A 140005-nucleotide genomic window follows, 5' to 3' on the forward strand; every position below is an offset into this window, starting at 1 on the left:
TTTAATATGGTATTTATCTTACATGATGCAATGTGAAGTAATATGCTGTGATCCTATATGATATGATGTCATGGTATGTGATAGTATGTGTATTCATTACCTTCACTCAGTCCAACCCTCACTATAATCCACAACATATATTAAAAATCATCTTTGACCTGAATTTCTTTTTAGTCACCACCTGGACTCATTTTCATCAGCAGCAGCATTGCCTCCATATCCATAAAGTCTTTCAGAACCTCATGTAAACACAGTATTTGAGGTCATCTCCATCCATCAATCATTCTTGCCTGGTCCAGCCCTCACACAACCCTCAGCCCACCTGTTCCCGCTGCCCAGCTCTCATCCTAATCCATCACATTCAAAACAGCTGTGATCACCACTCGACATCTTTCATCCTGTTCTTACCCAATGACAGTTCAACCCTCATCTAAACCTGATCTTACCCACGTCCCCTCTCTGGCCACCCACGTGACAGGCCGTCCTAACCAGCTAAGTGGTAGATTAGCAGCATTACCTCTAAGTCAGCCTCTCTCCCAGACAAGGCAAGCCTGGTCAGCTGAGTGATTTTGTCATGTACCTCAGCTGCCCTGACAAATGTTAAGTTAAGTGCTCACAAAATTAGGTGAAATGCACTTGCTTAACTCACAAGATTGTGACCTTGATTTACAGAAAAACCAAAAGCTTGCAGCATACGTACAGTATAGTGTGTGTGATCTAGGTATTATATGAGTAATAGGTATTACTCATGTAATACCTAAATCACACTCTCATTCCTTACAGGTACAAAAAGAAAATCCCCATGATGTAAGTCATTAAATTTTAAGGTGAAGACATGTTTTAAGGTTAGGCATGTAGTAGTTGTGGTTGTGCACGGGTGTGTGTGTGTGTAACAAGTTACAAGTGAGACTAAACCAGAGACAGAAATTAGCCTGCCCAAAAAAATCTCATTCATTCTGCACCTGACTAAAAGTTTTTTGGTAGTGATGAGTTAACATTCCCAGCACCACATGATGATCTGTGCATGTGCTGAGTCTGAGATGGGCCGCAGGGTGTTTGTGTGCATGCGTGTGTGTGTGTGTGTGTGTGTGTGTGTGTGTGTGTGTGTGTGTGTGTGTGTGAGGGGAGGCAGATCAGGGGGAGGGTGTGACTGTGGCCTGGTGGACCATAGCGAGAGAACAGTATGTAGGACAGGGCCTTGCACTAGCTAACCTATCCTGGCTGGAGCCATGGTTGGGCGTGCTGAATTTCTGCATGCATGATCAATGGCACTGAATAAAAAAGAGAGGAGAAAGACAGAGGCATGGGGGAGGGGGAGGAACAAGTTGGAACGATGTGAAAGGATATGGGTAGAATAGAGCTTTACTTCTGATTATAATAGTAAAGCAAGTCAATTTTGTGAGTGATTACCAATCTCAATACAACAGATTCAAGATGGAACCTTAAGAGAAAGATACACTTTGTGTTTGAGAAACTTTAGCTGACTTGTTTCATGGGCTTTAGCAACTGTTTTGGCAGATTTTAAAATCTGGTAAAGTATGTGTGAAAGCACAGTTTACAAAATGTTATGTATACAGCATGTGTGGGTGGGTCTGTGTATTCAGTATGGTTACATTGCCCTTTTTGTCTCTGCTTTTGCTCTATCCTATCTCTCTCCCTCTGTCTTGTTCTCACTTCTGCCACCTTAAAACACTGTGATAGTTTGTCCAGTCCAGGTCTTCACGGCTTTTGTTTCCTTGACCACAGCTGACCCAGAGTGGGAACCCATTGTCTGTGAGCAACCTCTGACCTGTTAGGGCCTGGGACCTGCTCTCTCCCACCCTCGAGGCAGTTTGAAAGAGAGCTGAGAAGGGGACTTGAGAGAAAATAGTTAGAGAGGCAGCCTCTGACTTTTCAGGCTCTGTCAGCTGTATGCCTCAGTAGCAGCAGTTTTTAGAGTCAGAATCCATCATTTGCATGTGATGCAAAATGTAAGCAAGCAACAAGTACTTCAAGTAAGACTTCATTGAATTAAATGCAGTTAATGGATAATGAAAAAGGATAAAATGAGATGTTTGTTGATGGATAAAAGACGAAAAAAAAGTATTTTAAAGCGGAAGCCAGGAAGCCATGTTTAAGCGCTCCATTTGCTGTGGGTGTTTTTTCCACCTGGCAGGTGGCGAGCCAAAGAAATCATTACATGAGAGAGGACAAGGGAGGAAACAGGCACACCTGTGGTTGCGCCAGGAGCCCCACCTCCGTTCTCCGAGCACAATCCCTCCATCCCCCAGGGGAAGGTGTGGCAAAGGGAGAGAGACAAAGGGAGGAGAGAAAGGGAGAGGAAGGAAGAGATTGTGGGGGAGATTTACAGGCCTCTTCAACAGTTGACTGAAGGTTGAGTTAACCTTTTATTAATCGTACGCACACAAAACAAAGTGGACTGACGGTGTTGGAAGGCTCTGAGAGGCTTCTAAAGGCGGTTGTGGGCTTCCTGCGAGCACAAACAGACCACAACCTATTTACCCAGATAACACAGGACAGTGTGAGTGTAAGAAGCAGAGGAGATCTACACTGTAACACCTCACAGACAATTGGGCGGACGAACATAAGGACACACACATAACACAGAAGCTGCACAAAGGCTTCTGGTTACATATCAGCAGAGACCTAACACTTAAAGACAGATTGTCAATACTGAGCTTGCCACCATGTAAATTAGTATGGCAATCACAGTTTGTTACTGTCTATCCATCACTGCTGTACTGAGTGCATTATTAACTCCCCTATAACTAATTATGTGTTATCTCTTGTCACATCTACAAAGCTTTGCTTGGCATGACATTAAATTACAGCATCCATTCAGTCCAAAATGAGATGTTCATTCAAAAGTGACACATACTTAATACTTAAAAAAAGCTTTGATGTACTCTTTTTTTTTACATCTAAATGGATGCATATTTATATTTATGTACACCAACCCTTTATGCTCATAACTTAATGTCTGCCCTGACTTCTTCAAGGGCGAGATGATGTCGCAAAGCAATTTCTGGAAATGACATCAGGACACATACAGATAGAGTCACGATCCATCTTTGAGACCATCGTCGTGCCGACCTAAAAGAACGGACTGTGCAGTGACTCATCATCTCTTTGTCTGAAGACGAGCTGTGGGTAATGTTAAGTTTTATCACATGATGGATTTCACACCATGGCCTCGGTGCAGGACGACAGAAAGAACGGGGGTACAAAAAGGGAAAGAAAGAAAGGGAGAGTGAGGATGAGAAAGACAGAGGAGAGGATGAGGAAGTGTGTGAGAGAGTGGATGGATGGTGTTTTTTGGGAGGGGGGGCTGTTGGAAGGAAATCCATACCTCCTCTCTTCAAACTACCTTACACATACACACACACACACACACACACACACTCACACACACACACACACACACACGAACAAGTGGAGTTGCAGTGCGTCCCTGTATCTCTTTTAATCCTTTTTCCACTCCCCCCCTCCATTTCTTTTCACAGGACCTATCAACGCCATTCCTAGCTGCTATTTATAGGAGACCACTGTCCCCCTGTCCCCCTGCCTGAGTGTAGATCTGTGTGAGTGTGTGTGTGTGTGCGTATGTGTCAGGGGGAACCTCAATAAACCAATGCTTCTCACTCCTAATCTCAATGTGGTGTGATTCACTGAACAGGATATATGGGAAAGCCAGTTACAAAGATAGGTGTGTGTGTGTAGGGGGAGGGGTGAATGAGGTTGATTTATCCCACCTGTCCAGTTGTTTCCGGTGCGACTGACTGCTGAAATGTATTCCACGAAGGCCTGGGAACGCACAAATCATCCCTGGAAAGTTGGAAAGTGTGTGTGTGTGTGTGTGTGTGTGTGTGTGTGTGTGTGTGTGTGTGTGTGTACTGCTTTTGATGTGTCTAATGCTAATTGTAGGCACTAAAACTGGATATATTGAGATTCCTATTAGACCAACACGTGGTTCAGCACAGTACAGCCGCTTTACTTGCGTGCTGCAGTGTGCAGGGCCTACAGCTGATAGAAGGCTGTGGTTATTGATTTATGAACACACAGTTAAATTGCACTCTGCTTTGTGGCCTAATCAGCATCCGACACATTAGGTCTCCACATCATTTTTTGAATGCATTTTAAAAGGATAGTTCACTCTTGGGGTAAAGGCCTCAACTCATAGATGCAATTCTCTACAGGCTGTTTAAAGCTCTCAGTGATAAATTGTGACATTAGTTTAGCTTAGCTTTGTTGCTAAATGTTTATGCTATCAAGGAGAAAAGTAGTAAAATACAGCTTTAAACCAAAGGTAGTACAATAAAACTATATTATGTGTCTATAAAGTTCCTAATGTAACAATTAAAGCTGCACAAATTAATATTTTTTATAAACAACTGATCAAATTACTTTGCAGTTCTCCTCACTTCTATGGAGCGTGTTAGCATATTTAAGCTTATGGTCTTGGTTTTACGACCCACAGCTTGCAACTGTTGTCAGTGAAAGAACTTTGATAAAATAACTTTATGCCGCCTGCACAGTACCGAACAGGCACTGTTATCGACTAGCTAGTGATTTAGCAGCTAAAGGGCCAGATATTGGAGTTGGTGGAGAGCAAAATAAAGGGAAAAGGAGAGTGAACAGGTGACATTTTGCCTGGTGGACACAAATCTGAATCCAAATGAATGTGAATGCTATTTCATATCTGCTGTATGTATAAATAGTAAGGTGACCAAATATCTGAAATGAAAACCAGGACATTTCCAGTTGGGCGGTCAATATATGATTAAAATATGTAATGTTTTTACCTATGAAATAAAAAAAAGGGGGACAGTCATGTATTTTTACCACGGTAACTGTTGTATTGTAACAAACTATTGTGAAGACCGACTGATAAAATGACGACATTCCCTTTGAAGCAGTCATGAAATTAGTTTGAAGTATGTTTGTTTTTGTTAATTTACTGCCCGCTTATGAACTGAAATGAGTGAGCCAGCTAACCTTTTCTCTGCCTAGAGACAACAACTACAACAAAAAAGAAAAATCTGATTCGATAACTCTATTTTGGTGATTTAAGCTTCACTCCTGAAGCTGCTATAGCTAGCAGCCGGCTCCTTCTGTTGGCCAAAACAAGCGCAACGCTAGATGTCTTTTTTTAATCACAAACGTTAAAAATGGGGACATTTCCGGGAAAAGCTCCAACCAGTGACAGGCAACCAATAACGGGGACTGTTCCTGTAAAACTGGGGCATCTGCTCACCCTAGTAAATAGGCAACTGTTTGCTAACATGCCAACAGGTTTGCTGACACATTATGACAGATAATGAGGTGATAATATGACAATGTTGTGTTTACAGCTTAATTCTGCTGCCCCCATGAAAAAGAAATGCAAAACTTGTTTACATGGCCTCACTGCCACAGCTGCTAAAACAAAGATTCCAGATTATATTTTTAAGATTAAGATTATTGAAGACCCCACCAAACCACCAGCAGTCTTGTAAATGACTAATTGTGTCACAGCCCCAATATGAGGAAACCATTTAATACAGTATACATACACAGTTAAATAAACACTGTAATAAATTAAATGTTTTATTAGGATACAAAGAAAGAGGAGGGTGGAAGATGACAAATCATACATCATACAACTGAATTGATCAGAAAGGGTTTAGTTGAAAAAAAGGTGTGATACAAAAAACCATAAAAGAAACTGACTGAGGAGGTGTGTGGACAGGATGAATGACAAGCAAAGGGTTTACGTATTCTTTATTTATATATATTTTTGTGTGAAATTCATGTTTCTGTGTATGTGTGTTCAGCTGTGCCACAACAGAGTGAAGGGAGGAGAGAGCAGAGGGGGTCCATTGTGGGTCTTTGTGTGCCTCAGATTATCCTCTTCTCTGGGAAAGTGGAAACTCAACACTTCTCTCCAGAGGTCTGGTTACCAGGTGAGAGAGGAGGAAAGAAAAGGGAAAAACAGAGCAGGAGAGTGAGCGAGGGAGAGCTGCATAGGTGTGGAGAGAGAAATAGAAGAGGAGAGGCAAGAGAGAAAAGACTATGAGAGTTTGGGCATGAGAGCTGGAAAGAGAGATGGAAACTGAGAGAGGCTGAGCGAGATCAAGAGATGAACACAGAGATAGGAGGAAACAGCCACAGAAAGAATAAACAGAGAGAAGCTCAGATTTTGGTTTAAATCCCACAAGACTCCAAAAATGGATTATCGAAGTGAAACAATCCTGAACAAATTTCAAAATGTATCGCGTGCTGTGTTAACTCATCACATGTGGCCTGTAGATAAAGTAATGGTGTGGAATTAAAATATTATTAGTGCTGTGTCCCATCTACACTGAAATCAAAGCCATAGACGAATAAAGGGATTAGATCATGACCTCATCCGAAGTAATTCAACTTTTATAAGCAAATATCAGATATGAATGTCAATATGTCCCAGCTTAATAATAAAAACCACTGCTGTGATCTTTTCCACATCCAAACATGAATCTAAACTGAAACCAGTGGCACTCTTTTGTAACTTAGTTATAATATAACTCCTCCTAGTGGACACTTTTGGGACTTTTTGACCAAAATGAACTCTCTTCAACTTTTCACATGCTCTGAAATGAAACAAGCGTCACACATCTTGTATCTAAAAATGTACATTTATTCACTTTTGTCACTTTTTACAAACTATATATATAATATATATAATATATATATTATATATATAGTTTTTTTGTTTTTTTTTTACAAACACAACCTTTAACCCTGAACACCAAAGTTTACAAAGTACAAAGAGGAGGTACACTATCTAGATAGAAGAAATATCACTCAATTATTCCAACATATTCTAACTTGATTTTGATGTTTCAAGAGGTGCATGACAAAAGGAATGGTTTAAAAATACAGGCGGTTTAACTAAGATGGGGGTTAAGAATATCTGAGGTGACTTTCAAATAAGGAAGCCCAACCTCTTCCTTGGACCGAGTATACTTATTTTTCACTTTTATCACACTGAATACCAAATAATTTATGAAACTCTTTCCCTTTTTTCGTTTATATCATCACATGCAAATCATATCTGCCCCTCTCTGAAAGAATGAGCATTTTCTACTTGAAACTTCCTTTTTTACTGTTGTTTGTTACTCAAAGCTTATTTGGTCGGAGTCAAAAATTCCAATTACATCAGTTTCCGTGTTATCAACCAGAGAAAAATGGAACGAAAATAAAAGAGTAATATCTCAGAGATCTCTGATCAATGTACAGTACTATTTCTGATGTGTTTATGTGCGTATGAAAGTGAAAGAGGAGAGGGAGGTGGGGAGAGGATCACAGGAGTGACCATGTGTGTTTGACAGGAGTGTTTTTGTGGATGGCTTCTCTCTTTCTCCCCCGATATTGTCTGGAGTGGATTGTGGAGGCGGCAGCTCTGAGAACAGCTGCTTCTGACAAACACTGCGTAAACACTATGTGTGTCACTTGGGGATTGAGTGTGTGTGTGCAAATGTGTGCCTGTGCTTTGAGTGGGTGGTAGGACACTTTTAAAATTGCTAAGAGGAGACTAACCATCTATCTAATAACCATTTGGTCTGTTTGAGACAAACATCACATGGCCACTAGAATGATGAGTCCTCTTTGGTTTTAAAGCAATCTGTCCATAATTAAAAACAGATAAATTAACCCGTTTGAACCTCTTTCTAACAGCAGCTTCCTGTTTAGATGTCAGAGTACAGAGTGATATTGACCTACTGCAATATCAAATAAATCCCCTGAAAATGTCAGCAATGAATGGCAATTCACCTTTACAAACACAATAGGTAACTCAACCGTGTCTGTAGCTGTGAGTGAATCAACTGTATGTATGTTTAGCCATGTCGATGCATGTGTGTATATGTATAGCTATAAATGTGAGTACATGTGTGTGCATGCACATGTTTGTGCTTGTGTTGCATGCTAGCAGGCAGATACTGCCTGTCACTGTCCTCCATTATAAGCATAGTCTGCCTTGTTGTGCATGACCAGTCTGTTCTCGACGAAGTAGAAGCTGTCTGACCGGGTCTCATAAGGACGCTCCACCATCTGACGGACTGCAAAACAGACAACATATGCAAGTCAGTAATTAATAATAAAATTTGTATAGCACTTTTCATACAAGAAATGTAGCACAAAATTCTTTCCAACAAAGAAATGACATGCACCAAGTGCTTCACATGAAAAGACATAAAATGAGCATAAAAACATGTTAAAAGCATTGATCTAAAATGAAAACATTAAAAACATTAATGCAAAATGTGCAAACATTAATGCACTGCTCAGCAGCAAAGCAAATTTCAAAGCTAGTTAAAGGCTAAAATGAAGAAATAAGTTTTGATCTTTCTTTTAAAAAATACTTATTGAGCTGGTAACTGATAAAGGCTGCATCCCCAATTTTCCTACGGCTCAATATTTTCCTAATTACAACAAAAGCTTTTTTTTTTAGTGTCCACGCATTTACAATCAATGAATCTATGAAAGCTACACAACACCTGAAATGAATGGGTCAGTATTATTGATTAAGCACTTGAAATATGCACATTGAACGCATCGAAAGAGTTAGTGGTGACTGTAATCATTCCTCTTCTCCATACTGGCCATGAAGCGATTCACACTATGAAACTACACTGCAAAAGATTTGCAGAGGGTAGTCTGAGTTAAGTAAAGTTGGTATCCTTTAAAGTTTCAGGCTTTTTATTACAAATTTCCCTCTTTGTGCGCCACAGCAGAGGAGTACTTTCTGACTGTCACATGTCACACCAATAATAAAACTACTCCAACTGCCAGGATGATAATACCTTCATGATTTGGATAACTTTGACTCCAGGGCTTTTTTCAGGGATTTTTTTTTGGTTCTTTGAAGCTGGTTTAAAATTAATCTAAACTTGTTGTCAGTTCAACAAGACTTTAAGCCCAAACCTGCTAACGTGCAGGCTTATCGACACGTAGCTGGATAATGACAATGTTTTACATCCACTGAATTTCAGATACAAATGGCTCGCTTTCTAAACTACATAATCAAAGAATTTTGATATAATGATCATTTTTAGATGAGAACATGAAGGTTATTGACAAATCATTATGATATGCTGATGTTATCACCACAATTAAATTACATAAACTCATACATGATGCAATTTACATATACATGTTTGTACACAAAAAAACCTAATTGTGAGCGATATAGTGAGCAACAGTGAGTATTGAAAGACAAATAAAGCCACAACAAACAGCATTTAATTTGAAATTAACATGGGAATTTGTCATTTGAACAATGCCAAAGCCGCTGAAAATTGACTCAACGTCACTTGTACTCTAAACCAGATTCGCTAGTAATATCTGAAGTTTAACAGCGTTGAAAGTGTGGAAACAGTTGAAGCACCATGTAGAAGAAATGGCACCATTAACACTGCATGAACACACATAAAATGAGACTTCTGTCCAAGAATCTATTGCCCCAGTGCATGCTGGAAGGATTCCCAACACACCTACCTCATAGACCTGCAACTGCATGATCAGCACTCAGACAATCGTAAAAATGCTGATAAATGAGACTGCTGACTCTCATTAATATGCATGTTTACACAGCAAGGGGCTCAAATATCAGTAAGATCTTCTACTTTACAGAGAGAACCAGTGGTTAAGTGTAATGTATTGTTCATGAGTTATTGTTTCATAAGAATATATCTACCCACAGACAGACACACAGATATCACTGGGATGACATGAGGTCCCATAAAGCTTAAACCATAAATGAGGGTCAAGAAAATGCATACATTCACAATACAGGAATTATTATTTTGGATAGACCTATCTGACACACAGCTTAAACACAGAGTATAATAGGTTGAAGGGATTTGTGTGTAGCACAAGCTACTAAAGATTTTATTGCTACTGTGAGATGCATAACCCAACAGTATCTGAAGATTCACCACAAAACGATCTACTCACGACTGAAACGATTGTTAAAATGTAACCTAATGTTTACTATTGTGCTCCACTGTGACACATTAAAAGGGAGACAAAGATCCCCTTTATGGAAATATCACTTAGTATTAACTGCTGATCTGTTCTTCTGGAATTTCCATAATACACAAATTACAGATAAAAAAAACTAAAACATCTGGCATCTCCTATATATCTAGATTTCTTCAACTTGACAATGTAGCACACAGCAAACAATATACTTCGATATTGTCATATATTATTTTCAAAATAAGCAAATTCAAGGAAATTTCAAGTTTTACTTGAAACAGTCATGGAAAATGGGACTCACCCAGGCTCTCAGACAGCTGAGGGAACTCGTAGATGTGCTCACAGGTGTTACGGCTGTTTGGGATACAGAAGCCAAAGTCAAAGTCAAAGCTCTTCAGCAGGTGATCACGGAAGTAGTGCCTCTCGATCATGCGGAAGTTGTTTAGAGGCCGGTTTCCAACGGTGAATTCCACCCTGATTGAGTCACAGGCAGAGAAGGGAGACATTATAATAGCAAGCCTGCTCTTGTGTAATTATCATGTTATTACAGTCAGTGCACAAGTAAAATATGTGTGTGAGTGTGCGTAGCTGATAGAAAACAAGACTGCAATTGTTTTCATTGTTTGTTTATGGAACAGGTAAGTGTGTTTTTCTTTGCTGTGTGTTGGTGATGTGTGAGTCACTCACGTAGCTCCCACGGTCCTCAGTCGGAGGAAGGCTGGGGTGAACTGGTAACGTACAAATCGGCCTGCGCTGGCATCTGCCTCTCTGTTCTCCTCATCATCCTCTGAGAGCCACAACAAACCAACAAACCAGCCAAACTATTTCTGATCAAAATAACCAGCAATGAATGTTTCTGGACCTGGTAAAAATGTTATTCATTTCAGGCTAATAACAAGAACAAGCAGGAAGCCAGCAAGCCATTGGGTCAATACATTCGTTTTACAGTCAACAAGATGCATGAGCATTACAGAACGAACACTAAAATAACACAAAACATAGAGTGGGCTAATATACAGTACCTGTATGTGGGGGTTTGGCAATCTCAAATAGGACAGTGCTGGTCTCCAGGTCTCTGATCTTAAAGCGCACAAAGTCAATGTTATAAATATTGTCCTCTGGTTTACAAAGATACCCTGCAACAACGACAGGCAGAGGACAGAGGTTATAAACATTGAAATGCTTTTCAAGCCAACGTAGTTAATATGTATCCTGTTAAAACACAAACAGGCTGCTCTGACATGCACAAAGGTTATATGCAAAACACTGTGCTTGACTTTGCTGACACTTGTTGACATAGTTTTGCTTGTACACCCAGCACACACAACTCTGCAACCATAAAATAACATAAAGCTTTTAATGATCTCTGTGGGGCTACTGTGAGTTATACAGGAAAACAGAAAACATGAAGCCAACGAGAATATTTTGCAATAATGAAGATTAATGGAAAATATTGGAAACGACAGAGAAATTAAAAACACTGTTCATGTCTTCATAATTTAACAATTACATTTAACAGCGGCTCTCATAGGGGGGAAGTTGAGCATTGAATGTAATTCCCTTTTATTTCCTTTCTTATTTCATGTGATGCCTCAACAGCTGTAAATGTGGGCTACCAAACTGATGAGAATCTACAGTGCTATAAACAGTATATTTCTATTTCATTAAGACCATGCAGAGGGTCTTCGTGGCCAATCCTGACTGTGATGCCATAGCAGTGATCTGTGAGGTCATTTGTATCTGACAATTTTGAAGAGTTTGAAGTTATAATATCTTCAATTAAAGTGACACAACAGAGAAAATTTTGTATCACAAACGTCCCCATCATTAAATCCCCAGTGTCCACTGAGCTAACATAGAAACAAATGTTTTTTCTATGAGTTAAAGATTAATGACCTCCTATTTGTTTGTGGTGTAAGGTATGTATTATCTTGCATAAATATAACAGATGTAATATAATACCATATTAGCCTTCTCTCCATTTTTAAATGACAGGCACGTCAGTCAGTGCAACTCTCGTGTTATGTCATGTGTAAATGTAATGCATTCTGTAGCTTGTAGCCTTGTAGAGACTCGGTCACAGATATGTTCAGGCAGCACATTAAGCATCGGTGGGTCCACGTTAACCGACACACAAGCGGTAACAGAGAGACTCAAACCTCGCGTTGCCACCCGCAGCCCCAACACATCCTCCGGCGTGATGTGTCCACTCTGTTTCCGCAGGTCTTCCTCCGTGACGGGCCTACTGTCCACCTGGCTCCTCCGGGACTTGAGCCTCTTTAGAACCCCTCCGCCAGGCTTGCGGTCCCGCGGAGGAGCCGCAGTGCTGTGCCCGCCGCTGGAGACGTTTTCAGCAACAGGCGCGTCGCTGCAGGCTTTGGCTCCGCTCATCTTTGACTCTCCTCGGCTCCTCTCTGCTCGAAGGAGTAACTGCTGTCTCCCCCTCTGATAAAAGCTAGAAGAAGAAGATGGCGCCGTAGATGTCGAGTGTCGAGAGAGGTGTCGGTGAACGGTCAAGCTCTTGTTTTTGTTAACACATGCTGTACAGTTGCCATGACAACTCGTCCGGTGAGCTAGAGGAGAGTGTGAAGAGGTTCATCGAAACGTCCACCAGGGGGCGACGGACACAACTCCTTCACTCAGCTCTGAAAAACACTGTTAGTAGTAGAAGTTGTTGTCCTGCCGCAAGTAATGGCACAAAAGTATCATCAGCAAAATAGAAAAGTACTCAACACGGAGAAAAATTACCTCAGCCTGGCATTTTATTGTGTATTGCATTAATACATGCTATACTGTTGTAAAGGATTGAGATGAGTCTAATATTTGGTGGTTTGATAGGCTACTCACTTTCCATTACTAATAATGTCCTAAAGTAATTTACTGTGCTTTTCAATGTCCAGTTTCGCTATAGACTTCGGTATGTTGTATGAATTTATGAAAGATAATTCAAATCCTTTCCCAGTCAACCCAAACCATACACACACACGCACACACACATACACACACACACACACACACACACACACACACACACACACACACACACACAGGTGATTAATCTAAGAAATCCTTTTCTCAGATTTGTTGAACGTCAGTGATCATTTTACTGGTGTGTTGTTTCCTGCTCTAAAACGCGGGCAACGCAAATGAACGCAGTAAATGCCCAGGTGTTATTCAAATGAGAGTTTACTGTGTGAGACCTGATGGGCACTTCCTGTTACGAAGATGGCCCGGGTAGCCTCAACACTTTCCATAGAGCAGGGAGAGCCGCATGGATCCAATTCCTTTTCACTAAAGTAGCTTTTCGCCACAGTTAGAACCTGTTTATCCGGTCAATTGAACAGCGTACTGCTGTCAAGTTACAATGAATTTACAGAACACTTCCGGTCCGAATTTTCAAAAGAAAAGAGCCTACTGTAACACTTTCCAAATGTGACGTTCAGCTTTCATTTAATTTTCAGTCCATTCCCTGAGCTAAATATGTATTTTCTTGGCTATGTACAAGCATTATAGATCGACCCAGCTTTTCCAAGTTAATTCTCACCTTGGACTGCCATAAACTTGCAGTTGTAGTCTTTTTACATACAGTCTATGGTTGTAGTCCTATGTTTTGGGCACCAGACATGACCATTTTCATGATTGTGTAACCGTTATTTATTGGTTGGTAATGTTCTCCAGGGCTCTCTGAGCTGTTGGTGACAAGCAAGCTACAATTTTCTTGAACTGTCTTCTATAATCGCAACCAACATGGCAGGACAGTTGACACAACTTTATTCTGCTCTCTATTATTCTGCATGACATGTGCATCTGATATACTGTCACATTCACACCTGTCCCCCTGTAACAATGGCAGGTGGGAACCCCACGCTAAAGGGGTTGCAAATAACCAACTTAAATGTTACACCTACAAATTATATATGAAATAATAAAGTATTGCAACTGATAATGAAATTATATATTAAACTCAATGAAGTGATATTAATTAAACATATAATAAACTCAAATTATATTGCACCACTTAATATACAATGCAAATTCATATGGTAAATTTATGATTAAAATAATCCAAATGTGCACAATAATTAAGGTTACACTTGATACAACAGTTGAACTGAACACTGTGGTGGCTTGACAAAACAAGCAGGATGGAAAGCATTCAAAGTACACATATTATTTCCCCCCCCCACAATTAGCACTTTTGTTGTGAAATGTGAAGAAAAAAATCACAGTAAAGTAAGAGACACTGCAGGTGCTTAGATTGCAGTTGTCAGAGACTGAACATTTGGGTGTTCCTCTTAGGAATCAGCTCTTTAGTTTACTTATTGGGCCAGCTGTGGCCTGAATACAACCCCCCTTCTCTGCCTAAAATGAATCCACTTGCTGTTTGTGTCTGTGACAAATCTTTTGGCTGATAATGCAGCACAGATTTGACTCTGTGACGCACAACAGAGATAACCTTTCCTCAGTGATGGTCTTGTTTGGTGATTAAAAAATATATCTAAACATTGCTTTAGAAAGGACTTATTAATGCCACATGCATTTGCTGAGCACTTAATTATTGCGATTTTATTTTGAAGTGAATACACCACACTTCCTGTTTCATTGTGTGACTTAACCCCGGAGCAGCGTGGGCCAGACCTGAGGCAGCGGGCGGGCAGAGGGAGGGAGTGTCTGCTGGGTGTAGGAGCAGCTTCAGCCTGACGTCTTGTTAGTTTGAATGACTCGGAAAAAAAACAAAACCACTCTGACAATAGTCCGGCAGGCGAGACAGTCGCAGATAAGTGAGAAACATTTCTTTTTTTAACTTCTTCCCGCTTCCTTCCTTCCTCAACCCCTATGACTGCATGAAGACAAAAGGTAAAAGAAAAAAAAACTAAACTTTTACACTGCTAGCGTAATGTAAATATCTTAACCGATGGGAAAGTTCATTATGCTGATTTTTAGAGCAGGTGCACATTTTTTTTTAGGATATATGTTTTCCTTTACTTGTAACATATATATTTTGTTATATGAGTATCCACATACATGTCTCCTTACTAAAGACACAGTTTCGCTCACCAGACTACAAGCTAGCTTGAATAAAACATAAAGTTACGTTCATTTATCTCAGTTTTCTTTGTCCAGTCTCAGAGGACACACAGCTGGTTCAACGACTGGGAGTTCACTGTTGACGCGTTTATTAGTTACTTATTAACATCCTGTAATGAAACACATGCATTGATATAACGTTCATTTCACCATGTAATGTATGCTTCAAATCCTGACATCGCGGTGTTTGATAAGAGGTCACAGTATCACTCAGTGGAGTAAATGAATAATATGGTACACATCAAAAGGAAAGGTACCGAGTGTAACGATAGCCTTGGCAGGGTAACAGGCTCTAAAGGCAAACAAAGATAAAGAAACTCCTGCAAGCCAAGTGCTGCTGCAGGGTCCTGTAGTGCATGAATGTGGCCTAAAAATACGCAACAGGAATCATCTATCAGCTGAAGCTTTATCTGCTAGACAGTGTTTATTTTTATTAGGAATTTAGCTGTAAGGAAAAGAAGAGGCCAAAGCAAAAAAAGGGTGTATTATTTAAACTCAATGGGTGGTGTTGCACAGCTTTAGGAGCCCAATCTGATCGCATTACACAATATCATGCACACCCAGAGGTGTTTGAGCAATGAAGCAAAAAAAAAAGGTAACAACAACAACAACAACAACAACAACACACATTACATGCCGGAATTGCCTTACTGCACACTCTGACTGTACATCAAAACAGTTGATGCACACCAGCTGTAGACTGATCATGTGAAAGTGACACATTGAGCATATTACTCGACACTTGCTCTTGACACGTTGAGTGTTGCAGCTTTAAATTGTGGGGTGTGGAGTTACCGGTTTGTGCAAAAGTCTTACAGGTCAAACCAGATGACATGCCTGTGAGTGTAACAGATATAGACGCATTACTGTTATCTTTTTCACACGGTGTGCACATTTAGCCCTTCTTTAGTGAGTTATTAGCGCTGCTGACCAAAATGCTCACGTGATAATCTTCAGAGGGTTGCAACTTGGTCATCTGTCAGTAGTTTCAGTTCAACTGGAGATCTGATGTGATTGTGTCATTGCTGCAGATTATGTTGGAGATGTGTGTGTTGACTCATCAGTTCTGCATCATCTCTGACAGCATGTCTCCTGTCTGTTTAGTAGTTTTCCATCTTGAGTGTGGTCAAAAGATGATAAAACTGTTTAATTTCCACTATCAAAGTGATATAGTGTAATGTCAGACTTTCTATAAATTTGCTTTCTAATCACAATTTGTATGCACAATATATTATCAATGTATACTGAAGAGATTTCAGTAGTATCAAACAATCAGAACTGAAATAATTAGTCATTTAATAAGTAAATCAGGCGACAGAAAATGAATCTGAAACTATTCGAATAACTGATAAATCATTTAATTCAGTCACAGGTTCCAGCTCAAATGTGAATAGTTGGTTGATATTAAACCAGATATCTTTGGGTTTTAGAATCATGATTGGAGAAAACAAGACTGAATGTGTCAATTTGAGATTTGAGAAAATATGATGGGTGTATTTTTTACTTTTTTCTGACCTTTTATGGACCAAGCAATCAGTCGGTTAAATAACTAACAGATTCATCTATAATATAAAAAGATAATCAGCTTTATAAATAATTATGTGACTACAACTGTTTACTCGTTGGGTGCATTATGAAGTATGCAATTATCAGTCTGGTATTGATATAATATTTTTGACATAATAAAACATAATCTCTGTTGCTCGTTGGTTTAAAGAAATACCTCGTTCTTCATAATTGAGCATGGTGTGTGTGTATATATATATATCTATATATATATATATAGATATATATATTTAGGTTGAGTTCAGTTAAGTTTTGGACTTCCACAAGAGTCCCCACAGAGGATACTTACAACACACACTACACTACAGGCTGAAGAAAAGCGAGAGTGAAGGATCACATCTTGAGTAGGAGGGAGAAACTGGTCGGGTTGTTTAAGTGGTTTAATTCTGTAAAACAATAGTGCGTTAATTGTCAACACATATCTGTTATTAAAAACTAAACTGAAGAAGGAAACTAATTAAGCAAATAAAATAAAAAAATCAGGTTTCTGTTTTGTGTTCAGTGTAACTGATTAGTTTCTCATTGCTCCTGCAGAGGTAATGTGTTTTCAAAAATCTCGACTGACCAGACTTGTCCAGTTGTCTTTGTAACAACATATCCAGCTGGCTATGGATCGGCTGAGAGTGGTAATGTTTTTTTAATGTAAATTTGTCATTTGCTGTATGTAAACACCTCCTCTCCTCTTTCAGCGACTCAGTTATGGAGAGCTCCATTGAGACTTCCCAGACTGAAGGCGCCTCAAAACCAAAGCCGGCTCTGGCTCCCAAACCTCGGCTCACTCCCAAGCCCTTCTCCCTGCAGAAGAACACCACTATTCGCTCCATCCATGCTCCAAAGACGGTCACCACAACAGTTAAGTCAGCAACAAACCAGACTGGAAAATCTGAAGCCACAGGTGTCCCAAAACCAACTTTGACCGCCCATACACAGAAACCTCCTCAACAAACCACCACCTCTGATTCCAAACCCAGCGCTGTAAGTGTGCACACCAAAGATAAACCAGAAACTACCAAAGAAAGTAAAGCAAGTCCGCATGAAGAAGAGACCCTTGATTCAAGTGTAGCTCCAGGAAAATCTGATCCTGCCTCACAAACTGCTCCGCCCAAATCCGAGCCAGTCCAGAAAGACGATGTCATCCAAACAAACCACAAAGCGTCCACAGATTTTGTAACTAAGTCAAAACAGAAAGACGGAAAAAAGAAAGAAGATGAAACCCAGACTTCAATCATACAAAAGCTTGAAGAATCAGGGAGTGACAGTTCTTCTACAGCCAATCCACCATATCGACGGGCCGGCATCAGGAGGGGTCTGCCCACCGAGCTCACCTCAAAGTTTGAGTCGGGTGGTCTATCCCTGCCTCCCCAGCCCACCATAACAGCATCTACAAGCAAAACCAAAGATGATTCAAACAAACCAGGGTCCTCCGATCCAGAGCAGAGCCAGACAACAACACAGCCATCCAACAGAGAGAATGATGAAGGACAACTGAAGGAGGATTATAGCGGAGGGGGAAGCATAAAACGCAGAATCAGTCTTCTGTTCGACTCCTCGTTGAGGCCAGAGGTCATGACGAAGAAAGAGGAACCAGAGATTATAAATAATACAGGAGGTGTAAAGGAGCGAATTAAACACTGGGCGACGGAAACAAGTTCTGAGGGTCCAAAGACTGAGAAGAAGCCTCAGGTTGTACCCCGACCTCGCACTAGGAGGTGAGTGAGCTTCTTCCCATCTGTGCTGTCTGTGTTTGGTGACATGAACAGACATGAATAAAAGGAAAAGAAAATTCTCTTCAAAGTGCAACCATGCCAGAAGTTTATTTTATGGTTAGTGGCACATATTATGACTGGCTATTAATGGCCAATGGTAACGTTTTCTTTCTGGGTACAGTTGGTGCTTAGTGTGAGCCTCAATTTCTTCTTCTTTTTCAGAGGTGAAGTATAATATTTAGATATTATTTAGACCACAGTGCAGATGGGAGCTTCCTTTATGTTGTTGTCATCGTTTGCTTCCCTTGGAGAGAGGGCGGCGCAAGTCTAGAACTGTTGAGGCAGGAAAGATTGAGTGAGTGTCACCAGCACTGCTTTCCTTTCCTTCTTGTTTTATGTGTGTTCTGTGTGCGGACAGTAATAAGGGTGTGGTAAATGAATAACATTTCTTGCGATATCAAGCTGTGGCCTGATTTAAGTCCTCAAATAAATAAGTTCAGATAAGAGTGTGAACCTGGCCACCTCTGATTGTGAGTTTTTAGATTAGATGTCCAGCCTACAGCATGACCTGGCCTGACACCTAAAGAGTCAGTTCACCTATTTTTTCAGTCACCCCGAGAATGTAGTCATGCATGTAATTTTATTTTTGCATTTCAAGCAGTGGTGGAATGTAACTAAGTAACTAATTTCCATTTCTTGCTAGATTATACTATACTACTACTTACTAAACTAACATTTCAGAGGGAGACTTTGTACTTTTTACTCTATGACATTTATTTGTGACAGCTTTAGTTATTCATTATTTTACAGATTAAGATTTTCCATTCAAGGTGTATTATGAGTTTATAAATAGCATAGAAATGGTTTGCATTGTTATAGTTGAAACCACCCAGTGATTAAAATTTGTAGAGCTGCAACGAGTAGTCAATTCACTGATTAGTCGAACAACAGGAAATTAATCGGCAACTATTTTGATGATTGATCATTAAATGTTTTCAAACAAAAATGGACCGGATGTTTCCCACTTCTTAAATGTGAGATATTGCCTCTTTGTCTTTCTTTTGATATATAAGTACATTTATTTAACAATGCTTACTTACTTTTACTTAAATAATCTTTTCAGTGCAATGCAATATGTTTATCATGCAGTGTTACTTCTCTGACTTAAGTAAAGGATCTGAATACGTCCTTGATGATTTCAAGTTTTTCAGATATCCATCTATGAGACTTTTGCTGTTGCTCCAACTACAATACATGTAAATAGAATTTTGTTTGTGTTGCTCCCAACATTGAAAATCTACATTTAAAAACTATAACAGCAACAGTCGCTGTCAACAGTTTTTACTGGAAGCTCTTTCTACTCAAGAAATAAATCCTATGAAAACTGTCGACAGCACATTCTGTGGATCATCCAGAGTGACAGGGACACTGTTTAGAGAAGCTGCTCTTGAATTTTTTTAAGTGCTAATTTGAATGCTCTGACCAAAACAAAAGAGATCTATCTCTGATGGTGAGGTACAGGCTGAGATGTTACACTTTAATTTCACAAGATCTGGAAAATAAAACTAAAACAATCAGAATGGCTAGTTGTTAGTGTAAGAATGTGTTTTTTTTTTTGTTTGTTTGTTTGTTTGTTTTTTCTCATCTGGGCAAACCGGTCATTTTTAGGAACAGTTCAACAACCTGCTGGCTGTAGCTTCATATTTAACATACAGACATGGGTCTTTCTTTCTAAATCTTAGAGCAGAAGTTAATGAGCATATTTCTGTAGGTGTTGAAATAGTCCTTTATTGTGACATGGTATGATCCTTTGTCTTTGTGTTTAAATTACATGACTAAGCCCTTTATTAGTGGAAACATCTATTAAAGCTAGCAAGATCCTTAAACTCAGATTTTTCATATAGATTGACTATGATTGTTATTCTTCTACAGCTTTGAGCCTGCGACTGCTCCAGCAGCAGAGAAAATACCCAAAACGCCACATGTGGAACCTCCTGCGACCGGGACGTCGTCTACACAGGCTGTGGATCCACATTCAAAGGTCTCCCCAGCTGAAGTGCCCTCAGAGTCCCCAGTGGAAACATCCAGAGATATTCCCACAGAAAAGGAGTCTTTGAATAGCTCAACAGAGGGAGAGGACAAGCAAAACAAATCAACAGAGGTTGAGGTCCCACCACGCAGTCGCAGCCCATCTACAACCCAAACTGCCAGCGATGAGGGAGACTCAGCTTCAAGTGAAAGAGCTCTAAAGAGAGACAATGTGAAACGTCGCTCTGTTCGCTTTGGTATCGTGGAGAGAGATGATGGTGGGCCTCCAGTGATCCTGGGCTCAGCATCCGAATCCAGCTCAGAGGAAGAAGAAGAGGAAGAAGAGACACTTGAGGATAAAGCTGAGAAGGACACCTCTGTTTCTTTGCCCGTCTACCAGCGAATAGGAATTCTTAAGCAGAAGGACAATGAGATCCAAAAGCAAGAAGAGGAACGGCTGAAACATTTAGAATTTGAACAAGTACGGAGAGCAGAGGAGAGCAAACAGGCAAGACTTAAGTTAGAAGAGGAGCATAAGCGAGAAGAGGAAGAAAGGGAGAAAGAAAAGGCCAGGCAGAGGGAAGAGCTTAGGATCAGGGAAGAGGAGAAACGGAGAGAGGAGGAAAGGGAAAGAGAGAGGTTGGAGGAGGAGGAAATGGAGAGACATCGGAAGGAAGAATGGGAGAGAGAACGGTTAAAAGAAGAGGAAAGGGAAAGGGAAAGGCTCAGAGAAGAAGAAATGGAAAGAGAAAGACAGATGGAGGTGATGTGGCAGAGACAGAGAGAGGAGGAAAGAGAGAGAGCGAAGCAGAAAGAGGAGAGACTAAAGCAAGATCTGAAGGAGAGAGAAGAAGAGGAGATAAAAGAGGAGAGACTGAGAGAGGAAAGAGAAAGACAGAGGCTGAGAGAGGAGGAGAGTTTGATTAATGAACATGAGGAACACAGATTTGAAGGGAAACTGAGAGAGGAGGAAATGACTAAAGAGAAACAAAGAGAGGAGGAGTGGGAAAGAGAGTGGGTGAAACAGACAGACAGTTTGAGAGCAGAGGAAGAAAACGGGGAGAGAGAAAAGGAGTTGGAGTTGATGTGGCAGAGACAGAAAGAGGAGGACGAAGAGAGGACAAGGCAGAAAGAGGAAAGACTCAAACAAGAGGAGAGGGAGAAAGAAAGATTAAGAGATGAGGCTGAGGAAAGAGAGAGGGAAAAGCAAAGGAGGCTGGAAGAGGAAGAGAAGATGAGGGAAAGGCAGAGACAGGAGGAGAGGATAAGAAGGGAGCTTGAAATGCAAGAAAAAGAGGAAGAGATGGAAAGACTAAGGCAAATAGAAAAACAGAGAGAGGAGGAGAGGGAGAGGGCGAAGCAGAAGGAGGAGAGACTAAAGCAAGATCAGAAGGAGAGAGAAGAAGAGAGACTGAAGGAGGAGGAGATGAAAGAGGAGAGACTGAGAGAGGAAAGAGAGAGACAGAGGCTGAGGGAGGAGGAGGAGAGATTGATTAGTGAACACGAGGAAAGGAAGAGACAGATAGAAAAAGAGAGAGTGGAGGAGCTGGAAAGAAAAATGCAAGAAGAATTGGAAAGAAAGCAAGCAAAAGAAATGGAAGATAAGCTAAGAATGGATGAAGAGAGAGAAAGGAAAGAACTTGAGTTGGCCAACAGGGAACGAGAGAGCACAGGGGACAAGGTTGAGTCAAATTTGATCAGCTTTGACTCTGAAGATGCGCCACAGACACCACATTCCCTCTCAGCAAAAACGTATGAGCCCTCAGAGAGTCCAATAGAAGTTGCTTACGATGACTTCTCCGTCGGCAGAAAGTCTCTGATCGACGTGGATTTTGATGATTTTTCAGTCAAACCAAAGAGATGGGGCTCAAAGGCTAAAGCAGAAACCAGTCCGCTCATGCAGAGCTGGGCAACCAGTCCTGTGGATAAAGAGGAGGCGGAGTTGCTGGTGCCCCTGAATGTATGGTCTCAGGAAAACAAAGTACCAGACCGCCCAGAGCCTACACCAGCCGCGGAGAGTCCAGAGGAGGAGGAGGAGGAGGAGAGGCCAGAGGAGGGACAGCTGATCTCCACAGAGGTAGGGGAAGAGGAAGAGGAGATGGAGAGGGAGGAAGAGGTGGACGAAGCAGAAGACGAGGACAAAGAGGAGGTAAATACAAAATGAATTCGCTTGGAATGCAGCTTGATTGGTAAACCACTTTGTTGTTGAGGACACCAGCATATGAAAGATTCTTGAATGACACCAAAAGGGTGAGGTTGATAGAACAGAGACAGGAGTGCACACGTAAATGTGATTATTTCACCATTGAATCATATCAGCCAGGCAACCACACATACACACACACACACACACACACACACACACACACACACCTCACCTGCACCGACAGATCGCCATTCCTGTTGCACAAGTACAAGCACAAGGAAAAATATCTTGTCATACTTGCTTTGGCCTGATTAAGATTCAGTGGAAGAGCATGTTCTGTGTGTGTGTGTGTGTGTGTGTGTGTGTGTGTGTGTGTGTGTGTGTTTGTGTGTGTGTGTGTGTGTGTGTGACATTGATTAATGAAACAAGCATGGCCTGAAAAGCAAATATATGTGTATGTGTGTATGTGTCAGTAGTATTATCTGGCCTTGCTGACAGCGACAGCTTATTTCTTACAAAATAAAAAAACATCAGAGTAAGATACGTGACTTCTGAGGTGTGACGATTAAAAAAGCAGCAGTGAGAGTGCATGGGTCTCATGTAGTACTCCCCTGAAGATGATATGTCAGGGTTGAGGAAAGAGAGTAAGAGTGGATTTCTCTTCCATGTCCTCTTTCATATACAGTGTATTTGTAAAGTGTTCAGACCCCTTCAATTTTTTCACACTTTTTTAAGCCTAATGCCAAAATAAAAAAGTGAAGCCCTTCCCTTCCTCTTTTAGCTTAAGGCTGCAACATAACACAATGTGAAAAAATCTGAACGCAGTGTACATGTACAGTTTTGTGAAAGTGTGGGATTCATTCCCATATTTAAAGTCCATCCATTTTCTGAATCTTCCAGGCATCTGCAACAGTACATCAAGCTGTATGAACTCTATGTCCAGTGGTATATATTATGTTAAGAGGGTGGTTCTGGTAATCAGAAAGTGAAAGTGAAGTTATGTCTTTATCTGCTGCCCTCCCACAATTCTCTACTGCTACTTTCATTTCTGTTCTTGTTTGTGCGTCAAACTGTGGAAAAAGACAAGCTGAGGTAGTAAAATATAAGAAGAAAATATGGAAGGGATGGATTATTATTATAATTATTTCACATGGGCATCTTGGATGGGTTATCTCCAGCAGCTATGGGTAAGTAAAGAAGTGAGTAAATACTGGAAACTAATCTGGCTCTGTCCAAAGGTAACAAAGTCCACCTACCAGGACTTGTAAAGCTCATTAATTAGCAAAGCTCATTAATAAATAAATTAATTAATTAATTAATATGTTGTGTCTTTTATCTTACAAATTAATCAAGTATTAAACTTCTTTTAGTTCCAATTACATTTGTGATGTAAAATTGATTGTTTATTTTTGCATATTATCTCATATGATACAACTCTACACTTGAATAGCATAAGGCGGTTTCTAACACAAAGTTTATTTTTTGATTCAGTCAGTTCACATTCGAAAACCCATTGAAGTTGTAGTGAGGCTGCAGTCAACAAACCGTGTCTGAACTAACTCTTAGGTGGATCCACAAATAAACGTCATCACTGCACTGCTTGAAAGAAGTGGTCCAAATCAGTTAGGAGTGTAATAGTCAGCTAATGTTACTGGGAAATTTAATGGTAAATAGAGTAAGAGGCTGAAGTGGAGATTGCAGCCTAAAAACAAACCTACAAATGGGTAAACACAATTTGAAGTACAATGTCAAGTACAACAATGAAACAAACATTATATACAAGAACAGAAAGCAACATTAACAGTCTGAAAATGACTGAAATTTGATCACACTTAATTTTGAAAAGAGACAAGGCGACACAGATAATTCAAGGTGAACAGAGTGAAGAGTTGTGGTTGTACAGCAAAGTAAATGAACAGCTGACGTAGCCCTGCCAGTCAAGACAGATCGGTTAAGCACCTGTTTGAACATGCAATGAATTCTGGATCCCTAAACTATGTGTATGTATGTATGTATGTGAGCGTCTTTGCGATATTGTGTCTCTGTTTGCTGTGTGCACACTTAAGCAAACAAACCATAACCCACAGAACCAGTGTGCTCCTGTAAGGGAGGGGCATAGCACATAAGCACTTCGCTGACGTAAGGCCATTTGTGTGGAAATGTTATTGGTCATGTCTGTGTGGGCATGTCCTTGTTTTAACCACTGAGTGGTGCTGCTGCTCTTAAAAATTGCACTTCCTTGTGCTTCCTTCCTTAAGTTTCTGTAGTTTCTGTACAGCACCTTACACTGCTATAATATGGCCACTATAACACTAAACAGTATGGTTTAGTTGTTTTTATACAGTTAAAAAACATCCACCGCAAAGACACTGTTGTGTGGCAGATAAAAACATTTCAGTTTGACAGAGCAGACTGAGGAAAATGTTTACTGGGAAAACACAAGCTGTGCAGCCGACCGTGCACGCTCATTCAGGCTACGGACTAAAAGACAGATAGACAGATGGATGAATCTTATAGTGAGTAGGGCCTAGGTCCTATGTAGTCATCATGTCCTCATTTGGATCTGTCCAACAGGGAAGCGTGTCAGAATGACCATACATGGTGCCTCTATCTGCTCTTTTTCTCTGTCTCTCTACTCAATCTCTCCACCCCGTTTTGAGAGGGAGCCCATCACCCGCCTGCACACATGCACACACACTTACACACACACATACACACACACACACACACACACTCACACACCCACACTCACACACCCCCACACTTTCTGGCACACATACACACAAAGAGGATGGGCTAAAGCACAGACAAGAAGACAAGAAAGTGCAATAGTGCCCATGTCTGCTTTCCATTCTTTCAGTTATCTATCTAGTGCTCTCTGTTGCTAAAACTTTCTCTGAATTTTCCAAAAGTTTTGCTGTTTCTTCTCCTCTCTTCCCTCTCCTTTCACAAAGACCTGGTTCCTTCATTACCTGCGTTTAGCTACGGGAAGAGAGTAGTGGAGGGAGGTACAGAAAACACCTTGGCCCAACCTGCCGCACCTTCATTCCCTCGGGATTTTCCACATCCGAGCACAGACCTCCGCTTTGTTGTGACGTTCTCTGAAATCACTCAGGTCTAGAGGAGATAAAGGGGGTGATCTACCTCTCTGTACCTGGCTTTGGATGTTTGGAGAGGCAGATATTTCCCACGCTGCTTTTCCCTTTTTTTTCTGAATGGAAAATGGAGTCGCGATGTGAACTGGGATGTAAATACACAAACAGACAGGCTTGACTGTGGCAGAGCAAGTCTCAGCAAAAGAGAGAAGAGGTAACACTTAATATAGTTTTCTGCAAGACTGAAAGCTCCTCTCCTATTTTTTTTTTTTTTTACTTCCAGAGTTGAAGGAAAACTAAGTTTTTGATTGAGACTTGTGTCAGGGTCTTTTAAATGGATGATAATGTGATGTGATGATGGGAAAGTCTTTCTCTGGGACGTTGCTTCTTAGGATGTCACATTCATCATTGTGAATGCTGCAGTGGAGTAGTGTTGTCACAGTGCAAACACATGGCTGGTCTGACTATTTACTTCTTCACTGACAGCAAATAATAGACTGTGTTCCAGGAAGTTTGTGTGACCTGAGCCATAAAATTATGGAAAGAGTGGATGGACCCTGCTCAGATGAAAGGACTATATCTCGCTTTGTATGACGCCAGAAGCCTTTTTCTGCAATTACCTTCCGCTTGCTGAAAATGACAACTGAAAGCCAGATCACACATCCAGCTTTTTAAATCACCCACAAAATCCCTTTATCTCTAATAAGGCTGAACTTCAATTTCTCTGTTGACCCAGTTCCCATGGTGACCCTAGTGCCAGGACAACCAGCTGTGTGAGTTTTTCAACCATGCAGTATTTCGGAGGGAAACTGTCGGCCGCCCAGCTGCAGGTGGCAGGCTGGGTGGGCAGCGTACGGCGCTCCTTGCAAGACGCTCTGGAGCTGGTGTGGGGCCCTGCAGAAGAGAAGCAGGAGGAGGGAGAAGAGAATGAAGAACAAGAAGAAGAAGAAGAACGTGAAGATGGAGGAGGAAGGTTTCAGAGAGCCATGACACCGCTTCGTAGCTTCGCCAGACGTAGCAGGAGATCCCTGCGCCGCTTCTCCACCAGAAGTCGGCAAACTCTACAAAGGAGAGCCACTGGAACCCGCTCTGTAAGAGCTGATACATTAACCCAGTAGATGGCAATGAATGCTCTTCAATGTTCTGCACTATTGTTAAATGAAAATCACATTTTATTATAAAGGCTTGGCTTGCTCATTTTCATTGGCATTAGGTACAATGCTAAATGAACAGAGTAGTCATACACAAGATTAGGCGCTTGTTACAATTTGGTCCAAAGCTCCATGTAACCCATGTGACTAATTCCTGAGTGCAATATTTCTCCACACCCATGTGTCAACAGATGAACATGCAAATGTGAAGAGGGAGTGCAGTAGGCAGAGGCTGTCTGTTTTCCGGAAGGACAGAGTTATCTGATAAAGTTGTCCGAATGTAGTGTTTTATCAGTGCACATGCATGCCCTTTCCCTCTTTGTCTATGTTGTGTGTCAGAGATAAAGCAGAGGGCTGTAACAAAGTGTGACACACTTAGACAAGGTTTATCCAAGTATGGTTGTTTATGTCTGCGCCCTCTGTATCTGCATCTGCCTGTTGTTCATGCTGCTCACGTTTAATTTCACTTAGTCATGGCTGTTGACGTTTTAACATGGTAGAAATTGATATTTTATTTTAATCTTGCATTTTAGTATATTATATTTTTACATCGTAATATATTACTCTTAATGAATAGGATTAAGACATATCTCTCTCTGAATTTGAGTATTTTTCAAGTGTTAACTGTGGTTGTAGCATGCATGTGAGTGTGAATGGGTGTGTATGCACAGGAGACACAAGGGCATAAAAAGAGAGACAATAACCTGCAGGCTATGTCCACGCTTAATTAGATGATCCATCACTTCCCTTTATTAGAGGTGATGTTTTGTCGACAGTCCTCGTCTATCATCCTGGATTAGAGTCTCGGTTAGTTGTGCTTGTGGCGTCTATCGGATGTTGTCCTCTCCTCTGCATCGTAAACAGGCTCCCTTACACATTCCATTGGCCGTGACAAAAATGTGATGCAGGTAAACTATAATGAAGCCAACTCTGTCTTGACTTGTACATCCTCCGCCCTCGTGAGCACATACTGTATTGGCCCTCTCACACATACGCGGGTTTCTTGAGCCTACAAGCGCAGTGAAGTTTTACCTGATACTTGTCTCTTCACTTGTGTGGACGTTTTTGTCCAAAATGTTCAGTTATTAGTAGGAGAATACTTAAGGAATCTAACAGTATGCCTCGGTAGAGTTTCCATAGTGTGTGTACGTACTATCTCTGAATTTCTATGCTCATGTAGATTAAAGCTGCATGAACAGATATTTTCATATTGACAATGACCATGTGTCATGTGAATGGTGCCACTCATAGTGTCAAACCAACAGGCTTCATCACAGGCCCCCTCAGCTTTACAAAGGATCTAAGCATCTTTCAGCTTGTTGTTTTGGTTTAACGCAACTTAACTGTTTTGTTTCAGTCTCACATTCCTCAGCTTTGTTTCCAGCCACAGAAGGCAGATGTCTTTGGTGAAAAAGCTCTGATAAGTCCACTCTACTCTCCCGAACCAGCACCAAATAACAGACAGACAAAGTTAGTAACCATCTGGTGAACATAGTGGAGCATTTAGTGGCTTAAAAAGCCAAATATTTTCATCAGGAGTTGGTAGAGGCCAAAACAGACCTAAAAGGGGGAAAGATTATGGATTTAAATTTGTCAGGTGGATACAAACAAAGCATCTTCTCTGTGTTTTCTCAAACATAGGACAGGGATTGACTGTTTGACTTTTATCTGCATGTCTGAGATACATTTGCCTATTGTTTCATTAGTCATTGTTGCATACTACATACTTGCACCATTGCCAAACAGGAGTTATTTTAGTATGAAAGGGAGGTAATCAAGTCACATGCTGTACTGAAAAAATTATCTAAGTCAACTATGTTAAAAACAGTATGAGCTGCAGAGGCTGCTTCCACAATAAAGGTAGGACATGCATGGTGGTGGAATTGTTCCTCTGTAGACTGTGTCTCTGTTAGACCAGACTTTGTTTTCCTCTACATCTGAACTCAGTCTGTGGTTATAGGAAAATCACTAGAAGCCTATTCATTCATGCTGTGATGTTGCCAGATAACAGGCATTGTGCAAATGAAGCTGCTCTTTGAGTCCTGAGTAATAAATGGACTCAGGAAGGAGATGGAATGGGCATGAAATCATATGGAGGGCTGGGGTGTTTACTCGACTTTTGTTCTGTATCCAGGTGACAATATTAGACTACACAACACTGGGATGTGCCCCTTGATAAAATGTGAAGAGAGCTTAAAGGAATGTTTGTGAGGAGGTGCACAGTAGTTGCTTTTGTTTGGAATTTGTTTGCATGTGTGTGTCTGTATCTGTGTATGTGCACCCATGCATTCCAGCATGTGGGCGTGACGGCATGAGTGTGTTCGGTGTGTCTGTGTGTACGCATATAGGTGTGTACGCCAGTGTGTGCACGTGCATACACACGCTCGCGGTGTTTATTGAGGACAGCCCAGCCTCTGTGACCGGCTCATTAAAAGACGCATGCTTGGCTGGTCCTTAGTCCTCTCTCCCTCTGTAGTTAGTGATCTTGGCTCAGCACACAGTCCATTTTCTCCTCTGCCTCAGTTCCACAATGTGAAGTTCTAATATGCAAATTTACACAACAAAGAGGAGCACTTAACATCATTTGGTTTTATATGATGAAGCGGTAGATCCAAACAGAGGTGGAATCAAAGTTCAGCAAATTATATCCCAATATCAAAACCTTCCTTTAAGTTTTCTCCGGCTCTGTTGTATGTTTTCTTGTTCATGCTTAATTTAATTTAATTCTATCTCTCAGACACAGGTTAAAAGTTACTTTTTAAACGGAGAAGACAAAGACACTGATGCTTTGACAGACAGTGAGCCAGGCCAGCAGAATGGGGGCCGTGAACAGACATCTGACAGTGACAGGTAGGAGAGGGATTGCATTATAACACAATACAAAGCCCACTTACTGTGGACTACAGGCTGACATCCGTGTTGTATCTTTAAGTGGCTTCATTTCCTTCATCTACACCGATGGAGACAGACAGGACTAAACAGGTTTAAGTGTCAATCTTTGTGTCCTGTGTTGAAGGTGTGGCTCCACATTGAAGTGATTTGATTCTAACTGAGTACACCTGAAAAATAGAAGCCCCATAGCTATCTGACTTTGAAGTGTTGAAGTACGTAGCCTCAAGGTGCAGGTTAGAAGGCCAGTGGAGCATTTAAAAATAACCCAAGGTGATTTTGAAACCAAAGTTATTTTTCTGTTTCCATTTTTTTTTTTCCGTGTGTGATTTGGACTTTGCAATGAAGAAATTTAAGTACTCAACCTAAACAAACATGCAATTTCTGTTTTTGAAACATAAATCCTGTGACAGCAAAATCAAAAGCAGCTGCACATTAAAAAACACACAAAATAAGCTTGCAAGTGCTTTCAAGAGTTGAACTCCTTGTGCCCCCTTGTGGTTACTAGAGCACAACACCCAAACCCAGAAGTGTAAGACTTGTTGAAAATGGACTAAAATTACTGAGAAAAAAACTGAAATGAAAGCATCTCAGTAATTATAATGTGTCTTCTCTTCTCACCCTGTGATTCTAAAAAAACCTTCTCTCTCTTCAGCCCAAAGCACATCCCTGACCAAGTTCCTGAAGTCTCGTCTCAAGATGTTGATAGCACTGATTTTCAGAGTGAGCCAGTGTTGGCTTCTTTCCCTGAGGTGGGTGACTCTTTGTTGAACTTCATGAAGGGTGACAGTTAATTTGTGGATTATCTGCCACAAATATTAAAATGTACTTTAAAATGTAATTTGATTTTTACTTTGCATGCCCACCCGGGAAAATATGCACTCCTATATCTGTATTATTATTGTGTGATGTAATCTGTTCATTGCCTGCTAGATTATGTGTGTGAGTGTGTGTCTGTGTCTGTGCACAGAGCTCCACTCCTCTGCTTGACACCAGTGCACAGAGATCCAAGGCAGATGTTGGTAAGAGGCGAATCCGAACTCGTCCGTCACGCTCGCTCCGTGCAGGGTCGACTCAGAGGGAAAGCCCGGACTGGAGGGCTTGTGACTCAGCAGGTTATTACATTGACGCTCAGTGATTCTTTTAATTCATAGTAAACAAGTCATATACAAGTGTTAAAGTGTTGGTTCACTGCCAGTTCTGACTCTATGGTTGTGGTTTTAGATGGAAAGAAAGCATCTTCCACGCAAAGGGAGTCAGATTCTGATGAGGAACAGCCAAAAACAAAGATAGTCTGCTCTCCTCCTCCCGCCTCACAAAGAGTCCCCTTGTTCCCTGGTCTGAACCCTGCAGCCTTGATTGTAAGCTTCAGTATAATATGTTTCCAGGTTTTGACATAACTGATATAAAAGGGCAGCATTTCAAAGTAAAGTGTACTTGACTTGCTCCCCAAGGCTCAACTAAAACGGAGAACAGGTGGAGGAGGAGCTGATGGAGGAGAGGAAACAGAAGAGGACAAGGGAAGGGAAGAGAAGGCAAGTCAACGTGAGGAAAAGGCACCGTCACCCTCACAACTCTCCCACTCTCCTCGCTCTGCCGCTCATCTCGCGGGGGCTGCACGGGTGCTGCCACCCTTAGGCAGCACAGACAAAGGGTAAGAGCAGAGAATGACAGCACACTTCAAAAAAATATGATATAATATTAAATGAAGGGATTAATATATTAAAAAAATTGCTGTGTGCTTTAATTATGACACTATTCTGAACTGTGATTCTGTGTCATTCAGTGCCAACTCTTCTCCTGCTTGGCTGAAAGAACTGAAGTCTAAGAAGCGTCTGAGTCAGCATGGCAGCGAGGCTTAACCAGACACAGGTAAATAATATGGATGCGGTGCTAATTAAAATACCAAAGACACAGGCTCTATGTTACATAATAAAATAAAAAACTTAAAATGATAACTTCTTGCTATAAAGAGGTTTTTTTTCCTATAGAAATGGAAAGTTTCGTTATTTTTTGCATTTGTTTGAATATGTATCAACATATCCTTCTTTCTTTTTTTTCATTTCACCAGCATTCTGAGTTTGTCAACATTTTCAGCTTTGTCTCACACAAAGTTGATCCAGTCGTCATCGTATGTGGAAAAAAAAGAAGCATCTTTTGGATGACTTCCCTTATTTATCAAATGCCAGTAGACATGTAATACTGATATTTGTAACAAGCGAATTGGTGGTTAAAAAACAGAGAATTGCTTGTAATATGTAGAGCATTATAGGACTTAACAGGATCAGCCATAGATGAGCATTGAGCATGAAGGTTCTGACATTTAGCGTATAAAATGAATTACTGTAGGAGTGAAGGCATTATTTAAAGAGACTAATTTGCTTGTGAGTCATAATTCAAGACAGCTGAATAGGTTTGCAATAATAGAGAGTGAATGGTTTAAACTTTTCTGCAGTGCTGTCAGAAACCGTCGTGTTCTTTAATACAGACTGTGGCTAAACTGACAGCAGAGACAAAAACAGGAAATGGTCCATATCTCTCCAACACTGTCTCCTGTCATTTCTGTACAGCTGGTAAAATGTCCTCATTGTACTTTGCTCTACTTGATGCTTTGCTACTTGCCTGTTCAATTGCTGCTCGCGGTCGTATTTGGATCTTGACTTCACCGTTTTGGTTATGTGTAGCTTAGTGAAAAAAAGTGGATGCCCTCGTAACAAGGTTATGGGTTTAAGTAAAACTTTTGCTAAAAATCTATGCTAAAAATGAATGCACTCACGATAGCATGGAAACATATCTAACAAATGTTGTGTGATAAATCCTAAATATATTACATAAATAAGTGTATATATAGATAAGATGTTATAAGATGTTTTTATTGGTTTGAAATTTTGTTCTGAACCTGAATCTTTTGTTGCCTGCAGGAGACACTGTGTCGTTGTTGTTGAACAACAATCAATCCATCTCAGTTGCTGCTGCTGCTGACAGACACCTTGCCATGATTGAACCATTTTGCACTTTGAGTGCCTTATTTTGGACCTTTGCTGGTATATGCAGAAGTGGAACTCGCTGAGGCCATCACGAACTTTTCATCTTGTAAATGAAATAGTGCCAAGGCTATGTGCCAAGACTGATGTGTTAATAATGCCAAGTGCATGTTTTATCGACTGTTGTACAGAGGCTCAATGGAGGGTGAATACCCCAATATGATTTAGAGCAAAGCCATACACTGTGTTGTTGTTTCAGTGTATAAGTCCATCATGTACTCAGAGGGAATGATGACACTAGGTCTTTAACAGGGTATATACCATCACACACACACCTACACTGTATATACAGGAAATACTGAATATAAATAATGGATCGCACCTTGTGTGTATTTAGTTGAAATTTTATAAAATGTCTTTTACATTATTTTACCAATCACAGATCTCAAGTAAACCTACCTAGCACTTTAAAAAAATATATATATAAAGAATTACCTTCTATACAGTGCATCCAAGCAATAGAATAATCACGTACATAACTGTAGTAACGGGGTCAGGGGAATTTGTTCAGTCAACAACATGAATGCCTCTCTTCTCTTTAAAATAAGGTTCCACAAAATGTAAAGATGCAGTCCCTGGTTTTATTAAAACACCCAGAAGCTGGTCAGACCGTCAACAGTCAGATGGGAGGAACTCTTTGGCATGCTATAACAGAATCAGGAAAGAATGTTTTGTAAAATCTTTAATCCAGAAAAAATGCATTTGTCTGCTTGAGATTCTTTTTCAGTGCCTTTTTAATGTTTTTGATTGACTGTCATCAATGCTGTAATCATTTATGGTCAACATACTGTATGATAAGAGGAAATTGAGGGAATTTTATTAAAAAGTTTTCTATGAAATGCAGTGGAGTTTGTATTTTTTATGGGGAAACAAAATAAAATCTACAGTCTCATTTGTGTTTGATAAATTGCCTTTTCCACTCCCATCACAGTTTTTGGTCAAGTCAAAAGTAATTCATGTGCTCAGGGAAATCAAGCCAAGGAATCCAGACATGGAAATTATATTAATACAAGTATTTTGGTGGATGCCACCACCAGAAAGCAAGAAAGTCTGATGCAGCATTTTGGATGCTGGATGAAGAGAAAGATAAAGAAACAGGTAGAAGACAGGAGAGTGGAGAGCAAGATAGCTGGGTGGGGCTGATAGTGCTGAGTGAGACTGATCTCTGTTCATTCTCTTGGCTGGCAGTCAGTGCGTGTGCCCACTATAGGATCATGGTCAGGATGGCAGCATGGGCAGAGCTGGGCAGCGTTTGCCAGTGTGCCAGGGACAGAGGGGCAAGCCTATTGAGAAGCAGTGTGATGGACACAATGGATGCGACAGACTTGCTGCATCAACAGGCTTTTTGCTGCTGTGGCCAGAAATAAACCATAAATACCCCCAACTGGCCTCCACCGACCCGCTCGCCAGGCCTCCACACCCACACACACCCTCACACTGAGACAGACAGAAAAGAGAGAGAAAAGAAAGAGGAAAGACGGAGAGTGTGGCTTGTACGTGGTGAAGTGAAGCACAAGCCATCCAGGTAAAAGAAAAAAAAAGATCATCCCTCTCCCTGACAGGTGTTTCTCTTTTACACTCTTCCTATTCCTTCTCCTTTATGCTTGCTTTCTTAAGTAGCATTTTGTGCGTGCACTGTTGATGTCTTATTGTTTTGTATAAAACTGGCACAACTAGGATTTGAGTAAAATTAAATATGCAAATGTCTTGTTGATATATTTGATTTGTTAGCAAATAGATCAGAACCAAGCAGCTCTATAAAAAAGGAATTTTTTTTGTCTCTGCAGCAGTTTAAAGTCCTACCTATGACCATGTATTAATTTATACAATTTTTCCAGTGTTACAGGAGACACAATTTTCTTCTTTTATTTTCACAAAATCACTAAACAATGTAATGCTGTGCTTTGTAAGGGTAAAATGACGGAACAGCAGGGAACCCCAGACCAGCTGCCTGCAGAGAAGGGCCAGGGAGGAGCTGGAGCCACATACAAGGTATTTATTATGAAGCAACTTTTCTATTGACTTTACATAACATATACACAGAAAGAAGGGTATTGAATAAAATAAAAATGGTCAGGATCACCGTGGAACTGAGACTTTGCTGATCACTGTCAACTGTTCCTGTCTTGCAGTTGGCAGTTTTTGAGTTCGAGAACTTTCGTGGAAAGAAGGTGGAGTTGTCTGGTGAATGTAAAAATGTGTTGGAGAAGACACAGCGAGTTGGCTCAGTCATTGTGGAGTCAGGACCGTGAGTGATTCAGCCTCCCTTCATGAAGTCTCACCAATTTTTATTACATCTGCATCCTATTTTCAAGCACTTTCCGTTTGCTTAGGATGAACGTGTACATTTATATGTGATGTATTCTCTCCGTGTCTTCAGGTGGGTAGGGTTTGAGCGTCCAGGTTTTGCAGGAGAGCAATTTGTGCTCGAGAAGGGAGAGTATCCTCGCTGGAGCACTTGGACCAACTGCCAGAGCATCTACATCCTGAGCTCATTCAGGCCTCTGAAAGTGGTCAGTAATATGGGTGTAATATTAGCATATGTAACCTCCTGCCAGACATGCTCAAACCTGTTGTTTTTTTTCTCCACAGGACAGTGCAGATCACAAGCTGAACCTGTTTGAGAATGCAGGCTTTGAAGGCAGAAAGATGGAAATTGTTGATGATGATGTCCCCAGTCTCTGGGCTCATGGTTTCCAGGACCGCGTGGCCAGTGCTAAGGCTATTAGTGGAACGTAAGCTGTAACCTTCCCATTGATCAATGCTATTTATAGCTACTAGGTTTTTTTAAGATAATGTAATGGGTGTGTATTTTTTTAAATAAGCATCCTGTTATAATGTGGCCCAGTTCACTGTCCCACGTATGTGATATTCTACTCTCTCTCTTCCCTCTGAAGGTGGGTGGGATACATGTATCCAGGCTACAGAGGGAGCCAGTATGTGTTTGAGCATGGAGACTTCAAGCACTGGAATGATTGGGGAGCCACTGCACCTCAGATCCAGTCCGTCCGACGTGTGCGGGACATGCAGTGGCACAAGAAAGGGTGCTATATTGCCCCTGCCCCTGCCCCTACACCTCCCAACCCCACTCCCGATCCCAACCCCATCCCTAACCCTAACCCTAACCCTACTCCCGCTCCCAACCCCAAATCCCAAACTCAACCCCAATCTTAACGCCACACCTCCAGCACCTCCTACAGCAACTGGGGCAAGATGAAGGCCAGGCCAGCCAGGACCCAGTCTCTCCAACAGACCCCCTGTTAGTTTAGGCTATCTGACCATGCAATTTTGGAAAACTGGAACAGACAATGAAACATGTATTTCTGTTGGAAATAAAAAAGTTTTGGTCCTGATTTTGGTAGTCTGAAATTTATTGCATCTTATCTATTATGCACAAAAAAAAAAACTAAAATGTGTGAGGTTAAGGGTATTGTAGTATTGTGCTAGTCACTATAAAGCCATTAAGAAGCAACATTGATAATCTAAACTGGAAAATAACTGTATAAAGATTGACTTAACAATGGTATTGTTAAGGAGGACAAATTTTAACCAAACACTGTAAGTCAGTTTACTTGCCACGAGGAGTAGGCGACCACTCAACCTGTGGGAAAGTAGCGTAGTGTTTTCTGTGACCCTGTCATCAGGAGTATCTTGGCTTGAATTTGAGACTACTAATTTATAACAGAAAGTCTATTTCAAACTGGGTGTGGTTTTTAAAAGATGTGAGATTTTGAAAAGCAGAGAGAGTCAAACAAAATGAGGCTTCTGGTTGAATTATGGGAAATGTAGGATCCAGTTAGGAGCTTGACCCATGCTAAAGCATGAAAGTCTCAATATTACATGTAGGATATCTCAGCCTCTGCTGCTTTGGCAATTCTTTTTTATTTTTAATGTATTTTCAGTCTGCAAGCTTTATGGGACCACAACACTAAATGACTGGAACACACAACAGTTAGGCCTGTTTCATCCAAAGAAAAAAATTGGTGGACAATGTATTTTTGTTAACAGCAACAATATATGTCAAATTATTAGTTTACTTTAATTCATCATTTTCTAATTCTAATTACATACTTTGTTATATCTCTTTTTTCTCATATTTTAATTTTTCCGTATGTGTTTACTGCAAATAACAAATGTTTCAATTTCTTTATGCAAGAGGCTTTCAGGAGAACCCCTGATTGATGTGATGAATGACAGGGGAAAACCGTCTGCCATTGGTTAAAACAACACTCAGACCCGCCCATAAAAAAATCTAAGCATCCAATCAGACGCCACCTTCATTCAGAAGGCTCGAGGGTTGGGCGATGAACGCGCAAAATTTGAAAGTTGACCGGAAAAAGGAAAACAGTGTGTTCCTCTTAGCTCATCAATGTTTAGTCTAAATTAAAGAGAATATTTTATCTATCTGCATGGCACTCCGGTGAGTATTCTCACGGCACTCTGTTAAGGACATGTATGTTTGTCTTGTTAACGTTGTTTGTCTGGGTATTTAGCGACGTCAGCAAACAGACGTTAGCCAACGTCAGTTTAGCATGCTAAAGAGACGCATTGTTGACATTTGTCACTCCACTTCAATCTTTTGTTTGGCCGATACAGACGTCCATTCACTTCGACCAAATATGTTTTTCAGGTTATTTGTTGTTAAGCAGCCATGTTGAAATTCAAATACGCGAGTCAGGGAAGCCTGAAAACGCTGCCTTCCTCCACGGACCCCATCGCCAGCCGCAGCTTGCGGCTCAACCAGGTGTTTCAGGTAAAGTATGGCTTGGGTGCCCCAATGCCATTAATTGAGCAAATATTAGGTCTCAACTGCTTTATACTGCTTAAAATCAACCGCAGTAACTGTTAGGTAGCTGACTTCCTTTTCCTGTGTTCATGTGCTGTCCCCAGGGACGAGCCAGCCTGTGTGGGCAGCAGGGAGGATGCACTTTGGCTCGGGAACAGTTTCTGGAGGCTCTGCTGCTTCTCTACCAAGAGTGCACCTCCCCAGAGCTTATGAGGATACACCATGTGGCAAACTTTGTCAACAAGTGTAAGCATATATTTTACACATATAAAGAATTTACTATTTTTGTTTATCAGTCCAGTGTTTTTTCCAGTTACACTAGTTGAAAGTGCGATATTTTATCAGTTCATCCAAGTGGCTCAACTTTTCAGACTATCCCTATTCACAGTAAATGGCTAGCTATTTTACTGTTGTTGTTTTTGAAGAACATAATATTTTTCTTCTATTTCTAGTTTAGTTTTTTTACAGTGTAAATTCACTTTGAGTATGTGTTTATTTGTTTGGTTGTGTAGGATACTCATTAGTGACCACTAAAATGCATAGTCCACAATTTACAAATATAAACTATAACTATCAATGAAGCTGTACAGACCATATCTTTCTCAATACTTGCCAGATAGACTTCAAATATTCGGCATAATGTGTTGTATTTGTTGTGTTTTAACTTAATTTCTCAGAAACTGTGGTTGTAGAACTTCTGTGTGTTTTGTTTGTGTTTGTGAAACAGTTTCTGAAGTGGTCTCAGAGCTGAGGGCTCTGCAGCCTGGGGCTCATGACTTCGAACTGCGTGCAGTGGTGGGACGTGGTCGCTTTGCTCAAGTCCAAGTTGTCCGAGAGAAGGCCACTGGAGATATTTGTGCACTGAAAGTCATGGACAAGACAGTTTTACGCACTCAAGAAAATGTAAGATCAATATTCATTTTAGTGTGGTGAAACACTTCAACAGGCTTAAAAAAAAAATTTTTCTTGGTTACAATGATCATTTGGCTTTTACATGCAATTTTGAGTGTTTTGGGTTTTCAACTAGTACTTTGAGTTTAAGACGTTTATGGTGCTGATAGATTTATGTTTAGAGATACAAAATCTAAAGTTTCATTAATTACTTCAAACGTATTTTACGTAAACATTTGAAATTAACACAGAGCACTGAAAAATGTTAACCATAAACTGTGTTGTATATAACAAAATAAACATGAATAATAAGAAGAGTAAGATGAATAAGAGGAAAACAGTGCTACTGCTTTGCATTTATTCCCAAAATAGTATGTCTGTAGGACTAAGAATGTTTTACATAAATGTTGTTTTTTCATTTTTGCTATCCTGCCTGCAAGCTTTGTGCTGTGTATTTATCTATTTTGTGGTTCAAAGTTGGAATCACAAAAGCCTCCACTGGGGGGCGCTGCAAGGTTGAATACAACAAAACAAAATGTGGGTACATTATTTCACAGCTGTGCTCTCTGGCATGTGACTAATAAAACAGATCTCATTCAGAATAGTACATGAGCTGTGACAGGAAGGGATCTGAAGTGAGCAATACAATGAACAACTTGTATGAACAAGAAACATTTTGCTCCTGCCACCTGTGACTACTTTGCATAATTTAAATTACATCCCACTTAAAACAAACAAAAAACAAAACAAGCATCAAGAACTGAAACTAGGAAAGGAGGGCTTATGTGATAATATGGCATGTTGTAGTAGTCATTATGTCCATTATGTCTATTTATGTTTGTATATCTATACATTTTTTTTTATATGACTGCATATTGAGCTAGGAGAAACGCAATTTGCTTCTGCTGTGCTTTTCTGTTGTATGATCTGACTGACAATAAAGTTCATGTTGACTTTGACTGATGTTGAAAGGTTTGCTAAGATCTCCTTTGAATTAACTAAATAAAACACAGAAAGCTTGACTACATATAAACCCCAGTGACGCCCTGAAGGTGTTACCCTCTTAATGTTTGAGATTGATTATGTGGCTGGTACACTACTCACGATCACGCAATTCTGTTGTGCATTTATTTAATGTATATATGCTGATTACCTTTGCAATTCTCCTCAGGTGGTTTTTCATGAAGAGGAGCGGAGGATCCTGGCCCTAAACAGCAGTCCCTGGATACCACAGCTTCTATATGCCTTCCAGGATAAAGAACATGTCTACCTGGTAAGACTGCTGGGTTTTTTTCTGATGTTGAGGATGGACTGAAATTTTTACGTTACAGAATTTGTCCTAGTTAAATCCTCTCCCAGTTGTTCTATAATAGAGGCAGGTAATTAATATGTAGTGCTAGCTGGGTCAAGTGGTATATGTAGTTGTATTGCCTACAGTCATAGTACAGGGCGGGCTTTGTGATATAGTATATGCCTAGAGGTAGCCTCTTTATTTAAGTACGCTAACTGAGATACACTTTAGTACCACTCAGCCATTGTTACAAAAGAGGCAGTTTTAACTGCATTTTTATATGATGTCTGAGTATATTTCTTGCCCTAAACTAAACCATGTGGGGGTACAGTGGTACCTAGTCCACTGAAAAAAATGTTCTGGAGTTATTCAATTTACACACAATGTGTTCAACAAATCAAAGTCGAACAAATATCATGTGATATCACTGTCTATGTTTGGTTTCTCTCCAAAGAGGGTAACTTATATTAAAAGGAGTTGTTGTCGTAATTGCTCAAAATCTTTAAATGCGTTATTTAAGTGAGTAAAACCTGTGTTGTAGCTGTGGCATCGAAATATCAACTGAGCTCAGCGGTGGTGACTGTTAAAGAAATTTTATTTGGTGTATTATTTTATATTAGTTGATATTTATGATTTTAATTATATTCTTAAATATTGTCTTCATTTATTACGTTAGTTAGTTTATATTTAGTTATAAGTTAAAATATTTTCAGAACATGTTGGGGAATATGCTTGTTTGCTTTGAAAACCAAAGTTGGGTAAGAAGATAAGATGGAGAGAAGTCAGGATGTGTTTACCTAGGTAAACTTAAAAACTAGAAGCAGGGGTTAATGGATGGTCTTCTTCAGAAGTCGAAAAAATACACCTTCCAACAACAACAATAGTTGAACAAAAATACATCCACAGTGTCTTATGTCTATGTCTGCATATATGTTATGCACAAGTACAACATAGCTTTTTTATCTATATGTAAAGCTGTGTACAAGAAAGCTGGAAGGTGTAATTTTTTCATTTTCTTTCACTGCTGTGGTTTCCAGAATGTAACTAATAAAACAGAAGGATCAGTCAGAATAGTACATGAGCTGCTACAGGAAGGGATCTGAAGTGAGCAGTGAAAGGAACAACTTTTATGTAGGAGAAATGCTTTGAAGCAGGGGGGAATAGTGAGCCTGCTTCAGAAGTGAAATGAAATTCACCTTAGAGTAACTCGCCACCAGTACATCTGGGAATCACCAGGATTTTATTCACAGTAACGACATTATTCAATGCTGGCACCTCCACTGGACAGTAACCTCTGAGGTGTTGTGGGCAGTCTTTGTTTCAAACTGTTGATGCTCAAACTGTATTTTAATAGCTAACTGCAGCTAAAATCACAATGTCACATAACAGAAACCACATCTGTAAAAACAAACTGAGAAAAATACAACAATTGAGTTGAGCTAATATTTTCCCCTTCCAGTGTTTCATGTGTAGGTTAAAGTGGATATCTATAATTAATACATAATCTTCTCATTTGACTGGTTAAGGAGGTGACCAGGCATATTTCCTGAAAATGTTAGTGTCTGTCTAATAGCCTAATCTTCAGCCGGGAAGTAAAGTGTCAATTTCCTCTTCACAGAGAGTGTCCAATCTAATCATCATGATGGCTATTAACCTTGCAAAGAATCTATATTTTCTGTGATGACCTGTTAGGCTGGCATAGGGTGTAGGAAAAAGCGTTTCCTGCCTAGCCAAGCCTTATTCTGCATGCAACCCTTTGTTTTTTTCTTTCATTCCCCCTTTACTTATACTTTCCTTCATTCCCCCTACATGTCTATCTCCATTCTCCCTCCTCCTCTCTTTTCACTCCCCCTCTGTCTCACCATGCTCCCTAACTGAGCATGGAGGAAAATACAAAGCATCCATCTTTATCCGTGTGTCAGAGAGGCACCCAGTCTCCCTGTTGCTAGGTAACACTGGAGAATGCTCCCGTTCATTCAGACTCGCCGACCATTCATGCACCAGGGGCTCTCGCCTGTTATGGCTGTATGACTGCCACCATATAGCTCAAATTAGCCTGACCAATGCCTCTTGTCTCAGGATGCAGACAGCATAAAGGAGAATTTAAGTCAAACATTACCATTTATTCATTTGTGTTGCCCAAGTTTAAAAATTAGATATCTGAGAATGATTAGTGTTTTTTGTTGTGGCATGTTGTTCGACAGAAAACATGTCGCCCTGTAGCCTGAGATCACATACACACAAGCAACACAGGGGTTTTGCAGTTAGTGTTGGTGTATTTTTAGCTATGGAAGACCAATCCTTTGACTGCAGTATCACAGATAAATCTGCAATAGTGTCTGGTGTTACATAACTGAATCTATAATGAGGAGAACCACCCTATTAGCTTAAGCTAAATAGAGCTTTGATGTAAGCTCAAACATGTGTGGTCCTACACTTGTTGCTATTTATACTCAAATGCTCCAACAGCATTTAATGCCTGTTAACTTTAATCCTATTCAAACATAGATTCAAATTCCAAGTGCTGGTCATAGTTTTAATGCTACCACTTCTTGACTGCATACACTGCAACGTGTATCATTACAAATGTGTCTTCAGGCAATGGAGTACTTGCCAGGAGGTGACTTGATGTCGCTGCTAAACCGATACGAGGATCAATTTGATGAATCCATGGCTCAGTTCTATTTGGCTGAGCTGGTAGAGGCCATTCATGCCGTCCATCAGCTGGGCTACGTCCACAGGTAAGACACTAGCTACTGAATTCAACAAAAGTTTGTTTAAAGACCTTCAAGGCTTTGTGGAATAATGATTAAGGAAGTAGGACCAATGATCCTAAATTGGTACTTTTCTTAGATCCTCACCAAATCATTCTCTTGTTTTCATTGGAGGGCCAAATGCCCATAATTCAGGAAAACATTAGCTGGACATGAGAAATGTAGCATTGTAATTTAACCGAGAGCACTGAGTGTGGTGTTATGTAATACAAATACATTGTTGGACTTAACAAATGTATTCCATTATCATCAGAGCGGTAGAGATATTACTGTACTCAGGCAACAAACAGCTCTGTAAAAGCAGTATCAAATCTCCTCTAAACTGTCAACTCGCAGAGATGTCAAACCAGAGAATGTTCTCATCGATCGGACTGGCCACATTAAGTTGGCAGACTTTGGATCAGCTGCCAGGCTGACGGCTAACAAAACAGTAAGTAGATCACAGAGTTTGCTCTGTGTATTAACTTCAGTATCTTTTGCAGTGACATCATTGGGTTTTATTAATGCATTTTAATAATGCGTTTCCAGGTGGCAGCTCCCACAGTGCCTGTTGGGACCCAGGACTTCCTCTCCCCAGAGCTCTTGGCAGCAATGAATGGGAGCTCTCACAGCACCTATGGTGTTGAGTGTGACTGGTGGTCCCTTGGCGTCATAGCCTATGAGATGATCTATGCTAGGTCCCCTTTTTCAGATGGCACATCTACCAAGACAATTCACAACATCCTAAACTTCAAGGTATATGTACTGTCATTTTAACTGCTGCTGACTTTGGTCATTTGTATTGATATTTGCATATCTGATCTATTATTGTCTGCAACTGATAATACCAGATTAATGGAGAAAAAAAAGTTCCTCCTTAGTATTCCCCGTATATTTGAGTGAAAAATATGCAGTCTGATTTACCTGATCCATCCATTTATTATGTAATAAATCCTTGTCCATGCTGTTTGCCCACAGTGTTTTCTAAAGTTTCCGGAGGAGCCGCAGGCCAGTAAGCAGTTTGTAGACCTGCTGCAGAGTTTGCTGTGTGGAGCCAAAGAGCGACTGGGTTTCCAGGGACTCCGCTGTCACTCTTTCTTCTCCAGTGTAGACTGGAACAACTTAAGACATGGTGAGGAGAACCCTCTCCCTTGAGTCTCTTTTCTCCTGTTTGTCCGGTAAAAATGCTCAATTTGGCTTGAAATGACACAGTGTGTCTATAATCATGTTACTGGACAGATGATGTACGACTAGTTGTCAAGCGCTAATGTTGTTTATAATACAAATAAGTGTAGCGCGTGTGTGTGGCTGCACATAGACAACAAACAGCGATTGCGTCGCCAGTGGTGCTGTCGGTAGTAAAATAATGAGATTCTGTGTGCCGTTGGCAGTAGGCCAGCTCCTTCCTGAGGAGGAGGAGAAGAATAGGAGGGAGGCAGAGACGAGAAGCAACACAGACGGACTAAAGAACTGCAACTCATCTGCTTCTCAACAGACGCAGCACAAAATCTTTTACGCTAGCGACACTAGACACTCTGTGACACATGTGTGTTTGCTGAACGTCATTGTTGCCATCAAATCTGAGACTGCGCTGAATGAGAAAGAGTTTGGCATTTTCACCTGAGCAGCTTTGGGAAAACACACCCTTAACATTCACATTAATGGACATTTTCAGTGAATCATGGTCATATTAAATAACCGCAGTGCTACAGTGGTTCTGTAATTCACATGTGTAGCTGCAGGGGTGATGAGTGTTTATTTTGCTATACAGAATACCTAATTTTCAGATAAATAAACCCTGTTTTTTGTAACTATTAAGCAATTACAAAACATGGCTATGGCAGTCATTTCCTCTGAGCTGTTTTCCAGTCATAATCCCCCTATCAACGCTGAATATTAATGAATCTAGTTGTTTTTTTTTTTTTGAAAATCACAAGTATTTTTGACTATCAAACAGGACCTTTTTTGCCTGTGCGTATGTGTGTGTGTGTGTTGGAAGTGTTTATAGATGTTTCTGAATTTTAATTGAGTTACTGATTGATATTCTTTGAGTAATAAATATCAAATACAACACAGAGAAGAGAATCACATATATAAATGTTTGTATTGACATTACAGCCCAGGTTTATTGATAATGGGGCACAGATTGAGCTCTATGCTTCAGCTTTGGCTCCAGCTGATTAGCTTGCTCTGCTGCAGTGAGGGAGAGGGAGTGAGCATGTGTGTATGAGAGAGAAGGAGGGAGGGAGGGACCGAGAGGCAGCATGTGCATCAACGCGCGACTTACCGCACTCTAGGCTCCCACCGCTCTGCTCTGTTCCTCCTCCCCTTCTTTTTCTCTCCCCTTTCTCCTTGTTGTATTTTTTTTTTTTTTGAAAGATCTTTTACATTTTTTTACTACCTTGTTTGTCGCTGCTTCCTTTTTTTCCTTGCCCTCTCTTACTCCCTCCACTCATCCTTTTCTCCTGCAGTTCTCCCGCCTTTCGTTCCTGCGTTGCACACTGAAGATGACACCTCTAATTTTGAGGAGCCGGAGCAGGCAGCCCCCTGGCCAGCCTCAGCAACCCAGCGAGGAGCTCTGCCAGCGGGCTTCCAGGGCCAGGATCTGCCCTTTCTAGGCTGGTTCTTCAGCCGAGCGTTGACAACATTGGCCAAATCTGAGTAAGTGCTACCTGTTTACAAGGCATTGTTTGGCTTTTTTTCTAAGACAATCCCCCCCCCCTTTTTTTTTTTTTCCTGTAGTCAATGCAGAGACCTCCTACATACACCTCTAACACACCTTTGTTGGTTAAAGACCCTGTGATACCCTTTGCTGCTGTTCTGCTATTAGACTCTTCATTACCCCGGCAACAAATTCCAGGTAGCCTTGTTTCAGGTGACCTAGTGTGGTGCCCTGGGCAGTTGGTGTTGTGTCCCTGTCATTAGTGTTGTGCCTGTTGGGGCTGAAATGGGTTTGGCCATATGCTGTGTCAGACAAGGAATGAGAGAGGGGAGGGATCCCCCTCTTCTCTGGTGCTCTCTTCTACCGATTCTTGTTTTTGTGCTTTGGGATCACACAAAGTGGATCTGATGCGCATAGATAGATCAAATGAATGGACCAGAGGATGTGAGCTGGTGTTATCTTGCCATCGGCGCTGATTGGTATGCGGCTGAGTGTGTCAATGAGGTTTGCTGAGAGGTGGAACCCCACACATAGATACACTCCAACCCTCGCTGCTTTTATTGTGCTTTCTCTGTTACAGTGCAGCATAATGGGCTCCTGACTTTTATAGCATGAGGTTTGGGACTGTAATTATTCCTAATGGTGTTTGACTTCTTAACCTCTGATATTAATGCAAGAGAATAGGTTTCATTTATGTAGCCCTGTCTGGTTAATGGTGCTGGAGACTGCGGATCATGACAGCAGCAGCAACAGAAAGGGACGAAAAAGCGTGAGCAGATTAGACAGGGAAAAAGGATGAGAGCTCAGATTGGGGAAGAGAATCTATTTCTATGGTTACTACCATGATGTTTTTGTTTTTTTTTTTTTTTGTTTTTTTTTCTCTCCCAGTCCCCACCCCCATCTTTACCCGTCTCATCTCTTCCTCTTATTTTCTCCCTCTTCTAATGTCTCTGTCCCTTGCTGTTACACCATCAGTCATCTGTTCATGGTTTTTATCTGAAGCCAGTAATTTTTTTGCAGTATTTGATTAAGAGGAGCTCAGAGCTCATAGAATGTGTCAAATTTGTGTGTGGGTGCATGCATATGCGTGTACACATTCTTCATTACCATGCCAAAAAGGAAAGAAATGAACTGAGAGCCAGGCATAATGAAATGCTAATCATCTGTTTTGGGGGGTTTCTGCTATTCTTTTTATTTTTTTCATTCTGTGTGACCTTGTTTGTCTGACTTCTCATTAGTAAAACTCAACAACAAAATCCCCTTAACAGCTTTCCTCAAATTTACAAGAAGTCGACTGTGGTTTAATGTCAGAAAATCATCTTTGCAAGGTGGTTTGAATACAGGCTCATAAACTTCCAAAAATCTGCCTTTTTGAAGAATTCTGGGTAATAAAGGGTACTATGAGGTGTTTTGGAAAATGAAAAAGATATTTTTTGTGATTAGTGACTGCGTATCAGGACATAGATGTCAGTTTGTCGCTCTGTCTGGTCGGTCATTTAACACTTTGGTCACGAGAAGAATATCTTGACAACTGCTGACCAGATTGCCATGAATGGATACTGTCAGATGATATGGATGTTTATAGTCCCCAGAGGATGGTTCCTAATGATTTAGATGTCCAACTGACTTTTCATCTAGTGCCGTGATCATCCAGTCAGAGTTTCCCCTTGACGTGGTATCTCAGCAATTAATGGCCCAATTTTCAAGAAACCTGCTGTGGATATTTGTGGTCTGTGGAGGATGATTTCTTATGTTTATATTGACCCCCTCACTTTTTCTCTGTTACCACCGATCAGACTAAAATCTCCACTTGTACGCTAGAGGAAAAAAAAAAAAAAAAAAAAAAAAATCAAAGTCTAATGGCCAAAATGCAATGGGAAATTGCTGACCAACTTTATGCTCCATAGCACATAAACACTTTCGATTTTAATGACCCATGGTCTTTGTTCTAATGCCACCTGCAGGACAACCTTTCATTTTTAAGCCTCATTACTGGTAAAGGATAGCACATTTATCGGTATGTTGTTCTTTATATGTAATGGTTTTAAATTGTGTTTTAAAGACAGACTTGTTTGTGTGTATTTTGACTTGTTTATAAATAATTAAATGTACCCAATTGATGGATTGCTACATGTCATTTCTACACATTAGGGACATGTTTCAACAAGCATGTTGTTTGTTTACACATAGACATTTAATACAGTGTGGCCACCAAAAAGCATCATAAGTGAGGAAACTGAAATGCAGGAATATGTTTCAGAGACCTTTGAGTCTTAGTTGAGATATTAAAAGGCCTGTTGGTGATTTTTGGACTTAACAAGTTTGAACAAGAACTTTGTGTCAAATGATCTGGTGCTCAGGTTATACCCACTTTTGGAAACCAACATATAGTCAACTCCACGTGGTCCATTGTTCACATTTTTGCATGTATTTATGGATGAAGGTGCTTATGTCTTTACTGATTCCTTCAGTGTGTTCTATCATTTTGCCTTAAGCACAAGATTGCAATGACACTGTTTTGTTGATTTTTCAGTTTCTCTAAAAATGACTGAAGGTTCCCTGGAAGATCCCCTACCTTTGCAACCCTGCTTGTGTGTATCCTGATCTTTTGTGTGTAGGATTATGTGTGTTTGTTTGCGTTTTCTTCAGTGTGCGAGCTTGTGCTATTGCATGTGGTCTATTCTTTTTGTCTACCTGATTAGTGCCACTAGGCCTTTAACTTGCGTACTTTTCCTCAGTCTCTGTCTCTCTTTAATTCTCTTCAATAATGCAGTCTGCACTGGCTACTCATTTTTTTCTCTCCACATTACAGAGACATAACAACTACCATGTTCCTCAGCTAGGACAAAGTGGCCTGGCCTTTTTTCTGTTATAAAAATATTTAATCTCTGTTCTGCCTACACAATGTTTAGACCAGTAAAATATTATACATACTCCCATCAAAACGTTGTTGATGTTTCCTCCAATTTACAGTTTAAAGCATCCACGACAAGAAGTGGGTGGAGTAATTAGATGAAACTGAAGAATAAATCCATCCATCCATCCATCCATCCATCCATCCATCCATCCATTCTACATACTCAGAGTTAAAATTCACCATGTCTATTAAATGTTTTGAGAAAGATGAAATGGTGAAAACACACAACTCATGTGCAGAAAAAACCCAGCTGAGGAGTTTTAAATTGCCATATTATCTATATCCCCCTAAACTGTTCAACTAGGCACTGGAGAACCTTATGAATTTTGATGTCTAACATCAATTTTTAATTGGCAAGAGTTTCAACTAGGTGGAATCCTTCTTTTTTTAATCTAGATTCCAGTGAAAGAGACTGGTTGGGGCCAAGTGTGTCTGTGTGTGTGCGTGCGTATGCGTGTCTGTGTGTGTTTCTGTGCACTCTCTCCCTCCCTCTCTCTTTTTTCTTTTTACTGTATATGTGTCTGTTTCAGGGGGTGTTTCTGCAGAGAGGCAAAGGGAGCAGTGCTTGCTTTCGTGATTATTTTTAACACTGTGACTCAGTCTGAGTCAACTTTATTAAAGATCTCTCTGCAGTATTTGTGAACTCATTCATACAGACCCATTCATTTATTTGGAAGATTTCTATTCAGAGTTGCCATTTCTCTGGTCAACAGAAAAGAAAATTAACTTTGCGCTCTAAATTATTCCCAAAGAAGGGAAACAAAATAGGACATAACCTTACATAAACAAGAAAAATCAGGTGCATTGGACTCACCACAGAGCTCTGTGTAGACCAACCCCAAGCAAAAGCATAGCCTAAATTCTCCTGTCACATTATTTTGTCAGCCAAACAGGTCTACACAGCTGTTTTGTTCATGTAATCTGTGTTGTCCTGAATAAACCATGATGAATAAAATATACTCAGTTCTTTCTCACTTCAAAAATTCTCTGTTAAATTCCTCATTGTTATGATTAGATATTCTTCAGAGTAGAGTCGATGCATATTTTGATGCTTTCTTGCTTGCTGTTACGTGATGTGGCTTTATGCCATCATGTAGCACCGTGTCGGCCATCCTCATTCTGGTTGAGCTGATACGATTTGGAAATTTGTGATTCTTGTGATACATTTGTGAAATTTCCTACACAATAGAAACGCATTCAGAGAAAGAAGTGCTCATGTTGGATTACATGATGTGCTTTAGAATATGTTGACCTTCATGGATTGTCTGGTGTATGGTGAACATTTCTCTATAAGAATAATCAATTACATTGCAAGCTGGTTATCATAATCCACAACTTGAGAAGATGTGCTCCTTTTTGGTGTTTGCTGCAAGTGAGGTGGGACATTTTGTATTTGTGTTTTTGCTTAAATGGTACTAAAGAACGTTGAAACTGTTGTCGTCCTCAGGTCAGTGTGTGCCGGCCTCAACTCTCCTGCTAAGGCCAACTCCATGGAAAAGAAATTGCACCTTAAAAGCAGAGAACTACAAGAAACTCAAGACAAATGTCACAAGGTGAGAGTTTACTTTGCTTTTATTAATGTCTCAGGGTTTCCTCTCCAGTATTTATGACAAACAATTTAGTCTTATTCTCAAAAGCAGCCCCATTAAGCCAGTCAGAGATGATTAGAGTACTGCTAGCAGACTGGAAATTGTAAAATTGTTATTTTTGTATTTCCATATTGTAGAAATTAATTTTCAGCAAAAAATGATTCAATCATGGGTTTTATTACCAGACGTTGTGTGTTTACTCTGGTTGACTGGCTTAACACAGATCAAGCAAGCTTCTGGTGGTGCTATAATAAGCCAATTTAATCTTGTTGTGTGTACAACATTACATGTACTTCTTCTTTAAGCATTCTGGGTTGGAAGATAGGTCATAAATATCAGCTATCATCAGAACCTATGGCTGATTAGTCTCGCACAGCCAGACCTATCTCCACAGTAGTGTGTTGGTGATGGAGAATGGCCAGATGGAGTTGCAATGAAACTGATAATTGTGCTGTTTTCTTTGGTGGATTCAGATGGAGCAGGAGATCTCCAGGTTTCAGCGTAAAATGACTGACCTGGAGTCAGTACTCCACCAGAAGGATGTGGAGCTAAAGGCGTCCGAGACTCAGAGAAGCATCCTGGAGCAAGACCTCGCCACCTACATTACTGAGTGTAGTGTGAGTCATAATAACGTCTGTGTGTGTGTGACAAATGATTAAATATAATAATGCCCCCACACAAGTTTGTTTTTTTTCTCATATCCGTGTAGTTTTGTGTTGCTGTGCTCAACACTTGTCAGAAATCAATATCGATTTAAACCAACAGCAGCCTTGGGTTTGTGTGTATATATGTGTGTTTGCAGAGCCTGAAGCGAAGCTTGGAGGAGGCACGTGTGGAAGTATCCAGAGAGGATGACAAGGCCATGCAGCTGCTGCACGATATCCGTGAACAGAGCAACAAGTTGCAGGAAATTAAAGAGCAAGTATGTAAATCTTCTCATTCAGATGATCATCTGTCTCCCCCTTCTCATCATGATGATGATGTGTTGTATTTCGAGATTTTTATAAACACTTAAAGGTGTTTTATACTAAAAAATAAATTAAAAAAAAAAGCAAAAAATGTTTTATACTGCATCCACAAAGCCATTGTCTTATTTGTGGCTCACTTATTTGTGTACTTTCCCCAGTGACATCTTTATACTGTCATTACGCAGCCATGAGATTATACTTCTTCTCAGTGAGTCCCTGGTACACAAGCAGGTCTTCCCCTCTGAGGACTCCCTTGTCCTCATAAAGGTCATCCCTGCAGATGGCATCCCTTCAAGGCACAAAAGTGAAGATGACTTTGATCATTTCTCAAGAGATTCGCCCACCCTCTTCTTAGGGGAATAACACAGTACTTAGAATATTTTTGTTATACGTTCATGATTGAAGTCACAAGTTAAAAAAACATTAAAATTCAGGGCTCTTACATGCAAGTCATCCCTTGTGATCACGACCCATCTGAATTGCCTTTTGTTACTAATTACATTTTTCTTTCCATTTATTCAATCTCAGTGTTTACAAGGATCATATAACATGTTGTCTATGCAAAGACTTTTACAGACATAAGCAGTTATTTTTCCATTCACTCTAGTGCAAAGTTGCCAACTACGGCTTTAAAATGGTAATCCTTGAGTTGTTATCTTTTGATTTTGACACTTTTAGTGATAAATGGTCATTGCAGCAGTGCCCTGCAGTTTCTATAGATCACTGCACAATGAAACGGTGTCAGCAGATCTATGAAGTACATCTTTGTCCACAACTGCTACCTGCACTAGCAGCTCAGTTCCTCTGTTCAGGCGGTTCCAAACAAACTCTTGTTTTTTCCCCACAGTAAAGAACTGAATAGAAATGTACATTTATTTAAGAAAAACTTGGCTGTGTTAAATAATTTGGGACCACAACTGCACAGTTTTATTTTTTTCTGTCCTTAAAATATTTTCAAACCTAAGCCTTTACTACTTTAGCCGCTTTACTTCATTAGACAGAAAAAATATTTTCAACTTCACTAAGATGACAACAGTTATTTGGCAACACCCTGCCCTGAAGTCCTTGGGACAGGTGTTGAAATTTTCGGCATGTGACAAAGCATTCAACAGTTTGGTTCAGTACACAATGTTCAGATCAGTATTCTATAAGGGATGTAAGTTGATCATGGTGATAGCATTAAGAATAATATCTAAAATTTGAACTAAAATGGCCATGTCCACCATCCAAACACTGTTACATGTTTATTAACATATAAGTTCAAACTTGACCTCAAGTGTTAATTAACACTGCCAGTTTTTGGATGGCACTTTCTTTTCCGTTTTGACTACCGTGTGCTGTCTCTGCCCTCAGGAGTACCATGCCCAGCTGGAGGAGATGCAGGTGACCATCAGGCAGCTGGAGGAGGACCTGTCAGCTGCCCGACGCCGCAGTGACCTCTACGAAGCTGAACTCAGAGACTCCAGACAAACAAGTGAGGAACTGAAAAGGAAAGCTGTGGAATACCAGCAGAGAATCCAGAAGGTTTGTTTGCACCACGGACACGTATAGGTCATTTAATGCAAATGGAAATGGAGTTTAAGTTTTAGGCTGATTTGCTGTTTATTTTTCAGGCCAAAGAACAGGGCAAGGCCGAGGTAGAGGAGCTTCTTTCCAAACTTGAGAAGGTATTGGTTCTTTTTTCTTTCTTTGTCAGATAGATCTTCATGGCTTAAGTTGTCGTGACACTGAATTTCACATCTGAGCTAATTGTGCTGTCTTTCTTTGTTCAGACTAATTCTGAGCAGCAAGTGAAAATCCAAGAGCTCCAGGACAAACTGTCCAAGGTAAATTCATTTTATTTATTTTATTCTCATTAACATTATTTGTACTTTTAAAAACCTCCTTTCTCTATACTGTCTGAAAAGCAGATCAACAGTATTTGGCCTGTTCTGGCTCTCTGTTTACTCTCTAGAAAAGCTTTTTTGCAATCTCTCATGGGATAGGAATTGCCTAAGCATATCAAGAGGTTTGTCTTAGGATCAACTAACAGCCTTTGAACTCTTGACCTCCCCCAGGCAGTAAAAGCGAGCACAGAAGCCACTGAGCTGCTGCAGAATGTCCGGCAGGCCAAAGAGCGGCTGGAACGAGACCTAGAGCGCCTGCGAGGCAAAACTGACTCCAGTGACACTTTAAAACGCCGCCTGAGAGAAACAGAGGTACCAGACTAAACCCATAATGCTAAATGATATAAATTTTTGTCACATACTGTTTCTGTGATTTCCTCCCCTACACAAGACGCTCTTGAAAAAAATTTCTGTGTGGTTAGTCTTATGTTATTCTCTTGGTTGTGTAAGCAGGAGGGCAGGAAGACCCTGGAGAATCAGGTAAAAAGGCTGGAGATGGTTGAGCGGCGGGAGAATAAGCTGAAAGATGACATTCAGACCAAATCCCAGCAGATCCAGCAGATGGCTGAAAAGATCCTGGTGAGAGAGCTACAGATAAGGCTTGCTAATACTCTGCCCTTCTCCACCCCTAATTTCACCCCCCTGCCCACCTCTCCCATTCATTCAGCTCCCTCGCAGTCACACTGTACATACATCTCTTTAGAGAGCTGCTTGCTAGCTGAGCTCTTGAAATGGCTGCTAGTCAGCAAGTGTCAGTGCATATATAGATTTTAATATACATATTAGTTTTACCAGTGTCAGCATGAGCAGGAACCGCTACAGCCGACTTGTGGATTTCCAGCTTTTCAATGCAAGTTGTTTAACTTCTTTTCTTTTTATTTATTTGGTTTGAGAGTACACTCATTAGAACAGCTTTCAGTCTGTTTTCAGTAGATTGTGCTGTGATGTCCTCTGTAACTGCAGGGTTTTAGCCGACTTTATCCAGTCATCAGGGTGGTAGTTTGTGTTTTTTTCTATGTATTATACATATGAAGTTTTCCCGATTTGAATAAACAATTTGGAATGCATTTTATTCTATTTGCAATGTTGTTTATTTCAGGAACTGGAGGAGAACCTGCGAGATGCCCAGTCGACAGCCCAGAGGATGGAAACCCAACTGGTTCAGAAAGAGAGGCTTTATGAGGACAAGATCAAGGTGGGAGCATCTAATATTGTCCAGATATACAACAGTCCTGCAATAAATCCTACATTCATGTAAGTCAGGTTTAACTATTATTTTTAGAGAGGTATTTCCATTTATATCAAATAATTGCGAACACTTCTTTTTCCAAAATGACCATGAAATTGAAACGACCTCTCATTGAAACAGTTTTTAACAAAAATATATAAAAATATATATAATTATTACCTTCATGAAGCTTAGATTTATTGCAGGACTGTTGTTTTGGACTGCATCAGTTTTAGCTCGGTATTCCTAATAAACTGCCATCTGAGTGTATATATTGAAGTGTAGTAATTCCTAGTTGGTGCTGCCATCAATCAGTGTTGTGGTGGATGTAAGTCAGAGCTGTCACATGTTTTACAGTGAGTCTTGACACCACATTAATTACTGCTTCCACACCAGGTTGTACATTTAAAACCATGTCAGTGTTTTTTTGGGGTTTTTTTTTGTCCCTTATAATGTAGCAGATCGTAGATTTCAACCTAAATTTTAACATGTCAAATCAACATTGTCTAGTATTCTATTCAATTCTTCTGTCTGATCAAGGTTCTGGAGGCCCAGATGAAGGTAGACCTGGCTGACAAGGAGAGCCTCGAGGCCAGAAGAGCTCAGCATGAGGAGGAGTCCAGGGAGAACTGTAAACTGATCAGTGAACAGAAAGCAGTAAGGAAACACAACAGGCACTTGCTAGTAGATTTCAACCAACTAAGGGATATCAATATTGCATATTGTAAAATACCATAATTTATTTTGGTGAATTATTTTGCAACATTAGAAACATTTTTTTCTTCACTTAAACTAAGCAAATCCAGTGCGCTACACAAGTCTCACTGGGTGAAAGTTGTTTGTTAACATATGATACTTTTTCATTTACTTCTGAAGTTGTTCTGACTGTTTGACAACTAGAATCCGTGAGTGTTTTTCATTAGTTTCTTTACGCAGTAATTTGTTGTAGTGGTTGAAATGTACTGGAATGTAAAGTTGGATTAAATTGTAGTATACATCATGTTGCACCATAAAGCCAGGGCTCAAGTCCTAATCTGGTTAATGTGGTAGAATTGAAGCAGTTAAGAAGCTTTTAGAGGCAGTCATCTGACATTGACAGTAGAAGAGTCAGGCAACACCTTAATGGACTCTAATAGGATTTTATTGGAGTACAAAATTCTGTTTCCTATAAGAAAAAATGTGCTACTGAAATATGTGTGTCCTACAATTCTTAGTAGGATTTGGCTATCAATCAAAGTGAAATATATCCTTGCGTCTGAGCGTGTCTGTTGTGATGTGATATCCACACTGTTATTATGTCTCCCTCTTCCTGCAGACCATTAATGCTATGGATTCCAAGATGAAGAACCTGGAGCAGCGCATCGCTGAGCTGTCAGAGGCTAACAAGCTGGCCGCTAACAGCAGCATCTACACCCAGAAGAATATGTGAGTTAACTAGACCTTATACCCACACTGCGCTTTGTGAGTGCACCCACCCACACTCACTCTTGTTTCCTCGAGCGTCCAATTGCTTCATTAGTGTGCACTTACATCTTTGTGCATCATGGCTGATCTGTCTCCCCTGAGTGTAAACTGTATATCATCTCTCATGTTAAATACACAAAATACATCTTTAACTCACAAATGTACTTGTTTAAGGCATTTTTAACATACATGTGTTATTATAATGTACACCTTGTCACCTGAATTTACACGTTTTTGTTAACCAAGATGAATTGGCTACAGTACATCACGCCACTTAAAAGCAGACATAACTTTTTGGCTCACACTGCTAAGTTGTATGCTACTCTAACTACTGCTCTAAAGATCTATTTGAAAGATTCTACACAGTCAGTGTAATCGGCATCTGTATGTATATTTTGTCAGGAAAGCCCAGGAAGAGATGATCTCAGAGTTACGGCAGCAAAAGTTCTATTTGGAGTCTCAGGCAGGCAAGCTGGAGGCGCAGAATGCCAAACTGGAGGAACACCTGGAGAAGATGAGTCAGCAGGAGCAGACCAAGAGGACACGGCTACTAGAGCTGGAGAGTAGGCTGCGGGAGGTGAGGCAACAGGAGACTCAAGATAAAGTACCTCACTTTAAGTTGCACACAGTGAAGCCTCATTACAATCATCCACAAAAGGGATTAAAGAAGCTGATCAGCTACCGAGCTCAGATCCCTTTCAGATAAACTGCTAATTAAATACTGCAGGACTACAATGGCACCTCCACAAAATTGCAATTGGGCCTGTACACAGGCTGTCTACTGGTCTAGTGGAGTATACAGGATTCATTTCAAATCTCTCGGACTGGTGAAAGAATATGTTTAACCTATGAAAATAAAGCATGGCCAGTGAATAGTTTACCCTGAAACTGGAGGACCCTTGAAGTATCCTTGAGCTCGATGCAATTTGTCTATAAGCTATGCTTGTGAAAGCTTTGCAATCGTGAAGGACTTTTCAAGTCTAACAAAAATACATGTAAAGAAAAAGAAAAAGTGCTCATTTTAACTTTTTTTCCAGTTGTTTCACAGTCACCTGTAAATATTTCATTTAATGCATTGAATTCAAGTTAGGAGTTATAAAAGTTCAGAATGTTTCTCCACCACTCTGAGAAATGCATCACAAAACCCATTAGCTGTATGTGCATCCAACACAAAACTATTCTATAAAAAGACCTTTTGACATAATTGAGGACCATAATGCCCCCTTTCTCCTGTTTGAGAGCTCGCCCCCTGGTGTGCTGTCTCACACACCTTACTGGTAGACAACCTGCTGACTGGATGTCATAGCTCTACCTCCACACACTCTTCCCCACAGAGCTGTAATATATAGACTGGCATTTTAATTGCTGGCCTCTCTGCCCCTCACAGACAACAGCACACACACACACACCCACACACACACAAATATGTATTTTCAGTTGAGATCGACTGTTCCGTCTCTGTAACAGTAAGAGTGTTCTTTTCTCTCAAATGATTTTATTTTTAGGTTTTAACAAGTACGAGAGTTTAAATCCAATTACCAGAGGGTTTTTTTTTTTTTTTCACTTTGCACTTTTCGGTTTCTTTGTGCTTTCCAATTTTTGTACTCACAGTCTGAATCTGCATATCTGTATCTGCTACTTGGACCCCTGACATTCTCTCTTTAATCCATGGCACTTAAATTTTATGATGGCATTAAAAGGTTTCTGAAAAGTCTTGAAATTGGCTGTAACTTATGCTCTGTATAGAGTTATAGAAGTAACTGCAGGTTTCAAATCATGTCAGCACTATAGACAGATGTGGGTTTCAGGCAGTCTATATTGGTACTCTATGATGACTTTAACCAGTTTTGAAATTGCCTCCAATTTCTGAATTGCCCTCATGTCCTATAACCTCTACCATCTGGTACTCTAAGTAGGCTGAAAGAATTCTGAAAATTACATGCAAATACAATCTGTTTAGGTCTGTTTTACATTTCCATATACGCACAGCATTCACATTAGTCTTGTCCCCTTGTAGATGGGCCTTGAACATGAAGAAGAGAAGCTGGAGATCAAGAGACAGGTGTCGGAGTTGACCCTCTCCCTGCAGGAGCGGGAGTCCCAGATTAGCAGCCTGCAGGCTGCGCGTCTTGCCCTGGAGAGCCAGCTGCAGCAAGCAAAGACCGAGCTGGAAGAGACCACCGCTGAGGCAGAGGAGGAGATCACCGCCCTCAGGGTAAGACAAACAAGTGCAGGCACATGACTGTAATTAGTCACTCGTAAATATACAGGTGCATATACATTCAGCATTAGTGTATTTAGATACGGACAATCTGTGTTGTACAAGCAGGACAGTTCACATTATTTTTTTCAATCTATTTTAAATAACACTTTCAACAATAAATCATTCCTCATTATTATATGTGGCAGTCAGATGTGGTTGTATTTTCGCTCTTCATTTGCTCTTGTTTCTCACAGAACCACAGAGATGAAATTCAGCGCAAGTTTGATGCCTTGAGAGACAGCTGCTCAGTAAGTGCGGCCACAGCCTTTTGTCTCTGCTCTCACCAGCAGCAGAACAATTTTCAAACAGATTCATACAACCTTAAAATATATAGTTATTCATGTGCAGTTATTAAAGTTCATTGTAGTCTCCTGAATCAAGTCCTTGGCAAGAGAAAACACAGCTCGCTTTCACGGGGTATTTTCCAACTTTCCCCAGACACTTCGAGCAGGTTAATTTCTTCATTTAATTGGTATTCATTTGTCATCACAGTTGTTTTCACACTAAGGAATTTTGTGACCACAGCAGATGCACATTTCTCACACATTTACTATATATAAATATACAACATGAATAACACAGATGGACAATATTGATCCAGTACGTTCAACAAATCACCTCCTTCAACTTTTAGGTAAAAAATCTAAGAATTCTTATTTGACATTTTCCTCACTTTTTGAAACAGTCTTTTCCTAAATCCTGAATGCCAAAGATATGTCTCCCACTCGGGGGACTAGTGTAGGGGAAGTAACTATTACTGCTCACATTAATTAGAGTCATTGTAAAGTCATAAATTATGAGTAGCCCAGCTGTGCTATTACTGAAATGATTCCTTTACCCTGGTGTTTTGGACAGAAGCTAGAATATCTTTTCACTTCCATGAGCAAGGCTAACACCTGCCTGTTTGTATTGCCTCAGGTGATCACTGACCTGGAGGAACAGCTTACACAGCTGAGTCAGGAGAATGCTGAGTTGAACCGCCAGAACTTCTACCTGTCCAAACAACTTGACGAAGCGTCAGATGAGAGGGAGGACCAGCTACAGCTCAGCCAGGAAGTGGACCGACTGAGGAGGGAGGTGGCTGACCGCGAGATGCACCTCAACAACCAGAAACAGGTAGATGCATACACTGAAATGCTTGAAAGCATTTGAACATAAATAACTACCTACCTACCCACTGTACCTCATATTGGTAGATATAGTGGAAAGATATTGTAGATGGTGTGTTGCTTATTTATGTTCCAGACCAAAGATGTGATGAATTATATCGTGACGTAGGACTGACTATTGCACGGTTTCCCCAAAATGTTGAAGGATGTTCTTTTCAGTCTGGTCTTGTGTTTATCTTACCAGAACATTGAGACACTGAAGACAACATGCAGCATGTTGGAGGAGCAGGTGGTGGAGCTGGAGTCTCTAAACGATGAGCTGCTGGAGAAGGAGAGGCAGTGGGAGGCTTGGAGAGCGGCCCTGGAGGATGAAAAGAGCCAAGCTGAGAGACGCACCAGGGACCTGCAGAGACTGCTAGACAATGAGAAGCAGAATAGGTAAGATTCAAGCATGAACGCTTTTGAATTTATTTACACTGTGTTATTGTACATCAGAATGACGGGTCAGTGTCATTCAATATATTCATTAAAATGTGTTAAGACTTGGGGCGTCGTGTGGTGTAGTGGTCTAAGCAGGCGCCCCATGTGTAGAGGCTACAGTCCTCGCTGCAGTTGGCCCCGGCTCGAGTCCCGCATCGGACGGCTGCATGTCATTCCCCCTCTCTCTGCCTCCCCATTTCCTGTCTCTCTCTACTATCCTGTCCAATAAAGGCACAAAAGCCCCAAAAAATATACTTAAAAAAAAAAAAAGTGTTACGACTTGTTATTGTGCTGTTCACAGGCTGCGTGCAGACCAGCGCAGCACTGAGTCTCGCCAGGCAGTGGAGCTGGCAGTCAAAGAGCACAAGGCTGAGATACAGGCCTTACAACAGGCTTTGAAGGAGCAGAGACTGAAAGCTGAAAGTCTGTCTGACACTGTGAGTCACACGTATTCTTACTTATGATCTAACTTGAATCTCATCTCTCCTCCATGGAGTAAAATGTCTGGCTTTGACACAATCAACAAATACTTGTTTTATTTCGGAAACAGAAAATCAGCACTGTGTTTGTGGTTGTGTCGTGTTATGTTTTAACATGTACTCATATGTTCTCACAGCTCAATGATCTGGAGAAGAAGCACGCCATGCTGGAGATGAACGCCCGCAGCTTACAGCAGAAACTGGAGACCGAGAGAGAACTGAAACAAAGGCTCATGGAAGAGGTAGAAAATGAAATACGACCACCCTGTATGACATACCTGATATATTAAATTGAAGATGCATTGATGGCCCGTATAACTCCCTAAAACATAAAAACCAGAGAGACTATTTTTAGCCATCTATTTAAAGTATTGTACATAAAATACTTTATTTAAAAGAATAGGCACTATTTGGGAAATCTGTTTGGGATGCCTCTCCTCTTGAGTTAACAATATTTGTTTATATTTATTTTATATATATTTATATTATTAATATTTATATTTGTGACCACTTTGAAATGCGACTGATTTTAAATCAGATGTCTGGTGTCCCAACAGCAAGGGAAGCTGCAGCAGCAGATGGACCTCCAAAAGAGCCACATTTTCCGTCTGACCCAAGGCCTGCAGGATGCCCTGGACCAGACTGACATGCTCAAGACTGAGAGGACTGATCTGGAGTACCAGCTGGAGAATATACAGGTGCCAGATGCAACACTTTTGCAATTTGAATATCATTGGTCTCTAGGGAGAACGGGAGAGTCCTCATTAGATATTAGAACAGTACAACTGATGTCAGTAAGTAACAATGCATCTCCGGGGGACCAAGAGGATAAAGTCATCCTAATTCATGTGTTCTCAGAGGGAAATCGTCTTCAGAGGTATTTCTTTCTCTGAGCTTCTGTTTTCCTTCCTGCAGGCTGTGTACTCCCATGAGAAGGTGAAGATGGAGGGGACCATCTCCCAGCAGACCAAACTCATCGACTTCCTCCAGGCGAAAATGGACCAGCCCACCAAGAAAAAGAAGGTCTGGCAAAATACTTAATGCTAAATATAAACCATGTTAGATTGAAAATTTGCATTTACTGTAATTTTCATGTACAGTATTAGTAATGCCAACTGTGCATCTTCATAAATGAATGGAGTACTATTCTCTCTCTATGAACAGGGTATATTTGGGCGGCGGCGGGAGGATGTAGGTACCACGACTAATGGCGCGCTGACTCCACAACCCCAGCCGGCAGTTCCCATGCAGTACAGTGACATGAAACTTGCTTTGGAGAAGGAGCGTTCAAGATGCGCAGAGCTGGAAGAGGCTCTGCAGAAGATGAGGATAGAGCTACGGTCCCTTAGAGAAGAGGGTAGGAACCAGCGGTAGCACAGTCTCTTGCGTCTTATATCTTAATGGCATCTCTTGGTGAGTTAAATCCTGGAGCAAGATGGGAAATCCTTGTCAGCGGCAGGGATATTGTACTGTAGTCAACAGGATCATCATTCTCCCTTAGAAAGAGGCAACAGGTTCAAATACAACATTCCTCTAATAGTTACTTTCAGTCTGTGAAACTGAGTTTTTAATTCTTGACACTGAGTCAGAGTTGTGTTGATTTAACTCTGGTAATCATATTTTTTCATTAAAACACATACCACCATAAATCGTGGCCTCCCATCTGAGATGAGAAATGACAACACAAGTCAACTCAGGAAATCCTGTTTTGTGCCCCCTCCTTTATCTGTTCCCAGACATCTTTTAATAGAGTTACCATGGCAGCATCCTGCTCCATTACCTACACCTGCCTGGTCCTATGATATTCATTTCAGAATCTTATTTGTTTTTTGGTCACGGAGCCAAATATTTCCACTTTAATGATTATCACTGATCTAAAATTTGGTTGTTTTGTTTGCTTGTGATGATACAGCGGCTCACTTCAAAGCCCAGGAGCATGTGGCTCCTTCCACCCCAGCCCAGGCCCGCCATCAAATCCTCATGTCAGCCATTGTGAAATCCCCAGAACATCAACCTAACCCCAGCAGCCTGCTCAACCCCTCCACCCGCTGTAAGGAATCCTCCACACCTGAAGGTTAGACGTGCACACACAGACTAATAAACAAACACCCAAGTAGATTTAATGCTGCCCTCAGCTCATCAGCCTCAATTTGAACCTTGGGTGTCCTGTTGTGAAGCTGTATAGTTGCCCCCGTGGGAGCGCTCACCCTTAAGCTATCAGTGTCAACACAAATGGGACTCCTCTGTTCACTTATTTTGTTTATGTGTGTGTTTTTTCTATGGCCTGTCTCACCAAGCAGGATTATGAAGTCAAATAAAGTTGGATAACTCTGTTCAGCACATGTTAAACCTGGGGGCATGGACTCAAGTAAAAAGAGCTGTTTCAGGTTTTATTCACTGTGCATTTATCCAGCTAACGTAATCCTGCTTGGGCCTGTCTCACAAAGTAAGAATAGTGGATTAGCCAGGTAACATTGGTTTCAATCCAAGCTTTCCCCTATCACAAAGCTAAACTACATTTTTTGGGGGGTTGATCACCATGGAAACTGAACCTTTGTTACAAATATCAAGGCCTCGTGGCAGGTTCAGTGACTCATATGTGTAAACAGTCCATCTCCTAATAAGCTCTGTGGGAAAATGGAGTAAGAATTTGAGAAGGATGCCAAAAAATAATGCATTTATATGCATCTGAATCTCTAAATACCATGGTGTCAGTAGTCATGATATCATAAGATACACATTGATGTGTATTCTTTTCAGAGACAAATAGTTGGATAACAGCTGGTCAATAAGTTGAACTTGCTTTGTGATTCAGACCCCTTACTGTCTGTGTTGCTTTACTTTCACCTAGCTATTGTTAGACTGCTCTCTCTTTTCTGTCTCTTTCCTCTTGCTCCTCACAGAAAAGAGAAGGGTCACCTTTGAAAGTAAGTTAGCAGTCACCAGTGTGTCTTCTCACATGCATGAGCTCATCTGCATGCATGATATATTATACACACATATGTTCATATCATACTGTACATCCGTCCTGTTGTCCTTTTGTCAGGTTAACTGTAACTTGACTCAACACCTGTCGATTACAGGTCAAGTTTGACGTCCTCTCTTTTTTTTTTCAGCCTCATTCCTGGAGTAATGATTTAGATGGCATATGGCAGGCTAGGTCGCTTTTCACCCAGGAGCATTTTAATGCATCCCATGCTCATTGGCATGCATAATCTGATTCTGATTGACTCTTTTAAAGTACTTGAACATTCATACGCCTAATACCTGCAGTTAAAATAGTTCATTTATTATTTATATTGCCACATGCTGTTTGAAAAAATTGGAAATCATTGTTGCTGACTTCTGAAGTGAGTAAGCCTGTATCAAAATGTTATGGTATCATATTTCTCACTCAGTAACTCCTATCCCTGCCTGCCTCTTCCTCCCTCTTTGTATTGCAGAATTTGGTCGTCGTGTGAAAGAGAGAATGCACCACAACATCCCTCATCGTTTCACCGTGGGGCTCAACATGAGGGCTGCCAAGTGTGCCGTCTGCCTGGACACTGTGCATTTTGGACGACAGGCTGCCACTTGTCTAGGTCTGTATCCTGCACTGTAGCTGGGAGCGCCAAATGTGAAGATGTTTAAGAGCACAAATTATTGGCCACCCCGAAGAAAAGTGTTTTTGTATTGTGGCCATTGCATTAGTCTCCCTCACTTGATGAAATCATTTTTGGCTATCATTAAAATTCCTTCTCTTATGAGTCCTATAAAAGAAAAACATGTGATTTTGATTAATTCCCAAACCAACAGTGTAGAGACAGTGTAAAAACACACATGGTAATGTGAAAAACACATTAGCCTTCCTCTTGTCATTGTCAATTATTGTGATAACAGCAATCAAAATGATGATAGCTATTTGTATATTTTTATGGTGATAGCCCCTGCCATTCTGTGCTTCTTATCTTCCAAACATGAGTCTTTGAGAATCTCGAAAGATTGTAGTATGAACTGCCACATTAAGAAGAAGACTATTAAAATCATTTTTGAAGAAATCAAAATGACCTATTATTCACCCCCTCGCTCTGTCTTGTCTTATTGTAGAATGCCACACCCTGTGTCACCCTAAATGCTCACCATGTCTTCCGGCCACCTGCGGTCTGCCAGCTGAGTATGCCACTCACTTTTCAGAGGCTCTGTGCCGAGAAAAGGCAAACTCACCTGCGCTGCAGGTCAAAGAGGCCAGTGGGCATGTTCGCTTGGAGGGATGGATGAAGCAGCCTAGGTAACTAATTCAGTCCTTAACTGCCATACTGACCATATGCAGTCTGTTATATACACAGCATTGAAGGTGTTTGTATATCTGTGTTTGCTCACATAGAAATGGAAAGCGTGGCCAGCAAGGCTGGGAGAGGAAGTATGTGGTGCTAGATGGAACCAAAGTGTCCATCTATGACAGTGAGCCCAGAGAGGGTCAGTACTAATCTTTTAAATGACTGTATTTTTCACTGTTGGAATAGCATTGGAAAATATATTTTAAACTTGGCAGAAAATTGCTGAATCCGACAGTTTGTCATCATTTAACTGTTTATGTTTCCATGAAGATCAATGCAGCAGATTTCAATAAAAACAGTCATGTGGTTTTTTTTCTTCTAGACTGTGTAAAGGCTGAGGAGGAGTTTGAGCTCTGTATGCCTGATGGGGAGGTGACTGTTCATGGAGCTGTTGGAGCCTCTGAGCTCATCAACACCGCCAAGTCAGGTACCAGATCAATACCACCTAATCCTGCTACACTCAGCCTATTGTAAGATTTTAAGTGTATCATCCTCTCCCCAAATATTAAACTGGATCCACACATCACATCTATACTTTTAATCCCAAAATACAACATGTTGACCATTCTGCGCAGATGTGAAATTAAGCTGTTAGCAAGATAGCCACCTAATCCATCTTTCTGTGTGTGTACACAGACATCCCGTATGTGTTGAAGCTGGAGTCGCATCCCCACACCACCTGCTGGCCAGGCCAGTCCCTCTATTTCATGGCTCCCAGCTTCCCTGACAAGCAGCGCTGGGTGGCTGTCCTAGAGTCTGTGGTGGCTGGTAGCCGTGGATCTAAAGACAAAGTAGATGCTGATGCTGTAAGTATTGTCTGTATATTATATGTTTCTGCTTGTGTCAGGCCTGATTAGGTTCAAAATTTGAGTTTGCCAATCAAAGGTGTAAGAAAGACATCCCAGTGACTCCTTTATGCAAGACAAACACGCTTATTACAGTATGCACATTTCAAATAGTAACTTTATCCAAGGGTGGCTGTATTGTTTGGTGTGAAAATTGGGTAACATATATTGAATGCCTCCATTAAACATCAGGCAGTGCCTTCACTTCTTTTTCTCCCCCTCCCTCTTCTTTCTCTCTCTGCATGTTCTCAACATCCATGTCTTCTATTTGTGTGTCATCATCGTCTTTGTTGATGTGATTATACTGTGCGTGTGTATCTCCATTCAACTCGGTTGTGTGGATCATATTATAGGCAGGTGTTTCTAAAAGACAGAAGAACCTATCCCCTCTGGTTCAGGTACAGTAAGTAGCTGCACGAATGCTTGGGCTTCAGTCGACCGACCGACTGAGCATGCAGTAGCTGTACACATCTACGCATTCAACACTGATGCTGTTCAGTACAAGTCAGCACAGTCCCAGGCTCAGTTTCTCAATATGGTGCAAGGGAATATCTGCCCTTTGAAAAACAGCTGCATTCACACATAAAACCTACACATTGCATGGATGTGAATAGACTCTGCTGTGCACCTCTGGCCTGGCGTCATGTTCGGGCATGCATGCTTCTGCAAAAGCCATGTGCTGCTTTTGCCCCTTTCACTGAAACACACACATGTACAAACTCCCAGCTACCTGATCTTAACTTCAGTCTGCAGGCTTCTGTTTTTGGTGTTTGTGTGTTTATTGCTGTCTTATAAGCCGTTTATTATCTCTCTTACATTCTTACCCTTGTAAATATTGTAAGATTTTGTCTAAACTGATAGTCAACCATTAGTGTTTTCAAAACCCCTGCCTCTTTTGATATATTTCCTATTCACATATGCATTTGAAAGCTCAATATGGAGCATTTTTTTTTCCTTCAGGCAGAATATACTACACGGCTAAAAATATGAGGACATCTGAATAAAGTATGTTAACACCTGAACATTTACACCCAAATGTGATTGTTAAACATCTCATTCCAAAACCCTGTCCTTTAAAATGCTGCTATAACAGCCTCCACTCTTCTGGGAAGGCTTTCCACAATTTGGAGCCTGGCTACATGCTGTACAGCCACAGGCCAACTTCACACATTAGTGAGGGTGGGCACTGATGTCAGTTTCCACTTCATCCCAAAGGTGTTGGATGAGGTTGAGGTCGGGGCTCTGCGCAGGCCAGTCAAGGTCTTCCACACCAAACTCAAAGAAACATTTCTTTATAGACCTCACTTAATGCACAGGGACATTGTCGTGTTGAAACAGGAAACGTGTAGCCTTAAGACTTTTATATGCAATTAAGCAACCTAGCCCAAACCCCTCTTCACCAAAACTATATTTGTATAGGATAACATAGTGTCCACATACTTTTGGCCATATAGTTAAGGTAGTACCCTTCAGTTCACACTGCAGCACCTGTCATTACTTTGCTGTCTACTGTAAAATGGCTATGTCCAGACAACCTGAGATGAATGACTAAATCAAACAATCACTACTTTCCACTGTTGCTGTTGTTGCTGTGAAGTGGTTATTGCTGTGATATACAGATGTAAAAAAAAAAAAAAAATACCAGGTGACTTGTGTCTGTAGCTGAGTATCTGTAAAGTACCACAAGTTGGCATCAAATGCTTGCTCAATTCCTAGTCATGTTGAGTTACTCTTTGATTGGATATTGCCTGATTCCAATCATTTTTGTTATTTTTACTTTGGCTGAAGTTTGTCTTACGTTGTTTAACAAACAACTTTTTTTGTGTAAAATTGTGTTCACACTTGAGCACTGTTGACAAATGTCATATACAAAATTACAATACTTTGCCTAAAAATAGTGATTTAATTTTTTGTCTTTAGAGGACGATAACACATGTCTGGTTCGGTCATCCCCAGCTTACAAGAAAATTCTATTTACTAATATTGAAGGCCTGATTTACTAATTTGTTTTTTGTTAAGGCTCTCTGGCTAATCTTTGCTGGGTTAGCTTGTTTTGCTCTAATGCAACAGATCTGCAGAAAAAATCGTCCTAACCTGCCTCCTTCCCCTGCTCCATGTCTCTCTCTCTCTCTCTCTCTGTATCTCATCTTAATAGAAACTTCTGGGGAACTCCCTGCTGAAACTGGAGGGTGACGACCGTTTGGACATCAACTGCACTCTGCCTCTCACTGACCAGGTATAAGGACAAAAACTTGTAACATAAACAGGGATGACTGACTGCTACATTATCCTGCTGCATGTTCATGTTAAGCCCTTATGATCTTCCTTATCCTTTCCCTCAGATCGTGTTGGTCGGCTCTGAGGAGGGTTTGTATGCTCTAAACGTCATAAAGAACTCTTTAACGCACATCCCAGGGCTGACATCCGTTTTCCAGATCCAGATCCTGAAGGATCTTGATAAGCTGCTCATGATCACTGGTCAGTACATGACATTAGATGAGGCCAAATATACTCAATTGCTCAGTCTTTGTAAGTATTTTTTTACTTTTTCATTCATTCACATTCTCCAGGAGAGGAGCGGGCACTGTGTCTGGTGGAGATCAAGAAGGTGAAACAGTCTTTGTCACAGTCCCATCTCCCGGCTCAGCCTGACCTCAACCCCTTCATCTTTGAGACAGTGAAGGGATGCCACCTCTTCTCCTCTGGAAAGGTGAGTCAGGTGTTTTTTACTTACACAGAGCAAAATCTTCCTTGTTAGGCTGTTATTTAGTCAGAGTTAATGATCAGAGTAATAGCATAGTGGTGTGCTGTCTAATTGCAGATATTTAAGGCTGTCCTGATTGCAGTATTTTTCTTTCTTTACAGATTGATAATGGGACTTGTATCTGTGCCGCTATGCCCACTAAGATTACAATTCTGCGACTTAATGAAAGCCTCAACAAGTTCTGCATCAGAAAGGTGAGTGGGCATTAAAGATGCATAGATAATAGTTTAAGTGATGAAGGTAAGAAAGTATTTTGTAGCAACATAGATGTTCTGTTTTGCTTCAGGCAGTAATGAGTTTTGAAAAAGTATCCCTGTTGAACTTCAGTTTGTGTTTGCAGGAGATTGAGACGTCAGAGCCCTGCAGCTGTATCCACTTCACAGGCTACAGTATCATTATTGGCACCAACAAATTCTACGAGATTGAAATGAAGCAGTATGTGCTGGAAGGTAGCTCAAATTCTGTACCGATTTTGCATTTTAAAAATATTACTTTGTGCGGACCAGATGGTGTTTTCCGAGCAAGTCTACACAAGTGTGTCTCTGTCGCTGTGAGGTTTGAACATTCACACCTGAACGAACTTACCGATTTCTTTCTACAGAGTTCCTTGATAAAAATGACGTAACGCTAGCTTCAGCTGTCTTCGCCGCATCCTCCCACAGCTTCCCCATCTCCATCATCCAGGTCACTACTGCTCCACAGAAGGATGAATACCTGCTCTGTTTCCATGGTTAGACATTCATTTTCTGTCTGTGTGGGCACACACCTTCAGTACAATGTGTGTGCAGTCAAGCATGTCAACACATGTATTAGTAAAGGAGCCAAAGTTTAACCTTTTTGTGCAAAACAATTTTTCATCAGGAAAGGATTCTTGTGGAAATGTGATGTCTGCTTAGTTCTAACAAGTGATTATTTGTGTCATTTATGTTTACAAGAGGCAGTTTTGTATAATTGAAATATTTCTCTTGCAGAGTTTGGTGTGTTTGTGGATGCATACGGCCGCAGGAGCAGAAGTGATGATATCAAATGGAGCCGTCTGCCTCTCTCCTTTGGTTAGCGTAGATCAGAACCTCTTCAATGTCACTTTCATGTTAATTTATTTTTTCAATTATTTAATGGTCGATATTCTCTCTGAAATGATGTTAAGTGGATTGTTTGGTCTTCCAGCCTACAGAGAACCGTACTTGTTTGTGACCTACTTCAACTCTCTGGATGTAATTGAGATTCAGGGACACGCTGCTCTGGGGTAAGGTTGCCTTCTGTTTCTTTGCGAGTACCAGTGTCTCAGTTAGGGTTTATACCAGTAGACATAATCATCATTTTGTGGATCTTGGATCTTCATTATCATTGCTTATTTTAGTACTCCAATTGATAAGTTAAGGGCTTGGTAGAGAAAAACAAGAATCATCCATTTCATTCACCGCTGTTTTAAACGGTCCGATGTCTATTGCTTTTATCTCCTTCCAGGCCTCACTCGTATGCACACCTTGATATCCCAAACCCACGCTACCTGGGCCCAGCCATCTCCTCTGGGGCCATCTACCTGGCCTCGTCCTACCAGAACAAACTGAGGGTCATCTGCTGCAAGGGCAACCTGGTCCAGAGCCAAGAGGGTGTAGGAGACCTGCAGCGTAACGGCTCCGGGCGCAGGTGAGGACATACACAATGACTATTTGTTAAACCTGACATTCTCACATTTCCTTCTGGTAAAATCTGGGTATTTATTTTGTGGGTGACACTCAAAACCACATCTTGAACTCTCATGCACTGTTGTTACATGGGCAGATGTGTATACAGAGAAATAAAATAATGAATAAATAAACTAATGGAATGAACTAACAAATTTTAACATTAAGTCAATGAATACTGTGTCAACTCCAAAGTATTTTTATCTTTAACTGTAACATCAGTAATTTTTCCTTTAGCAGAATGAGATTCCCTCAGTATATAATTTATCAATACCACAGGGTCAATGTAATTACTTATTTCCTATTAAAGGGAAATAAAATTATACCACACAATGTAATGGGCACGACTCAAACAAACAAGTAATTTAATGTAACATTGCGATAGCCAAAGATGGAAATTTAAAAGGCAATTTGGCTTTAGCAACTGAATTGGATGCTCAGTTGCCCAGTTAGCAATGTGGGACAACCCATAATAGTCCGATACCTGCATTTTTTTTATGCATTAATAGATAAATAAATTATGCCATGCCTTCATTTGTCTATTTAAGGGAAATAAAAGAGATGACTCCCAGAGGAAAATCCTGCTTAGTGGAAATTAATTTTGCTTTAGGAATAATAAATCCTGCAAACAGAAAACACATCTTGAGCTGAAAGTAAAAGAGAAGAAAAAGATGTGGTTTCATTTGTTTCATTCCTCATTTCTTAGGTTACTTGAGCATCTAATTTATTCATTCATTTATTTGTTTTTGTTGGTTTGGTTTTCCCTGCGCTGCAAAGACTTTAGAGTAAGAGCATTTCACTGCACCTCCTTACTCCATGTACACTGGTGTTGTTGAAGGGTCACTGGGACTAGCTGGCACTGAAGGGCACAGGTTGATATCCACAGGCAGTGACTGTTAAATTGTGGCCTTAATGTTTGATTTAGTTATAAAGTTAAACAGAAGAGTAACACCTTCATTTCATTCTTTGCAGGAGGAGGGGTTCATTTTTTATCTGTAACAGATCATAAAATTCGTCTTTTTAAATTAAAATTTCTTTTTAAATGGCTCCTGTTAAATGTAGAAAGGACCCTGTTGAATAAAGACTGACTTCCTCCTGTTATGTTCTGAGACTGGTCTATTACAATCTGATACTCACTAACAATTGAGCTGTCCTTGCTCACTGTGTTGATTCTTTTTTCTTTTTTTTTTAATTTCAAGTCAAAATTTTGTTCACCTGTTGTCAGCCACTATATTCTCACTTAGAAAACCAACTGGAGTAGACGAGTTCAGTCTGGTATAGTTACGAATAGCAATGCACTACATCTTATCAAATGAGCTCAATTGTGACACACCATCTTCACATTTGCTGCCCGACCTGACTCCCACAGCGCCAAGCAAAGCCCACGTCCCAAGACGCAGTACCGTTTTTCCTTTAACAATGCTCCGTGCCCGTCCTCATGCCTCGGTTCCTCCCTAACAGCCCAAACAAACGCGGGCCTCCATCCTACAATGAGCACATCTCTAAAAGGCTGGCAGCCAACCCGCTAGTTCACGGAGATCCCGGCACACCTCACCGCTACCGAGAGGCTCGCACAGAGTTTCGACGGGACAAGTCCCCCAGCCGTCCACTGGAGAGAGAGAAGTCCCCTGGCAGGATGCTGGAGAGCCGGATAGTGGGGTCTCCAGGCAGGGCCATGGCTGACCCCCGTTTAGAGCGCTCCCCGGGCAGGGCCATGGCAGACCCTCGCATGGACCGCTCCCCCGGCCGGATGATGGACGTTCGCAGGGAGAGGTCCCCTGGACGATTCGAAGAGCGCCAAAGGCTTCATACTGGCTCTGGACGCACGCCCATAAACCCTGTTAACAAGGTTAGTCAGTCGTCCCTGTTGATTCTTAGAATGTGTTAAAGGAATAGTTTAACATTTTGGGAAATACGCTTATTCACTATCTTGCCAAGACCTAAATGAGAAGGACACAATTCTCATATCTGTTTGTTAAATGTGAAACTAGAGTCTCTAAGTTTAGCATAGAGAAGCAAGAAAAAAACAAAGCGTAAAAACTACAGGTTGTCGTTTTAAGGGGGTCACGTGCCAGATTATGTCTTGGCTGGGAGCAACGACTACCAGTTGTCTCCACTGGTGGCTGGCAACATCAACGTGACAAAAAACGGCAACTTATGCTTGTTTTGTATGGATAAAAAACTTCTTACTTTCTTACTTTTGCACACAGGCAGGCTAGCTGTTTTTCTCTGCTTCCAGTCTTTATGCTAAGCTAAGCTTAGCGTCATATTTAACAGTCAGGCATGAGAGGGTTGTTGATCTCATCTAACTCTCCATGTAAGAGTAATTCCCTAAATGTCAAACTATTCCTTTAGTTTCTCCACAGTTGCTGTATGTAGGTGATGGACCACTGTTGATAGTCAGTTGCAACTACGGTCACAGAACTCATTCACTCAATTTTCTTTTTTTAGCATATGTTTTGGTACCGATATCATAAGCATACATCAAAGTATTAACATCTGTTCTTGCATGTATGTAACAGTCTGTATGTTTTTGACTTAATCCTCCAGGTGTGGGACCAATCGTCTGTTTGAGATACAGCAGAGCCACATACCCAGCATGGACAGAGAACTTCATCTTTGGGAAGGGAAAGGAAGAAACCAAGAACCAGTGAGAATGTCACCAACTCATGATGAAACACTGCCACACATCTGTTTTGCCTGACATCTAAACTGAAAAACCCCACAGAGGAAAACAACTGTAGCTGTTAGAACAGAGAGAGAATGAGAGAAATAAATAGATGTCATTAGAATCAGGTTATTTTCCTCAATGAACTGACCCGGGTCAATAAAGGTCAACAAAATGCCATATTAACAATTCAAGCAGGTTTTTTTGCAGTGTGTTTCAGTATGTGCTCTATCCTCTGAGAAGGTAGTAATTTGATTATATTTCCTCAACAACAAACAAAAGAAGATCTGGCATATAAGTTCTCAACTGAAGACTTGACTCATGGGTTTCGCTAGTTTCAGTTAACTCCAGACAGTAGAGACTACAATAGATAAGCACAGCAGTAGCAACTTTATCTTACAAGGCAATGCCTGAATATTTTCAGTCACTAGTGATAATGGCAGAGGTTCACTCTAAATAGCATTAATACAACTGGCGCCTTTCCACACTCAGCTCTGTCCACAGTAGCTACAGTTCAGGGCAGGAGAGTGGTGTCCATCTAATAGCATTTCTAGCTCCAGCCCTGCGCTGACAAGTCAACACACAATCATTTTCAGCATATTACAATCATTCTCTGCTAACCTCAGTCTCCTGCCGAGACTTTGGTTAGTTACAGTGACACGACTTGGCTGGAGCACAAACAAATTGAAATAATATTTCAATAAATGAACCCTCCCCGCCCTGTAGAACCACACACCAGATGATTGTCTGCCCTGGGATAGGTCGACACTAAAACTGCACTACCCACAATCCCCAGCAGCGATGGAGCAGGACCTTTCTAATCCCTCAGAACGCTATCTGACTGTAAATAGACAAGACATAATTTTATATATATTGAGAAGGAATTTCAAGGCTGGATAAGCCATGTCTATTTTTGTTAAAGAAAAAAAGTGATTACGTGTCCTCTTGAATGTCCAATGAGTATTCTTTTAATATGTCCAAACGTCTTTTATCAAGTGAGTGATTGTATCTGGATCCAACTCGTGTATGCATTTCCATCTCTCAATGGCAAAACCTCAGTGCTGAATTATATGACAGGAGGGGGAAAAAAGATCATGTTTGAAGCTTACAACATAGTACTTGAGCATTTCTTTTTGTATAATGTCCCTTAATATTGTATATAACCCAAAACTGTTCAAGGTGAAGATGAAAATAATCTTTGTTTTTTTTCCTGATTCGTCAATGGCATGGATATGTATATCTGAAACGAAACGGAGTGTTGTCTTCTTGCTTCTGCCTCATTTGGGTTATATTTTTATTCCACAATTCAAGAATGAAGCACGTGAGTAACATCTCCTTTCTTTTAATTACTACCTATTTGCACAGTAAATTCTTATGATTATAATTACTAAAGCTCTTGTTTTTTTTTTCTTCTTTTATTAGGACTGTCTTGGCAAGTTAAACATCCAAAATCCGTCCACATTTATTGAGCTCATTGAACTGATCAAGCTGATTTTATTTCTATTTGTCATAGTTTGACCTATGGAAATGGAATATTTTAGTGGTTTTTAGAGTAGAAACAGATGAGAGGACACATTTTAACTTGCCAAGTGTGTCTTTCAACAGTAGGGCGCTCAATAGGAGGATTGTTCTGCAACTTTCTGATTCCACTCTTGTTCTTTTTAGATGTAGGAAATCTTCCTGAATGTATTTAAGCCAAGAGGCTAGAACAGATTCATTGGTCACAAATGTTCAACAGAAAGCACCCAATGCTACAGATTGCACAAGTTTTCTACAGGTCTTGATAGGACTCTATACAAAGGGTTTCCCATCCTGTTTTATCTTTGTTATATTCTTATTTTCTTTTCACATGATCCCGAATCACAGTGCCGTAACGCTGGATATGATGTTGATGTCTGCTAACAAATGTTTTATTAGCGTTCCCTGTAGAGATTTTGTCACAGAATATTAAATATTATAACCATTGTCTTTCACTTCTAATTTGCCTTCTTATGTTGTGCTTGTGTTAATTTAAGTTGTAGACAGAAACTTGTCCTTCACACTCGTCATTATTAACTCTATAAGGTAAGAGCGAAAACTGGTCATGTTTGAAGCTCTTTTCTCTCATTGTGCTTTACAATCAACACTCACACTTGAGTCTGCCAGTGAAATGACCATTTGTCCATGTCCATTGTGCTAGAGGAGGTTAGCCTATTTATAGGTGATCCTAGCGCTCAGCCAGTGCGACAGTGGCCTGCCATTCCAGTTACAGTAGCTGCAGCGGCTGCTCAGATCAGAAACTGAGCAGAGCTGAAGTTTTCAACAATAGCCACGGCCTCGTTGGTTAACAATAACTCGTCTAATTCTAACCTCCTTGTACACACTATACTGTGAGATGACACCACTGACATCTGCTGTTAGTTCATCAACAGCATTGTGTTTGACAGTGAGTGGACCCAGTGCGGCGGGGGGGGGGGGCTTTCAGCTCCTGTCTTTATTTAGATCACTCGCCTGTGGTGTTACCTCCTAACCCCGGCTCATTCAGCTCATTTTCACACACTGTCACTTTTCTTGACCTGGGAGCAGCAAGTGATACTGGACGACTTGTTAATGGCGCAGAGGGACACGGCACATTGTAAGGACGTGTTCAGTGCCAGCAGTGTTACATTTAAGCATGTCGCACCTACTCCTGTTGACATCGCTGAGCTTAGTTTCACAAGCTCTTTAATGCTGACACCGGTGTAATGTAAGAGGTAGATCAAAGACCATCTTTGTGGCACATAAAACCTGTTGCCCTTTTCTACTAATTTTCCCTTTCATGACTTTAAAAGGTCCGGGTTTTCACCATGTGGTTTTGCTAATATTTCCCAAAAATCAGATTTCAGTTACTTTGAAGTTAAGTTGCAGATCATCTAACCACTAAAACTTGGGCCATGGTGGTAGTTTTTGCGATCTACAGTCTTCAGCAGAGAAGAAGCCGCTGGAAGAGAGGCAGTCAGACATTTCATTGGCATGAAAGTCAGCAAGTGCATTTACCTTCACAGAATAAATGAGGGCCCATAAATAGTTTTCAGTATGTGTGCTGTGCCATATCGTTCCATAACAATGTTGGAGAAAGGTAGGCCAACGCCAATCATGTGAAGAAGCGTGTGAGAAATGTGACAAAGGTTGGCGGTAACACGGTCCTGACAGGTCAATAAATTATACTTAATGAGCTGGTGATTTCTACACACTCTCATGCCTTTTATTGAATCCGGATACAAATGATTGGTACATGGATCAGAATATAAAATCAAGAGTTGATAAAGTTTTTGTTGGTGAATGTAGATAAATTCTAGCTCAAAATTTCAGTCCTTGGATACAGGCTTTGATAGCTGAGGGCTTTTTTTTTCTTTGTCTTTTTTTTCCAAATATAAAAATCTTTGAAACTTTGAAATCCACCTTTTGAAATAAACCTCTATCTTTTCATCTGTTGGGTTACAAAACATCCATTTCAAAGTGTTTTACCTGTGAACTACATGCTAAGTACGGTATAGACTATATATAGAAATAATATTTAAAAAGATCTGCAGCGTTTATTCATTAATCCAAGGACTTTTTTTTAAGTAGATGTTCCAAAACATAATCCCTCATTTACCAGAAAGACCATCCTGCCACAGTGGAGGTGGTTGCTATGAGACAATATGAAAACCTGTTAATTTGATAAAATGTAAAACAAACAAAAAAAACTATTTAATCTATAATAAAGACATATATAGAGTATTTCACCTGCCTTTTTACCAGCTACATTACATCGTCCAATTTCTGAAAATCTAAGGAGTAGAAAGGTGAAAGATGAGAGACTGCAGTCCAAAAAAAACACGAGATATGTTTTCTATACCTTTTCATCTTTGCAGTTACAATATCACTTTGATTGTGTTAATACCATTGCTGCCTTTAGTTTAGACATGTCAAGACAGTGGTCTGTGGACTAAGGGCAGTTTAAAGTGATTAAGTGCTTTAACCTTCAGTCTGCTCTTGATATTCTAGACCAGTTATTCCACTCTCTTTGTCCAATGTCAATCATGACAACACCGGGCGACGCGTTTCTACAGAGGGGTGTGTGTGTATGTGTGCTCTTTTTGTGAGCATGCAATACTGTATGTTCTGTATGAAGCATCATTTACCTGTCACTTCCTAAAGAGGGCATAGTTTATAAATATCATCCAGTAGAGCTGAAGGTTGGGGCTACAAAAGGCCACCCACAATCTCCCCATTGTTCACTGGCATCATTGTTGGTCTGACCTCCCAGCTGCTCAGCCATGGTAAGTCAGTGTGTGTGCTTTTTGATTGTGCAAAGATAGGCGTGGGGTGTGCTTTTTATTTAACTTCAAGGATGCTGCTTTTTATTTTGGACAGATGAGTAATTCAGTGCTCTCATCTCTATATTGCTTCACTTGAAACTAATATATTTTCTATTTCCCAGCAAATATTCAACATTTTCTGTGATTTATTAGCTTCAAGAAAAGATTAAAGCATCTCTGGATGGAAAGTAGCTTACCACTGCAGAGGGTCCACTTTTACCAACTTTTCACCAGCCATTGAATGCATCCCAAATTACAAGCAACATGTATTTTAATGGGATGTTTCATTTTGCATGACCTGCTTAAAGATACTGAAATTTTATGAGACACATTGTCGTTGCCTTCACATGATTTAGACATCCAACTAATTTTTGGAGATTTTGATCTTCATAAATAATAAAGCACACATTTCAACGTAGTTTATGCAGTTTTGAAAGATTCCCCTTTTTATGGACAACATTTTCTTTTATTAAGTCACACAGTCCCTTTTTATTTATGTTTTCATGTTGTCTGCCATGTAGCTTTCATTTAACTAGCATGTAGTGTCTGCCACATCTCTCCTCCTCTGCTTATGCCAAAAGGCCCCCAAGAAAGCCAAGAAGAGGACAGCAGAGGGAGCCAACTCCAATGTGTTCTCCATGTTTGAGCAGGCCCAGATCCAGGAATTCAAAGAGGTGAGAAGTGCTGAACCAATTTTTATTGGTTGATTAACATTTAGCTGAGAATGACTTGAGAATTGTGGAAAGGGTGTATGAATACGCATGTTAGCTCACCAGTGTCGAGGATTACGATACAGGTTTTTCTTCAAAAATACACAGCAACGCACATGGCGGTCTCTATATCTTCTTCCCTCTATGTCTCTCCATTTCCATTGTTCATCATTGTAGTATGCCCACCTGTCTATTTTCTCCATCCCTGGATTGCCAGCAGTGAGGCATGTGGTATGCTGGTATGAGGGTCAGTGGTGCCCAGACATCCAGACTGTGTCATCAGTGATTAGGCTGCAGATAAACTGCTGGGCATGCCCTGGATGCCAGGCTAAACCCCAGGGGGATTCTCAGGTTATAAATACTTAGCGGTGTTCATCTATGAAGATGGCACCCAAAACATTTATGGGAAGAAAGAGAATATAAAATCAAGTGTGACAGCGTTTGGATTTTTTGTTTTCTTTCTGAGAGGTGGGCTGAAAGCAATCTGTTCGCAACTCATTTACATGTTCTGTGCTCTGACGTCAGGCCTTCACTATCATGGACCAGAACAGAGACGGCTTCATCGACAAGAATGACCTGAGAGACACTTTTGCTGCTCTAGGTGTGCTGTATATCACTCATATTCACTCTGATAAGACACTGTGACTTACAGTTTCCAAAGGTTCAACTCATGTTGAGCTATACAAATCCTTTAAACTGTGTTACTTATCAAATAGCTTTTTATTCACATTGAATGATTGGTGCCATAGGACGTCTCAATGTGAAACAGGAAGAGATCGATGAGATGCTCAAGGAGGCCCCTGGCCCAATCAACTTCACCGTCTTCCTCACCATGTTCGGGGAGAAGCTGAAAGGTAAGAGCACACACGCTAAAGATGAAATTTAAGGCATAAAAAGAAAATCTAAGAACTACAGTGTTCATTTAAATATGTTTCAAGAATTGTAATGGCTGTTTTAATGTATCTAGGTGCTGATCCAGAGGAGACCATCCTCAACGCTTTTAAAGTCTTTGACCCTGAGGGGAAAGGTGTGCTGAGGAAGGATTAGTAAGTGGTTTAACACACTCCACTCTCACACCACATCAGTTTGTAATATGCAAATGAATTACAAGGAGTGTTATGTCAGCTTTTACTCACAATTTATGACTGAGTCTGACTGCAATCATTCATCTTAGTACAAATCCATGAGTAAAGACCATTATGACCAGCACATTTTCTCCTGGTGTGAACACAAGCCACGTCATCTCACACTTTTTTTTCCCCTCTTTCCTGCCCAGTGTGACACAGATGCTAACAACACAAGCTGACCGATTCTCTCCTGAAGAGGTACATTGCAATCCTTTTTTCACTAATTATCATTATTATAGAAGATAGCTTGTGTGTGTGGGTGAGTCCAAAAAGCACAGAGGGATGAGCGTCATCATGACGATCTTCTGCATTCACATCAGACGCAGTTTCATACAAAAAAAAAAAAAAGCAGCTCAGTGAATCATCACACCTTTTCACACACTGAGCTGCAGTATGAGTTGTTTCTGTGAGGGGCTAAAGCTCTGACAAAAGTGGTGATAATATCTACTTTCTGTTGGTAAGATGGAGCAGATGTTCACTGCCTTCCCTCCAGATGTGGCAGGAAACCTGGACTACAAGAACCTGGTTCACATCATTACCCACGGAGAGGAGAAGGACCAGGAGTAAACCCTTTCCCCAACGTATTCATGAAATAGAAAGTCTGTCTCTTGTCCGTACATGACTTGAAACTGACCCACTGCCCTTGAAGGAGATATGAACTGTTGTTTATTCACTCAACTCTTATGTTGGCTGCATTGCTTCTGTACAAGAGGATCAAAATAAGAGGATGTTCTCCCACAGGCCCCCAAAAATGGACAACTGACAGCATCAACATATTGAGCTCTCTTTCTCCCTTTCTGCCTTATCCACAGTATGTTCCCACATTCACCTGAGACTAATTAAATTATTTTCCTTATCATTTTGTACAGACTCAAAACCTCTTGCCTGTTTTTCATTGAAAGGATCCATTTGTTAGGTCTGTGCCTGTTCGTCTAATAAAAGTTTTCAAAGACAGTTGCCAGCCTATTTTCTCATACTGAATTTTGAAATGTTTTATTTGATGGGACCCCAAAGGCAGTATATGCAAAAGAGCCAGTAAGAGATGTTCAACATAGAATTAGTGCTTGAACACATGGCCATACCAGCTAATCTAAAATTCCATGTTAGGTAGTGAATTTGTGCACTTGAGAATAGCGGATGTGCAGTTGGTGGTCCTCTGAAATCCCCTCAAGATTAATCCAAAACACTGTGGCTTTGTATGTATGCGTGCCTCTGTATATTTGTGTGTATGCACAAAGTAAGTTGTGTGTGTGTGTGTGTGTGTGTGTGTGTGTATATATAAATGTTTGGCTACTGAAACAGGGGGCTTTAGTGAGACAAAACCCTGTTGTTATTTTGGTGCTATGATGATGTGAGGAGGGTAATGCTATACCGTGGAGTTTGGGCAGCAGGAACACAATAGGATGCCACCAAGTGATCCTTACCACCTTCACCTACTCCATTTGCCAGACCTTGGCAGGGTGATGAGGGGGGTGAAAATCCCTGGTTGCTCCAGCAGGATAGTCTGGGGCAGGGGGGTGCTGGCTTGTCAACCCCCAGACTAAAGCATTGTCTTCTGGGGAGGGGAGGAGGTACCTAGGGAGTGGTGAGGGATAAAGTGTTTGGATCAACTTGGACATTTGAGCTCACATCATGCGTCCAGTTTTAACAGTCTCTAGGAACAGGCTGTAGCCATTAAGAAAGGGGGATGTAGGTAGTAATAGCACATTATCCCTTTAACCTCAGTCATACTACCTTAAATGGATGACTGTTCTCTTGAAGCAGCTTCTGGTTGACTCTCACTGCTCTCACAACATAGTGTTTTGGCCATAACAAACAGCAGTTTTTAGTCACAAAACCCACTATATGCTACCAACTCAGCACCAAACAGCAGATTAACAGCACGGTGGCACGATTAACAGCTAAAGATCCAGCTATTTCCCTCAGAAGCAAGGAGGCTGAGCAGGCAACTAATACCCCCAACCCCCAGGATCACTGAGACACACAAAACCCTCCACCACGTTAAGGTGGTGATTCAAAATTTTGGCATTATTGTTTCTGAGGATAATGACCTACCTGCTAGAGAGAAATCCTTTGGGAGAAATCTCATATAGAGAAATGTTTTTATAGATTATTTTTCTCTAGTACTCAAACTGCAGGCTACAGCATTTCTCAGTTTCAAACATAAATATTCTAAAGGGTCTGTGGTTTTTTTATTTTTTTTTAAAGATTTATTTTGGGCATTTTTTCCTTTAATGATAGCAGCAGTGGAGAGGCCTTTTAACAAGGTGAGCTACTTGTGCACCCCAGGTTCTTTGTTGATTGAAGTGCTGGGACAACGAGTAATGATATTAATATTGTATATGATAGTATAACAATACTGTTATATTAAAATTAATAAGATCATGTTGGAAATGAAAGTAAAAATTAAGCAGAACATTTCTGAAACATATAAGTCCTGAAATAAAATATGCCAAAGTGCACAGTTAATGGATATATTACAACTAAAAACAAGAACACCATCTAAATAGAGTACTGAGTGGTGACTCATTGAATCTGAATGAGTAGTTTGTTCATGATCACCCTCTAGTGGCCACTGAAGAAAATGAAAGATGAAATAAGTCAAATGGGCATCTAAAATGATGAACAAAGGTTGCAATGCTCACAGTATCCACAAAATTGAATTTACAGGCCTGCTGATTCTTAAATCTCAAGTAATCCCCCAAAAGCAAACCTATAAATCACCATGCAGCAAGATAAAAATGACAGCCAGTCAGACAGCTCTTGTTGAGATCACAAAAATGGCATAAAAACCTTGGTTAAAGCATCATTAGGTCACTCACTGCTGAGCCCAACTAACTGCACAGCACACACTGTAAGTCCCTCTAGGAATATTACAGGAATATTACACCAATCATTGATTAGGGGAAGCATTTTACAGTGTGCTGATGGTGCAATTAATGCTCTCTCACAGAGGTTAAAATTGAGATTTAATACAGTGCTTCAGTGGCATTTAATCTGTAAAAATAATGGATGAATTTTCTGTGAGAACTGTTGAGTTGTCCTGAGTGTGGTACATCTGTTCAAAGAGGGCTGACTTTAACTGTGAGTAAAATGGGTTAGGTATCAGCTCTCTCCTCATCCAAGAGTATTAATGTACTATCTGGATTTAGCTTACATTGTATTGTGTGTTTGTATGTAAAACATTTTCACTTCAAATTTTATTTCCACGCTGTCTCTCTCTCTCTCTCTCTCTTTCCCTCTGCCCCTATAGTTCGCCTACAAAGAACATATTGGAGTGGATGATGCCGTCCTTTACATGCTCCACACGGCCCATTCTTACTTGGATGAGCCAGGTAGTTACATGAGGATTATGTTCTTTGATTTCTCAAGTGCATTTAACACCATCCAACCCCCCATCCTTAAAGACAAGCTGGAAGGGATGGGGGTGGATCCCTGCCTCACGTCTTGGATTGTGGATTACCTGACAAGGCTACCACAGTACGTCAGGCTGGGTAACTGTGTCTCAGGGACAGTGATGAGCAGCACTGGGGGGCCACAGGGGACTGTTCTGGCTCCGTTCCTGTTCACCCTGTATACAGCCGACTTTTAATACAACTCTGAGTCCTGCCACATCCAGAAATACTTGGATGACACAGCTATTGTGGCGTGTATCAGGAACGGGCAGGAAGAGGAGTACAGGGATCTGACGATGGCCTTCAGTAAATGGAGCAACAAGAACTGCCTCCTTCTGAACACCTCCAAGACCAAGGAGATGGTCATTGACTTTCGGGGGTTTAGGCCAACCCTTCAGCCAGTCTACATTCGAGGGAAGGACATTGAGGTGGTGCACACTTATAAATACCCAGATGTGAAGCTGGACAGTAAACTGGACTGGTCCCTGAACACGGATGCCATCTAACTAAAGGGTAGGCAGCTATTGTGCACACACCAGATCTTATGGGGATACTGCTGAGTAAATGCATGACATTGTTTGGAAGCTCCTATTCATGATTACACGGGATATCATGAACATCCCTGGTGCTAATTAGAGGGGCTGTAGATAAAACACCAGACCAATTTAGCCATCAGTAACTTCAGTCATGCCCCTGTGTTTAAGAGTATTAGGCAATGCTGTCATAAAATTCAGCTCCAAATCAAATAGTTAGCTACTGAACTACAGGGTTATTTGTGCAGGTAATTTAGGGCCAGAATGTTTGAAAGCAAAAAAAGAACAAAATGCATGTAAATCAAAACCAATAAATGAGAAAATGAAACTGTAAACCAAGAACAAGAACACTGAACTGAGGATCAAAGAATTGAACCATGAAAGCAAAGGAGTGAAAAAAGCCTGATCATATTACATAATCGAAACAGGACAACTGATATCGACTGTCTTGTTTCTCCATTAGATTTATTCTTCACTTGCAGTTTTTTTTGTTTGCCTTCTGTCACAGTTGTTTTCTCATTCACATTTTGCCTCATTTATCATTCAGTAGACAGAGTAAGAGGACAAAAGCTGTGAGGCAGAGGGAAGCAGAGGAAAGCAAAGGAGACATAACCTACAACTGTGAGGAAACTGGAGTAAAGACTGGAAATTATGAATCCAAAAATGGCTCAAATATTCAAGGTAGGTCAACTACAGCTACAGGTTTCTCAGTATTAAGTCAAAGAGCAAAGTTAATTAACCATCAGTAAATTACAGTTATAGCATTCTAATTCACTGACTTGTGTCTAGGAGGACTTTTTTATAAATTTTACTGTCCAACTTCAAGAGACTATGTAAAGTATATTATAATAATTATTATAATAAAGATGTAAAAATAAGAGGATTGTTTAAAAGTAGAATTAAGATCATTTTTTAATGTTGTTATTTTATATGCTGTAAAAAAAAATAAAAAATAAAAAAAGTTCTAAATTCACCGATAAGCACCGTCTCGCCCAGGATCTATAGGTAAAACTGTTAACACACACGGCTGCATCCTGACAGACAACATCTTCAAGCTGATACTCAGTGTGCGTGGAGCCAGAGGGTGCTGGCTGTCGTCTTGGCCAGGTCTGGCCAGCACTGCCCCCTATAAAGTTAATAGTAAGGCAAAGTTAAAAAATTACAGTATAATGAATCTAATTAAGCAATTTCACACGAGAGGGAGTGATGATGTACTGAATATCAGCAGTAAAGTCCCAGTACTATTATGCTCTATATCAGCACCCATAGAATACCTCACGTCCAATCAAATTACTTGATGAGAACTAACTGTTGTATGATGTGAATGAAATGTGAAAAAATGTCAGTAACCTTAGATGTAAAATTAAAATGAAATGTGGAAATATTAGTGCAGATGTACTGTATGTGTAGAAGTAGCTAACGAGTCAGTAATGCAACCTTCAAAAAAGAAAAACAGTATTGTGAAGTAAACAATTTGATTGTTTTGATTGGAAGAAAACATCTTGCCATTTCCTTGCGCATTAAAACTGAGGGATGTTCATATCTCCGTCAACTTATGTGTAATGGAGCTGTGATAGGATGTGGGTTCCAATACTGTCAATTAGCCTATACGATTAAATTAAATACCGTAGATGTTAGTTCTCCAAGTCTTCGCTAGATGTCGCTGGTCCCTGTGTGGTGGGGCCGGTGGGCAGGCGGAGGAAGGGGGTAGCTGGATGTGGACTGTTGGAGACTCCAGGGGGGGCAGCTGGGTCTGTGTGTGTGTGTGTGTGTGTGTGTGTATGTGTGTATGTGTGTGTGTGTTTGTGAGTGTGTTTGAGGCTCGTCGAGCAGCAGGGGGAACTTGAAAACTTCACTGCGTTCAGCGAGGGGAGATCTGCTACCGGAGGTTTGGTGATTAGGAGCTGAAAAGGCTGCTCACAGTCCAGCTGTGATCGACAGAGGAGGACCGGTCCGGTTCTCAGCATTGGTAACGATTTCCGGCACAACATGGATGATTTAGGTAAGTTCGCTTGCCGTGAACGCAACATTAAAGCAGCTCGTGTGTTAGTGTGTGGCTGTTAGCACAAACACACAATGCTCGCCCGAGAGATTTATCCAACCGAATTAATGTGTGTTTCTGGGGAGGTGGGCAGCGGTAACCGTTGTCTGTTTGGGTCAGCAGTGTACATATAAATGTCCAGGTGGGTTAAGTTATCCAGGTTCAGCTGAGCTCAGCGCGAGGTTACGTGCCCAGAAAGGCCCCGCGTGCTGACATAAAAACAGCTGGCCCCAGGCTCTTTGCGATAATTAGCCTGATTAACGTGTCTATTAGCTGGTATTTGTAACGTAAAGACATGTTTTGAGCGGACTTAGTGCTCTGGCCGGTGCATTCACGGTGGTTTTGGGCGAATTCTTCTTCTCACAATTCCTCCACATCACTTAACCAGGCATGAATGGCTCCTCTAACTTTTTCATGATCAGAACTAGCAGAAATACATAAATTAGATAACTGGTCATTCGCCATTTGATGGGGCATTGAACTATTGAGCCCCTCCTTGTGATTGTCAGAATTGCATAACTGCCCGTTTCTGCAGGTGTGATGGTAACAGTGAAACCTCTCAATGAAACCTGTGATGAAAATAGTGGAGTGTGACTCCATTGGTTGAATGATGCTCAGTTTGGTCAGGACATTCATACTCGTTTTAAAGCAACTCATTTTCAGCTTGAAGTCAGACGATCACACTGCTGCTGTTCACACACACTGTGGCAGATGAATCCAGGAGAGCTGTGCTGTCCCCCTGCCTGTGAGGATGAGGTTAACTCTGTGAAATATGGCACACTTAGTGACAGCAGAAAATGTAATGCTTGAGGGCAGGTTGTGGTGACAGGGAGGGTGTATAGAGCTCAGCCAGCACAATGCTGTGGATGCACACAATACACTAACAGTGACAGGTCTTTTGCTGTTGTATCAGTAGTTTGACACTCTTGGTATGTGCCAAACACCATTCTACTTGCTTTATTTTAGCATTGCATGTAGTGTTTGATGAGACTGGATCTTTCACAAGTCTATTTCAATGATGTAAAATAATTTAAACAAGCAACTATGCAGACCCTGTTCAGTGATGTAAAAGTGTGCGGTGTGATTTAGAAACAGAAGGAAACCGTTGAAGTAATGCAGCTGGCACAGTGCTATCAGGACCAGAGGTTTATATCATTAATTTACGCACATTGACAGTACAGTTTGTGTTAAGGCTTTGAGTTTTACCCTGGCAACTGTAAGGTTAAGTTTAGCAGGACTTCCGCGAAAAAACATTGAAGGAGTCAGGTTCATTGGATGCTAAAAAAACACCAGGATACATTTGTAAAGTCAAAGATGATAAATGTGTTGCACAAGCCATCCAAAAAGTATTACCACCCTCTGTCAACTGCAGGTAATCCCCATTCCAGGCAGGGCAAAGTTTTTCACCGTCGTCATCAAGAACAGTATCTAATTTGGGTCAAAACCCAGTTCCCTGGTTGACATATTGGTGGTGGGAGTGAGACTGCACCAAGGATATTGGTCACTCTATATCCAGTCAATATTTATGGATACCCTCTCAGTTTACGTGAGTGAAGGGCTTTCCTTAAAGTAGCTGCTCAAAAAAGAGTGTTACACAACCCAGTGTAATTACCATGTCACAGGGTTGTAAATTCTGTCATCGTTTTAGCAGAGACCTGTAAAAATTTGGCACACAAGACACGGATACTCCCCTGTTGAATGTTTGAGCTCTGTCATTATGGATTGTGTTGGGATGGGAGTCACAAAAGCAAGTTTTTTTCCTCGATTTGTTAATGAAAATTAGGAGGGTTGGTATTATACTATGTTTTAAATGCAGTTGAGGATCTCAAGAAGCACCTCCCAAAGATTTGAAGTGAGACAGTTCAAGGATCCATGCACCTCAGAGGCCAGAGAGGACAACGAAACCTAAATGTATTTTTAGCAGAGGAGAGTCCTTCTTCTCAAGTGCTGAGCAAGCAGCACATAGTAACCTTCCACCAACTCTCTTTCCCATTTCTCCACACTTTTATTTTTCATTCCTAGCAGTTTTCTCTGTTCCCACATTGTCCCAACACTCCTAATATGAAAGCAGTAACTCCGGCTGGCAGGTGTGCTTGTCCCCATCTTCCCTGTGATGTGTACACACACACTCAGTTTGTTATTTCCTAATGTTTCCTCCAGCTCCAGCTGTGGGAGCAGACTAAGACTGCTCTCAGGCAGGGTGTCGGGGTGGATCAGGCCCACATGCAGGGATTGGGTCTCAGCCAGAATTTATCCTCCTTAAACACTGCACTGCCCCACCCTCTCTCTTCCCACTCCCCACCATTCCTGTGGTGAACCACATAGGAAGCTGCAGGCTGCAATCTATTGACAGTTTAAAGCTGGTTGAGTTTGCAGGAGAGCAGATTAGCTTTTAGGAAGATTTGGATCAAGGCAGATTGTAATGCTTGATCGCTTGCAGTTATCAGGTTTTTTAACTCCAGTCAGTAATGGAAGTCAGTATTGGAAACTGTAACAGTATTTCTAAAACAAAAGTCTTTGTTTTATTATGCTAGGTATGGATTTGTATCATTTGTGTCTCCTTTTATTTGTGCGATCTTTGCAGTTAAGATGCTGTGGCATGTTCTGAGCCAAACTTTCACTGACCTCCTCTCCTCAGCTATCAGCGCTGCCAAGCGTTGCTCCGTGTTTCACTGCTCTGGGCCTGCACTAACAAGACATGAATGTCAAATAGCCTCCAAAGTTAACTTCCTTTTACTGACTTTCATCTGCAGTACCTTTCATTGTTTCGCTTTTATGACTGCAAATACAGTAACTGCACTGTTTCTCTCTCTCAACGATTTGTTTCACTGTCACTTCAGTGGCGTCATTTGAAGTAAAGCGATTCCCCCTGAGCGCTATCAGCGCAGCAGCTGCAGCGTTGGATATGTCACTCACAGGGTGGGTGTAGGCGATATAGTGCTTTACTCCAAGTGAGATCTGATGTAGCCTAGATACACAACCATGTCTAAATTTAGTTTGGTTCATTGTTTATACAGCAAAAGAAACATCAGACAACTCACATGTGGACATTTGTCATTCCCCCTACATGCTCTGTGTTAGACTGTGACACAGATGTCAGTTACGCCTGAGTGGTAATTTTTCAATCTTATCAGGGACACAGTTTGTGTAGTAACCTCGTTTTTTTTCTTCTTTATACTGGCAGCAAAACCTTCTCAGACACTGTTGTTTTCAGTAATAGTCAAACTTCTTATTCATTTCAATTCTAATCGAGTGATACACCAGTGACTCAACGGTGCTTACAGTGTAATAACTATTGAATTATTTAGAGATTTGAAGGATGATTTCTTTAGGTTTCTATGTGGAAGTGAATTTACAAAATGCATAAGCTTAATTTTACGAATCACAAACATATTTTTAGGGAAAATCAGTAGCAGGTAAAGTTACATATCTGACCTTTCTGTATTGTTAATGTGAACATAAACAATTGCTGTTTTTCATGGGATCTTTCATAGAGAGAGAGAGACAGTGAGACTTTAAAGGAATAGTTTGATATTTTGGGAAATATTGATTGATACCACTCTCATGTTTGAATACTAAATATGTAGCCGAAGCCCACAGTCAGTTAGCTTAACATTTTGTTTTGCATTTTGCTTTCATTTGAGAGTTGACAGTGTAGAGAGAGAGAGAGGGATGTAACATGCAATAAAGGTCCCCCTGCCTGGATTCAAACGGTGGATGTTGGGATTACGTGGTAACCAGCCATTGGACGCTACATATTTACTGAAAAGGTGTAAGAGTGGTTTTAATCTTCTCATCTAGCTCTTGCCAAGGATGTGAATAAACTTATTTCCAATATTGCCAAACTATTCCTTTAAAAGGTATCTCAGCAAGGAGTTGAAATCTGTGTATTTAACCGAAAGCCTGGGTCACAAACTGAAGGCGTGGATTTTTAAAACAGCTGGATATTTACCAGGCAGGGGCTTCTACCAAAAGATGCTATTGAGTTGCATTATAAGATGTGTAGGCTCCAGTGTGTTAGGAGGTTGACATATATTAGGGACAATGAGGGACAAAAGTCAAGGCATCTCTGCCACTGCACTTCAAATTCGACCGTCCTTTTTTGAATCTGTCTCTTGCAAGTTCCCCATTTTTATGCAATAGTAATTCCCTGGAGTACACTTTTAAGTTTGAACTTGAAAGTTCTCATTATCAAAAATCCCCTCCAGTTAACTGTCTTGTTGCAAAAGCTACAAAAAAAACCCTGGCAAGTTGTTGTTGCGAATTACATCTCCAGTGACCCTTCAGCTAAATGCAACAAGGGGGCTGCCTACACTGGATGATAAGTCTCTTGTGCCTGACACATGCACATAAATCACACACAGAATCAATGTAGCATCTGAAGGCTTGAGACAATCCCCTGTATCTCCTCTAGTCCATCTGTTTAACTTTAAATGAAAATGCTGCAGGGCTTTGAAACATATGGTGTGAGAACACACATACACACAAAAAAACACACACAAACACACCCTGAAAGCACGCCTGATCACAGACTGCTGGTGTGGACAGACAGCTCTGAAGGGGAAGCTGACTAAGCAGCAACAGCTCTACACTCAGCCAACCGTCATGTCATCTCTCATGGGCCCAGCGCACCATAACAACAGCCTGCAGGGTCGATATCCCAACAGCTACTGTAGGTTTTTTGGAACCAGGAATTAAGTGGAAATAGACCCTCGAACTGAAAAACACACTTAGGCTCACAGGGACAGGAGCAAAATCTGGCCGTGGTGAGGTTCTGTGTAGTTTTAGCTATAGACAAACATGTCATACAGTATAGTTATTGTATGTACTCATGTACTCTGTCATGCTGTTTGTCAGCTGAGCTCGAGCCCTTTTTTGGTGAGCCTATCATCCAGCTAGACACACGTTTGATGACAGGAATTGCCCATAGCAACCCTTCTGTTGTAGTTGCAGTCAGGAGGTTTCTTTGCTGATAACATCAAAATAGCCAGCTGTAGGTCCCGGACATGATGTTAGTCATACACAACATGCCTCACCCTATACTATTTTTGTTCGATTTCCTTAATGTGAGCAGAAGGAACTGGTTTGCTTTGGGTCTTATTAAATTCTGAATTTCTTTCTAGTTGTTTTTGCTGTTTTCTACTTGTTTCCAGGCAACCACAACAGCTCATTAGCTTGATGTAGCATGTTGTCAGTGAAGAAATGAAGCAAAAGGAGGGGAAAGTAAGGTGCCCCTGTAAGGCATTTTGTATTATATATTGGATTTATACTATATGCGTATATGTCTCAAGCTGTAATAAGCCTTCCACCATCCTGCTGTGCTCTGATGAATTGGGCTCCCTTCTGACTTTGTGGGATTCTCATCCCTGCACACAGCCTGACAGTGACTGACAGCACGGTTGATGTGATGCTGCTGATCCTCTGATGCGAGCTGTAATGGGACAACAGCTGGTATAACAATTTTGCATAGAAGAAATAGATGCCTCAGTAACTGCAAAACCAGATCGGTAGCACAAACAGGAATCAACCCGGGCGCTTCAAATGAAAACTGCTGTTAAAATAGCAGTCCTTTCCTTCAGTGTAATAATAAACCTGTCATTTGAAATGAAGCTTTTGAAATGTCAGACAGCCTTTCAAATGCACCTGCATGGTTTTTCAGGCTTTCCTCTAATTGGCTTCTAAATGTCATTTTTCGAAGAGGTTGTATGGTTGGCGTGGCTGCAGGCTCAGATAGCACATCGCTCTTTTATCAGGAAATGGATTTGTGCCCAGCAGTTTTCCTCTGGCCTTGCCATAGGTTTAAATAGTCACAACACACTGCTGCTACTGCCCTATTTGGGATTTAAAGACATCACTATGAAGGCCTGACTGTATTTGGAGGTTTAGGGGGGTGGAGAACAAGTGAGTGTATGTATGTGTGTGTGTTTGTGTGTGTGTTTCAGATTGCTTATGCTTCGGCTGGATTTACAATCAGCATCTGGCTTGTTAAAGAGGATCATTCAGGAGGTCTGATGTAGACCCCACTCGGGTTAATGAGAACATCAGTGATGCTGGGTCAGGATTACTACCCCACAGGTTTATAAGGGTGTAGGCTTAACAAGAATTTACACACATACACACATATGCAGGCTCTGGCACCCGGACAGTGCTGATTGTTTTCCAGTGGAATTATTTGGCCTGCTATGCAGACCTCACTATCCCTTCCTTTCCATCCTCTTTCCTCTGTCCTTGTCCTGCCGGAGGGGGACAAAGAGCAGCTTGTTTCTGGTGCTGTGACCTACTTCAACCCAGAAAAGACAGAACCAGACAGAACTGGAGGGAAAGCGGAGAAAATATCCTTCAATCCCTCTATCCATCTGTCACTCCAGCCATTTATTTTATGACACTAATTGGGGTATGGGTTATGATCGTAGTGAGCTAAGCAAAGTAGCTCAAAAATCGAGCATCATTCTTGACTTTGGAAATAGTGGTTTGACAAAAATATCTTAACTCAACTAACTAACTTAAATGCTTTTTTCCCCCCAGATCTTTCAACCACATCTCGCAATCTTAATCAAAGGATGGAGTTGAAAGCTTAACTAAGACGGCTAACCTAGTAATATTGACCAGCATAATATCAGCATGTTGTCACTGCGAGGATGCTGATGCTCGCATTTATGTCAAAGCACCTGTGCTCCTAAGTACAGCCTCACAGAGCTGCGTAGACTCTTATTATTGTTTGTTATCTAAAGGATGTAAAGTGTTTGATAAATGCATTTGATTTTGTGACTAGTAACTAGTAAATACTATCAGTTTCCTTGCAGTACAAACACAATATGCCTTGGCATTTTTTAGATGCTTATTGTATTCCTGAATTACTTAAAGTAAGTGAAGCATCACCCGTACAAGACACTGGTCTTAAAATAAAAACATTTGCTTGTATGAATTCTTTAGATAATTGCAGTTTTAACATTTTATATCAAAGGGAAAATTGAATCTTTGAAAAAATCACAACAACAAATGGCAGCTTATGTAATATTTGAAAAATCCAGTGGCCTCAGTTCAGGAGTATACGGTATGTTATCCTCTGTTGTGCCCTCAATTACAGCGTTATTCACTAGGCATAGTCACATCGCCACATGACAAATGCTCCGGATTTCCTGTCTGGCAGTAGAGCAGGAAAAGGTGTCTGAATGAATGAATGAATGAATGAATGTCATCGAAGTCACAACAGTAGTCCAGTCGATTGTTTCACTTCCACATTCCATTGGAAAGCCTGGATGAATGACTTGACTGTATTTTCCTTTTTGTTCAGTTTATAGTTTGTGTGTTATGCCTTATATGATATTTACTGTCAAAAGCGCACAAGATAAAATGCAGAACATCCCCACAGCAATGTTCATACTATCTTTAACAAATGTTGCACCATCAGTACTGCTCATAGGTGTTGCTGAAACATTTTTAAAAGTGTTCTGCTGTTGCATACCAAAATAACCACGGGGTCAACTTATGAACCACAGGAAAGCTGTTGCGCCCACAAACTACCTCTGTTTTTCTCTGTATGCTTCTCACTGCTTGGAATAAGAGAGGGGCGGGGCAGGGGAGAGCCAGCAAGAACAAATTCTCTCCCTTTTATTTCTGTCAGTTCTTCTCAGGTTGATACATTATTCATATGTTCAAATATCCGTTAATCAATGATTTTACTCTTTTTTTTTTTTTTTTTTTTATAAATGAAATGATTCTGGTCAGTAGATATTTATTAAACATAGAAGAAAAAGCACCAAGAAGCAAAAAACAGACAGAAGAGGAAATGTTAACCACATGTATATAATATATATATTATATATAATAATGTGGTTTGGTGTGATTAAAATACGGTATATCCCTCATAGCGATCATTTGTGAATTGTATGTATTTCTTCTGACAATTTAGAAGCAGGCCTCACATAATGGATCTCCTTTTCTCTCTTATAGTACATATGGGAGGGTGCAAGGAAGATATAAAAATATTAATGAAGAAATTATCCAAAATCTCCGTTGTGGGGCAGGACGACTTCAAAAGCAATAGTTAGAGATGTTGGATGCTGGAATGGTTAAGCATCAGAAAAATTCAAGGGAAATGAAATGTACAGAGAGAGGTAAATGTGCTTAAAACCAACCATCATCGGATTGGCTGTCCAAGATGAAAAGGACTCAAAAGATGAAACTGGACTGAGGAGAGATACAGATAATGAGCCACATAGATGGAAGTGTCTGTAAGAATTACTCAGAATAATATAGTACAGGAATTTGTGAAGACTTGATCATTTACTTGCTGTCATACTCTTAATCTCCATCATAGTTCTTTAAAAGGTAATCTTTGTTTTAAGGCCCTTATTGGGTATTTTTTGATTAGACCTTCTAAATTAGAGGTGGGTATCAGAACCTTACTTTGACAACTTGTAGACTGCATCTTTTTTTTTTTAATACATATTTGTTGAGTCAAACAGACTGTAAATTCTATGAAAGCAGACTGAGCTGCAGGCTAAAAGGGTGTTACTTTCCGGGAACAAATGCACAGAGATGAGGTGTCAAACTTGTGACATGACTGTTTCTGCAGTCAGCTGTGACTTGTGTGGTGAGCTGGCTGCACCCTTGTCAGAAGGCTTAACTTCAAATACTATATCATCAATTTGGTACAAAGGTTATTTGAAAAGTATGGGGGAATGGAAGAGAAATTTATATGAATAAAGCACATGGATACCAAAGTGGGCATTCTGTTATGTTACGTTGTAATGAAAGAAAAAGTTGTACACTTTGGGAAATGTATTTTTTCACTTTCTTGGCAAGAAATGGATAAGAGGTGCCGGTAGGCCTATTTTTTAACTTTGGACAGCTAGCTGTTTCCCCTGTCAACTAGTTTGTATGCTAAACAAGACTCTAGCACTGAACTGAACACACAGACATGAGAGTGGTGTCGGTCTAACTCAAGAAAACAAATAAACATTTTCACAAACATTTTTGTTTCCTTCCTGGGCAGCAGGAAACGGACTGTAAACACAACAGTGAAATAATATCACCTTTAAATTTGATATGGCGAACTTGCTCATTTACACATCCAGCAGATATATGTTCATTGGTTAGCATTAGTTAGCATTCATTTGGAGTTGTATGTACGGCCACCAGGCAAATGTAAGTCCAGTATTCACTCTGCTCTTAGCTTTTATTTTTGGTCTCCACTAACTCCTGAGGAATACGTTTGGTTCTTTAGCTACTGAATGCTTCAGCTAGTCACTGTGTCTGTTTGGTGTTTGGTGCTGTGCTAGTAAGTTGATTTATCATAGCTTTTTTTGCTCAAAACAGCTGCCTGCTGACATTTAGCTTTTCCAGAGCCTTGTCTGTGTAGATATGGACAGGAAAGGTTTGGGTTTGGAGTGACAGAGGGATACGATGTGCAACAAAGGTCCTCTGCCAGAATTGAACTGGGGACATTGCACTTAGATTGTATTCATCTTAACCACTGATGCTTTTTGCAGCATCTGACACAAGCAGGGAATTTGTGTCAGGATTTTTTTTTGTGCATGTCTTGCTCTACACACAAAGGAGTGTCGTTTTCACACATTTGAAAATGATCATGCAGAGGTGAAATGCAGTTACACTTTCAATGTCCTGTATTAAGTTTTGAATTGAGTGTCTAAACAGACGTACCGTAATTGCACTGAATAGTTCAGTCGCTGCTGCGTAAGCAGGCGTATTCTATGATTTAATTGCAAGTGTGGGCTGTGGTGCCATTTCCATTTAACAGCATCTGTAGCAGCACTTCATTGATCTTAAGGAAACTTCAAGCAGACTCTTCTTTACGCAGTGTAGACGTGTAAGGGAGTACAGCAAAAGTAATGTAATTCATAGCACAGGCTGGTTGGGTGGTCTGTACTGTCCTGCTGTTGCTTTGACCGTCATGACCATCCATCAACTACTGTACATGTACTGCCACAGGTCAGGGTCAGGCGGGGAGGTATTTATAGTGGTCCCAGATGCCTCAGTCTGTCTCTGGGATGTGTAGGCAGCCTGGCTGAGAGGCACCTGTATGCAGTGTTGTTGTTCTACTGTTGTACCTGTGTGTGTGTGTGTGTGTGTGTGTGTGTGTGTGTGTGTGTGTGTGTTTCTGCTGTGATTTAATTTTGTGCTTGTGTGCCTGCTGAACCGCTCCAAATGAACACAGGCACCGGCCTTCTGCTGTCTAACACACACCCAGAGGGGAGTAAAGCATAAGTGCATGTGCGCTCATCTTGCCCTGATTTTTCTTTTTTCTTTTTTTTTTTCTTTTTCCCTTCTAGTGGAAGCAAAGAGAGACAGATTTATCATTTCTGTGATGGCCTATCAGCTTGTGTCACACTGAAAGGCCATCTCTCTCACTACAGAACATGAAAGCCTGTCAGTTTACGTCCATGTAGACCCACATTTCCAACCAAAAGAACTATAAATTGTTCCTTACAATAGAGGCTGTTCTCCATGTTTTTTCACATTTTTATTAAACATTACATTGAGACACTTCACAGATTATATACAAAACGTCTTTTGTCTAACAGCTGACATTTTGTTTTCTTTCATCTGTCCTATCTTGCCTGTAGTTTGCTGTCTTATCACACAGTCTTGTTCTGCGTTCCTCCCGCTTTCTCTCACATTTGGAGGACGAGCTGTGGCATGTTAGGAATTCATTCAGCCACCCTGCACCTTGCAGCACATCAGATATGGAGGGAAGAAATGAGGGAAGGGTAGATGTAGAAAGGGGGGCAGAGAACACAGGTGAACTTGCTGCACAGACAGAATCTTGCAGGTTTATTGCTGATATTCATCCTCTTAGCTTCACTGTGGTGTCAGCTCATGCCTTTGCATTTCTGAACCTCCCGGATAAAGCCTGTTCTGTGTATCAGCCATGAGGAGAGAGAAAAAAAAAAAAAAAAGCCAGAAGCTTACAAGGCTCTCTTACACAACTCCACATCACCCCCTGCAGGTTGTTAAAGGCTGTATTTCGTTACTTTACATTTCATAGGACCTATTCCCTGAAACGAACTGCTACGAGCAGGGCTCAATAAACAAGAGATGTGTTGAGTAGAAGACGGCACTGATTCAATCCATGCAGTGGTCAGCACTGATAGGGGCTCAAGCAGTGTGTGCAGTGTGAAGCAGACAGGATGTCCTGTCAGGGATAATGGAGGCTTGCCTCTCTTGACGTGGAGAACTTATGTTGATAAAACCTCCACAGAGTAAAAGCAGTGTTCTAGGATTGCTTCGTGTAATTAGATCCCATTCATATTTTATGTTGCTTTTGACTGGCAATGATTGTAATTTAAGTGCTGATCCAACATCTGTTTGTGCCTTTGCTCTCAACATACTTGACTCTTCAAATGGTTTCCTTTCCATACCCTCATTTTCCTGCATCCGCCGCCCTTCATTCCTAATTTTCCTGTTCTTTTCATCCCTTCCTCTGCCATCCCAGTCTTCCCAGTCCCCCTTTTGTTCTCTCTCTCTCTCTTCCTCCCTGTCTTATCCTGTAATGAGCCCCATGTGGAGCAGTGTTGGTGTAATTAAAATGCACACCATTCATCTGGGAGGAAGGGAGTCTCCTTAATCTGCGTCAACCCACATTTTAGCCTCTGAGGATTTGCCTGCTGCACACCACGCACACACACTTCCCAGTTTCACTCACTATCTCCTCTTGCCATTCTCATCGCCATTCCTCGTTGTTTGAGCCCAGCTGTGCCCCGCCATGTCACATTTAGTGTTGTGGACATGGAGGCAAACAGGATGATGGTGTTTTTTCTGTCTTCATTAGTTTCAAATGAAGAGGGTGGATTGTGTTTAATTGATGAAGGCAGTTTGCCAGATCTAGGGGTGGACTATTTTAGGTAGGCAGGAGTAGATCTGTCACCCTCCTACAACCGCCTGCTTTACAGGAACTTTGGTCTGTCAGGGTTTTACACAGCTTTGTTGTTATAAACCATCAAACAGAAGTTTAATCCCATATGAAAGAACTTCAAGCAAGTTCCTTCTGACATACTCTTTCCAAAAATATACACTAAAACATACTCATAATAACAAAATAGCTCTAAAGTTATCTCTCTAAGTTGCCTCTCCTTACAAAGGATAAGAATGATTCGAGAGGCTCATTTTTAGGACTGTGCACTCGGATGTCTTATGAGTTCCTCATTTTACTGTAGTTCCATTTTTGGTCACTGGGGAACGAGTCTGTGCTTTGCACTAGAGTGTGTGTCATGGTATGTTCCCTTGGCAGAGGAGGCTGACACACCTCTGTGTGTTTGTGGATGGGTCAGAGCATGCCTAGTATGCAGTGTTCAGGAAACACAGTCAACTCTGAAGCTGCTAGTTTCTATATTTTATGTTTAGCCTATATCCTCTAAATTATTGGACTGTGCTCCAGCCACTTTGTGGAGGGAAATCAGCTGTCGGTTTCAATTAATTCATTATGAAGCAAGACCTCTTAGATATTAAAGTTGGTGCGCGGATCTCGTACAAGCCAATACCAAACAGAATATTTGTTTCATATAGCCTGGAGGCTCGTGTTTTTGAGCAGTAACTCTATTTTGGAGCAGCAGATTCTTCATAACCAGGGTTAAGGCCAGTTCAGCTCCAGAGCTAAGTTGATTAACATCTCTTGTGTAAACCATCTGGACCAATGTCTGTAGACTGTGGTCCCCACCAGCTGCAGTAAAACTTTATTCTGACATCAGCAACAGATATGTACTGAGTCCTCCAGATATACTTACCATGTATTTATGCAGCATTTCAGTGGAGTTTCTGATACAATCTAAAGTGCGTTTGGCCAGTTCTCATCGTATTGCAGAATGCTAAATGAATGTGTGGACTTGCTCTGATCTAGTCTGATCTCGTTTTGTTTTTAGTTTGTACTGTAAATGTGTAAAACTTCATGGCGATTAGGTCAAATACAAGGAACTGGGAGGACTGTGTAGACTGTTACGTTAAAAAAAAGTACATCCATATAACCCTCTACCTCTGTGTCTGTGATAATAAAAATAAACTGCATTGTGGGAAATATCTTCAAGAAGTAGAAGTCTTAACCTCTAAGTTTTAAACAGAGAAAAATTTCTTAAAATAAGATCATACATTCACTTCCTCTTCTTCTGGACACAGAAGTAGAGCTCAGACACTGTCTCATTAGGTGCACCTGTCTGTATGATAGCTCAGCTGTTGGTTTGAAATGTTTTTGAATGGTAAGTTTTTATCACACACCACACTTGTTATGAGCAATACAGATTGACAGTTGTGTTGTTTCTGTTTTTATATCTATGGGTACGTTTTTTTGCTACCACCAAGTGAGAGATGAGGAGACAGACAGACAGACAGACAGACAGACATCTGCCTGCAGTAGTGTAAACACTGGGCTGTGCTGTATCCATAATGAAACTCTGTGGAATGTGTCCAGGCTTCTGTGTCCAGCGAGGAGTCTCTGCTGTGGAACCCAGTCAACTGGTATGTTAGCCATGATAATCATGCTCACCATGCGAATGCTAGGTTGGTCCGAGTGGATCTGGGATTGATCTGGCTCCGCTTCTGCCGTGTCTCCTCTCTGTCTGGGAAACACGGCAGTCCAAGTCACCGCTGCACTGATGATACTGTGGTGTACCCCGCAGTCATGTTCATGTTGAAGTGATGATCATATTTTAATCTTTAATCTGATCCTTGTTGTGCTGTAAGACTAAGATTGACGTAACATGTAACATTAAGATGTTTTAAAAAACGAGTGTGTCATGAGTTAACCTGAGCAGAGTTTGCGCTGACAGTGTGAAGGAGGGGCTGATTACACTTTTATATACCTTTGTGATACCACTCCCTTAGTTGGGCATGCCCCTGTTGATAAGATCTCTTGCTTGCTCTCAACTTTCCTCATCCGTTAGTACTGCTTCCTCTGCTGTACCGTGCTCTGCCTGCCAAAGTTGGACATCTCCGTCCTCAGAGACTGTTTTCAGAGGGTCGTCATTTGCGTGAGTAGTAACTCTTAACTTGAGCTTTCAGACGGCAGACAGCTAGGTTGAACCTGGCATAGCAGTGGGGCAGTTTGAGCCGGGTGAACTTAAACCCCTGCCATTAATTTTAACCCCTCCATCCCTTCTTTACCCTATGCGCTCAGTAGCACCCCACTCTTCCCCCTCCTCCTTGTCCTCCTCGTCTTTTGCTCTTTATGCTGATGGTAGAGTTAAGAAAGGCAGTTCCTGCCTGGCAGACAGTCTGTTTAGGTTGTCGTCTTCCTTCTCCACTACTTCTTCTTTTTGCTGTATGTTATCTCCACTTCATTTCCTTGGGTGCAACTGCTTGTCTTTTTCAAAGGTAGGCCTCTCTCCATGTTACTTTAGCTATGGTTTTGTCTTTATTGACCCAGCGGTTTATTTTAGGATGGAGGTTGAGTGCAGTAGTAAATGTTGAACACACCTTAACAATTTTGGCAATATTACAGTATTATCAGAATTGCTTATAGATTGTTACAGTCAAGTGCAGTTGAAGTATCGGAGTAGCAGCAGTAAGGAATAATACTTGATGATAGAAGCACTGATACATTTGCTGTATCTAACTATGGTTTAGTTGACTTGGACTTGAAGTTTCCCAGTGTCTCTGGCAGCCTAAAATATCTTGGTATTGTGGTAAATGTGTAATATAAATGTCTAAATAGTAATTCGGCACAAATCCTTTATTCACACAAGACATTTCTTGCTGGATCATGTTTGTTATTAAATTTAGGGTTTTATTTATTTGGACTGTGGAATTCTGCAAGAGAAACTAAACCCTGCTGTGGTGAGTGAGCGCGCTAAAATAAGCCCACGTATTCAGTAATACATCCTGTGCTCTTCATTAAATCCCCTATACTGTTAGGTGTCGCTCTACCTACTGGTTCTGACTGCGAAATTAGTAGTTGTTTTCTTGGACTGTGTTGTTCTCAAAATAGCAAATAACCCCTTCCTGCAGAGATGGCAGCTGTCAGGTTGCAGACTTGACAGCGACTCTTGGATTTAAGACATGTAAAGACTGCAGACAGATGAGGGTCAATGAGTAACCAAAGGAGTGGCTATGACAGTCTGCATGACTCACCTTTTACAACTCCACCACTGCTGATGTCAGTGCACATGGGGTTTTGACCGATTGCAAAAGACACTGTAATTATTCGGTCTGTGTGTATGCAAACTGAACTGGCGATCGGTTGCTAGAAGTTTTGCAGTGCTACATACTAGATGTACAATAATAAATCTTAACTTTTGAGTAGGGGTGGGCAAATATGGTTGAAATCTGTCACATTATACATGATTTGATGTTGAAATTTTATTTTTTATCATTGTGACACTGTATATTTTCTGAAATCATATCAACTAACCAGATGGAAATGTCTGTTTAAAGCTAATTCGGTGAATGAAATACGTAAAAACAAGTCATATTAATGCAAAAAATCCTGTGAAATCTAATAGTACCATGTGCACTCTGCTCATTAATCTGCAACTTTTATCACAATGACCTAATGCAACTAGAGATGTTAAAATATACTGTATGTGTATATATATATATATGTATAAATCTTAACAGTTTTTCTGTTCATTTTATAGTATATATGCCATCATATTGTCCTTCCCTTGTCTCTGAGTGTAATAATCTTCACACCAGTAATGATAAATCTTGTATTTCCGTAGATGCTTTGTTGGCGGACCTTGAGTCCACAACATCCCACATTTCCAAGCGCCCGCTCTTCCTGTCTGACGAGACCGCCTACTCCTTCCCTGTTGGGGATCAGACCCAGCAAGACATCTGCTCTCCACCTGCTCCCACTGAGCAAACCCTGAACGGACTAGATGAAACAAAGGTAAATGTGCACTGTACATATAGTGTATATGTCTTGGGCATGATGTGAATGACTTAAATAGAGGGTTTTTTTGGGGGGGGGGGCTCACCTGGTAGACAGTGTACCACATAGGCTTGGTCCTAACAGCAGCGGCCATGGGTTCAAGTCTGGCTCGGCCCTTTGCTGCATGTCAGACCCATCTCTCTCTCCCTGACGTTCCTCTCATAATTTACTCATAAATAAAGGTTCGTGTAAATTAGGTGATCCCTTTGTGAATGGTCCTCTGCATACTCTGCTCAGTCCTTCAGCCCAGCTCAGAGAAGTCCCTGGTCTAGAGATAGCAGCAGTCCAACCCAACCCACTGGTGAAGAGGACCACGTATACAGGTAGGATTCACAATAACTTGTCTTTGGGGAAATAGATCATTTAATTTGGTACCGTGGTTGTCAACAACCTCTACCACTTTTTGCCTGTTATAGGGAGGGGATTAACGCTGGTGACATAGTGTTTCTATTTCACTTCAACAGTTTGACACATAAGAAAAATTAGGCCATGATAAGTATTGGTTCTTCTCTCTACTCTGTACAGTTTTCCTAATAAGCAGAAGAATAGTGAGTCATCAGCAGTTGCAATGAACTCATCTTTGGGCAGCAACCTGTCTGAGTTGGACCGCCTGCTGTTGGAGCTCAATGCTGTCCAGCAAAGCACTCCTGCCTTTGCCACAGAAGGTACACAAAGAGATTCATGTACAATTCATAAAATATTCTCTTGTTACTCTGCAAGATGTCACCATCAGATTTTTGTGTTATTTTATTTTTTGTTTTATTTGTTATTTTGTTGTCCTGCACTTTTTTATTATAATCTAAGCACGAGATGTGTGTGAGATTCATTTGGCTTTTCTTTCCTGTAATAGAAGAAGCAGCTCCACCACTGCCTGCCAGCAGTATCATCCACCACATCCACGAGAATGGAGTCTCTACTGCTGGCAAGGCCGTACCACCTGTGATGGAGAAGCCCAAACGCAGTGCGACAGCTCGTGGAATAGAGGATGTACGACCAAGTGTAGAGAGCCTCCTAGATGAGCTGGAAAGTTCTGTGCCCTCACCCATGTAAGACACAGATTGTTACAGCAAGAAAATAAATTATGCCAACGTGTGAAGACGTTTTTTGATTACTGCTCAACAATGTTTTGCTTTAGGGGGTTTTGTAGTTTTTGGTTTAACGCTAAATTGATTGTGCTCTTTTCTTCTTTAGTCCCACACCTTTGGTGGTGTCACACGAACAAACCGATGGCCAAGAGGAAACACCAGCACAGCAGCAAGCCAGAATGTCTGCCTCCTCTGCCACACGTGAGCTGGACGAGCTCATGGCGTCCCTGTCTGACTTTAAAGTCCAAAGCAATGTGAGTACAGGTCACAAGTGGGTACAGTTTGGGGCTCTGCAGTTTGCACAGTTGATTGAAGATATTTTTTGGCTGTGTGTGTGTGTGTGTGTGTGTGTGTGTGTGTGTGTGTGTGTGTGTGTGTGTGTGTGTATGTGAGTGTGACTGTGACTGTTTACGACTCTGCTGACCATGTTTACGGGTTTGCACAACTGTTAAATTAATTGTAGAAACGGATAGGATCAGACTGATTTTGTTCAGTGTTTTTGTTTTTCGATAAATTGGTTGCTGCTGCTGGCAGTGTTCCACAGCAGGAGTTTTCCTACAACAGACACTCTGCTGTTTCACATCACATCTTCATCAGCATTTTTCACACACTACACATACAAAAACTACTTTAAATTGTTGTCACTCAACAAAATCATGTTAAAGGTTTTGTTATGCCTTGTTTGAATGACTGTCCAATTTGTTTCAAGCTTGCAATCATAGAGCAAGTTGTGGAGTTTACGCAGCAAAAGCAGCATCTGTACATCATTTTTGGTTGGTTTTATTCTTAATGTGTCAAAGAAAAAGTGTTCAACACCCTAGTCACATTTGATAATTGAGGTGATTGTGTCCGGCCCCTGCATGTCCGAGGGAAACAGTCAAGACTTAATTTGGTAAAATAAGCTGAAGTTTTTTCATATTATGTTAATTTTTTTTTTGTTGAATTTTATAAAGGATTACTTTTGAAACAAGACAATTGAGAGGGGTCTGCCCTCGCTGGGTTTTGTGTGTGAGACTATTATTCATTCCCCTCATTCTCAATCTGTTTTTCCTGATCTCTTTCTCTTTTCTCTACCACTGTGTGTGTCTTGTCTTTGTATGTACATTGCATTCATGACATCATTGCTCTCGATTCAGTCTGGCTCTCAGTTGTCTCTAAATCAGGAAGCAGTAGACACTTCACTGGTAGCTGGTTCACCAGTTGTCCAAGCAGTAACTGCCCCATCTATAAATTCCCATGCTGGCTCAGTGGATACTCTTCTACTTTCTAGTCACACTACTCCCTCCTGCACCCCTGTCCCACTGGAACTCCATATAGATGAAGACGGTTGTTCGGCCCCTTCAACTTCAGCTGGTTCCACTGTAGTAATTGTAACATCCAAGTACTCCCAGATCCAACAGAAAGATGATGGTGTCAGTGTTACTTCTGAGATCTCTCATGTGGAGAGCCTCAGTGTCTCCAGTACCCAAAAGCCCACAAGTCAACCAGAAGTCAGTTCTACACAGATATCAGCCACTAAAGTCATTGGTTGTAAAGTCTCATGTCCACCTGGAAAGAGTTTAAGTCCAATTACTGTTGGCAGAAGTTCTAGTCCAGGCCCTGCTGCTCAGAGCTCCAGTCAAGTGGTTGTTTCCAAGAGTCCTAGTCCTGTTATTGTGTCTAAAAACCCCAGTCCCATTCTTAGAGCCAAGAGTCCTAGTCCACCTGATCTTAAATATTATAATCTAAGTCAGTCTTACAAGAGTCCAAATTCAGTTCCCACTTGTCATAGTCCAGAAGCAACTGCAAACAATCAAAGTCCCGTGATAGTGGCAACAACTACAGGAACAGTGCCAAAGACTGCGAATCCAGTTACAGTTCCAAGGCTTTCAAGTCCAATACCAAAAAGCACAAGTCCTGTGACAATCCCTTATATCTCTAGTTCACTAACTGTACCCAACAATTCTAGTCCTTGCCCAATAATACTACCAAGACTTTCAAGTCCAATAACAGTTCCCAAGAGTCCCGCTTCAGTCATTAGAAAAACACACACAGTTCCAGGCACTAGCAGCCCCAGAGCTTCACCAGTTTCACTTGCTGCTGTGCTACCAAATAGTCTGTCTCCCCAACCCACAGAAAAACAGGCAGGCGAGGTACTGGATTTAACATGGCCATGCCGGGAGCCTTTATTGGATGATGCTTTAGACAAACTCTTAGCCCCCAACTCACCCCACTTGGATGAGAACCAGCCACCTGCTTCCACCTGCTTCATGCTTGGAGATGAAGACAGATCTTGGGAGGAGGAAGACGGAGTTTACCCCGATCTGAGCCGAGATGGAACGTTGACCCCCATGACTGAGTCCAGCTGGATGGACGAGTGTTTCACCCCCTCCACCTGCCCCGGGACACCAGATGCAACGCTGGACCTGCCCGTACAGCAGCCCTCTGCTGTAGAGCGACTATCTGCTTCTGGCCAAGTAGGAGGCTCAACTGAACTCTTCCAAAATAAGTTGCTGGCATAAAGCTAGAGAGGCTTTAGGACCCCTTGCTGTCTTTCTGCCGATTTGGCCATGTGGCCTAAGATATCAATTACCTCTGACAATAACGGCAGGATGGCTGTGTCAGAGGATTGCTCAAGCAGAATGTGTCTCTAGTCGCTAAGACAAGCTTATTTTGGGAGAGCAGCTCCTACAAATACTCCTGGAGCTGTGCAATCGTACAGAAGTGCCTTGGTGTGGAGAAATTCCTCCATCTCTGTGGTGTGATGCATGTGTTGTCATTGCATAGCAATTACAAAATGGCTTGAGGGAGAAGTCTCCCTGTAGAAATTATTTGTGGCTGAAAGGATGTCTACGCACGCCCCTACTTGCTTCAGTCGACATTGCTGTGTTAGTCACTGGGCTTGACCGATCATGTTTACACAACCGACGAATGATGCAAAGATGTGTTTTTAATCACTGACTGTGTCAATTCAATAAGATGACGTTAAGACTCCACAGGCGAGTGAATATTTTTTGTTTTTGCTAATGTATAAGAACCTGTATATACAATATAAAACAAAAAAACATGTAAGATCTTTGCTTTTTTGACCTTTGGCCTTGCCTTGGCATGTGTAGACCTTTGTGAAAGCATTTTGTGATAGGCTTGTGCTGTCCCCACAGCCACTTTCCAGCATGTCACGCCACAGATTCCTGAATATTTTTTAAGTAGACTTGATGGTAGAGAATGGATTTGAATGGAAGGCTGTGCTAAGCTTCGCCAAGAAAAATCGATTAAACGCACAAGTGCCCGACAAAAATTCCAGAGCATTTTGACAAAGCCAGCGCTTGAACATTTTTGCCACTTGAATGCAACATCCTGTGTTGGGCCTGTCCTGCTTGTGTTCGTAACCCAGCACAGACTTTCTGGTGAATGGCACAACCCCAGCTTCCCACGCCTCCTTATTATCTGCTCTCCAGCTCAAGTCAGTTATCCACCGCACCAAAGAGACCTCCAATGTGCATCCGATGTACAGGGAGGGACTGCTGCGACGTAAAATGGGGCCGATCATAGTGAATAAAAGCAACTCGCAAGACCGACTCATTGAGGAGCTGCAGGGGAAACTGGGGATAGGGCGAGTGGAGCGCTGCCGCAAACAACAGCCAGATGATTGGCTGACGGAGGGAGTCATCGTCATGTCCAACCCACAGCGAACACGTGAAGAAGTGGCCCAGCCATCTAAGGTAGACATTCTAAGTGGACAGTAGTCAGTGCTATTCCTGGACCACATTAAACCAAGAGTTGGAAATTATATATCGTTTTGTGTTTTTTTTTTTATTCATGTTTTTGGCCTGTTTTTTCTGGACTGAACTCAAATATGCAATTTATCGATATCATTTATCGCTCATTGAGGCATTCATCACCATTTCCTTTTCTTCGTCCTGACCTTTTTCTTATATCTTATCTGTTTGCTCTCCTCTCTTTGCTGTTTCCTTTTTCCTTCTTTCTCCCAGATCATCCTCCCTCCTGAATCACCTGCCCCACAGAGAAAAGTCCTGTCCCCTCCACAATCTCCCCCAGCACCCAAAAAGCTACGCCCAGTTAAGCAGACTCCTCCGCCACTACCCCCTCCCCCTCCGACGCCTCCTCCTCCTCAAGAACCCACCCCTCCACCCCCCAAAGAGCCAACTCCTCCCCCAAGGGAGCCCCCACCTCCCCCTGTCCAGCCCCCCCCTTCACCTAGCCCCCCTCCTAAACCTGTCACGCCACCTCCGCCTCCACCTCCACCTCTGCCTCCCAAAGTCTTTGTATCAGTGGGATGTCAGACCGAGTACGACCCCATCTTCCCACCAATGCAGGCACGGATCACTTCTCCTCATCTCTCCCTCTCCTCTTCTCTGACCTCATACTGTCTTTCCACTTTCTCTCACACTTGAACTGTTTGATTCTCTTGTCTGCTTTGTACTCTGACTTTGAGTCATTTTACTTGAATGAGTTTGCAGGTTAGTTATTTATTTATTTACTTACTTATTTGGTCCAAATCCAAGCAGTTGCACCACTGTATTACAGTGAGCTAGAGACTTTGTCTTGTCCTTGGCTCTGTTTTTTGACCCCCTTCTTGTTCATTGATGCCAAGTTTCAGTCGGTCGCATCTCTAAAACTTTGTCTGAAATCCAGTCAGTCCAGGTTATGGGGGGTGCTGACATTCGGGCAAATGGGACTGAGCCCCCTTTTCTAATTCTGTCATGTGATGGCGCCAAGAGCTGTGTGTTCAGAGAGGAGTGGAGTGGAGAGTTTAATAGCTTAAAGGCAAGCAGAGTGTAACCCCCCCCCATGTTCCCGCTACACTAACTGTCCTGCCATGCACAGGAATGGTAGGCTCTCAGTGCAACTGAAACCTAATCTGCCACATGACAGCGCAGTTACCACCACAATTATAGCATCTCCCACAGGACTTCCGTCAACAGGTCCCACTAGGTTAGCATGTCCTTGTTGAATGCCATGCGCCATCTGATTGATGTGCACAGATGATTGACATGAGAAACGTATTATATACGTCCAAGTCCAGGGTCCGTTGAGAGGCCTGGTTATTCTATTTGGTCAAAGGTAAGGTGGGTCATTTATTTGTGTGTGTGTTCAATGTGTGCGTTAGCGCGTGTGTGTGCGTGTGTGTGTGTGTGTGTGTGTGTGTGTGTGTGTGTGTGTGTGTGAGAGAGAGAATACATAGAGCAGAGATGCTATTTTCTCTCTCAGTGGAACGCAGGAGTCATGAAGCTCCAATGACCACACCATTTGAGAAGGTCTGTGTATGCTTACATTACAGAAGCCAAATGCATCTCGATACACATTCACAGTCATCATCAAACCCTGCAGACATGGATTACGTTTGATCAAGACATACTTAGTCACGGTTAAAATGTTCATTAGCTTTGTCATGCAGTTTGATACTCATATGTACAACATATTTTCTGTATCAACTGTAAATATTTCATTCCTAATAAGAGTAAACAGGTCGTTTTTGTCTCTTCGTCTCTGTTGCTGCATAGACCTGTGACTGAATACCACAAGCTTCTCTGTCGCAGTCATGACTCCGTTGCCATTTATTATAAGCCATTTCTGTTGTTTTGACAACCCCCTGTACTGTACATCTGAATGGTATAATGAAAACAATCCGGGTCTTCCATCTCCAACAGATCCAGTCCCAGGGAAAGACATCTCCTACCGCGCCAAAACCAGCCAACAAGCTGGACAACATGCTGGGAAGCCTGCAGTCAGACCTCAACAGACTCGGAGTCCAGACTGTGGCTAAGGGTGTCTGTGGTGCCTGCAAGAAACCCATTGTTGGACAGGTGATGATAATATTGAATCATATAAGTCAGTTCACTGTCAAACAAAACTTAAGTTGGTATACATGCGAAATAAAAACGTGGATGTGTTTAGATATGAGTGTATATACAGTTAATATATTGAGTGAAGCAAGTGAAACATAATTTAGAATACCCAATAGACCTATATAACATCATCATAGCTGTTTTTGTTTTTTTTTGATAATGTAGTGAAAGGAAGATGCACACTTGCAAACTAATGTGCCCAAGTTGGATGGGTTGTGTAGTGTTGGCTCATGCTCGCTCATTGCTTAAGGTCAAAGCCACTCAATCCATCAATAATTTAACTTTTCATTTACCTGGCAACCAGTAGTTTGAGCAATATAAAGAATTGCAGCATATATTCAGCATTTTATTAAGTGTAACTTTGCAAAAGCATTTGTGTGAAGACAACGTTGTCACAAGCTTAAATTAAACTGGTTTAACTGTAACTAAGGGGAGGGTATTGTTCTCTCACTGGACTACACTGAATGTATTTCCTGGGAATAAAATTACATTAAAATGAACTGGATTATCAAAAAGCCAAAAATGGATGTGTAAAACTTTTTGTCTTTTGACATCTCATTGAGTTATGATATCTGCATCTGCCGCTGTGTGCAATACCCCATTTGCTTCTTGCATGCAAGGCTGCAGTGATTTTCTCTGCTGAGCCAGGGCTCTCCCCTAGCAGCTCATTTCAATTTAATGCACTGTGTCTCCCCGCACCAGGTGGTGACTGCCATGGGCAGAACGTGGCACCCCGAGCACTTTGTGTGCACCCACTGCCAGGAGGAGATAGGCTCCAGGAACTTCTTTGAGCGAGATGGACAGCCTTACTGTGAGAAAGACTACCACAGCCTGTTCTCACCACGATGCCACTACTGTAATGGACCCATACTGGATGTTAGTAATGCATGCATTAACACACACACACACGTGTACACACACACACACACACACACACACACACACACACACACACACACACACAAACAAACACATACAGAAACATATATACATGTGGGTGGATAATGATATTTATTTATTCATAACTTAATGGATTAGGGCCTTTCTGGAAAAATTGCTATATGTCAGAAATTGTCGAAATCTTTCTCTGACAGACACACACACACACACACAGACACACACACACACACACACACACACACACACACACAGTCCTATCTGTAGTAGAAGGGAAGTGACTTCTAGTTGTGTTACGAATGCAGACAGACTTAATGCATCTGTCCATGTCACTGCATGCTCTCCTCGCACTTGTCAGCGCTCAGTCATATCTTCATAGTGACACACGCCCCTCGGATGTTTTCAGTGTTTGCGCTTACACGCACACTCACGCACATACACACTCACACACACACACATACAGTGCATACAGTGCCAGAGGTGCTGGAAGGGAAGTAGATAGTGGAACTTGGACTTTAGCCTGGGGAAAGGCCAACTTGAATCACTGCCAAGGGCTCCTGATTCATCCTTGCAGTGTGCTTCACACACACACACACACACACACATATATATATATATATACACATATATATCTCCCTCAAAAAAAAAATCCTTCTTTTTCATCATTGCAACCCCTGGTGGCAAAGTCGAGAATCACTTCTGCACCCAGGTGTATGGGGGGTTTACACTGAGAAATTCTTACTCTGCTTCAGAAACTGACGTAGTTGTGGATGTTTTGAAATCTTGTTGTTGTTACATGGACAGTATGAGTGTGCGTCTAGCTGAAGCTGCTGAGAAATGCTATCAGGCCTGGAAAACATGAGCTAACAGTCATAGTATTCCAGCACCTCCTACACTGCCTCTGTGGCCTTTGTCTGCCCTCTCCTGGCTTCCCACTCACTGAGGTATTCATTTCTCCCCTAATGACAGACATGCAGGATAATATGTTTGAGTGTAACATGAGAAATCATATTTATGGGTCACACCTTAAGGAGAGGGTGAATGTTTAACCGTTTGCTTCACCTTTGTTTCACAGAAAGTAGTGACTGCTTTGGACAAGACTTGGCATCCAGAGCACTTTTTCTGTGCCCAGTGTGGAGCCTTTTTTGGACCAGAAGGTAACAGCCGCTCATCAGTTAAGAGCACAGCACTCAGTTTGTGTAGCCTCAGAGCAGTGTTGAATTTTTCATTGCTTAAAGAAGTGTGCAGAGAGTCAGCGTGTGTCTTTGCTGCCCTCTAGGTTTCCATGAGAAGGATGGGAAGGCGTTTTGCAGAAAGGACTACTTTGACATGTTTGCCCCTAAATGTGGTGGCTGTGCCCGTGCCATCCTGGAGAACTACATCTCTGCTCTCAACTCTCTGTGGCACCCTGAATGCTTCGTCTGCAGGGTGAGTCGCTCGTCATTCTCTACTGAGTTTGGCCATTTCGTGTCAACCTATTATCATAAATCCTACCTCTTCTCTTCTGATTCTGCAGGAGTGCTTCACGCCATTCATAAACGGCAGCTTCTTCGACCACGAGGGCCAGCCGTACTGCGAGGCGCATTACCACGAGCGACGCGGCTCACTGTGCTCTGGCTGCCAGAAGCCCATCACCGGCCGCTGCATCACGGCCATGGGCAAGAAGTTCCACCCGGAGCATTTTGTGTGCGCTTTCTGCCTCAAGCAGCTTAACAAAGGCACCTTCAAGGAGCAGAATGACAAGCCCTACTGCCACGGCTGCTTTGTTAAACTCTTCAGTTAGACTGCATTTCTGTGTGTGAATGTGTGTGTACACGTCTGCAGACGTTTATTCTCGTGTCTAAATGCACATGTGAGTGTGTGTGCACTGGCGTGTCTCGCACGTATGAGTCAGTGAGGTGGTTTTCAAGACAGAGGGTGTTAATGCACTGGTGGATAACATCAGAAAGATGGGAAACGACTGACTATTGACTCTTGACACTGAAGGGACTTCCCTGGCTGTCCAACCTCTCAGGCTTGGCATTTCACACTTTTGCTAAACATTTTTAAGAGAGCCCAAAGAGATTTTTATTTAGAGGTTTATTTCCCCTTGTGCGTGTGTACATATAGATGCGTATGAGAGAAGTTGCAGGACTTCCTCAGAGCTGTGTAAATGATTTTATTCCCCTATTGCAGGGTAAGACCTTGCACCATGTGGTGGTTTTACAGTTTGCAGGTATGAGACAGCTGCTTGATTGCATGGACCACAGAGAATTGACTTCATCAGTTTTAAAATATGTTGAGTGTTGAATACCCAGTGCTTGGCCAATGAGTGTTAATCTATGAAAAAGATGTATTTTTGTAGCTTTGGAAATAATTGGGGTGCCATTTAAAATAACCATGACAACACTCCATATGTACATGCACACAGACACACACTGGACTCCGTCTTCACATCTTTAAAATACCAGTTCAAACTCTCTGCACACTCCAACCACAGATCTCTTGATGAGACCGTCTTAAAGGTGCATTTTACAAGTTACTGTCATCAAGATATCAGTTCTTATTTTTCTACTGTTTTACTATTAAAAAAAAAAAAAAAAAACCCAGATGTTTTCTCAGTTTCAGCATGCAGTAAATTCACGTGTGCTTGTGTAACCTCACTGTTTCCCATTGGAAGTGAACTCAGTCATTAGGAAAATAACCTCACTGAACTTTTTTTTTTCATGTCGCAACTTGAAACTTTGTTTTTACTTTACTACTGCAAAGTGTGTGTTCAATTACATTAAAAATGTTCAAATGAAATAAAAACATTTCAGCTAGTGATGACAAAAATAGGTCAATCTGTACCGTGATTATAAATGTTTAACTTTTGGTGCAGCTTTAGATTTTTTTTTTTTTTTTAAAAAGCCAAAAAACAAAGTTGTTGAAAATGAGATTTACTGCTGTCAGAAGAATATTATTCAGAATAAATGATGCTTCAGTTCAACATTTTTTCCATATTTTACTATTGCTACTCTTGTGAATTAATCGCTGTATTAAATCAATTAATGAGGCTTGTTCATGATTTAAATTGAGTTGTGCATTTGGATTAGAAGCATGCTACTTTTATTGTGCAGTTTTATCAGCCCTAGCTGCCACCAGTTGCTGTTACAATCAGAATCTAAATTTATATATGTTCGACTTTGTGACAGAACTGTGTTTTGTCACTGTTTTGATTTAAAAAATATATATTTTTGAGCTGTTCAGGCTCACACTGATATTCAAAGAGCTGGCTCTATTGGCAAGTAGGCTAACAATAGTTTACCCTCCTAACGCAAACACACACACACACACACACACACACACACACTTTACCAGCTTGGATTCCAGTGTGTCAAACTTCCAAGGAAACGCAGCCCTCTGGGTTTTTATGAGTCGTGAACTATGATCCTGCTGTCTGAGTTGATATCGGTGCTTGGCTCACTGATGGACGATAGATATTATGTGTTACCTGGTCAGGAATCAGAATATGACACAAAGCCAGAGCCAAACCTTCAGCAAAATTTATGTAATGACTCATTTCGTCTTCATTTTACTTATAGACATGACATGAGACGTGTTTTTTGTTTTCCAGTATTGCTCGTCTTTAATTTTGATCACTGGGTGTTCAAGGAATTAATACACAGTATCCACATTCAGATTGTTTTTACTTCGAGAAAATATTTCTTGTGCTCTTGTGCCAAATGTGTCAATGCAATAATGTCGTACACACTGTGGAGTTTCAGCCTTTCCTGTGATTTGACTCTTTCTGGGCTGAACTCTGGAAGAGGCTTCACCTGCTGTGGTGCATCTTAACTCGGAAACTTTACACTGTAATAGACAAAAACCCCTCTGTACTGAGTCATTCAGCAGACGGTATAGTGTAGCAGACTAAGATTTACAGGTAGCAGGGGCAGTGCGGCTGTGGGAAAGACATTTGCGCCTTCATTTAAACTGTTTATGCCTAAGAAAATGAACAGGAAATGTGAGTTAATTTTGCCCCATGTATACTTATCTTCTTACAGTATATTGCCTTATAGTTTTTGCTTCTGTCAAAGAATTAATGACAAAAAAAAATAAAAAATCCTTAAAAGCCTTTTACTGTTAATGAGATTACGTGAACTTTGCTTTGTAAATGGAGACATTCATGTGATCTTTTACCATTTGAATTTTCTCATGAGCCACAAATGGTTTTGGCTCTTTGTATGGGTTGGTCCTGATTACTGACTGATTAATATAACTGCTGCAAATAAAATAAGTATTTCTGGCATTGTTCTGTCCAAGAGACGTGTGACTTCTGTGCTTTTACTTTTCACACATACTATTACTTTTAACTGTTTTGCATAAAATCAGATTCTGGCACAAGATTTTCACAAAATATTGAAACACACAGAAAGGAACTAAACTGATTTATTATCTTAATTATTTATTTTGTGACCCTTGTCAGGATTTGAACCCCAGATTGGGAAACTGCAGATTTAGGTTAACAATGTAGAATATGACCAGATACTATAGATGTCCAAAGCAGTCACGACTTTAGCACTTTGAAGTCTCTTGAAATCAAAACCCCAGACATTAATTTGATCCTGACAGGTTCTTCACAGGTCAAACTGCGATCTGTAAACAGTCCAACTGACCTACCACAAAGACAGATCCTCAGTACACCTGACACACACAGGGACAGGACAACACGTCTCTCTTGCGAGGAGAGGTTGTGACCTCAACTCTGTAGTTTGTGAGAGCTTGGAGCTTGGCAGTAAGTTCAGAGAGATGTGGCCGACTATCCAGAATCTCCAAGTATTCCAGGTCCTGCAGCTGGTGAAGGCGTAAGAAATTTTTCTCTGGTACATGTTCATGGCGAAGTTTGAGACGTTTCAGCTTTGGAAAAAGTTGTGGGATTTGAGCTGTGCGAGCTCCCAAATTTGAGGGCCAGGGGTCTATGTGAAGGTGGAGGAGATTTGGTACCTGCACTGCTACGGCTCCCATGTCCCCAGAGGATAATCCTGCAACACAGAGTGTGAGATTGGTCACTGTGGCTGGAATGGAGGTGACATACTTCTTAACAGGTGGGCCCTTGACAATGACCAGGGTTGAGAGTTGAGGGAGGTCACTCAGCCATGTTTTCAGATGACACACAGGTGATGGCCTTCTATCTAGCATCTCCTGGTGTGAGTGCCTGTAGAATACAGCAAGACTCTTCAGGCCAGGCATCAGTCTCATTGCATCTTCTGGTAATGAGTGATCCATGCAGTCGATAAGTTCCAAACTGGACAAGGCCGGGGCACCAGCTTGTCCATGTGCTCCTCCTGAGGGACCTGGGTTGGGTCTGGGGATACTGTGAAAGGTGCACAGTCTATGCACAACAGACAATGACAGATGCTTCAACTTAGGCAGGCAGTTAAGTATGGAGTGAACCATTAAAATCGTCTCTTCAAAGACTCCCATTTGATGACAGACCAGAGATATAAGATTTGTGAAGTGGGAGACAGCAGAAATGACGCTGCCCATCGCTGCTGTGGGAAATGTAACATCACACATGCTGAAGTGAGTCAGCTGCTGGGGTTTGGACACGGTGGAAGCATCTAGCGAAAGAGAACTGCAGCTGCTTCTTATAGCCAGACGCTTCAAATGTGGAAAGTCCTTTAAGCAGTCGAGGCTCTTCTGGGAGCTTTGGTCCATTACTACCGTGGCGACAGCTGGGAGCGAATGGGCAAGCTGCTTCCAGTCCTTAGCTTTGGAGCTCCTAACCACCACACTGGTGACTCTTCTACGACGAAGCGTGGCCCAGAACTGACTGTTGTAAGGGCCATTTTGAAAACTCAGAACTACAGCCCAGTCTTTCCAAAGAGACCCGTGGTCAACAAGCTTTTTGAAGTACTTGCAGGATGCCCGGACGTTTAACTTATCTGCCGCTGACAGGTATCCAAAAACGTGGTTCCAGACCTCTGACGGCAGCTGTGAAGGCGGCTGTGCCATCGTTTTGCTCTGCTACCGCATTTGTCAGTTAGCTAGTTGCCTCTCACTGGTATTCATTTTTTTTTTTTTTTTTTAATTTCTGTCCGAAAGCCGGAAATATTAATTTTGAGTCCACGCTTGTTAATGTGTAAAGCGCTAGTTGTAGTGGGAGGGTAGCTGCTGCTTCTTTGTGTTTTTTTGGCGGATTGCAATACCAACATTTATGTGCACACTGCCAACTACCGTCCCGGGGTAGTCAAAACACGATCTAATTAAGAAATAAATCTATTATTACCCCTTTCTGAGTTTCCCACACCTTATCTCCATTTGTTCCATAGTGCATAAAAGTGCATTAATATGTATTCTGCATTTTCAGTTAGATTACAATTCACACATAATTGTGAGTTTACTTTTCCCTACAAGCAGTATCTTCTTAATGCCGATCATGTGGCAACGGACGTCATTGACACTACAACCGTCCAATAGTTGTGAAGCTGACGCCCATAACTCCACTGTGATTGGTCAGTCACTTCGTATATACTCCTCTCGCGTCATTCTTCCCCCTCTTTCTTTCACGCGACCCTTGTGTGAGGTAAGTCTCTTCAGTCGTCGTGTCAGTCAACGAAAAATAGACTAGTCTGTAGGGAAATTAGATTAGTTTGTGTTTTCGGATTAATGAGACAAACATCTATATCACTCATAAATATGTATTTTGTTTCGCGTAAATGTGCGGTGGTGCGAATTTACCAAGTGCGGCCTATTAAAATATTGTTAGCTTACTGTTAGCCGGCTAACGTTAGCGGCCGACCACATGTCAGGGTGTACTATGCAGGTTGTATCGCTTGTTCCGTTTTTTGATTTTGTTTTTTTTCTTTCAATGATACGAATATTAACTTTTTATTTCTGTATAGGTACTACCTTGTCTTTAAACCGGCTAAATAAGCGATCCTTGGAAGCACTGCAAAGATGCCCAGGGAAGACAGGGCCACGTGGAAGTCCAACTATTTTATGAAAATCATCGTAAGTATGATTTTTGTGACTACACAAGCCTGTGTTCACACGTAGTAATTTTTATAGTTATTCATAGTAATTTCGTGTGTTGCGATTTGTAGCAACTTCTGGATGACTATCCAAAATGCTTCATTGTCGGGGCAGATAATGTGGGCTCCAAGCAGATGCAGACCATCCGTCTGTCCCTCCGTGGCAAGGCTGTGGTGCTGATGGGTAAAAATACCATGATGCGCAAAGCCATCCGTGGCCACCTGGAGAACAACCCTGCCCTGGAGAAGTGAGTTCACTACCCCATTTACTCTTGCTACCATTAGCCATTCAGTTATGTGGCAGGTTTAGTTACAGTGCAGCTTGCTTGGTGCTGTGTTGTCGTTCCCCCTGCAAACAATAATCTGTTTCCAGCTATCCCTGTCTGCCTAAATCCACCTGGCAGCCAGGGACGCAAGGTCTCAGACACTATACAACTTTTCCTTCTTGTAGCAATTATGGTCTGCTTGCTTAATAAACAGTTGATCCCATTATTTGACAGGCTCTTGCCCCACATTAAAGGAAATGTGGGCTTTGTCTTCACCAAGGAGGATTTGGCTGAGGTCAGGGACATGCTGCTGGCCAACAAGGTGAGAGAAACCTGGCTACAACTGTCTTGCCCAGGTTGACCACCACTTGTTCAGTACGTTTAGTTCATTTAGTTTCTGTACATTTATTTTGATGTGCAAGTTATTTTGTGAAGTGTTTTTTTGTTTTGTTTTTTTCTTCTCCCCTTAGTACACCAAGTTTAAACTAAAGCATTTTAATGTATTTTTTAGTTATGGAGCCTTCAAGGCCAGTTGATACAAATGGAGTGGACAATATTCAAAACACCCCTCAAGTCATATAATCAACAGTGCCAACTACAGCCTCTACTGGAAGGCTATTGTGTTGACTGCATTAGTTTTAGCAAAAGTGTACCTACAGTCATGTGACTAAATTCCAACTACTTAAAATGACAGTTATGACATAATCCAAAATCAAGTAGACTTCATATCTTTGACAACAGATGAAAAAAATTGGTCTCCTTCACTGCTAAACTATCAAATGGGCTTCATGTTGAAAACAAAACATCAAGACTTCCATGTTGCTCAGTTAGTGCTAGAAAATGGATTTTGAATGTAGAAAACTTCATGTGCACATCCCTTCAGCAACAGAGGTTGCCTAATTAACTGGTACTGTCAAGCCCATGTTCAGACACTATGACCGTGCAGGATAAGTTACAATGCAGCTTGTGCAGTACTGTATTGTCGTTCCCCCTGCAAACAGTAACCTGTTTCCTCGCTATCCCTGTCTGTCATCACCCCTTGACTGCCAGGGACGTAAGGTTTCAAACAGTGAATTGAAAAGAGAACGTGGCTGTTTTAAACCTGCACTTTGAAACGTAATTCAGTCCTAGAAAAGTAGCATACTAAACTGTTCCTCTTAATACCTCAGGTACCTGCAGCTGCCCGTGCTGGAGCCATCGCCCCCTGTGATGTGACGGTGCCTGCCCAGAACACTGGTCTGGGGCCTGAGAAGACCTCTTTCTTCCAGGCTCTGGGCATCACCACCAAGATCTCCAGGGGAACCATTGAAATCTTGGTGAGTTTGAAAACGATTGTTTTAGTTGGTAGTTAGAATTTGTATGCTTGACATGCAGGAGCCATTGCCGTGTGTGTGTATATAAAAGCTTATTGAATGAATCAGATAGTTTAACCAAGCAGAATATGTAAATGTTTAAATTGGTAACTAATAAGCATTTCTCTCTCCCAGAGCGATGTCAGTCTGATCAAGACTGGTGACAAGGTTGGTGCCAGCGAGGCCACACTGCTCAACATGCTGAACATCTCGCCTTTCTCCTTCGGACTCATCATCCAGCAAGTGTATGACAATGGCAGCGTGTACAGTCCTGAGGTGCTCGACATCACAGAGGCTTCCCTGCATGCCAGGTTCCTGGAGGTGAGATCCACTGCTTGTTTGGAGAAATCGGTCTGACAATGATTGTTGCTGTAAGATAACTAAACAAAATGTGATTCTTTAGGGTGTGAGGAACATTGCTAGTGTGTGCCTGGAGATTGGCTACCCCACCTTGGCCTCTGTCCCCCACTCCATCATCAATGGCTACAAGAGGGTCCTGGCTGTCGCTGTGGAGACAGACTACTCCTTCCCCCTGGCAGACAAGGTATGGTGCAATTCATTCAACTAGGAAACTATGCCATTAGTTTTACCTGCAGGACAGGTTTTGGGTGTAGCCTGTGTAGTGCTACATAGCTGATCACCCTGGAAATGACAACCGGTTTTTTGGAATCACCAGAAACCACTTGGTGTAGAGAGAAACTAATGTACCTTTTTGTCCTCACAGGTCAAGGCCTTCCTGGCTGACCCATCTGCTTTTGCTGCTGTTGCAGCACCTGCAGCAGCAGCTGAGACTGCTGCAGCTCCAGCTGCTGCTAAGGAGGAGGTCAAGGAAGAGTCTGAGGAATCTGACGACGACATGGGCTTCGGTCTGTTTGACTAAAACAGATGCAGCGAACGGAACCAGATTTGAATCGCAAGACCATGATTCAATAAAAAAAAAAATCTCTAGCTCCTTGTGCCTTGTTTTCTCTTTTGCATTAAATTGACAGGATACATATGGTTAAAATGCAGTTGCATGTTGAGCTTCTGACTTGCTATTTTGGGTGAACACTGTATAAAAGAAATAGAACTTGGACAAATTTGAACTGGAGAGGGTAAAAACGTGGCTTCATTTTACAATAGGATTCAAAATTACTAGATTGGGTGGATGGGTTTAACATGTACCGGAAATGACGTTCAGTTTTGCGGAAACATTTGTTTTACTTGAAGCTGGTGGAAGGGAAAACCATTACAAACATCCCGTTTGGGCGTGTCAACCTTCAGAATAAATGTCTGGTGAGTAGGATCAAGGAACTCTGGTAAAAGACATGCAAATGTATAGCAATCAAGCTAAACCTGTATAATACAAAAATTAGTCAAAGTGGGAAAGTATATAAGTGCTCATTTTAATGTAATCTACACAGAACATTAATGTGTTTTTTTTTTTTTTTTTTTTAAAAAAACAAAAACAGTAATGTACCTCTATCCCTTACATTTAGATCACTTTTTGTATGTACTAATTTTAACATACACTGCATCAAACTGCAGTTTCACACTCTGAAAAATGTTTTTAAGCAGGTGAACAGAGGGACTACCATCTCTCAGTGAGTTGTTTCTAAATGTTGGGTGATAAAATGCTAAGACTTGGAGTATATCGCATCCTTGAACCTCACGCAGTTACAGGCTATTGAGATGAGTGTATCTCGAAGAAATTAAAAATGTCATGTTAGTGATGCATCTGTGCGAAAGGCCGTTTTATTTTGAAAACGGTGAGCCGGAAGTCGTCGTTGGTTGGTAGCGCTGGAACATCGATGCGCAGTACCTACAGGGGAAACGTCCACTATGGCTGAGGTGAGGGTTTTCTGGGGGGTTTTTATTCATTTTTAAGGATTGACATGTAGTTGGATGCCTAACGTAGTTTTGTTTACGGCGATTTTTTTCGTTTCGGTGATGATAAAGTCTAACGTTGCCGTATTTTCCAGCGGCGTTGATGGGTCAGCAAACGTAAGCTAATGTGTTATTAGCTAACGCTAGCTAACGTTACCCCATATCATAAGCAGATCGTAGTTGATATTTAAAAATGAATGCAGTGTCAACATCACATAGGTGGTAATTGTCATTGAGGTAGAAATATGAGGAAAGAAATTAGATGTTGTGGTAGAAAGTAGTTTAATGATAGAGTTAGCTTATGCAAGTTATAATTGATAGATGATATTAGTATAAGCGTGCTGATTTCCCTAAGTGTAATCTAGTTTTACAGTCGTTGCCACTGTTCCAGCCTTTCAGACAGGCACCCCTTATGACAGTCGTGCAAATTTTGATTGTTTTTCCAGACCCACAGCTTACAGGACCTCCAGCAGCCAGCTGTCTCCTCCAAGGTGTTTATCCAGAGAGACTACAGCTCAGGAACCATCTGCAAGTTCCAGACCAAGTTCCCCTCTGAACTTGAGTCAAGGGTAGGCACAGTATTTACAAGGATGTTATCATTCCTGACTCAGTATTTAAAGATTATGCCTTTAAACCGTTCATGTGGTTTCAGATCGATAAGCAGCAGTTTGAGGAGACCATCCAAACTTTAAACAACCTCTATGCAGAGGCAGAGAAACTAGGGGGGAAGTCTTACTTGGAGGGCTGCCTGGCTTGTCTAACTGCATACACAATCTTCCTTTGTATGGAGACACACTATGAAAAGGTACAAGTGCTTCAGTGTTGTGTTGTGTATATTATCAGCTCATATTTTAGTCTGAATTGGATTGGATTTAAATATCACTGCCTCTCTTATAGTTTTATGTCGCTGTCTGAGTGTGTATCCATTTCTCTATGTAAAGGTGTTAAAGAAGATTGCCAGGTACATTAAGGACCAGAATGAGAAGATATATGCTCCCAGGGGTTTGCTGCTGACTGACCCCATAGAGAGAGGACTCAGAGTTGTATCCTTTATCGGTCTAATGTCAGGCCAATTTCATTCATTTTTTCCACATAGCAGCACATAACCATGTGATACCATAAAATGGAGGTAAATTAGGGTTTCTGTTAGGTTATACCTTTTTCCATCTACATGTTTGGTCATGGTATTCCTGGATAGTTTAAAGTAAGTTTAAGCCTGCATCGCTATAGTAACCCCATAATGAAAATAAAACATAGCTGGTGCAACCTTGTGTACACTAAGAAAATCAGATTGCTGTTAATTATATAAGAAAATGTGTGCATGTAGCATTATGTATTTTCCTTAACTTGCTATCCAGGTTGAAATCACCATCTTTGAGGACAGAAGTATTGGCTCTGGGAGATAAAGAGTCCTGTGGTATGTTGTTTCTCAGGTGCATTGTTAATGAAGAGTCAGCTTCAATGGTAAAATCTTAGAAGCTCCAATATCACATACTTGCTCATAAAATGGGAAATCTGAATTCCAAGATGGGATTTTCCTAAAGAGTCAGGCTTAAAACTTGTTTATTATCTGTAGTCCAACTTCTGACACTGGTAATTCCATCATTTGATGACAACTTCAATTTACTCATCAGGATGCCTTAACAACACTGAAAACTCCATTGGCTTCAACCTTTTGTTTATTCTCTAACAGATGTTTTCCTTTCTTTCCTACTCTTTCTATAGACAGATGACACTGACCAGATATTCCTCATTTGTCTGGCAGGACACATTCAGATATCCTGAATGGATGTAAATAATTTTGATCTGATCCTTTTTTTCTGTTATTTATAAGCACACCACCGTCTGCCTATCCTTATGTTTGTTAATGTGTTTTCATGTCTTTTTATACATGAAACAATGTATAAGCCAGACTAAAAGTATTTGGACAGTGATATAGGTTTTTAACTCTTCAGGCTCTGAGCTTCAGCACATTCAAACTGAAATACAATAATACAAGTACCAAGTCTCAACTTCAATTCTAGTAGGTTTACATCAATATAGAAAGAACTGTGTGGGAGACACAGCCCTTTTAACACATAAAGCCCAAATTGCAAGGGTTCAAAAGTAATTGGACACTGGGCACCTGTTTGTCGTTTCAACATTAGTTCAGAAAAGAGCTCATATGGCAACAAGCAACAGGATGAATGCAGCCAAATGCATCAAAAGTCGTTGGGTGGCATTTCATAATTCTGCAGGACAGTGATCCTAACTGTGCGTCCAAAGCAAAGAGCTTTTCCAGGTGAAGAGGTGAAATATCATCAGGGAAGATACAAAGTGTGTGGTGGTCTTCCACAAAATATTAAATATGATTTTTTTTTTACCATGTGTATCTATCCACTTACTTTTGAACTCCTAAACCTTGGCACTATGCGTTCAAAGAGCTGGATTTCCAACACAGTTCTCTCTACATTAATGTAAACCTATTCAAATCAAAGCTTAGACATGGCACTTTACTGTATTATCTATTATTTTATTTCAAATTGAATGTGCTGAGGCATTGAACCAGAAGAGCAAAAATGTGTTACTGTCCAAATATTTACTGTCTGGACTGTATAAATCATGTCCTAGTTGATAAAGACCGGTCTTTATAAATGGTGCCATTGTGTTAAATGCCAGTTTTTGACCATGGTAATCATGAGCGATTGGACTTGTGTATTGTATTCCAAATGATATAAAGTCAAATAATATGTTGTCACCAAGAGTTGTCATAGAGATAGGTTGGAGCTGTGTTGTTGGCACAGTCTGTAAACTAATTCTGTTTTGGGTTGTGCTCCACAGTATTAACATGCTGGCTGTAGCCTTTGTTGAGGCAGATGTTTTCTTACTTGTGGATGAATGTGACTTTTTAGGGGAATCTTGTCTTGTGACTTCAAAGATGGAGCATGTTTACCGTTAATAAGTCTATCATAAATCTATCATAAAACAATAACAGGACCTAGTACATTTTATGAAATGTCTTTCTTTGCTGTGTCATACTTTAACTGCACTAAATCTCCTAAATCATATCCAGCAGTCCTGGTACATGTTTCTCGTAAGATTCACTATCTATATTGCGAATGCCATCCCATTTTTCTTCATCACCAAACACCACAGGAACCTTAAACACTCTGAACTCCACAGATGATTGCTGTAGTTGGTGTTTGATATAACTGGTCTACTTTTCTTACAAATATTGTTCTGTTTTGTCTAAATAAATAGTCTTTTCCTGAAATCTGCAGAGCTCCTTGTGTTTGACCTCATTTCAGATATCAAAGTTCATATGCAGTCGTGGAAAGTAACTAACACATTTACTCAAATACTGTTCTTTATTACAATATTAGTACTTTACTTGATTATTTTTACATTCTGCTACTTTATACTTCCACTCCACTACATTTAGAAGCAAAATATTTAGAATTTTAGGACTTTATTATGAACAAATTGTTCATAATAAAACACCAGGAAAGAAACTTATATTTTTATGTTAATGCATCTGTACCTTTACTTAAGTAACATTTTGAACTTGTAGAGGAGTATTTCAACATTGTTGTACTACTGTTTTTATTCTTTATTTTATTCTGAGCCACTGTACATCTTGTTTTTTTTTCTTTTTGTTTGTTTGTTTTTTGTTTGGCTAGGTTTGTAGGACCGTCGCTTTTATTATGAAGAAATCAGAACGGATATCTTGCTGCCTGTAAAGGAACGGACAAAAAAAAACACATCTGCTTCCGGAAGCTAAACAATGCTAGCTAGCTACTGAGCCGCTGCTGCCTGTCACTGTTACCTGTGCTGGTGTGGGTTGAATATCTCACTAAAACAAACCCAGGTCAAAAATAATACCTTAAACCACAACGGTAAGCCCACTGAAGCCACTACATGCAGTAACTAACGCCTGCTAGACTAACAGCTTCAACACGAACGTTGACGTTAAATAAAGTCAGCTAGTTTTGTCTTGAGTTTTCAACGCGTGGTGAAAGCAATGAAAACAACATAATCAGCTATCTTTCTGTTTCTATTTGGCTTTCACCAACGTAGGTATTGTTAGTTTGGCTGACCTTTACCGTGGGTGCTAGCTTACAGGTCACAGTGAATTTGCATTTGGCTCAAGTTGGATTTATTTTAACGTTACAGCCACTTAGATCAGTAAGAAGTTAACTTAACCCCACCGTCATCAGGATCCATCCTTTTATGTCCACCCTGGCGTTTCCTTGTTTCGATGGCATTTACCTCCCAAAGCAAGAAAATGAATTCGTGCACCATGTCATGGATGAGCTGGAAACATACCAACAGAAGAGCAACCAGAAGAGGTAAGGCTCACCTCATGGGAAATAAGTAGCACAAAAACTGAAGTTAAAAATAGCTTTCTTGTATTTGAATAAGAATTTTTTTCTCTTGAGGAAAGAGAAACCATTGTGCAATCTACCATCCTGTTTGTGCTCTTTCTACCCTAAAGCAACATGGCACAGTTAATCTCTGTGCCCTGTGTGTGGTATGGAGATAAATATTGTACCCAGAACCAATCACTTTGTACTTGAAACAAGAACAACAAACAAGAAGAGGACACCACACTTACTTGCCTCTCTTATTTACAGACGTTCCTCAGATTAGATACTAGGACCGGCCAACTCTTACTACCTTCCAGTAATTTACATAATATAATAAACTGAATTATAAAAGAATTTCAAAGTGGAACATCCCTTCCTATTGGGTGGATTTAAAGTATTAAATTTTGGACCTTGACAGAGATGTGTGTGATTGTTTCTTCTTTCTGTACTTTTTTCTTTTGGTGTACCTTCTTTCAAAAGATATCATGATCTCAGTGACACTACCTAATTAAAAAAAAAAAAAAAAAAAAAAGATATGCATTGACATTAAAGCCACAATGCCAGGTTTGTGTTGTTAAAAATAAAATTGCTTTTATACTGCCCTAAGACAATATGGACCTCTTACTCTCCATGTCTGTTGTCATGTCCTCTTTGTCTTTCTCCAGCGTGCTCCTGTTCCCCTGTCTACCCAGCAGACTGCGATACTTGATACACAGGACCATAGAAGACCTACCAGAGCTCACCACTTTCTCAGTAGGAGAAAGCTGGTGTCGCAGGGTTGTTGTCTGCCATTCTGAGCTCAGGTACAGAATGTACATAAGTAGATCAAATGCACAGTCCTGGCCAAACTCTGATCGATATTTTAATTGCGGTCGTATGCAATTTTAAAATGAGCAATAGAAACCGATTTCTTCTGATCAGGTGTGGTGACAGTTAATACATAGAATCATGATATGTTGGACTTAAATATTCAATTTACCAGTTGTTGTTTTTTTAAGAAGTTGTCTTATAAGACTGAAAGAAATTAAGTGCCTTGAGATAACTTCTGTTGTGAATTGGCGCTATACATATAAAATTGACTTGACTCGAAAAAAATCACAGGTAGTTGTCTAGTGCAGGATACAAAAGTAGCTAAGACTGGTAATTAAAACTGATCGGAAATTAGTAATTAATTGCAAATCCAATGAAGGTTTTTAATACAAATGTTGGTTTTTGTTGGTTTTTCTGTAGGGGTGAGATCGAGGAAGACAGTGACTTGGAGAGCAACAACAGCTTGTGTGAAGAGCCTCTAAGAAGTAAGGAGGAGACGGATGGATTTGCTAAGCCTAAAGCTTCAATCCCATCACGAAGCCGAGGACCTAAGAGGCCAGACAAACCTCTTTACATGCCACGAGCAGCTCGGGAGAGACTGTCCTCACAAAACTCACAAGGACCCACAGCATACAAAGAGAAACCAAGTCCAGCCTCTAGTGGCTGTAGCCACATCAGCAGTTCATCTGACTCTTGCTCCTGTTATGAAACTTCAGAAAACACTAAGCCCTCATCCACATCCAGACAGGAATCATCCCCCAGTGTAACGGACGGTATCCTCAACCATATTTCGGACAGTTCAGCACGTTGTCCTCAGGAAGAGAGACAAAAGTTGGTGCTGAGGCTGCATGAAACTGAGCCCCTTGTTTGGGACCAGACTGTATCCTGCTTCACTGAAATGACTCTGGAGGAGGATGTGAAAGACAAAGAAGACTTTGCTAGTGTGCCATACAGCTCCCAGATAGAAGATACAAGCACAGACACAGATGATGTAACTGAAGAGGTAAGTTAGCAAACACTTCATTCTGAAGGTGTGGTTGTTCTTTCTATTACTTCTATATCAATCTTCATATACATATATTAATATTATTATCATGTCTTATTTTTTAGGTATTTTCCATTCCATTGCTTGGCACTTATGTGTTTTTGTACTTAATGTTCGCTTGCAGTAAATTGTAACCAGTTATTTTGTCTCTTCCCTATCAGATCAAGGCACATCTGAAAGAGGCAGTGTCTTTTTCCATTGAGCACGCCCACAATGACTACTCCATTTATGAGAATGTGTGCATCAGCGCGGATGAGTTCCGTCACGTGATCGAGATCTATGACTTCCCGCCTATGTTCAAAACAGACGACCTCCTGGATGCTTTCACGGAATACAGGTGTGAATAGAGAGTTAATATCCTAAACCTTTTCACAGCTCAGGTTGTCTTCATAGCGATTGTATTTTAGTCCTTTAGTCCCTTGAATTTAAGTTTACTCTTTTTCTAAGTTTAGTCATCAGCAAAACAACATGTTTTTCTTCTGTATTTACGCTGCAACAAAATACTCTCATTGAGACTTGGAGGAAAACATTCTCATCCTATTGGTGTATGTCCAACATTATTAAAATAAAATCATCCCAAACAGTTGATCCAGCCGATAAACCTGTAATCAGAATTTACTAAAAACATCTGCTCTTCTGTGTGTTTCAGTGATGGTGGAATGAAGATCAAGTGGGTGGACAACACACATGCCCTGGGAGTTTTTTCCAGTGAGTCAGCAGGTATGAGTTCCCACAGGTGGGTTTTAGGTTAACAGCTAATGAATATGACTGAAACTGTACTAATATATAGCGTTGTTTGCTGTCACATGCAGCACTTCATGCCCTCTCCATCTGCCACCCACTGCTTAAGGCACGAGCACTGTCTGAAGGGAGTAAAAAAGCCAAAGGCAAGGCCATTAGACGAGCAGGTACGAGCTTCACTTGCCGTGTTTGCTTGCTGTTTTAGGAGATATCTTAAGCAACAATATTTTTTACCTTCTATGATGTCTAATATTTAGTGTGGCAACTAGTTTTTTGTTGTAACACTGGATTACGTGGATCAGATGGCTGTTTCTGTGCTGTCCACCAGAGTTTATCCAGCCAGTGAAGGAACGTCCCAGGACAGATTGTGCTGTTGCCCGGCGGATGGTGACCAGAGCCCTTGGACTGCCGGGACGAGGCAGAGTGCAGCGTTACTGAGGAGAAGTGCTTCAGTGTTGGTATATACAGGTAAACAGACTAATCAAAGCCTGTGGAGTTGGCTGAGGAGTTGTTGATTATTATTTTCTTTTTTGTGACATGAAAACCAGCCTGTGTGCCATTGTGTGTGGCTGTGAATTTCTTGTTATGGGCAGGAAAGAATTGTACATGTTTTTCAATTAAGGTGGTTTTTCTAGCTAATCACGTGCTAGGTTTCTTATCACATTTAGTTGGATAACACTGTTGTTAGGTTTTTGTCCAACTATAACCAGCATTGTTATTTAAAAGCTAGTGATCAGAACACTAAACTATAGACAGCACATGTAAAACCACTAATTGCAGAATAAATAGAACCTTTAAGTGTCATATTACTGCTGTGTGTCTTCCATCCTTTGTTCCTTTTAACATTATGAAAAAGGTTCATCATATAATCTGGAATCTGCTTTTACCACTTTTATTTCAAACAACGTAACGCTTTTCCACATTCACCCTTGCATACAAAATAAAAACAATCAGGCCACAACAAGTACCCTTATAAAAAAGAGGGGTCATTCAATTTGCTACATTAAAAAAACAAATTTACAAAACAATGAAGAGGCATTTTCACACACATTTGAGGCTATTACAGTACATCCACAATGTTATCATAGTCCCTGATGGTAATAATTTAAACAAAACTGAAAAATAAGCTGAGGGGATGTGCATTTCATAAAGATGAAAATGTGTGTCTACTGTAACAACCAAGAAAAAAATATTCAATAAATAAAACATTTTCAAACGTGAGCTCAAGTATGTGGAACACAAAATCCTGGAAGCAAAAAGCACTTTCCCTCTCAGCTTAATTCTGACTTAAATTTATGACTGAAAATCATTGCAGATTGTCACTGTAGGAACCAAATCCAAGCAACTGCTGGCATAAATAAATCCACTATATTCAGCACTGGAGTAGCTCTGACAGAAATTGCAAAAATAAACCCCAACTTTCACTGCCTATATTGCAGTTGTGGTTGCAAACTGTCATAATTTGTAGAAAGCTTAAACACAGTTCTTCTGAAAACAAGTTATTTGTCTTGTCAGTTGTGTCGTTGCCATAGATTGTGGCTTGTTTCTCTGCAGTAATTATAATTGTGTAGTGCATCTGATCTTGGTTTCTAGTTAAGGCCTTTTACTATTTAATACTGTGGACGCAAATGTGATTTATACACCTGTCTTTCAATTCAATTGTGATGGGGAGTAAACATACTGTGCAAAATGCTGACCACATGTATATACACGATAGTTGAAGGTCTCATCTAATGTTTTTTTTTTCATTTGAGGCCTTCTCCAAATGCTTGAAAATTTGGCTGAGAAGGTTCCTGTTGGTACAGTTAATTTAATAAATAATTTGGCTTCAATCCTCCCTGACATCTCTCCCATTAAGCACCAGGTCAAAACCTACATTTCACTGACAACAAAGGCAAGAGACACTAAGAGATAAGAACATTTTTGTACAGCTGAATGTGGTTAATACATTTAATAAGCAAGCAGGTCTTTTTTCTCATTGAATCATTGTCTGTTGTACCAGTTGAGCTTTGAGCTCATCGATCCAGCACTGATCTGAGGAAGCAAAGCAGTACAGCCCCCTCTAGTGGTTGTCAATTATTTATATTTGCTTCCCCAACGTCCGTGCGTCTGTGTTGTCCATCTCGGGTCTACCTGTGTGACAGCTGGTTGGTCAGCAGTCCAGGGAATGGTTCCTCTGTTTCTGAACTCATTGTGCCACCTGTGAGGTCAGACAGGGAGAGGATGATGAAGAACAATACTATGTAACAAAATGCAAATCAAATCTCAAAAAAATCTCAACTTAAAACAGTAAAAATGCACCGTCCAAACAAGCCATTCTGATATTACCTAGCAACCCTATGATGTGATGACGTGATGGCACAACTAGAGAAATATTTCATTTGCAATTTATCGACAGTGGAGTCTTCTCAAAATGAAATGGCAAACTTTTTGTCTACAAACTATATATTGGAAATGGTACATTTTGTACCATGTTGTGATATGATACCTTTTAAAATATCAACTAACGGTCTTTTTGTTTTCTACAGAAAGGTCCAGCAGAGGTCTGCCTCTGAACAGGCTTTACAGTGACCACAAACCTGTAACTGATCATCAAGAGTATACCTACGTCCACCACTGTTTGCCTGCTTTACTGCCCACAACATAACATCCACCCTGCTCAAGTGTCGTCGAACATGACACCGTATCACCACCAAGTGTTGTTCTGTATCTTAACCTGACCCCTGACCTTTGGACATTACTGTTGTGGTTCCTGTTGTTCACCGTTAGGGTCACTAATAATAAGAAACTGATATAGCCGTGTTAAAAAAAACAATGAGGTATGAAACAGTCTGATATTTATCCGTTTGTCCGTTATTTCAGATAGCTGAAAGGGCACTGGGGAAAATTGGAGAAGCTCTTATGCTTGTTTTGATTTGATTGCATGTTGCCTTGAAACTAAAGTGCGTTTCAAGGTTGTTCAGTTTCCAGACAGGTTGTTTTTGTTTCCTACTTGACCAGGCGATCCAGGATTGGTTGCATAATTGGTTGCATAAAGCAGCATTTTTTTTTCTAACATAATTTCAAATTCCTTCACAGATTAATTCTCAGGATTTGGTTAAAGAAATCTATTTCATTGTGCGCTGTAGTTACAGATTTTTATATGGAGTGCAAAGCTCCTAACAGACAAATGTAATGTAGATCCATGAACAGAAGCAGATCTGTTAAAAAACACTATTCTTTTTAAAAGCCAGCATTTAAGGGAAACACAGTTAAAATAAAATAAAAAATGCATGTAACAACAGTGTTAAACTGGACTTGATAGATATTTTCTAATATTTTAGTTCATTTTAAAATTTTGTTTTATTTTTTTGTAAAGAAGTTGCAAAATGTTCAGTTGTTCTTAATATTTATTTTAAATAGCAAAAACTACCATAGGATTGTTGCCTCGGAGGCAAGTTGTTTCTCACTCCATATTACAGAAAACATAGATGTTTTTGATCTACTAAAGTTTGAGAATTGGAAACTTGAATGTTTAGCCTCTGTACATGTTACTGTTATGATACTTTGTGTCATATCGTCACATCAAGCTTCTGTAAAGGGGGTACAACATGCCATTAAGAGAGAATTGTATACGTTTGTATTCAGTAAAAGAAGATGAGTGTTTTATTTTTTTGTCAAACTGAAATGGGCTGTTTCCCTGAAATGATCTTTTGTGCCTGATTTGAGTTTGACAGGACTTACCTATGGAATGTCTATGCATTGCCATGTGGGTTACCTGTATAGTTTAACTAAACTACAGTATTGTCTAATTTCAGGGAAGAATGGACTTGATTGTAGCATTAAGTGCAGCACAATCCCATGGAAATATGAAAACTATACATGGTTTTTGACATGATACGTTGTATAAAAGAAGTTAAAGTGTTGTAACATTTTAAATAAACATACACTCAACAAGCATTTTATTAGGTACACCTGTACACCTGCTTATTCATGCAAGTATCCAATCAGCCAGTCATGTTGCCGCACTGCAGTGCTTAAAGTCATGCAGATTCAGGGCAGGAGCTTCAGTTAATGTTCACATCAAACATCAGTTTTGTGAAAAGAAACGCCTTGATGATGAGCGGAAATCAGAGGAGAATCAGCCAGAATAATTGGAGCTGACAGAAAGGCTACAGTTACTCATATAACCACTCTTTACACCTGTGGTGAGCAGAAAATCTGCATCTTAGAGTGCACAAGGTCACGTCAGGTTCCACTCCTGTCAGCCAAGAACAGAAATGTGAGGCTGCAGTGGGCCCAGGCTCACCAAAACTGGACAGTTGAAGACTGGAAAAACATAGCCTGGTCTGATGAATCTGGGTTTCTGCTGAGGCAGCAGATGTTTGGGTCAGAATTTGCCATTAACAGCATGAATCAATGGATCCAACCTGCCTTGTGTCAACAGTCTGCTGGTGGTGGTGCAATGGTGTGGGGAATGTTTTCCTAGCACACTTTGGGTCCCTTAATAACAATCTATCACGGTTTTAAAGCCACAGCCTATCTTAGTATTGTTGCTGACCATGTGCTTCCCTTTTTGGACACAGTTTAGCGTCTTCAAGCAAAAGTCATCTCAAACTGGCTTCCTGAACGTGACAATGAGGTCAATGAAATTCAGTGGACTTCCCAGTTACCAGATCTGAATCCAACAGAAAGCCTTTGGGATGTGGTAGAGCAGGAAATTGGCAGCATGAATGTGCAGCTGACAAATCAGCAGCAATGAAGTTATGCAATGAGAGCAAAGGGAGGTCCTACCCAGTAAATAGTATGGTGTTTCTAATAAAGGGCTGGGTGAGTTTCTACAATACAGCAAAAAAGGGTTAGGACAGTAACACTTTGTGTTGTGTGTTTGAACATTGGATTTAAAATTGAACAGTGTTCAGTGTTAATTATATTAACTTTTAATATGAGGATGTTTACATTTACACCAGATGAAAAGTAAAAACTTGTTCAGTTTTAAACAGAAACATAGTCATCACATTTAATATTTGGTTTCATATCCTTTGCAGTCAAATACGTTACACTTATATTTGAGTTTTGAATTTTCAGCCTAATTTTCCAAACTTGATATCTTAAACTTGATGTTTTATGATCGTAGTTAATATCATTTAACCCAAATGCGGAGGAGATTATGGTCTCACCTGTACGACAGTTGTATGTCCATATCCGTTGGCCATCATACCGGGAGCGACACTTCATAATGTTGTTGGTGTAATCTGATTCGGCAACCTCATAGTTGGGGTTTATCACGACCTGGAAGAGAAAAAAACATGTTAAAACAAGTGAAAGCAAAATGTTTCCCCTTTATACATTTATACACTATTAATAAATAATTTTTGAGTACTACCAAGGACAGAATAATACAGGTTTAGTAACTGTCAGAAGACTAACAGGGTGGCAGGGTGTCTCAAAAAGAAAAAGTTGAATTTCTGCAACTGCTTTAGAAAGATGATTTTGTAATGGGGTCAGAGTTTGTAAATGTAGTTTCTACAACAGCTAGAGTCCATCAGACTTATCTGCATCCTCCACCAACCCCTGCTCACTTGTTTCAAGTCTGAATAAGAGTATACTTAGGCTGAATGCCAAACCAGAGCAGTTGCAGAGACATGGAAAGTGTCTGTTTGGTCTGTAAGACTACACTGGCTGCAGATGAGACGATCTTTACCATGCACCACGGCTAACAGACTAACCTGGAAGATGTAGTCGCCAGGCTTCACGTCTGTGATGTCAATCCACTGACAATCAATGTCATGTCTGTAGGTATCCCAGCAGCCAACAGTGATTCCTTGTGAACCGAAGTTCGCACATTCGTACCTTTTCTGGATACCTGTCAGCATTCAGAGCAGAGTTTTATCACATCATTCAACAACAATGTCAATTTTAAGCAGGTTCATTCATATTTTGATATTAGAAATCATACTAACTTTTTTTGTGTATTATATTCTTAAGAAAGACAACAAAATGAATGAATATTTTACCCTCGTCACAGTGGGTGTCCTCCAGGCAGAAGCTGGCTTTGTGTCCCTCTGCCACTTTAGTGCCATTCAGACTCAGCAAGTCATAGTGGGTGAAAACCTCCATACTATGGTAATGTCTACAAGGGACACAGGCAAAAAAATAGATGTTGAAACCTCCCCTCCTCTTTTTAGCTCTTTTAGCTAACCCCTAACCCCACATTAACATGCTCTTATCAGAAGCCAATTACAGCAGGAGTACAGGCTGAAAGGCCTGGTTGCCAACAGGATATAGAGATTTTCAGAACTGTTACACATTGGTAATTAATTATTTACTGTGTTGAATTTAACTTTCACTTGAGAATAACATGAGGTCTCACCTGTGACATTCATGCCAAATCCAGGAGTGATGTGCTGCCCGCGGCCTGAAGTCTGACTGTCCGTTGTTGTGGATCCGGGAGGAGAAGCGGAGAAGGCGGCGGTAGGAGCTGGAGTCGGCTTTGTCAGCGCTGCTGGAGAGGCAGTTCTCCTCTGCGGCACACTGCAGCGCGTACATGGGCCTGTCCTCCAGGTAGGTGGTTTGCTCTACAACCTCAGCGCTGAGCACCAGGTCTGGGGCCGCTGGGAGGGAGAGAGTAACAAGGAACTGGTTTTGAAAAAACTGTTTTACAAAGTTTATATCCAGTAAAGCTCCACTTAAGCCGTGTAAACTTCTTCAGTATACAGCATTTATATTTTGCTGTTTCTTACTCTGAGTGCATGAGACCCCAGCAGAGAAACGTCCACCTCCTTTCGGGCAGTCGATGTGTTTCCCATGATGTAGACACTGATCCAGAGTCAGCTCTGTTCCTGAACATCTCACTCCACTCATCACCACAGAATTAGATGAGGAATCTCCTTCCCAGTACCATGTTTCCTAAATAAAGAAAAGCACATAAAAGAAAGAAGAGGTAATTCACCTGAATGATAATCAAAAAATTCCAAAGACTTGTCGTGACTTCAGTGAATAGTTCATAGTATCAAGTTAGAGCCTGGCTCTGTCCAAAGGTTAGAAAATCCACCTCCTAAAACCTTTAACTTGTTCAATCTTCACAAAAACTGAAGTGTAACCTGACTCTAGTTTGTACCTCTCGTGTAGCACCGTAGTGCATGGGTGAGATTTTCTCACCCCGTCGCCAGTCTTTGTGCTAAGCTACAATATTATAACTGTCTGCTGGCTGTAGCTTCATATGTAGCGTACGGACATGATCAATCTAATCATCTAACTCTTGGCAAAAAAGCAAAGAACGGAGTTTTCCATAATGTCAAACTAATTCTTTAAATCTCAGTCTTAAGTCCATAGCTCTGTTACATAATTTCACAGCTGGAAACAAGCAAATGAAGATTGTGCTGCTAATTAAACTGTTGTGGAAAAGAAGATGTGTGTGGGACGGTATTGAACTGAGACATTATCTTAATTTTCCTTCTGTATTTAATTTGCAGGTCACATTATCCCAGTTGTCCCACAAGGCAAATCTAATCAAAGGGTATATCACACATCACACACACAGCGAGGGGTGCTCGCTTGTCCTCAACAGTTCTGACTCAGCCTTATTGCAACATTTTGCAGACCATGGGGAAACCTTCTGTAGAAGAAACTCATACTTTCCGTCATCTTCCAAGGAAGTGGAGGATTCATGAGAAACTGAGCTATGGAAAAAAGATATGGATGTGGGAGTACTTGCTGGTGGGTTGAGAAGAGGGACAGACATACAGCTGTATAGTTTAAGCTCTGTGTCATTTGTTCCATCTGGTTGTGGGATTTGCCTGCAGAAGCATTTAAAAGTCAGACAGGAAAGAGTCTCTGGAGAAACTGATTCCCTGCACTGCTATGATAACAAAGAGGAGACATTTATTACTCCTAAACCTGCCGTTAACATGAGAACTCTTATGCAATGGCAACTGTATGTGGTGGCAAAGAGACTTGTTATTACGATACCTTGACCCGATTATTTGACTTGGCACAGAATTACTCTTTGATAAAGTGAAAAAAAACTACTTGTAATCAAAGTAGACTTGTTGACTTGTACTTGACTTGAGGGCCAGTGCTCGAGCAGTGACAGCGAACAGATGATGACATGTTTATGTGTTGCTCCATTATGAAGTGAATCACATGTAATTGTCCCAAACAGAGCATAGTCAGATAAACAGCCTCCGCCAGACCCGGTCCAAGTTCCACTCATAAAACCCCCTGCCGCTATCAGGGCAAGTCCCAATGATTCACACATACTTTCCAGACCTATATAATCTTAAACCACAAATGCCCCACTGGTTTCTGCCTTAAAATAGAAAAAAACATAAGAACACAAGCAGGGGTCTTCCTCTTTACCAGACTCTCACCTCATGAGATAAAAGGAACACACGTTTCTCCTTTAAAAAGCAAGAGGGGAAACGTAAGCAGGACAGGACTGTGACGCTGCCAAGTCATGCCAGGGGCTTTACTGTTGGAGGGTCCACTAAACTTCAAACATGAAGTCGAGGCTTTCCCCATCACTCCCGCTGAGAAGTTCAACGCTATTTTGTGTCATAGGTTAAAAATGGCAGACCTGCATTCTGTGCTGACTGCCTGTTTGTGTTGTTTCCACACAAACGGCATCTTTGTTTTGCCCTCTGGGATCAATAAAGCTCAAGCTTGTTAGAGTGAGAGTTAATAGCATCCCCTGACACACACACACACACACACACACACACACACACACACGTGCACACATACAGACATGGGTAGTAGCTCTACCAGACTGATTTAATCTTGTCCATATTACACATGTTGTAACGTTCATATCGCAACGTGCAATCTCAAATTCAAGTCCAACTCAAAGAATCTAATAACACAGACTTATTTTCAACAAATTGTAAAAAATGCTATAAATGAATCTCACTTTGTTACGGTGGTGCCATGTGAGGAAAAGGAAAGTTGAAAGAGCAGGGGCATGAGCTGGGTCTGTATGTGTGTATACGTGTTTTTCTTTCCATTTTACCAATTTTACCTGGTCAATAAGGTAAATTTACATCTACTTCACATTAACTCTATATACGCATATATTGGTGATAAACATAAACAGTTCAGCATCAGTTTACTATGTTTATCACTACTCAGCAAGCTGGCTTGCCGAACAGTTTGAACCTTGGCATCCTACATAACGTCATAGTAGCCAGTCCCACACATACAGTATGTGGCACTACGTGGTTTAGTGACTTGAGGGACAATTTTATAAATGAAAATAACGTGGCCACACACGAACTGCACCCCGGACCACCTCCTTTATGCTGAAGCCTGCGCAGTAAAGATAAGCTCATCTTAAAAATGATTTGATGGAAGTGCGCGGAGAGGGAGAAATTTTATTCTAGAGACCTTACCTGGAAAGCGTGGCTGGCAAAGCCCAAGCCCAGCTGTCTGCACACTACCATGGCCTCCATGGTCCCCCAGCTTTCACTGCACACAGCGCCCCACACCAGAGAGCCGTTCTTCTCTGCCAGGACCTCCACACGGCCCTCATAGGGGTTGCGGCCACCGCTTAACCGAAGCTGAGGACAGAGATAGACAAATGTGTCTTGCAGTGCTATGTAAATAAAAATTGTTTTTATTTTACATCGTAGATGGAGTTACTCACTCTGTTGTGAAAACCCATGGCAGGAACATTACACCTGACAGCTGCGTCTTCCTCGTGGCTGCAGCCCAGAGAGTCACGGTTGAAGTGGCACTCAGTCAGTGACTTTTCAAACCCAGAGCACTCCACCTCATTCATGTGGACCGGCCCGATCCCTATAGGGAAACAAACCCAACACACAGGCACATTGAATATCTTCAATTTGTTGAACTTTACTAAGGTTATTTTGACTAAAAACAGGCTGGAGCAGTCACCATGTCCATAATGGAACAGAAAATAGTCTTAGGAGTGTCATCTATTTTCATTACTGGATAAAGGAAATTTGATCTTTGGACTACACATAATTTTAGGATACACAAGCCAGTACAGCCGTGTTCCTGAGTAAAACAGCAGTAGCCCCGCCTCCCTGAGTGTTTTGTTAGAACAACTCTGTCCGAAGACAGATGTAACATTTCATCCTGTTTCCTAGAATCACAAGGAAACAAGAAGTCAACTATGACAAATGAAAACGAGACACTTGAGGCCTTTAAAAAAAAAAAAAAAGAAACTCTCTCTGCATCTTTTATTTTTTTCAAACTAAAAAAAGTAATCTGAAATGGTTTTTCCACAATAACATGTGCGACTACTTCTTCCATGCCAGTTTTCTTCCCACGTGACTGAGCTGGAATGTCTCTAGTGATATTAGTTCTGAAATTTCAGTCTAAGACTGAGACAGACTGGCAGTCACTGGAGAAAAATAAATTAACAACGGGAAGAACACAGTGCTGTTGTAAACACACAGTCAATTTCCATGTCTGACGATGATGATTATAAGAGATTAAATAAATAAAATATTTAACTTGAATTTGCATGACACAGAAACTTGCTGTGGGTCAAATACTATCAGTGAAAAAAGATATAAAGTTACATTTGTAAAAATAAATATTACGTACATGTTGTATACTAAAAAAGAAAAACTGATAGAATTTCCTAAGTGGTACATTTTCTTTGTCTCCCACGCAAGTCCAGGAATCACCTTCTAGCGTCATTTCATTTTTATTGTCTTCCTTGTTTAGCCTACTCCAACGACTTCTAAAAACAAACACAATCCGCTATTTCAAGTCTACTGTCTGTGTGTGGTACCATTTTTGGATCCAGTGGTCAACTCATAAAAAAAAAAAAAAAATCCCTCAAATAACCTTGAAGACTCTCCAACAAAGAATTCTTCCTCTGAAATCCATAAAGACTGTTTTTCTTTGCTGGAACATTTTGTGCACTTGTGTGTTTTGCTGTAAGAATATGGCAGAGGAGAGGACGACTGTTCCAATGAACATATGTTTCTTATAATGCTGAAGTATATTGCATTTCACAAAATCGGGTTCTTTGGTCAAAGAATAAACATTGATGTGCTACTCCATATATTCCCAAATGCATTTATGTGCTGACTTAAGGTCTAGACTGATTGAAGTGAGACACAAACAGGTGGTGATACAGAGGCCAAAGATAAGGTGGAGGTGGAGGTCTCTGGTTTCAGTCCACACCTTTCATTTTCACAGCTGGGAATGAGTTCTTCCTGATGTTATGTTGGGCCGCTTGTTGATTGATGGTGCTGTAAATGTGAAATGTAATGAAAGCTAAAGCATTTAAGTTTAACACTATCTCAAGATGATCCCTGAATATCTGGAGGAACAGTTACAGTCTACCTGTATGGGTGAGAGTTGTGACTGTGGTCTCCACGTTTTAGTGCAGTCAGAATGTCACAATACTTACGTAATCTCTTCTTAAGACTGACTAATATTGGATTTTTTAGGCCCTGTTTAAAGATCTGATGACAATGTATTGGCTGATTTTTATTTATTTTGATTTTTTCATTTTAAATAACCTGTAGCATAAGTGATAAGTGAATAAGTGAATTTTGAAGTTAAGGTATGTACTGAATGTAATAGAGAAACTGTTCCTGAATTACCTCAAACATAATGTTTGGCATTTCTTTTTTTGTGAAGGCAGTTTGTTCAAACTAAAACTGTGTGTTAATTTGCTCTTTAATTACAATTAAATTAAATACATTTATTTATATAAGAGTTACATTATAAATTAATAGAATATTCATTTAAATAATTATTTTAGGACTCCCCAGTCCAAAAGGAGTTTATATTTTTATTATTATTGTTATTATTATTATCATTATTCTTATTTAATCCAACTCCATGTTATTGTACCCACATATATAGTAGTACTATGTTATAAAGTGACTAATCTGTAGTAGAACCTACCTTGCCCCAGTCGGGCACCTGTCAGAGCCTCTTTGGCGCTTCCGAATCCCAGTTCTCGACAAACAACAGTGGCAGCTCGAATGTTCCAGTTGTCATCACACACTGTACCCCACTCGCCGTTCTTCAACACCTCCACTCGCCCCTCGCCTATCATAGCTCCGCCTCTTAGACGCACCAATGGTTGCTATGGAAACAGCCCACCAAAAACTAATATTAGTGTAAATTACAGTCTTGCAAATGGTTATAGTTAAAGTCTACATCAGTTGAAGAGTTTTGAATTAATGTGATTTATTTACTTAAGTTATATTGGATTATACTATACATTATAATGGGTTACCAAATACTGTAGGTATCACCTCGAGAATACCTTAAGTAATAATCAATAAACACCAAGAGGAAACACTAATAATTTGATAGTTTACTTAACAGATGTTCATTCATCCATTCAAATGTTTCCAGATGCTTGACTACAGGGCCACTTCATTAATAAGCAGCAAAATGTTGTAATCCAGAGCTGGACAAGAGTCAAGAATTGCTTATTGGATGATCTATCTTGTACTTACTGAACTCTATTTACCTTAAAAGTGTTTTTGCTTCTTATTATATAATGCAATGATGTAGTAACATACTGTATTTACAAACCAAACAGATAGTGAATTGGACATTTATGACTTTCTTTAAACTTAATGATAAATCAATGGAGTCTAATTCAGAACAAACAAAAATATCTGCAATATGTCCAATTTCCCTCACAGAGACTAATGTCAGCCATAAGGTACCACAAACTGACTTGTTGAAGTGTCAGGGATATTTTTCAGTTTACAGTTCTTCTGTGCAATGTCAGGTTAACTCGAGGAACAACCCTGCTGCTGATTATATTACATCAGGATAGATGGGAAAGGTTTTAGTTCCAGGAGGCTCAGAAAATGAGCTGAGATCATCGTAGACTATGGGATTATTCTGGGAACCATCTGATTGTTTGGGTTACTAACAAATAAATTTTACTTTATGGTGGCCAAGGGGCGTATTTGGCCTCTGACTCATTGTAAAAAATTTACATAACTAGGTACCACCGAGCAACAAGAAAGTAGCCCAGCTTGAGGCCAGTGTCTTGTCCAAGAGTATTGGCAGGATTCAAAATGCTTCCTCTCACATCCACTCTCTGTCTCTCTTGCAGTGACGGTGCTGTATGATCTGACCTACCTCCACCCTGTAGGCCTTCCTGAAGCCGACGCTGACGCTGGGAGCAAAGGCACGTCCAGGCACACAACTGATCACTACAGGCATGCCCTGTCCACAGGTGTTGTTGCCCTTCAGCTCTACCTCCCCGCCCAGTTTACAATCGGACAAGTTGGCCTCGTTGCCTGTGCAGTTGACAGAGAAACCCCAGTAGTTCTTCTTACGACGATTGGACAGCAATCTGAGAAGGCAATGAAATGACAGGGCCATAGGCAACTTATAGTTATTTATTGCAACATATAGTTTATAGTGTACGTTATTTTTGGTCATTTGTGTTAGTTTACATAAGTTTTAGATGGTTAGAGGTTTTAAGACAAATGAATGAAGCATGACCACCTTTTTTTTAACCTTTCAACATTGAAGACAAATACATAGTTAAAAACAGGAAATAACAATATAAAAACATTAAAAGCTACACAGAGGGCAATCACCACCAGAGGGTGGGGGGGCCACATCTGCAAAAGCACAGTCACCTTTGGTTTTAAAGTGGGGTCAGCTGCTTTATGGGCAATTAAATCAGTTTTAAAGTCAACTCTGCGCTCTGTGGGTAAACAATGTAGGTTGGCCAACACTGGTGTGATGTGTGACCTACGCTTTTTATATACAGTCTATAGACCAACGTCACGTCTTAGTTAACAGTCCAGCAGCTGGAGCCCAGACACAGAAGAGTGACTCACGGTTGTGAATGGTGAGTTATGAAGAGTTATCTTGATTTAGATTCGAGGTGGGGGGAGACAAAAACATGATTTTTTTTAAAGGATAAATACACTGTTTTATTCTCTCAAAAATGCTCTCAGGGCCTTGGACTTGTGTTTTGTCTCAAGACTCAAGATTCAGTCCCTGATAGCTGTTAGCCATTCTTTCAAGGTGGAGAGTTTACTGAGGGAAATTTAAATTGTCATATATATATGCTCATCCCGAAACCTGCAGACTTGAATCTTGCTTCAGAGACACATCGACCCATCACAGTCAATAATTTGTCGGTCTTTGTTATTTTATGTTATGTCACCGTTGCATGGTAATGCTGTTGCAAAGACTGTTTAGAAGTGTGTTCCACTTTGTACTGGTGAGGGAAATCGAACACTCAATCATCACTGAGCTGCTCTGCACTTTTAAGATTCATGTCAGCAAAGAAGAGTTGATGACAGCAATGACATAACTGTGACTGTAACTACGAGGAATTTTCGACAGATTCTATAGTAAGTTTCTGAAATTCACAGAAACGACAAACACCTTCAGTAAAATAAGAAAGCGGCGGTTTGGTTTGGAAAACAGTTGGCAGTAGCGTAAGTTCTTCTAAAACAGCTTTTATCTACATCACCTACAGTTTTGCTTCTGTTGTGGAAGAGCACATAAAATGTTTTATTGTTCTTTCTCACACTTTACTAAAATAATATGGCGCTGTTTTATGAGATTTATTTGTTTTGTGTGAGGACTTCAACAACGCCCATCCTATACCGAGAAGCACAGTGGAGGTATTGTTGTGGAGATACCTTAACATTCTCACGACCCCATCCTTGAATAGAAGTCATTGACTAAGAGTCACTGAGGAACCCGACAACAGTGGACCTCTAAGCAGGTCTGAACCTTTGAGGAGAATGACCATGTAATGAAACCAACATGAGCTACATTTACAACCTTTCAGGTCCCACAGCTTGTCCAGATGCTGTGGACAGAATGAAGCCCAAAGTCTGTTTAAATACAAGAACAATTTGTGGTCTGTGAAATTTGAAGAAATGCCAAATTTGACTGAGCGGTTTTAATTTTGCTGGACTGTTATGGGCACATTGGGTGAATAGAACTGCCTTTTGTTGTTCCAGACAAAAGGCAGATTGATTGTGATCTTTCACCTCTGTAAAACAGTGAACCACGT

General features: G+C 40.8%; 11 protein-coding genes and 2 non-coding genes across 23 annotated transcripts in view; 10 read left to right on the forward strand and 3 right to left on the reverse strand.

The window, feature by feature from the left end:
• Nucleotides 1-5573: 5573 nt before the first annotated feature.
• On the reverse strand, nucleotides 5574-12390 carry LOC111670910 (protein unc-119 homolog B-like). The gene is made up of 5 exons (XM_023427858.2): nucleotides 12159-12390; nucleotides 11022-11135; nucleotides 10687-10786; nucleotides 10301-10473; nucleotides 5574-8078 (listed from the first exon to the last, which is right to left on the reverse strand). The coding sequence occupies exons 1-5, from the start codon at nucleotides 12388-12390 to the stop codon at nucleotides 7966-7968; spliced, it is 732 nt and encodes a 243-aa protein (XP_023283626.1). The 3' UTR covers nucleotides 5574-7965.
• A 2255-nt stretch (nucleotides 12391-14645) lies between these two features.
• On the forward strand, nucleotides 14646-33551 carry LOC111670966 (uncharacterized). Of its 3 annotated transcripts, none has more exons than XM_023427966.2 (10): nucleotides 14652-14856; nucleotides 17343-18362; nucleotides 20292-22536; nucleotides 29517-29629; nucleotides 30324-30420; nucleotides 30639-30783; nucleotides 30893-31029; nucleotides 31123-31322; nucleotides 31455-31540; nucleotides 32590-33551. In XM_023427966.2, the coding sequence occupies exons 2-9, from the start codon at nucleotides 17353-17355 to the stop codon at nucleotides 31528-31530; spliced, it is 4023 nt and encodes a 1340-aa protein (XP_023283734.1). In that variant the 5' UTR covers nucleotides 14652-14856; nucleotides 17343-17352; the 3' UTR covers nucleotides 31531-31540; nucleotides 32590-33551. The 3 variants fall into 3 exon arrangements, 2 of the variants coding, with proteins under 2 accessions (XP_023283734.1, XP_023283735.1); XM_023427967.2 differs by having other exon boundaries at nucleotides 14655-14780; XR_015438568.1 differs by lacking the exons at nucleotides 29517-29629; nucleotides 30893-31029; nucleotides 31123-31322; nucleotides 31455-31540; nucleotides 32590-33551 and having other exon boundaries at nucleotides 14646-14856; nucleotides 30639-30777.
• Nucleotides 33552-34147: 596 nt separating this feature from the next.
• On the forward strand, nucleotides 34148-36065 carry LOC111671009 (beta-crystallin B3-like). 2 transcript variants are annotated; one of them, XM_023428029.2, is made up of 6 exons: nucleotides 34148-34237; nucleotides 34624-34704; nucleotides 34845-34960; nucleotides 35093-35225; nucleotides 35305-35447; nucleotides 35610-36065. In XM_023428029.2, exons 2-6 carry the CDS (start codon nucleotides 34630-34632, stop codon nucleotides 35884-35886), a joined length of 744 nt encoding a protein of 247 aa, XP_023283797.1. In that variant the 5' UTR covers nucleotides 34148-34237; nucleotides 34624-34629; the 3' UTR covers nucleotides 35887-36065. The 2 variants fall into 2 exon arrangements, with proteins under 2 accessions (XP_023283797.1, XP_023283798.1); XM_023428030.2 differs by lacking the exon at nucleotides 34148-34237 and having other exon boundaries at nucleotides 34623-34704.
• A 975-nt stretch (nucleotides 36066-37040) lies between these two features.
• On the forward strand, nucleotides 37041-73732 carry cita (citron rho-interacting serine/threonine kinase a). Of its 5 annotated transcripts, XM_023427949.2 has the most exons (50): nucleotides 37041-37132; nucleotides 37343-37465; nucleotides 37603-37744; nucleotides 38226-38401; nucleotides 39561-39662; nucleotides 42279-42421; nucleotides 42791-42884; nucleotides 42983-43189; nucleotides 43412-43565; nucleotides 44905-45094; nucleotides 49460-49565; nucleotides 50075-50218; nucleotides 50404-50523; nucleotides 51923-52093; nucleotides 52183-52236; nucleotides 52342-52395; nucleotides 52627-52767; nucleotides 52909-53034; nucleotides 53555-53650; nucleotides 54224-54340; nucleotides 54999-55108; nucleotides 55550-55724; nucleotides 57165-57362; nucleotides 57605-57658; nucleotides 58329-58526; nucleotides 58764-58957; nucleotides 59301-59436; nucleotides 59616-59720; nucleotides 60036-60176; nucleotides 60394-60501; nucleotides 60643-60835; nucleotides 61391-61552; nucleotides 62382-62405; nucleotides 62922-63059; nucleotides 63565-63745; nucleotides 63842-63933; nucleotides 64117-64221; nucleotides 64431-64600; nucleotides 64993-65037; nucleotides 66795-66875; nucleotides 66982-67117; nucleotides 67210-67349; nucleotides 67505-67597; nucleotides 67744-67852; nucleotides 68005-68133; nucleotides 68375-68455; nucleotides 68571-68649; nucleotides 68871-69053; nucleotides 70553-70940; nucleotides 71642-73732. In XM_023427949.2, exons 2-50 carry the CDS (start codon nucleotides 37364-37366, stop codon nucleotides 71663-71665), a joined length of 6411 nt encoding a protein of 2136 aa, XP_023283717.1. In that variant the 5' UTR covers nucleotides 37041-37132; nucleotides 37343-37363; the 3' UTR covers nucleotides 71666-73732. The 5 variants fall into 5 exon arrangements, with proteins under 5 accessions (XP_023283717.1, XP_023283720.1, XP_023283723.1 ...); XM_023427952.2 differs by lacking the exon at nucleotides 64993-65037 and having other exon boundaries at nucleotides 52906-53034; XM_023427955.2 differs by lacking the exon at nucleotides 64993-65037.
• Nucleotides 73733-75949: 2217 nt separating this feature from the next.
• Nucleotides 75950-78872, forward strand: myl2a (myosin, light chain 2a, regulatory, cardiac, slow). The gene is made up of 7 exons (XM_023427851.2): nucleotides 75950-76042; nucleotides 76663-76755; nucleotides 77317-77392; nucleotides 77541-77645; nucleotides 77759-77837; nucleotides 78068-78116; nucleotides 78381-78872. Exons 1-7 carry the CDS (start codon nucleotides 76040-76042, stop codon nucleotides 78483-78485), a joined length of 510 nt encoding a protein of 169 aa, XP_023283619.1. The 5' UTR covers nucleotides 75950-76039; the 3' UTR covers nucleotides 78486-78872.
• A 4735-nt stretch (nucleotides 78873-83607) lies between these two features.
• On the forward strand, nucleotides 83608-111884 carry LOC111670942 (uncharacterized). Its single transcript, XM_023427923.2, has 14 exons — nucleotides 83608-83848; nucleotides 99559-99728; nucleotides 100008-100093; nucleotides 100296-100435; nucleotides 100621-100816; nucleotides 100962-101109; nucleotides 101992-103311; nucleotides 104293-104556; nucleotides 104827-105171; nucleotides 106507-106662; nucleotides 107407-107580; nucleotides 108677-108758; nucleotides 108881-109029; nucleotides 109118-111884. Exons 1-14 carry the CDS (start codon nucleotides 83836-83838, stop codon nucleotides 109382-109384), a joined length of 3510 nt encoding a protein of 1169 aa, XP_023283691.1. The 5' UTR covers nucleotides 83608-83835; the 3' UTR covers nucleotides 109385-111884.
• On the reverse strand, nucleotides 111182-113782 carry LOC147817882 (uncharacterized). Its single transcript, XM_087179764.1, has one exon. The coding sequence runs from the start codon at nucleotides 113575-113577 to the stop codon at nucleotides 112258-112260; it is 1320 nt and encodes a 439-aa protein (XP_087035890.1). The 5' UTR covers nucleotides 113578-113782; the 3' UTR covers nucleotides 111182-112257.
• A 313-nt stretch (nucleotides 113783-114095) lies between these two features.
• On the forward strand, nucleotides 114096-117162 carry rplp0 (ribosomal protein, large, P0). Of its 2 annotated transcripts, XM_023427927.2 has the most exons (8): nucleotides 114096-114148; nucleotides 114468-114576; nucleotides 114669-114844; nucleotides 115097-115184; nucleotides 116032-116178; nucleotides 116350-116535; nucleotides 116618-116758; nucleotides 116939-117162. In XM_023427927.2, exons 2-8 carry the CDS (start codon nucleotides 114523-114525, stop codon nucleotides 117092-117094), a joined length of 948 nt encoding a protein of 315 aa, XP_023283695.1. In that variant the 5' UTR covers nucleotides 114096-114148; nucleotides 114468-114522; the 3' UTR covers nucleotides 117095-117162. The 2 variants fall into 2 exon arrangements, with proteins under 2 accessions (XP_023283695.1, XP_023283696.1); XM_023427928.2 differs by lacking the exon at nucleotides 114096-114148 and having other exon boundaries at nucleotides 114712-114844.
• LOC111671014 (small nucleolar RNA SNORA63) lies at nucleotides 114895-115024 on the forward strand. The gene has a single exon (XR_002761898.1). It is a non-coding gene; the product is annotated as a small nucleolar RNA SNORA63 (small nucleolar RNA).
• LOC111671013 (small nucleolar RNA SNORA63) lies at nucleotides 115803-115932 on the forward strand. Its single transcript, XR_002761897.1, has one exon. It is a non-coding gene; the product is annotated as a small nucleolar RNA SNORA63 (small nucleolar RNA).
• Nucleotides 117163-117955: 793 nt separating the features above from the next.
• LOC111670945 (golgin subfamily A member 7-like) lies at nucleotides 117956-121333 on the forward strand. Of its 2 annotated transcripts, none has more exons than XM_023427930.2 (6): nucleotides 117956-118044; nucleotides 118527-118649; nucleotides 118733-118885; nucleotides 119022-119123; nucleotides 119439-119497; nucleotides 119806-121333. In XM_023427930.2, the coding sequence occupies exons 1-5, from the start codon at nucleotides 118036-118038 to the stop codon at nucleotides 119484-119486; spliced, it is 435 nt and encodes a 144-aa protein (XP_023283698.1). In that variant the 5' UTR covers nucleotides 117956-118035; the 3' UTR covers nucleotides 119487-119497; nucleotides 119806-121333. The 2 variants fall into 2 exon arrangements, with proteins under 2 accessions (XP_023283698.1, XP_023283697.1); XM_023427929.1 differs by lacking the exon at nucleotides 117956-118044 and adding an exon at nucleotides 118051-118197.
• Nucleotides 121334-121829: 496 nt separating this feature from the next.
• Nucleotides 121830-128966, forward strand: r3hcc1 (R3H domain and coiled-coil containing 1). 2 transcript variants are annotated; one of them, XM_023427882.2, is made up of 8 exons: nucleotides 121830-122408; nucleotides 123092-123229; nucleotides 123657-124239; nucleotides 124443-124618; nucleotides 124931-125001; nucleotides 125094-125189; nucleotides 125351-125490; nucleotides 127551-128966. In XM_023427882.2, exons 1-7 carry the CDS (start codon nucleotides 122290-122292, stop codon nucleotides 125458-125460), a joined length of 1293 nt encoding a protein of 430 aa, XP_023283650.1. In that variant the 5' UTR covers nucleotides 121830-122289; the 3' UTR covers nucleotides 125461-125490; nucleotides 127551-128966. The 2 variants fall into 2 exon arrangements, with proteins under 2 accessions (XP_023283650.1, XP_023283652.1); XM_023427884.2 differs by having other exon boundaries at nucleotides 127555-128966.
• The window catches only part of loxl2a (lysyl oxidase-like 2a), a 30074-nt gene continuing 15967 nt past the window's right edge, over nucleotides 125899-140005 (reverse strand). The window contains exons 5-14 of the mRNA XM_023427880.2: nucleotides 138097-138313; nucleotides 136894-137077; nucleotides 134645-134796; nucleotides 134391-134558; nucleotides 131745-131910; nucleotides 131375-131615; nucleotides 131019-131134; nucleotides 130731-130867; nucleotides 130182-130293; nucleotides 125899-127222 (exon numbers count right to left, since the gene is read on the reverse strand). Coding sequence (XP_023283648.1) covers nucleotides 127152-127222; nucleotides 130182-130293; nucleotides 130731-130867; nucleotides 131019-131134; nucleotides 131375-131615; nucleotides 131745-131910; nucleotides 134391-134558; nucleotides 134645-134796; nucleotides 136894-137077; nucleotides 138097-138313 — 1564 coding nt within the window. The 3' untranslated portion in view covers nucleotides 125899-127151. The remainder of the gene's footprint in view (nucleotides 127223-130181; nucleotides 130294-130730; nucleotides 130868-131018; nucleotides 131135-131374; nucleotides 131616-131744; nucleotides 131911-134390; nucleotides 134559-134644; nucleotides 134797-136893; nucleotides 137078-138096; nucleotides 138314-140005) is intronic.

The sequence above is a fragment of the Seriola lalandi genome, unplaced genomic scaffold, assembly GCF_002814215.2.
Source record: "Seriola lalandi dorsalis isolate HSWRI2012SDOR001 ecotype SW California unplaced genomic scaffold, Sedor1 jcf7180002054864, whole genome shotgun sequence".
Taxonomy (NCBI): Eukaryota; Metazoa; Chordata; class Actinopteri; order Carangiformes; family Carangidae; genus Seriola; species Seriola lalandi.

Bases quoted from the DNA above. Each gene is read 5' to 3' on its own strand.
- LOC111670910 (XM_023427858.2), bottom strand. From the start codon at position 12,390: ATGAGCGGAGCCAAAGCCTGCAGCGACGCGCCTGTTGCTGAAAACGTC. The intron at 10,787-11,021 runs GTACTGTATATT...TGTGGCTCTCAG, and splicing joins TGCCAAACCCCCACATACAG to AGGATGATGAGGAGAACAGA. The intron at 8,079-10,300 runs GTGAGTCCCATT...TCTGTTTTGCAG, and splicing joins TCAGCTGTCTGAGAGCCTGG to TCCGTCAGATGGTGGAGCGT.
- LOC111670966 (XM_023427966.2), top strand. From the start codon at position 17,353: ATGGAGAGCTCCATTGAGACTTCCCAGACTGAAGGCGCCTCAAAACCA. The intron at 18,363-20,291 runs GTGAGTGAGCTT...ATTCTTCTACAG, and splicing joins CCCCGACCTCGCACTAGGAG to CTTTGAGCCTGCGACTGCTC. The intron at 22,537-29,516 runs GTAAATACAAAA...TCTATCTCTCAG, and splicing joins AAGACGAGGACAAAGAGGAG to ACACAGGTTAAAAGTTACTT.
- LOC111671009 (XM_023428029.2), top strand. From the start codon at position 34,630: ATGACGGAACAGCAGGGAACCCCAGACCAGCTGCCTGCAGAGAAGGGC. The intron at 35,226-35,304 runs GTCAGTAATATG...TTTTCTCCACAG, and splicing joins CATTCAGGCCTCTGAAAGTG to GACAGTGCAGATCACAAGCT. The intron at 35,448-35,609 runs GTAAGCTGTAAC...TTCCCTCTGAAG, and splicing joins GCTAAGGCTATTAGTGGAAC to GTGGGTGGGATACATGTATC.
- cita (XM_023427949.2), top strand. From the start codon at position 37,364: ATGTTGAAATTCAAATACGCGAGTCAGGGAAGCCTGAAAACGCTGCCT. The intron at 53,035-53,554 runs GTGAGAGAGCTA...TGTTTATTTCAG, and splicing joins AGATGGCTGAAAAGATCCTG to GAACTGGAGGAGAACCTGCG. The intron at 57,363-57,604 runs GTAAGACAAACA...TGTTTCTCACAG, and splicing joins AGGAGATCACCGCCCTCAGG to AACCACAGAGATGAAATTCA.
- myl2a (XM_023427851.2), top strand. The intron at 76,756-77,316 runs GTGAGAAGTGCT...CTCTGACGTCAG, and splicing joins AGATCCAGGAATTCAAAGAG to GCCTTCACTATCATGGACCA. The intron at 78,117-78,380 runs GTACATTGCAAT...TCTGTTGGTAAG, and splicing joins ACCGATTCTCTCCTGAAGAG to ATGGAGCAGATGTTCACTGC.
- LOC111670942 (XM_023427923.2), top strand. The intron at 104,557-104,826 runs GTAGACATTCTA...TCTTTCTCCCAG, and splicing joins AAGTGGCCCAGCCATCTAAG to ATCATCCTCCCTCCTGAATC. The intron at 107,581-108,676 runs GTTAGTAATGCA...TTTGTTTCACAG, and splicing joins GTAATGGACCCATACTGGAT to AAAGTAGTGACTGCTTTGGA.
- LOC147817882 (XM_087179764.1), bottom strand. From the start codon at position 113,577: ATGGCACAGCCGCCTTCACAGCTGCCGTCAGAGGTCTGGAACCACGTT.
- rplp0 (XM_023427927.2), top strand. From the start codon at position 114,523: ATGCCCAGGGAAGACAGGGCCACGTGGAAGTCCAACTATTTTATGAAA. The intron at 114,577-114,668 runs GTAAGTATGATT...TGCGATTTGTAG, and splicing joins ACTATTTTATGAAAATCATC to CAACTTCTGGATGACTATCC. The intron at 115,185-116,031 runs GTGAGAGAAACC...TTAATACCTCAG, and splicing joins ACATGCTGCTGGCCAACAAG to GTACCTGCAGCTGCCCGTGC.
- LOC111670945 (XM_023427929.1), top strand. From the start codon at position 118,099: ATGCCTAACGTAGTTTTGTTTACGGCGATTTTTTTCGTTTCGGTGATG. The intron at 118,886-119,021 runs GTACAAGTGCTT...CTCTATGTAAAG, and splicing joins TGGAGACACACTATGAAAAG to GTGTTAAAGAAGATTGCCAG. The intron at 119,124-119,438 runs GTATCCTTTATC...CTTGCTATCCAG, and splicing joins TAGAGAGAGGACTCAGAGTT to GTTGAAATCACCATCTTTGA.
- r3hcc1 (XM_023427882.2), top strand. From the start codon at position 122,290: ATGTCCACCCTGGCGTTTCCTTGTTTCGATGGCATTTACCTCCCAAAG. The intron at 122,409-123,091 runs GTAAGGCTCACC...GTCTTTCTCCAG, and splicing joins CAGAAGAGCAACCAGAAGAG to CGTGCTCCTGTTCCCCTGTC. The intron at 124,240-124,442 runs GTAAGTTAGCAA...CTTCCCTATCAG, and splicing joins CAGATGATGTAACTGAAGAG to ATCAAGGCACATCTGAAAGA.